This window comes from Heteronotia binoei, chromosome 3 (assembly GCF_032191835.1).
Source record: "Heteronotia binoei isolate CCM8104 ecotype False Entrance Well chromosome 3, APGP_CSIRO_Hbin_v1, whole genome shotgun sequence".
NCBI classification, from domain to species: domain Eukaryota; kingdom Metazoa; phylum Chordata; class Lepidosauria; order Squamata; family Gekkonidae; genus Heteronotia; species Heteronotia binoei.
The window spans coordinates 59,662,593-59,806,771 of NC_083225.1; the positions used below are offsets into that span (position 1 = coordinate 59,662,593).

Genomic DNA, 144,179 nt, shown 5'->3' on the forward strand with positions numbered 1-144,179 from the left:
TTTTCTACACAAAAAAGCCTTGGAAATAAGTATTGGGGAAGGAGACACAATTACCAATATGAGAAGAATTAGGTCTAAGAATTACTATTTTTTCTTTGTGAGTTTATGAAATTTGGCTTTATCAAATCCCACTTCAGATACAAGAGTATATTAGGATCCAGATGCATTCCAATTCAATGCATTATTTTCTCAAGAGGAAGTCACACACAGTTTCAGAATCCAGTATAACTTCTGAGTAGGGGCCCCCTGGCAGGAAGTAAGAGGCAGGGCCCCCACAGGCCCCTCGTGGCTATGGGCCTGACATCAGTACACATGGAACCTCTTTGGGACAAACAGCTTTCTTACAACCATCTCAGGCTGAGAAAATGGTAAAGAGAAAGGCTTAAGTTCCAACACAAATTGGACCCCTGCACTACAGAGCCACAAACTCCCAGAAAACATCTACCCATAGATTTATCAAGGGGTAACAATGTATCATGAAGTTGTCATTTGGGGTTGAATTCACCTAGGTCTGGCATAAATTACATAGACTGGCTGCCTTATCCTATCACACCCAGTTCCTAGACTTGCACAAAGGGAGCCCCAAAGGGATCCTTAAAAGCCAACAATTAGAACACAACCAAAGGTCTACCAATGGGCAGCCAGGTCACAAGGCTTTAGCCCAATGCCATCACAGATCTTGCATCAAAGTGTGAGTGATACTCTCTCTCTCGGCTTGACTTCGCGAATGAAGATTTAAGAAGGGTGCAGTAGTCCACGTCTGCTGCAGGCTCGCTGGTGGCTGACAAAACCAATGCAGGACAGGCAGATCCAGCCACAGTGGCTGCAGGGAAAAGTCTGATTTGGGGTTGGTGCTGTAGCAGTGCGATTCTTCCTCAATCTCCTTTTGTCCTCAAGACCAGCTATGTGTGCGTTCTCAAAGGAAGAGACAGCCTGGTGGATGGTATGCCTCCATGCTTTGCGATCTGAGGCTAGGTCAGACCACTGGTGATGGTTGATGCGACAAGTGCCAAGGGATTTCTTCAAGGAGTCCTTGTACCTCTTCTTTGGTGCCCCTCTATTTCGATGGCCGGTGGAAAGTTCGCCATACAGAGCAATCTTGGGAAGGCAGTGGTTTTCCATCCTAGAAATATGCCCTGCCCAGCGCAGCTGCGTCTTCAACAGCAGTGCTTCGATGCTTGTAACCTCCGCCCTCTTGAGGACTTCAGTGTTGGTCACAAAGTCACTCCAGTGGATGTTGAGGATGGTGCGAAGGCAGCACTGATGAAAGCGCTCAAGGAGTCGCAGGTGATCACGGTATAAAACCCACGATTCGGAGCCGTAGATGAGGGTTGTCATCACAACCGCTTTGTAAACATTGATCTTTGTGCCTTTTTTCAGATGCCTGTTGCTCCACACTCTTTTGTGCAGTCAGCCAAATGCACGGTTTGCCTTTGCCAGCCTGTTGTCAATCTCCTTGTCGATCTTGGCATCTGAGGAGATGATGCACCCCAGGTAGCTGAACTGCTGGACTGTCTTCAGAACTGATTCACCCACAGTGATGCAGGGAGGGTGATAATCTTCCTGGGGTGCAGGCTGGTGGAGAACTTCTGTCTTCTTCAGACTAACTTCTAGGCTCAATAGCTTGGCAGCCTCTGCAAAGCAGGACGTCATATGCTGCAGAGCTGATACCGAGTGGGAGACGAGTGCAGCATCATCAGCAAACAGTAGCTCTCGGATAAGTTTTTCCATTGTCTTGGAGTGAGCCTTTAGTTGCCTCAGGTTGAACAGGCTGCCAACAGTGCGATAGCGGATGTAGACACCATCATCATCATCTAGATCTACTGTGATACTGTTGGGTGTAAAAAGTAATATTTAATTAGGTACAAGTCTGCAGCTAGCACAGTGCAGAAATTCTTGCAAGATTTTTCTGAAAAGCTGGTTGTTCCACCAGATTCTTAGAATCTTAAACAATAGCCACAATCCTGCTTTTTCCATACAGGATAAGTCCTTGGCTATTACAGCAATTGTGATGGAAGTCTCTGTGCAACAATTTTTAAACATAAACCAATGACAAAGCATTTACTTTGTGTGCCCCATCTCCATCCATCTACAAAAGGTATATCATGTAAATGAAAGAGAGGCAGAGTATCTTTAGCTCCTGTCCACAAAATCTTTCATTAGGCCAACCAACTTGATTAGAGGGGAAATATTGATGGAATTTATTTATACATGACAATTAGTGTTTATTCACCCTTACATTGATAATATAGGTAGTAAAAAGATATCAGAAGGAGAGGAAAAAGGAACTATAAACAAATAGACTCCTCCCTTCTACTCTTGAAGGGCTCTACTTCTTTCTAGTTCCCTTTTCATTGGAATGGAAATGAAAGTACCAGAAGGAAGTCTGATAGTGACTGATGCAACAGAATAATGTACATACATTGGTTATTTCAGGAGAAAACCCAGCTGCAGCCCACGCAGCTTCCTTTAAACACTCTAGTTCTTCATGAGTCCTGACAAGAGAAGGAGGTAAGGACAACTCGTCATGCAGCCATTTCCACGGAAATTGGTTTGATGGGGGAGAGGGGTAGGGACAGGCTCAGTTAAAATATTCTTATTACCTAATTTACTTTCATTCCTCTGCTTGTTGCCAAATTTTAAATATTCGTTCATTGATTTCTATTTAAAAAATCCTTTTACCCCAATCATCAGCTTCTCTCAGGCTTCACAACCTAATCCTTCTGAAGGCCTTCTTCCCACCTCCCACCTGCATATCCTCCGGCAGACCCAAGGAGTTGCTTGCACCCATCCTCAATACTGTAATTCCTTTGCTTCAAGCAATAGTTCACCTGTAATTGGAATGCTATGTGCGGTTCTGGGTGCTGGATCTCTTACTGATAAAAGTAGAGTGTCCCCCTGAATTCTTCTATTGTTTGAGCTTATTATCACTGTGATGTCATGATCAGTAAGAATGTAATCATAGACCCCTCCATAAATCTCTCAAATCCCCTACTTGGCATCAGTTTGAATAATTCCTTTGCCTCCATTTATCCAAAAAGCACATAACACTACTCAGATCGCATTCTGTAATGTAATACATTTTCCTTACGTGATTAATACCAAATGAAAACATAGTTAATACAACAAATAGACTTTTTAAAAATATACTGAAAGGTGTGGTGGTGATAGGTCTTTAGGCTAAATTACAGCTTTGTACCAGCCATTCTATTGTTCAGTTTTCAACCTATTTGACAAAACTGTTAAGAGTATATGATGCACGATGTTCATTTTATGAAATATTTATTGAGGAAATGAAAATACAATTCTGTTTAATAATTTGAATCCAGGCAGACTAGATATGCATAAAAGGCACATTAGCCTTTTACTGACATGTTTGGAATCTTTGCTAATAAGGAGTTCCTCAAATCCTCAAACTGAAATGCCTCCTTTTTGTTTCTGTCATCAGCAACCTAGCTTAGTAAAGTCTTAAAAGAGAGCAGCTCAAGTGTCTTTCCCTTATTTATGGGACCAAGAGCCAATCCCATTTTGTAGTGTAGGTCGGATCTCATGGACCATTTTCACTTGCACAAAAGCTCTACACACCCTGAATAATGACCTTCTTTTATCAAATCTTATCACACTTCCAAATTGTACTGTAATATCTTAATAAAATAGCCTTTTGAATTGATGTAAACTGGTTTGGGTCCCCACTGGGGAGAAAAACAGTATAAATGAAGCAAATAAATAAATAGCGATCAGAAATGAAAAAATCAGCACTTGGTCTTACTCTGGTGCAATGTCTTCTACTCCCTTACATAGAAGTTCTCTTCTGCTACTGCCTGGCAGGATTCCAACTAGTAGAGTTCCCAGTCCAGAATCTAAATATATCTCCATTCCTCCTTTGTGGTACACCAAAGTTTATATTCACTCCTGAAAACCTTTGTACTTATGCTATAGGTAGGCAGTACTGATTCTACCCAGACTAACAGGCAGTCCAAAGAATGGCTTGAAGGCATCTGACACTACATTGCTGAAGCTCAGAGTATATTACTACTAAACTGTCTGAACAGGAGACTACCATATAGAAACTGATTTCAGCGAAATGGAGGAAATGATGAGAAGGGTGATGATTAATAATGCTGCAATGTTACATTGTTCTACAATTTTAAAATCTGGCTGTCATGGGCGGGGTTTGGGGGGTGGTACACATTATACTGTTACGCTGTATGTATTGTACTTTTGGGAGTGCACTATTTTCTTATTGGTAATCCAGTTTTAGTCACTGTTTGTTATATGTTTTATACTTCCTGCATTGTTCTAATTGAATAATCTGCCTTGAGTCTCATCCAGAAAGGTGGACATTAAATAAAATTTTAAAATTGGGGGGGATGGGTGTAATCATAGAATCAGTATAATGACTGACAGTAAAAGGCAGTAGTGAAAACTAAACATACTCTTCTCTCTTTTTAGGGTTTATTATTTTTATTTACAAAGAATAAAAAATGGTAACCATTCTAGGATTTAATGATGTGATCTGGCTCTTGGTTTTGTACTTTGTATTTTATGCTGCTTTACCAAACATACAGGGTAAGTTATCGTATTTACAAACAAGTCTAGGATGTTTAACTGGCTTATCAATTTCCATTCCATAGAACAGATTCACTCTTATAGATATCTGGGTGTTACGTTACAATCATCTGGATGTATGAAAGGATATGTTAATTACTTGATCGCAAATGCACAGAAAAGTGCTGGTGCCATACAGAAGTTCTATTGGTCTAAAAGAGGTCGTCATATAGAAGCTGCTGTTAAGCTATTTTTCATAAAAGTACTACCCCAGTTACTAGGCTTGCCAATCCCCAGGTCCCAGCGGGGGTTCTCCCACTTTCCCAGGCTCCTTCCCGCCCCCAGTCAGCAGGCTGGTGAGGGGAACCCCCGCCCCCACAGCCACCATGTGCATTTCCACCACAGGCTTCAGACTCCTTGGGATGGTGTGTCTGTGTCTTCAAGGCTGAATGGGGGTGGGGAGGAGCCGGCAGAACAAGATGGCTGCTCCCAGTGGCTGTAAAAGCAGCCAAGACCCTCCATTGGTTGAATAATCTTTTCAGAGGTCGTTTGCATAGGAAAGGTAAACTTGAAACTTTGGTTGCTCTGTGTTACTTTAAAGAAGTTGGAAGTTCTGCAACTCAGGAGTAGAGATGCCAATCCCCCACTTCAGAGTTGTCAGAAACGGTGGGGGGGAGGGAAATGTCTGCTGGGCACTTCATTATTCCCTATGGAGATCGATTCTCATGGGGTATAATGGAGCATTGATTTGGGGTATCTGAGGCTCTGGAGGTGTTGTTTTTTGAGGTAGAGGCACCAACTTTTCAGCATAGCATCTGATGACTCTCCTCAAAATGCTCTCCAAGTTTCAAAATGATTGGACCTGGGGGTCCAATTCTATGAGCTCTGAAAGAAGGTGCCCCTATCCTTCATTATTTCTAATGGAGGGAAGGCATTTAAAAGGTGTGCAGTTCCTTTAAATGTGATGTCCAGAACTCCCTTTGGAGTTCAATTGTGCTTGTCACAACTTTGCTTATGGCTCCACCCCCAAAGTCTCCTGGATCCACCCCCAAAGTCCCCAGATATTTCTTGAATTGGACTTGGCAATCCTACCAGTTACTGTATGGAGCTCCATTGTTCCTCCATTGTTCCTGATTTTTCTTGAAAGACACAATCAAAATTTTTAAGATCTATTTTCCAAGTCTCTACAAGTGTGTCCAATGCTGCATTATGATTGGAGGCAGGCCTGCTTTCAGTAGAGGCAAAAGTATGGATTTTTGCTCTTTATTACTGGTTAAAAATTGTTTTCTCACCTATTGGCCTTATTGAGATTATGATGCAAGATGCTTTTGTTTCCCTATGGCAGAAGAAAATAGAAGCCAAATTGAGCTATTATGGCTTCTCTAAGCAGTATATACAGTCCTTGGGTTATTCTTAGGCTAGAACCTTGATAAAACAAAGAATAGCAGATGTTGAAGGACAGAATGCTTTACCCTCAGCTATACTCGAGACCAGATTTACTAGATCTTCAAAGAAGCGTTGCTTGTGTGGGATGCAGACCTGTGGCTACAGGGGGCAGGGGATCAGGTCGCTCCATTCAACCCTCCCCATGGTCCCTCTGTTGGGCCAAAACCCCAGGCAGATGCTGCCCACCCCTGATCAGCGGGTAAAATGCTGCTACAGTGGCTGCCACCACTTTCTCTTCTGCAGCTCTGCACCCCCCCCCCCCCGGCGCCTCCTCCTCCCTCAGTTTTTTACACTTTTAAGGCCCCAGGAAGGGGCAGTGAAGCACCACTCCAGGCTCTTTAAAGGACAACCACCACAACCACTGATCAACTTATCAGCATGAAAAACCACACAGGAGGCTGGCTGCTCGGCTCCTATGCCGCTCTGGCATGCTCATAGGGTTGCCAAGTCCAATTAAAGAAAAATCTGGGGACTTTGGGGGTGGAGCCAGGAGACATTGGGGGTGGAGCCAAGAACAAGGATGTGACAAGCATAATTGAACTCCAAGGGAGTTCTTGCCATCTCATTTAAAGAGACAGCACACCTTTTAAAATGCCTTTCTTCCCTTGGAAATAATTAAGGATAGGGGCACCATATTTTGGGGCTCACAGAATTGGACCTTCTGGTCCAATCGTTTTGAAACTTGGGGGGTATTTTGGGGAGAGGCACTAGGTGCTATACTAAAAATTTGGTGCCTCTACCTCAAAAAATAGCCCCCCCAGAGCCCCCAATACCCACAGATCAATTTCCTATTATTCCTTATGGGAATTGTTCTCCATAGGGAATAATAGAGTGCCTAGTAGACATATCCCTCCCCCCCACGCTTTCTAAAGGGGGGGAGGGCCTCCAAACTAGGGAATCCCCTGCCCCTCCCTCTCTCACACACACACACTTACCAGATCTTCCTCCGGACAACTCTACTTCCTGTGAAAACGAAAGCAAAAGAAAGGGAGGGGCCGTTCTCAGAAGCCCTTTCTGCTTCCTGCCCAGCCTTAAAAGGGCAGACATTTTGCAAACGGCTCAGAAGCTCTACAACATGAAGCCTAAAGGTATGTTCTCTCCCCCCTCCCCCCCACCCCCGCTTCCAGAGTTTTGGAGAGCGGGAGATGAGGCTGTGAACCCAGAAGTCTCCCGCCAGAGCGGGAGGTTTGGGAAGCCTACATGCTCACGATCAGTGCTGGGGGCAGCAGCAGTAAGCAGCCTGTGGAAAAAGTGGTGCTGCCCTTGCCTTCTCTCCACTTCCTTCCCACACCCAGGAAGGAAGTGGGGAGGAGGCAAGGGCCCCACAGCTTTTTCCGTGGGTCGCTCGCTGCTGCTGCCCCCAATGCTAATTGTGAGCACGCCAGAGGGGCATAGAAATGGCCAGCCTCCGGCGCGGTTTTTCCCACTGATTAGCCGATTGGTGGTGGTGGGGTGTCGCCCTTTAAAAAGCCCAGGAGCAGTGCTTCACCGCCCCTTCCCGAGGCCTTAAAAGTGTGAAGAACCAAGGGAGGAAGAGGTGCCAGGGGGCAGCGGGGGCGGAGCCAGAGGAGAGGAGGGAGTGGCAGCCACTATAGCAATGTTTTACGGTCCACCTATCTAAAATTTTATCTGCTCTCCCCCACCAAAATTTTCCTGGCTAAGGGCCTGGCGGGATGGGAGTTGATGAAACATTAGAACATGTTATTTTTTTATTGCAGTTTATATCATGACATCAGGAAAGTACTCGTCATGCCAACAGGAAGATACTTATATCAATTATGTTTGTGGACAATAATAAAAATTTGACTAGGAGGTTTGCTAAATTTGGCTAGATGGCTTATTGAATTAAGGAAGAAACAAAGAGGTCTAGACAGAGTTTTTAGTTTATCATTGGTTTTAACACTAATTTTACATCTTCTGAGTTTTAAATTTTGTATTCATATTTTATGTATATTTTAGATAGCATCATATATTATTGTATAATTATATCACTTTTTATTGGTTATGAATTGGACTTTTATTAAATGTTTGCTGGTCTGTGTCTGTTATAAATTCATTCATTCATTCAGGGTAAGTATGTGCATTCAACTGAAGAAAAAGAAGATGATATTGGATTTATATCCTGCCCTCCACTCCGAAGAGTCTCAGAGCGGCTCACAATCTCCTTTACCTTCCTCCCCCACAACAGACACCCTGTGAGGTGGGTGGGGCTGGAGAGGGCTCTCGCAGCAGCTGCCCTTTCAAGGACAACCTCTGCCAGAGCTATGGCTGACCCAAGGCCATGCTAGCAGGTGCAAGTGGAGGAGTGGGGAATCAAACCCGGTTCTCCCAGATAAGAGTCCGCACACTTAACCAGTACACCAAACTGGTGTAGCAGTACAATCGGTGTTAAATCTGATAGATGTATAGGATCGTTATCAAGTCAGATTGTTCCAGTGAACACCAAAGATGCTTTGGAAGAGTGGATTTGAGCCAGTGTTGCTTCAAGACAGCCTGTGTTTTAGCATGCTGACGTGACATTACCAGTATAAGGGGCAAAAATGGATGGAATGGGCAGCATTGCAGAATGAGTCTTAGTTGAAATCCTGTGCTCATTCAGAAGGTCAGTACTGCCTCAACAAAGGCATAATGTTATACTTGCAAATAAAGTATTGTAAGTTTAAACACTTTGGCTGAAGTCAAAGGAAAGCCCTCATTCATTTCACAGGTTATAGCAATGTCTTAGCCATATGATAAGTATATATTAAGCAAATGGAGATGAGACTAGTAAATACAAGCTCCCAGATTCAGGTAAGTACCTACCAGATATTAGAAAGGGCAATGGGGAGCACCAGGCACTCCATGAAAACTATTAATATTGCTGGCCAAATGACCCATTGTTCCTTGCAGGATCAGACGCAGGGTACACAGAGGAAAACGAACAGACAATCTACCGCTGCAACTTGCATGGGACTGGTGAGTACAGTAATGTAATCATTCCTCTACCAGTAACTGGTAAACCACAAAACATGTTACTCAGTAACATCACTGATCAGGGACTGGGGCTAAAACATAAGGCCAGAAATACATACTTTCAATCACTCTCTCACCTGCTTTTTCTGAGCAACTAGGATTAGGAATATGTGTGGCTGTGGGTTTGGGAAACTCTTTTGTTATTTGGATGCTTAAAATCAAGTGAATTCTTCTGAAAGATTAAATTAATTTTGGCAGTTTTGGAATGAATGCATCCTCTGGTTTATCTATATTCACAGCATGGACGTGCAAATTATTATTTAAAAAGATAAACTCTGTGTAAAATGTTACATCTGGACTAGTGCAAATACTTCAAGAACACTTGCTAGTACACTTAATTTATTCAATGGCTTGGGGATAACTCACTGAAATTCCTCAGTGGGAGAATTTATATAAAAGCTTCTGTTGTAATTTTGCAGTCTTGCCATTCGTTTTACTAATGTGTGTCCCATTAATTTCAGTGGCATTTGGGTATAGTCAAAAAGTGAAGGCCAGATGATTAAAAAAAAAAAAAACATGATTGCTTTGCTCTGCTTATGCTTTTAGTGAAGAAGCCATCTTCAGTGGTTTTAAACTGGAAAGTAGATCTGGAAAATATGGAGATGACTTGGGACCCTAATGTCACAATGGAAGAATGTTCTGTTGATACTCCTCCCAATAAGTGTGACTATGGTAAAGTAAGTATAAATCTATATACTATTTCACAAGTGTGGCCCCCATCTGCAGATATCTTTCCCCTCGAAGTAAAATAGCATTTTCCATGCAAGTGAAGATAATGCTCTTTCCTTCTTACCTTCATTATGGGAGAGCCTGGGAGCTGTGGTGATGGCAAAGCAGCCCAGGGATCATGTTGGACGCAGTGATAGCAAAACATTCTGGGGGGACGCTTGGCCCAAAGGCAGCTATAAGTGAGCCCAAGAGCCACTCTGGGCCCAGTGACAATGGGGGGGGGGAGACTTGCCAGGTCCCCTTGCCCATCGGATGGGGGAATTTGTGGGGGTGTTCTGGAGTGGGCGGGGACATCACATGGAGACACTCTGGTATTTGGATGAAACTGTGTTTTTTTCACCCTCAAAACCATAGAATTCACCCCAACCAACCAGCTTGTCCACAGGGGAGAGGAACCACTAAAACCAGGGGATCCCCTGCTGGGACCTGCAGGCTGGCAATTCTAGGAAGGATATGGGATTCCCCGCTGCAAGTGTCACAGGTCCACACTTGTTACTTCTAATATCATGAGCCCATGGATATAATCAACAACTGGAGTTGGACTCAGAAGCAAACTGGAAGCCTATATGAACTGCTGAGTTTATAGGATGGCTTATTGTGACAACTATTTTATCCAATTAACTACAAAAAAAATCAGCTCTCTGTTTCTGCCTGCACTGTAACTGGTTCTAGCTCACTCTCTGGCTGTTCTGAAATACTGAAATGGATTATATTTTGAGGGCAGGAGAGATTTCTAGTCAGCAAGAAAGATTAAGATCAAATTATTGACAACTTATTTTGCCATAGTGACAGGCCCATTTGTACTCATCAAGGCAGCAAAATTTGTGAAACATAACAAGGGTCATAGATAGGGGTGGAATTCTAGCAGGCGCTCCTTTGCATATTACGCCACACACCCCTGATGTAGCCAATCCTCCAAGGGCTTACAAGGCTCTTTTTTGTAAGCTCTTGGAGGACTGGCTACATCAGGGGTATGTGGCCTAATATGCAAATGAGCTCCTGCTAGAATTCCACCCCGGGTCTTAGAAATATTAACTGAGCACAACCATACCACAATTCAGGTTCAATTGATCTTCTAACAGAAAGAGAGGCGAGATGATCCCTAAGGGTGCAGTCACACTCACCATTAAATCTATCTGCAACACACCTCTATTATAATCTGCATAACCAATTTCCCGATCAGACAACAGCCGGGCTCCCGTTCTATCCCATGTGGGTCGATCAGAGTGCTCTTCCGGACCGTCAATCTGCATTAGCGCATTGCCCTTTCATCACAGCCCCTCCAGCCTATAAATAGCAGCTCTCCAGCAGCCCTGGCCCCACTCAATGCACAGCAGCCAAGAAGGTCAGAGCGCCTGCTCCGACTGCAACGCCACTGAAGATGTTCTCCGCAGCTGAGAACGAAACGTCTGGAAGGAAAACTTTCTCCAGTAGAACACGACACTTGAGCCCGAAAGATTCTACATACCCTAATGATTTATCGAGCCAACATTCACTCGCTCATTCACTGGCGCAATGATATCACTTGCAGGGGGCTTTGGGCAGGAAGCAGTGGTGCGCTTCTGACGAGTCGCCAACGATGGAGCGTTCAAACAGAGAAATTCTGCTCAGGAACCGTCAGAAGAATCAAGGGACCTCGCACACCCACCATGACCTCGTTTTTGAGGGCGGGGATGCACGTCGCTTTTAAATGGGTCGGATCACTAACAGTTTTGCTAGTCCGTTGGCACTACTTTTCCAGCACGAGCACTACATGTGCAGAAAAAAACCCAGGAATTCAAATCAGTTCACATCTAGTTCACATCTAGTTTCAAAAGTGAGTTTTGTTTCCGGATATAGGGGCGGGTAAACAATTTATCGAGCCAACCTTCGCTCGCTCATTCACTGGCGCAGTGATATCACTTGCAGGGGGCTTTGGGCAGGAAGTGGTGGTGCGCTTCCGATGAGTCGCCAACAATGGAGCGTTCAAACAGAGAAATTCCGCTCAGGAACCATCAGAAGAATTTTGTTCCGGATTTAAAGCAGTATCAAATTAGTCTGCGCCCCAGTCGTCTCAACGCGGGACTCGAACAACCTAACCACCATTCACAGATGCTGATGTTTGGACAACCGCTTAAAATCCAACATGCTTCCGGACTCCACTCATGCCCGTAGTGGGATTTTCTGAACGTCTGACCTCACCCTAAGAGTGCTTTTTGCCTTTTGCATAGTTAGCCTGTCGTTCGGTTAAGCAGGTACCCTGGGTCCCAGAAGCATATAAGAGAAATACACATCTGAAAACCTAAGGGGGATTGGAAGGCCACAGAAGGAAAGCAGTGAGTATGAAGCAGTTTAAGCATCACCTCAAGTAGCATAGCCACAATAGTAGCATAGCCACAATATGCTGATGTCTCTAAATCCCAATCAAAAAGTACTAAATTTAATTCTTTGTTTTTCAGCCAACAGAAACAGTGTGTTATTTTGACAATGTGCAACTTCATGAGGGGGCTACATTCATAGCCAAAATACACTATCTGAATCAGACTCTTTCAGATAGCATCTACTTCTCCCCTGAAGGTAATTCAGTCAATATCCCCCACACAATACATTTTCCAGGAACTTGTATAGGGTATGGGCACAAGGAGGAGGGAACTGAGTACATTTCCCTTCAGGTCAGTCTAAGTGAGCCTATTTGAAGAGGGGAACAATGACAAATATATTATGTTCTGTTTAATGATTTTGGATTAAAGTGATGCTTTGGGGATATGGAATTAATTTACCCAGTCTGATATTTATAAAATTGGTTAAGAGGTTTAGAGAAATAGTAAAAATGTTTAAAGAATATTGTATAATTCATTTGGATTCTGAGGAATAGCAGAGCAAACCTCTGCCTCCTTTGCTGGCGTCCTTCCTTGGAGCATGGAAAGAAATGGAAGCTCTTAGTAGTCCCATGTTAAAAATTAGGACTCCTTGTTTATCTGGATTTTTTCTTTGTGTCAAATACGGTACTTTGTGCAGAGGAACTTGCACATGTGGGGGTAGCTCTATATTTCTTTTTTATGAATAAACAATTTTTATTAGTAACATATGGTAGCAAAACTATATCTACAACTTATAAAAACGGGGGTAGGCCTATATTTCTTACATTCCCCAAAGGACCTCCTACACACCTAACAGTAGAGAACTAGGAAACTGTATCTATGGGACACCATTTGTCTTTTTTAGTGATGCAAATGTCCTACTTCCTTAGTTCTTCCTAATGGCTGGCATTGGCTTGATAATCAAGTTCCATAATAATGTCTCAACAGAGAGCCTACAGTGTTCTCGCTAATGCTTTGGGACATGGCTATTCAGGAGCTATTTGGACAGGCAAGTAATGGCAGTGGGAGAAGGGTAAAGTACTGATGAAAAAGATATTATATGCTTATTTCATCAAAACTCAGTCATATATGGGGGGGGGGGTGCAACAACTCCAATTAATCCTCATTCGACACTATTGATTAATGCCAGATCTATAAATAATAAAACATCTCTGATTCATGATTTACACTGCAATCCTAAATAGAGTTACATCCTTCTAAGCACCAACCTAACTGTGTATACTCAAAAGTAAATCCTACTTAGTTCAATGGGACACGTTTCCTAGGACAGAGTTTCCCAAACTTTTCCTTCTCGTGGCCCAGTTATTTTTACACTTCTCCTTCATGGCCCACTAAAATTTGGGGGTGGAGCCAGGAGACTTTGGGAGTGGAGCCGGGAGACAGGAATTATGTCATTTCCTGTGGTGTCACTTCCAGGTCAAGGGCCAAGTGATGTCACTTCCAGGGCACACTGAACCAAAACTCCACCAAAACCAAAACTCTACCTTTTCCTGTGATGTCACTTCCAGGGCACTCCCCCAAGCCTGCCTCTTCTTCTGAAGTAACTTTGTTTTCAGAAAAATCTCTCTGAAACTCATGCTGAGCCAAAATGGGGGTGGAAAGTGGGTGGTCTGCAACTTTTTCATACATTCCCAGGGTCCTCTCTTTCCACCCTCACACCTGCATGCACCTATCTGTTTGTGTGTTCTTCTCCAGCTTGCAAGCACTCCTAATGCTTATGTTCAATTGCCTGCACCACCTACACACCCCTTCCTCAACAGCACTGGCCAGTGTATGTAGTTGGAAGTGCTGTTGCCATTGCCATCAGGAATGCCAGTGCTGTGTACCACCCACACTGGGCCCTGGCAGCTGCTGTACTTCAAAATATGCTGAAACATTTAGGAGGCCCTTCCTTCAGCTACTACTACTGGAACTCTCCTTCAAGCTACAGCCAAACTTGCTTGGTTTCAAGAAAATCTTTTGACAGCTATTTTTCATACTTTTCCTTGACAAACACTGGGAAATTGCTGTGAAAGGTAGCAGATAATTGTACTGCAATTAATGAATTAATTTCAAGTTATATAAAATTCATACAAGCTTTTCTGCAGTTATCCCAAAAAGGATATTTATGAGGGGCTTGCAGCTTTTTACTGGCTGTTTCCCATGCCTTTAAAAGCAACCTGTTGTCCAGATATTTAGCCAGTGAACTTCTTTCACCTTTTTAATATCTACAGGAGGAATTTAATTTTGGTGTCAGACAGCTGTTAAAAGCAGGACCAGTAAAATTTTGCCAAATTCATAGTACCATCACTTCCAGTGCTGCTGAGATATACAGCAGTAATCTCCAATAATTTCTTTCTGCTCCACACCTCTCTCACTCACACAGAAATCTCATAGAAAGGCCAGCTGGCTACAACTGGGAGTGCCAATTTTTCATTGACAGAGCTTTTATGACTGCAACAACAGTATGATGAACAGAAAAGTTTCAGTAAAAATGGAAGGAAAGGAAGAAAGTGAAAGAATGAAATGGAAGGAGAGGAAAGGAAAAGAAAAGAAAGACATGGAGAGAAAGAACATAAGAACATAAGAGAAGCCATGTTGGATAAGGCCAGTGGACCATCCAGTCCAAAATTCTTTCATACAATGCCCCAAAAGCACCAGAATGTCCACCAGTGGGGCCAGGGCAATAGAAGCCCTCCCACTGTTGCTTCCCCCCACCCCCAGCACCAAGAATACAGACAGAGCATCCCTTGCAGAGGGAAAAAGAAAGAAGGGGGGACAAAAGGGAAAAAAAGCCTTACTCATCATCAGATTACCCCAGCCAGCAACAATTCTGCCCAGGGGTCATTTGGTTAAAAAAAAAATAGCTATTAGAATGCCCACTCTCCACCCCTCCCGGCTGAAAAAAAAAACCACACGCCTTCTTTGCCGCCCAGGCCTCCCGGGGAAATCTCCCCAAAAGAACATACTTCAAGGCACATGAAAGATCATACCTTGAAGAACACTTCATGGATCTAAAGTGCCAGTGGATGCCAGCTTTTCTCTCAAACAATGGGAGAGGGGGAGAAGGAAGGAGAGGCAGCCCAGCTCCTCTCTGCACAACACAGAGACAGGGGAAGGAAGAAGCCAAACAGAGCTCAGGCTTTGCAGCCTGTGTCACTCTTCAAGGCTAGCTTTTCTCTGCACAACACAGAGACAGGGGAAGGAAGGAAGCCAAATGGAGCTCAGGCTTTGCAGCCTGTGTCAGTCTTCAAGGCAAGCTTTTCTCTGCACAACAGAGAGACAGTGGAAGGCAGGAAGCAGAGCAGAGGTCATGCTTTGCTGGGGGTGGGGCTAGCTTTGGCTTTTCTTGTCATCGAGTAGTGAGGCTTCCGTGGCCCAGTACCAGGTCCTGACCCTGAAAATGGGAAACAGTGCCCTAGGAAATTGACCTTAGATGTGCAGGGGAAGGTAGACCTTGATTAATTCAAAGATATCTGGTTGGAAGAAGCAAATGGGCCAGTTTTAGCCTCGGCTGCTCTCTCAGAAGCTACGTGGTTACACTGTGGCCCACCAATTCCATCATCCTATCTGAACCCATGAGGAGCAGACACATTATAAATCAATAGCGTGGTTGCCAGAATACATATTAACTTCTTTCCTGAGTATTTGATCAAGAAGAGTAAATTAGAGTAGATGGACAGGAGTTTTCTTACTGATAGCACTTAATTTATACTAGGGTTCAGTCCTGATATAACTCATCAAAGCAAGGGTTCAACCCTTTGAACATAAAAGAACAAAGCAAAATTCTAATCCAGTGGCACCTTTAAAACTAACAAAGTTTTATTCAAAGTATAAGCTTTTGTATGCATGCACATTTCTTCAGATGCATTGAAATGGAAGTTATGAGTCTATACATATAGGTAGACAGTGAGTAGCAAATTAGCATACAACATAATGAAGTTTAAACATATATGCTAATTTAACATCTTCATTATGCTGTATGGTACTTTGCTGCTCACCTTCTACTTATATGTATGGATTGGTTACTTCCATTTCAATGTATCTGAAGAAGAGTGTGTGCACCTGAAAGCTTACACTTTGTTGATCTTAAAGGTGCCACTGGACTTGAACTTTGTTCTGCTGCTTCAGACCAACACAGCTACCCACATGAATCTATATAAGAAAATTTCCTCAAGCATTTCCCCAAGTCTGTGTTTTCATCACCATGAATAAAAGCTTCAGAAATACTCATATATCAGGGGATGAAGGAAGATTACTAAACCAGGGCATGTTCTTTTCTGACAAGCTTAAGTGCCAGCATTTCCATTTTCTTATAGTTTAAGAACTGGATTAACGCAGCAGAGAAAGATTATATCAGAAAAAATAGGCTTTGTAAATTATATTATAGCTATCTCCAGATTTTTTGATATTGACTTTGTATCTTCTGCTTCTTCTCCCAATTTCCTCAAAGGATTGTTGAAATTTCAATCAGGATTCCATAAATTAATTTGAAATCATGATGTTAGCATAATACCAAAGGTGACTTTGGTAGCAATTTAAGGTTCAGTCTCAAAATAAATTCCTGAAGTTTGCTGGGTGGTTTTGGCTCACACTTGGGAAAGTTATATAGAAACAAACATATAGGGGATAATATACATATGAAATATTCTTACCACTTGAAATACATTATAGACAGGGCTTTTTTTGTAGAAAATGCCCAGCAGGAATCCTTTGCATATTAGGCCACACTCCTGACATCACCATTGTTTCACACAGGGCTTTTTTGTAGAAAAAGCCCAGCAGGCATTTGCATTTTAGGCCATACCCCCTGATGCCAAGCCAGTCAGAACTGCATTCCTGTGCATTTCTGATAAAAAGAGAGATGCTTTGATTATAGAAATGCTACATAGTATTTACTTCTACTCCTTTTCAGAAACAGATGGAACATCAGCTGAAAATTTCTCTTGCGTGCTTTACAATGTTTCTTCTGTGAACTGCACTTGGAATGTTGGCAGAAATGCTCCAGAAGATGTCCAGTATTTTCTTTTCATGAAGTACTTTGGCAAAGACAGGAAACAAAAGAGAGAGTGTCTACATTACATAAATAATGTCCTCGGACAACATATCGCATGCCACATTCCCACATTTGAATTTGATAAAGATAAATACTACATCTATGTGAATGGATCAAGCAAAAAATCACAGATTCAGTATTATGATGTGCTTCTCAAGCTATGCCACCATGGTAAGAGAGAAAATGGGAACAGGGTTGTTTTAGTTTTTAAATAGAAATCTTAAAGTGCTTAAGGGCGTACCATTACTGAGATCTCTTGTCAGCAAGCAAACTTCCACCAAAGTATATGCTGCTTGATTGCTTGGAGACTGGGAAAATAGGATGTACCACTTAAATGTATGTGAAATGTCACATTTCTCTGCTCATCAAATATGGTAATGGTGGTTTTCATTCCAGAAAGGCTAGGCCCTCCACAAACTATCACTAAAAATTGCTCTAAGCTGACATCGAAGTGTATAATACAATGGATACCTCCTCTCAACAATGAGAACTGCTGCTGCCTTCATTATGATATAAAGGTAAGAGGTCAAGTTGGTCAAAGGCTGTGCAACGAACTAGATCACTTTTCCCCAACTTACATAGCAATACTAAAAATGCAAATGTTTAAAATTTGCCAGTGTTCAGATTTCTCTGGAGTTCAGCTTTAGAGCACTTCCACTATCTACTATGATACATAATTCTCCCCACACCACCTGCCAATTCATTGGACGTTAAAAAGAAGAAACAATCCTACTCTTGTTAGAACCACTTCCAGTTCTTCAACAAACCATATTTTGTGGTTCTGATCAAAGAACGTGTTGACTCTTGCTGACCACCCCAGATACAGCTCCTATCTCTTGATTATATTACTCTCAATCAAGACATTGCTCTAAAGCCTGCAAAGGAAGACCTCATTTGGATATATTTTCACATTGAATTACCTCCTCCATCTTCTGTAGCAAGGTTGTTTTGCATGGGTTACATTCACATGCACACACTACTGTCCCATTTGTGCTTCAATATGTCTATGTGGAGCAGTATCCATAAGAATTTGCATGCCAAGTATTTACCCTTTTTAGACCTATCTAGTGGTGATGCCCCCACATGAAGACTGGATCAAAGTGACATTTTTATTTTGTAAAGTTCTGGTGTGGTCTATGACTTTTGCTTCCTTTGAACACAAAACAAAAAGGTTCTCATGCAGTTTGATGGAATATCACAATTATCATTCAGAAAAAAACAGCATTTATTTCCCCTGTGTGTATGTATATATAAAGTACCATCAAGTCACAGCCAATTGTAACCCCAACAAGGGGCTTTCAAGCGAGAAGCTTAGGTTGTTTGCCATTGTCTTCCTTTGCAGTCTTCCTTAGTGGTACAAAAAGGTTTGGGAAAGGGCAACTAAAATGATTAAGGGGATGGTACACTTTCTCTATGAAGAAAGGTTAAAAGGGTTAGGGCTTTTTAGCTTGGAGAAACAATGACTGAGGGGTGACATGATAGAGATTTACAAAATTATGTATGTGATAGAGAAAGGAGTACTTTTCTCCCTTTCTCACAATACAAGAACTCATGGGCAGTCAATGAAGTTGATGAACAGTAGGTTTAGAACAGATAAAAGAAGTACTTCTTCACCCAAAAATAATTAATATGTGAAATTCACTGTCACAGGAAGTTGTGGCAGCTACAAGTATAGGCAGCTTCAAGCAGGGATTGAATAAACATATGGAGCCACTCTTCCATCAGTGGCTATTAGCCACAAGGTACAGATGGAACATCATGTCTGGGGCAGTGATGCTCTGTATTCTTAGTGCTGGGGGGTGGGGACAACACAGGGGAAGGACTTCTGGCATTCTGGCCCCACTAGTGGACCTCCTGATAGCACATTGGTTTTAGCCACTATATGACACAGAGTATTGGACTGGATGGGCCATTGGCCTGACCTGGCATAGTTTCTCTTATGTGGTGACCCAAGTTCTGGCCCTGCTTAGCTTCCATGACTGGACTACACCATGCTGCCCCTCCTTTCTACACACTTATACAGATCTTATTCCCTGCAGTTTTTTAAATGGGCATAAACAATCAAAAGGAGCTGATGGAGCATTTTATCACATCAATGAAAAGATTAAACCGGAGTCATTCTTACAAGTTCTGATTCCTACTTCTTTAGTGACATGAGACTTAAATCCCAATGTACATGTTTCTACAGTTTAGGAACAACAAAGTGTAAAGGGCAGGCAGAAGGTCTAAGGATTCTTGAGAAGTGACAAAAGACATCTATCCCGAATAGCAAGGAAAGCAAATGGGTGAAGAAAAGTCTCACAACCTGTTGCAATGTAGTAATGTATAAGAGGTGAAAGTTGACAGAGAAGCAAAAGAAGGGAGATAGTGAACATGATTATGAGATTGATAAGGCAAATCAGTCATTTCTAATATGGCGCTCATAGACACCATGACCATCAATGGAGTTTCTGCTGCCTGTTTCTCCATCAACTAATTATCTCTTCACAAAATCAAATAGCCAGTCCTGGCTTTCTTCTACATCAAAGCAGGAGGTACTATAGAAGAAGCCAGGAAGCATCATGTTTGTGTCTGTAGGGAGCATCCGTTCAGAAAAAGCCAGTATGGTGTAGTGATTAAGAGTAGCGGACTGTAATCTGGAGATCCAGGTTTGATTCCCCACTCCTTCAGCTGGGTGACCTTGGGTCAGTCATAGCTCTCTCAGCCTCACCTACCTCACAGGGTTTCTGTAGTGGAGAGAAGAAGGGAAGATGATTGTAAACAGTCCAGAGACTCCTTCCAGTCAGGATATAAAACTACTGCTACTACTCCACTAGGATGTTTGGCTTGTATCTTAGGAAGCCATTTTGTAAATAGCTCTAGTTCCCATGGCAACCAGTTTGTGGTGGAATCTACTCAAAAAGTACCCATAGGGTGAGATTGGGGATCCCATGGCCCAACAAGTTTCAACAACTAATAGAAGCAGATAAGCAGAAAGAATGGGGTTTGGATGGCTCTAGGATTCCAAGTCTGGGTTGGAAAATACCTGGAGACTTTGGGGGTTTATCTGGGAGAAATGGGAGTGACCTCAGCATGGTACAATGCCATGCTTCATAGCAGCCATTTTCTCCAGGGGAGTTGATCTCTGTCAGCTGAAGAAATCTATGGGAAAAATTATTCCTTTATTAATGTGTGGGCCTTTTTGTTTCATGTTTTAGGATGAAAGAAAAGAGACCCCTGATATTGTAAGTATTTTTTGCCGTATCAACAGAGTAAACACAAGGATGCTACATTTTAAACAAGCAGCAAATCTTTTAAACTGTAGTATTCTAAAATATGACTGTATTACCAAATATAGTCCAAATGGTCTAGCTGGAGTTGATTTTTTTTTAAAGGACAAATTATGCTGAAAACTTTCCAGAGGTTTCAAAATTATCTCACGTAGATATCTAAATGAATGGAAGTACACACACGATGTACTTCCAGCCGTTAAGCTCTTTAACGGAAAAGTCATCCCTCATATATTGTACATAATAGAACTTTGGGGCTGGAAGGAACAAACACTTGCTGGTTTGGAGACAATTCAAAAGCTTTTTTTGAGGCATCTTCTGGAACTATGTAAGGGGTCACCAGTGGCCTTATTGCGGGCAGAACTTGGCACCCCCTTAATTAGGGCTCAGGCCCATTTAGCTGTCCTGAAATCATAGAAGAAATATCAGCTATTACCAGATGACTCATTTAGCAAACTTAGCTACTGTGTCTATTAAGTAAGGATAAAATCCACTCTGACTTGTTCAACAACATTATCTCTTGATACACTGTACCAGATGACCTACCTAGACCCTCAGGGAATATTCAGGACCTGCAACAATGGGTATATAATGGGGATGTTTTAATAGACAACCAGTTAATTGTTCAGTTGAAATCTTCCCCTTGGTATAAAAACCTAAAGAAAGATCATTTAAGAGCTTCTTATTTGATAAATATTATTACACTTAGCCTAAGAGTGGCATTCGCGGCATTATGATTTCAGATCAGACTATGCCAGTAGAAATACTGACTGGAAGATAGTTTAATATTTCCCTGGAAATATTTGTCTATGTAGAACTTCTGTGGAAGATCTATTTCATATTGTAATGGTTTGTCCAATATACTCGGATCTCAGAAGTAGATTTTTATCTGGGATACTAAATCAACTACATGATTTTTCTGATAGTGATAAGTTAATTTTTCTGTTGTCGGATGTGAATCCTTTGGGCTCTTATAAGGTAGCACTTTTTGTATTAGCAGCTAGGAAAGTTAGAGGAAAGGTGGTTCTTAGGAACCCAGCCTACCGATATGCATTAACACCGTAATAATTGAAATTAGAATTTGTAAATTCTGTTTACAATTATAATCTGTGGTATTTTAGACATTTCAATGAATATAATTGAATTTAATAACTAAATATGTATTTTAATATATTAGGGATTTAGTTTTGTTATTTTTAATTGTAATGGCCAATGGCCATATACAATAAACTAAACTGAACATCTGATACATGATATACTGGAAAGAATATATATATATATATATATATATATATATATATATATATATATATATATATATATATATATATATATATATATATATATATATATATATATATATATATATATATATATATAACTGAAAATGAAATTAGATGCAAAACCTCAGTCACCCTAAATAACCAACATTTCTGCATCACCACTCTGCCTTCTGTGATATATGACTTTGTAGGCTTAGTATGGTACAGTAATAAAACGTTAGTGCCAACATGTGCTTGGAATATGAGTTGGATACTCAGTTGCCTTGAGTGGGTTGTGCTTGCACAGGAGCGGTGTCTGCATGTTTTTAGATTGCTTACTCAGGATGCAGCCCCCAGTTTGCTTCTTGGGGGGGGGGGGCACAAGGGAAAGCTTCTTGGGGGGGGGGCACAAGGGAAAGCAAGCACTGCTTGTGGATCATAGGATCCGATTCCACAATACCTGTAAATATAATTTTATGAAAACAGACAAAAAATGCTCCTCTACTGCTGCTGCTTCTGACTTCTCTTCAAGCTTAGAAGTGAATCTTGCATGTCCCTAAGACTTTTACCAATCTTCATGGACTGCATCCTATGAATCCACTAATACCTGAGCCTAAAAGAGGACAGTTGAAGAGGACAATTGAAGAATACCTGAGCCTAAAAGAGGACAGTTCATTAAAAAGTATAAATTCTTAGTTATTGCTTTTGTTAGCATTTCAATAGCTAAAATTATTATCATTATGTCGAACAAAGGTGAGCGAGGGGAAGACCATTATTTTTCAGGGATGTCTGGCTGTGTTTCACCCACAGAAACATATTATAAACCCTTGTGGGATTCCTGCTGGTGGAGGTCGAAATTATTGCATCTGGGGTGGGAGACAGGTTTGGCTCACATTATAACACTTTAGTTCTTCTAACAGGTTAAAATAGCAGCCTTCCTATTATATGTGAGAAATAGGGTTACCATTCAATGGAAGCAAAACCTTCCCCTGGTGAACCAGATGTCTGGAGAGAGAACAGACTGTCTCCCAAAATGGAACCCTAATTTCTGACCAATTACTTAGACAAAGCAAATTCAGCTCCTCTTACCCTCAGCATCATTCTGGATCCTATTTTTGACTAAGGAATTCAGACATTAGATTTTATAATAAGAAAAGGAGGCATGTACAAAACCCACAGAGAGCTCTAAATTACAATGAAATAAACTGGACAACTCTTTTGCTTTCAGATATTTGAGAATTACATAAACATTGATATGGCTGAAAGACGTATTGTGAGGATCCGTTCAGTTAAAGATTTGAACGATTATATAGTCTATGGTGAATGGAGTGAACCAATTATATTAGGTAAGGAAGTTCTTTTACCTCTTACAATTTAAGAAATCCCTCTTAGTTTTATAATCCTCTTGTAAAACAAAAACAAACCAAGGTCCTTTTCTGAAGGGTAATCAAGTGTATGGAGATACATTTGGAATACTCATAGGAGCTCAGATAGTTCCAGTGTGATCTGTCACTCACCAAAATACACTGTGGTCATTACTTCTTGCGTAAACAAATGGTGATTTCTCTTCCTCCTCAGTCTTTTAAGGCTCAGATAGACATGCATGATTAAAAAAAGAGGTCTCCTGCAATCACAATTTGCCTTCATTGTGGAACTGCACAAAACCACTCTCTAGACTTTCAGCATGTAAATTCTTAGAAGCCTCCATCTGATTTAGAAAATATTTTCTAAGATGTAATTTTGATGGGAAGACAGTCAAACCAACACCGGACAAAGCAATTCCCCAACTGAAAATTAGAATACTAAAGATTACGTATCTCTTTCAGACCTCCCAAACCAACCAATTCCGTTACAAACAATTACTTTAATACTTCTAGCAGTTGGAACCATCTCAATGATCTTGATCCTGGTTTTTCTCTGTAAAAGGTAAATCTACAATCTGTTTTTTTACATAAGCAACAAAACTTAGTGCACTTAGTTGACTTTCTACCTCATTTTTTTTTGTTATATACTCAGTTCTGGAAAAAAACTTCTTTAAAAGTTGACATAATTGGCTAATGTACACCAGCAATCTCATTAAATACTGTTGTCAACCAGAAGAGATGAGGAAACATACCTTGTGGAGCACATGGTTTCCCTTTTCATTTTAGGCAGCACTGATTCTTAGCAATTTTGTCAAGTGATCCATTCTCTATATGCTCTGTTAATTATCTGCATGGCACTGGTGGTCACTGCAGGGTGCTGACTGTGCTTATATGTTTGTACTTTTGCTTTTTTAGAGTTTGTTTTTCTTGGATACAAGAACCCCTCCTCCTTTATTTTACTTACTTAGTAATAAAGACTAATGTGAAATTCATTTGCACACTCCCTCCTCCAAAAAAAAGGTTATTTCCATTTGTGTTCTCAAATATTTGACAAATCATTATATTAATGTATTAAATAAGAAACTAAAAAGCCACCTTGTGGATCAGATCCAAAGTCCATCTAGTACAGAGACCTGTTCTCTCAGCAACTAGCGATATGCTTCTAGGAAGCTCAAAAGTAGAAGTGATTGCTCTACTCTCAAGTTTCATTCCAGTAAAATACATCCTGTTTGAATCAGGATATTAGGAAGGCTGAAGCTTGTCTTCTACATTGGACGAGGCTATTGATTTTGAGTAGCCTTATAGAATTGCTTTAATAATATGTTTCCTAATGTTCACCTTCCAGTATTTATAACTTTTAATAACATTTACACAATTTATTTAAAACTGCCTTAAAGTATATACTTAGCTTAAATCCAAAGCTTGACATTTGTGGATTTTAGATAACAGTAATATAACAATATTTTTTCTATTCACACTCCTGTTTTTTATTTTGACTAATTTGCATTTAAACTCTATGGATGTGCATACAAAAATAGGCATTTAAAATCATTAAGAAGCACGAATTGCACAAAATCCTCAGAAGTATGTGGCTCTCCATCTGTGAGGGGGGCTGATGAATTCTTCCATCAGGACAACAAATCATGCCCCAGCTATCTTCCTACAGATACCGTACATGGCATAAACTAATTGCTCCAGTTCCACAACCAAAGGACCTTTTTCATCAATACAGCAAGAATATGGAGGTATGCTTTAAAATGTGTTTAGTACCATGATCAGCCAAAGATTTAAGATGATGAAGGTGAATGGCTTTTTTACATTCAAGTGAGTCTTTATATACATGAATAGATAAATATCACTGTTAAATATCTGGTTCTGCAGTTCTGTACATTCAGTTATTAGTGACCACATGTGTTTGTATAAACCTATGATGCAATTTTACTAAACACATTTCTAAATGATGTCACAAACAATTGAACCAGGCTTAGGGATAGGCAACGGCTTTTTAAAAATGTTGACCACTACATTCCCACTTTCACCTCTCTTTACAAGTATAAGAGCTAAAAGTAACACAAATAACCACATCAAACAGAAACAAAAGCTATCCATTATTTCTTTTGTCAGTAGACATTTGTAAACTGTTTTTATATTTAAATTCCATGTCTCAATAATTTTTGATAGTTTTTAATCTAAAATGTTAGTTTTGATATTTTAATTTTTTATCCCACTCTTCCTCCAAGCAGTCAGGGTAGCATACATATTTTGTCATCACACAACAATCATGAAGAGTTAGGCTGGCAGTGACTGGTCCAAACTTATTTAACAAGGTTTAAGAGTAAGTGGTCTTAAGTATATCTAGAGAAACAATTTTTCAAATTGCTTTTTTAAAATAAACACCATTCCAGTTATATTAGCTTCAAGAAACATTTCCCCAAAATAAACTGGACTTGCAGGGGGATGTATTTACTGAACTGACAGTTGAATTCTAGAACTATACTGAAATCAGGAAGCTATCCAAGGCAATGTATCCACTTGCAGAACGTTGTTACAAAGATTGTCCAGCTCAACATATTCTTCTATACATTGGAGAATGTTAAATATATCAGTGTTTCATTGCTGTCAATTACTGGGTAAGTCCCTCATTTATAACTCCAAGTGAAGCTAGAACAATTTATATCCCACCTCTACCAAAAATTTATGTAAGATAGGATAGAAAACCTCAGAAATTTGATTTCTCTTCTTTTTTTTTAAAGAAAGAATTGGTGGACCCAATACCAACAGCACATGAGCCTGATGAAAAAATAACAGTAATTGAAGAAGTTACTGATGGCTTTAAAAAATAAAGATACTTCTCTAGACAGCAAGTTACCAACCCGTATAATTTCTATCCCCACATCTTGAATGGCAAAGGAGGAACCCACTGTCAGCAATTCACTGCTGTTGCTGAAAGACAAGAAGCCATTAGGCATCAGGTACCATGATCTGCAAGCAACTTTTGGGGAAAGTAACTGCTTGAATCCCACCCATTTGGTAAAGACCTAGATGGGGGAGATATTAATTTCCTGCATTGTGCAGGAGATTGGACTAGATGACCCTGGAGATCCTTCCAACTCTATGATTCCATGATCCAACTGTGTTGTCTTATCAAACATGAGTGTAATAGTAATGGAAGTGAGGGGGACATCCTCCCATTATCCTTTGCAGATAGTTTAGTTGGGGTCTCAGAAATTAAAAGTTTGCTGGCCAGGGACTGTATTTTTGTTTAGCACTCCTTCTCCCCACCCCGAACACTTTCATCCTACTCACTGTACAAGTCAAGAGGTATATGCTCTCTGAAATAGTATATTCATTAATATGTAGCTTGGCAAGTATAATTTATTATCTGTCTGTTTACAGTGTTGCCTCTGCTCACATATATGCCTAATGGAATTTCTCCCAGAAAGATTGTCATTACACTGTGATCACACAATGATCCAACTCCAAACATAGCACTCCCTACTACTTCCACACTCCTCTGTCCTCAAATGTTCTGCTCCTGTACTATCAGCTCTCTTCTGACAATACCCTTGCCTGCAACACTCAGAATACTTACAGGATTAAGAATACTTAGCAGCACCATAGGGAATGTACTGGATTACAATATTATGTTTCATTTAGAAAGGTATACAGCAGTTTCCATATGTTATGTGTCATAACATATAGAATGTTTAGTTGTTTAGACCAAACTTATAAAAGCACAATGTTTAGTTCTATATAATCTACTTAAAAAAATAAAACACCATCCTTGAAGTGGTGCTTGTTTTTCTTACAGTATACTGATTATGATTGTTCTCATCCCAGTTATGAGCCAGAGTCACACAATGTCAGACCATTTATTTCTAATGGCAAAGAGCAGTCAATGCAATTTTGCTATCACAGAATATAGTCTCAAGTTTAGCTGTTTTAGCTTCTAGGAGAATTCAGGCATGATTTGATTTGACCCCCCCTTTTTTTTAGCAGTCCACAGTATCTATAAATGTCTCCTCCACCCCCACATTTCAAATGAATCAGCTTTCTTCCTGTCAGCATTCTACTATGTTCAACATACAAACTAATTAATTATTATGCAAGCCTATATGAATGAAAATTTATAAACACAGTTCTTCAGAGAGCAGAAAACAACCAGACCTTTAGTTAAAGTATGAAGTTATTTTACAATGTACTCTTCTTTTTTTGCCTAATATAATATTGTATACTCTATGAGATTTTTCAATAAATTTATAAAACTTTTTTTAAAAACCTTATTTTACAAATAGCTGCAGGCACAAGTCAAAACTTCTGAGGTCACATAAATTTGCTTAGTTGATTTCTAATGTCAAACAGTTCCTGCAAGTCCCAAGTCTTGAGCACTCCAAATTCATCTGAGTTCTTTAATCTTTATTGCTATTGTATGAACTCATAAGTTTTTATTATAGCTATAAACTAGTATATACATAAAGGCCTAACCAATATTGCCAGTTAAGGAGAACTCATTTCCATGTAAGTATGGATTCCAACTGCCCTTCAGTTTTTGAGCTTCTGGATTTTCTTTTATTAAGTACTACAAATTACCAACAAATCACTGAGCTCAGTGATACTGGGACCTTTCGTCCCATTATGCTACTAAACAGTTAAGACTGCTCTATCAAATCTTACAGTATTTTTTTCCAGTATTTACATTGCTGGTTAAGAATCACAAGAGGGAAAAAATGGCCAATTCCACACTAGCCTTTGTCCTGGTCTCATTCTTAGCTCTTGAGTTTGTAGGAGGCAAGGAGCAAGCAGGGCACACACAGCCCTGCTTCATAGATGCCAATGCAGGATCTGGAAAAAAGAGCCACCTTGAGGAGCCCCACACAGAAGGGAGGGAAGTGCTAAATGCAGAATCAGTCTAAGCTGGACAATGGTTCAAGTTTCATATAAGGAGCCACACCAACATCCAATCTAGTTTCCTATAATTACTAGTATCCTTCATCATATATCCTAGTGCAACTTTAAACTTGCCAGCATTACACCCATATATCCAATGGAATGTATCACATCATTAGAACTTATTTTCTAGCAGAAGAGAACTTAGATTTGGATCAACAGAATGCTATAATGTACTGTATGTACAGAAATAAGATCATTGCTTGTGAAGTCACCCTACCATTTACCCATTTATAAAAGTGGTACCTATTTCTAAAGCAAGTCATTATATACACACTGACAAGATACTAAGGTACTCCTCAGGCTGCATTTTGCCCATCATCATTTTTACATAACAAACTTTTATAACAGCCTGCTTTCTTTTTCTATTCGCTAAAGCCTAATTTTAAAACGAAAATGAAATGTTTTTTTTTTTTATGTACAAGGCTTCCAGTGGTCAGATATAACAGCAAATTCAACACAAAGAACAGGGTTAAGTACATTTATTGTTTCACAGAATGCCCCAAATTTAAAAGAACACAAATGCTAGATGTTCAGCTGTGCAAGTACATAGTGCTTAAGTACAAGTGGGGAAAAACGTGATTTGTTAGATGAGTAGTTCTCCAAACATGATTTTATGGTCCTGTAAAATAAGACTTGAAATTTCAAGCTGATCTACAAGCAAGTGCAAATCAGCTCCCTTGGACCTAATACAACCTCCACTATAGTAAACACCAAAAACAGACAATCAGTGAACTGAACAGTCTATTCTGATACCTCAGTAATGGTATTCCAAAGTACACCAGTTCACTGAAGGTAGTTTCTAAGGACTACTTAGAAACATGATCTGGTCCCGATAAATAGACGCTGCACAGGAATTTCAGAAAATCAAATGGTCCATAATGGTAAGTTATGCTACATGATCTGTTCAATTTAACCTCACAATTTTAGTAAAATAGTTAGATTACTTTCTTGAACTCATCATACAACACAAGAACAAAAGCTCCACCCATGCCCCGAAGAACATTAGACCAAGCACCCTTAAAGAAAGCTTTTCCGCCTTCATCTTTTGCTATCTTCCTCCAACAGTCAATTGTTCCAGAGTACATGATATCACCTGTGGGAAAAAAGAAACCAAGCTCAGTTCACCTGAAGCATTTAGTTTCAAGACCACATGAAATTTCGTGTGAAGAAATGTAAAAGCTGTACAGAACTGAAAATAAAATGTTTCAGAACTCATTTTACTACAAAGTAACTACGCATTAAGTTAGGGAAACTGTTTCAACTATATACTTTCACTTGTTACACCTTTAACTAGGCAATGAGAGAAGCAAAGATGAGACTGTATTTGAATAATGAATATGTGTAGTCAGTTTCAACTCTATGAATTTGTCCATAAAGCAAAATTAATATAAGACACATACCACTGATAAATACCTATAAAACTATCACATATGAACAGACTGAAAGCTGTTCAAAGGCTTTTCAACCTTAACTTCACTTTCCAACTGACTTTATCAAGTTATACAAGGTGTCAAACTTTCAACGATTTACACTTAAACCAAAACATAAAGCCACCAAAATGTTACTTCATACTTCTATAAGGGAAAAAAAAGCACTGGTTACCTGCTTTACGCCCAGACTGCATCATCATACGACGACGCACGGTGTCAAAAGGATAGGAGACCACACCAGCTACCGCAGTTACAGTCTGTGCAATCATCCAGCTGATCACAATATGCGTGTTCCGAGGATCTGGAAGCATACCTGTAATGAAAGAGAGCAGTTTCTGAAAACAATGATAAGTATATACTGCTTCATAATTTAAAAATACCAGCACCTTGCACTTGAAAAAAACAGGCACAAAACAACACACTAGACTGTATCTAGTCTTCTAAAAATACATCATAACTTTTAGTTAACTTAGCAGTAAATACACAAACCAACTGATGAAAGCTACAAACAAGGTAGGTTCACTGACTATTCAGCAGAGAGAAAAACTGAGTTTATTTTGATAAGCTGCTTTTGATTCCACATTGGAGAGAACTTGGCTTACATCACTGTTTCCCCTTCCTCCTCATTATAGCCACTCTATAAGGCAGGTTAGGGTGACTGCTCCAAGATTCCCAGCCCCCAGGAAGATTTCATGACAAGAGTGGCGATCTGAACCTAGACCTCCCAAATGCTAGGACAATGCTCTAACCACTACACCACAGCGGCTCTAATGATGTTATACTCAGCAGCCTAACCCAGATTGCTGGAGACTGTACTGTCATGTTTTGTGACAGATGTCAGATTCAGTCAAGCCTGAAATACTAAAGACTGTTTCACATATTTGTAATCACAAATAACCTCTGACACTTACAGAAGTAATGTAGTACTGCAGTTTGCTATGCAGGCAGGAAAAGTGTCACATGTGAAGTAGTCAGTTTTACAGCCTGATCCTATGTATGCTTAAGAGGCAGCTCCAAGGATTCTATGGGCTGTACTTCTAAGTACCGGACTGTAATCGTTATTTCATTTCTAACCCACGTAACTCCAGAGAAGATAATTACATAGCACTTTTACAAGCATCCAAAGTGCACCTGGCCAGAGCTGGTCAAGATAAAATCTCAACTTATTTAAGGACCACCTTATTAACCTACTTCAACCACTGCTAATCATCTTTTGAAGCCTTGCTTTGGGTACTCCTACCACCTGATACCAGATGGGCAGAAACACAAGAAAATGACTTCTCAGTTGTGGTACCAAAACTATGGCTCTCCCCCGCCCCCCAAGAGACTTGTATGCCTTCCTTCCGCTACTTAGTGAAGATTTTGGTTTTGTTTGTTCTCTCACTGACTTTCTAGTCCTCCTAAAAAACCAGGTGGCTGTGGTGATTCAGAGTATTTTCACCCAGCTTCAGCTGGTGTGTCAACTGTGTCCATTCCTGGTCTCTCAGATCTAGCCTCAGTGATCCATGCCTTGATTACATCCAGACACGACTACTGCAGCGCACTCTCTGCTTAAAGCTACCTTTGAAGAACGTTTGGAGACAGCAACTAGTACAGAACACTGTGGGTAGACTGCAGGTTGAGGACAGCTATTGGGAGCAGCAATTATACTAGCTACTGATCTGTTCCCAAGCCCAATTGGCAGTGTTGTGGTTTTGAAGTTTAAATCCCTACAGTGTCTTGGGACCACTATGACTTGGGACCACAGTGTCTGAAAAGACCATCTTCTCCCTTATATTCCTGCCTAGAAATTCACAGGGAGATGCCCTCCTACAGCCCCATCAAAGAAGTTTGTTTGCTGGGTACATGTGAAGGCCTTTTCAGTGGCAGCTTCATGATTATGGAATAGCCTCCCCAAGGGGGTGTACCTGGCCCATTCACTTTCTATCTTTGGGAGGCAGCTGAAACCAGTTTTATTTAGGACAGCTTTTGATTAAAGTAGTCCTAAACTGTGATTTTAAGTGTTTTTATGTAATCTATTTTATTAATATTGCAAGTCACCTTGAGATCTGTAAGGAAGAAAGGTGGCTAATACTTTAAATAGGTAAATATGTGTTTATGTTTAGGTTTAAATAACTCTGTGTTTAATAAACACTGTTTTCAACATTGTGGAATGGTTGTCTCTTTGGGACCCTGTACTTAGTAGAAAGGCAGCATACTCATTTTTAAATAAATAAATTTACCTTTTGCTGTGTCATAAATTCCAAAGTAGGCAGCTCTGTAGATGATTATACCCTGAACGGAGACATTGAACCCTTGATATAAACCACGTAGGCCATCAGACTTGAAAATTTTCGCTAGACAGTTGCCCAAACCGGTGAATTCTCTATCAGCACCAGCCTTTCCAACATCAGCAGCCAGACGGGTTCTTGCAAAATCCAATGGATAGACAAAGCAGAGAGATGTAGCTCCAGCTGCTCCTCCAGAAGCCAGATTACCAGCAAAATACCTCCAAAACTGTGTGTGTTTGTCTACTCCTCCCAAGAATACTTGCTTATACTTATCCTTGAAGGCGAAGTTGAGTGCCTGAGTGGGGAAGTATCTGATGACATTGGCCATATTTCCACGCCAAAAGGATAATGCTCCTTGCTCTTTTGGAATGCGAACAACACAATCAATGATTCCTTTGTATTGTTTATCAGCAGCAATCTGTTTACTTGCATGTTGCACCTGTAAGAAACAAGGCTTTCATGATTGCTCTGAATATGGGGATTTCAATAATTAATATTCAAAAGCAGTATTGACTAGTTCCATTTTCTAACACAAATGCACATTTTAAATATTTCATTACAAGAGTTAAGGAAGAAACAACATAAGCAAACTTAAAAGACTGAAGAATAACTAGCTATCTATGTTGTTAATTCAGATGGATAGCCATGCTAGTCTGAAGCTACAGAACAAAGTTTGAGTCTAGTGGCACTTTTAAGACCACAAAGTTTTATTCAAGGTATAAGCTTTTGTGTGCATGCACACTTCTTCAGATACAACGAAACAACATGTCCTCAACCATTACATATGGGGGGAGGGGGAGTTGTTTGCCAGGAAGGGATAGTTAAGAGTCAAAATGCATAAGTAACTGAGTGATTATAGCCAAGACTGGATTAAAGCAGCTGGTAAAATCTGTGAATAGCAGTAAATTAGCATATAAATACAAGACCTAACAAAGAACATATGAGAACTACATTTGAGTCCAGTGTCACCTCCAAGACCAACAGATTTCAATTCTGGGCATAAGTGAAAACTGAGAGTCTTCTTCGAAACACTTAAAGAGATTTTCTCAAATGTTACATATAGGTGAGTGAAACTTTGGCCCTGGAATTAGGAGACCACAGCAACAAAAATGAGAATTTGATACAAAATATAGAGTCAATCACCCATCCCTGCCTCAGCAAGGCTCAGGGCAATGCACACTTCTTAGATACATTGAAACAGATTTCCTCAAATGTTACATATAGGTAGAGGTTAGTTGCCAGGAAGGGCAAATAAGAATCAAGATAACTGAGCAATAAATACAACTAAGACTGTAATAACACATTTGGTAAGACCTGTGCATAGCAGCATATTGGAATACAGATAACAAATTAGCAACAGATGTGATAACAGTGTCAGTCCAGTGGCTCCTTTAGGGCCAACGACATTTAATGATAAGTAAGAACTGAGTGAGGATATGTAGTGGGATAAGAAGCTGATATTTCTGTTAAGCCCTGAGGGTACCATTGTCCTGAGTGTTGTAATAACTTGTAATTCAGCAATCTCTCTTTTTGATTTGTTTCTGAAATTTCTTTGCAATAGAAATGTTCTCCTACAGGTTTCTTGGTTTTGTGATTCTTGATGTCAGATTTGTGTTCATTTATCCATTGGCATGGGGTTTGCCCTATGTAGACATGGTTGGTATTAAATGGTATATAGTGTTAGAAGATAAACAAGTGAATAAGACTGAGATGGTATAGTTCAGGGGTGGCCAAACTTGCTCAATGTAAGAGCCACAAAGAATAAACGTCAGATGTTTGAGAGCCACAATACATGACAAATACTACACACACATTTTTTATTAATACTGGACTTGGTGGCACAGCCACTTTACATGCTCACTTTTCTCCATCGGCTCTTGCATTCTCTTTCCCTGCTCTAGATGTCTGGATGACCACTGTGATGGTGGAGAAGAGCCTGCCTATTTCCTCCTCTTCATACATGGTGGAAATGGTTGCCTACCTATGGGTCAGCACTGAGGCCATGATGCTATGCATGCTTACTCAAGAAAAAGTCTCAGCCTCTGGGAGACACACAATATGCGTGGAAGAGCCACATGTGGCTCTCAATCAGCAGTCTGGCCACCCCTGGTATGGTTGATAGTGTTAGGTCCAGTGATTGAGTTGCCTTGGTGTATGTGGCAGCAAAGTTGGAATCTGGCTTTATTATAAGCCCTGATATCAGTGCCCATGTTAAAGTTAGATGTTGTATTACTGCAAGTGAGGAGTTGTTGGCTGTTATTGACTGTAAGGAGGAGTTAACTGTCAGGATGAAACTAATAAGTGGTAGTTATGGAATGAGAATTCTTACTACATGGTTTTTTTAAAGGAAAGGCATTAAGTAGAACATTATCTTAGCAAAAAGGATGTAAATATTTTTAGAATAGTCCATTCATTTGGGCTACTTATGCTTTACTTATGGTCAAAAGGCACCTTAGTAAAGCTGATGATGAAAAGCGTAATCAGAACAAAAGATCAATTTCCCAAAAGGAAGCTAATGGACCATAATGTCATAATCTTAACATACAATGAAGTTAAGAGTCAGGTAAACCAATGCTCACTTTAAACTTGGGAAAGTCAAAAGGCCTTATCATCCATTTTTGCCTCTGAAAGCACAGTGGGGTGAGACTTTCAAGTGACACTGGTAGCATTTTTAACAAATATCTGTCCATAAAGTAACGCCTGCTTTCTTCTCCTGAAGACCTGCGTTTTATAGCAACCCTTTTTAAAAAAGATGCCTGAAAGCTGAACCACACTCTTCCCAGCAGTCAGGCGGCAAAGCCACTTAGGGCTTTCCCGGGCAGTGCAGAGGGAACTTGGTGCGGGAAGGGCCGGACCATCAGCCCCTCTTCCCACGCCTGCCCGAGCTCCCCCCCCCTCCGAGTTCAGCTGCAGCGCGAGCGACGTCACGCCCCCGCCCCTCTGGCGCTCTCAGCAGGGGGCGGGACGACGGTGGAGCCGCGCGAGGGGGGCGGGGAGTCTGTCAAGCAGCCGCATCTCGTGCAGGCGGGGCCTACCAATCCGACTAGTGAACTCCCGCTCCCAGACAAGCCCTCCCTTTTGTGACAGACAATTGGCCATACGTCTGTCGCCGACGAAGATGGCGGCTGCCTCCCTCCCCCCCCCGCCCCGTAGGAGAGAGTTGACACGCTGAGGAAAGAACAGATAAAAACGCACGCTCGGCGCAGAAGGGGGCGGGGCGTTGCAGGCACAAGCCCAACCGACCCCCCCCCCCGGCGTTCTAGAATGGACCCGGCCGCACAGCAGCCCCGCTGGCGAGCGCACCGCCCACGTGACCGGCGTTTTAGGAGTGGGGGGGAGGAGGCGCGCGAGCGTCCCAACGCCCCTTTGTCCTTGCCGAGGAAGCCCTCCCCACCTTCGATTCACGAGCGAGGAAAATTGCGTCACAACCCCTCCCCCCTCCCGCCCCGTGCTTTTTTCTACCGCGGCCCCACCTGGAGCAGCAGCTTGACTCGCTCGATGGGCGCCACCGCCGTCTTGCTGATAGCCGCGGCCACGCCGCCTGCCAGGAAGTCCTTGGCGAAGGAGAGCGCCTGGTCTGCCATAACAGCGTCGGACGGGCCCGGCAACGAAGACGCTGTCAGCACAGCTTAACGCCCGCAAAAAGGAAGGACCCCTTTCGGAGCATGAGCTAAATGGCCGGCCCGCTAGGCCCCGCCCGCCCGCCGCCATTGGTAGGCAAGGCGCAAAGGGGAGGGCTCTTGGGGGGAAAGGATGCACTCGCCAGCCCTTCTCCTTCTCTGGCCGGGTTAATTGACCAGCAGCCTTTCTTCACAGGGTGCCGCTAGCCCTGCGATGGTGAAGCTTTGCTCCTCGTGGTCCTGAACGGGGGAGGAACCTCGGCAGAGGCAGCGCTGTGATTGGCATTTCACTTCCAATGCGCTTTGGAATTGGCGCCTGCGGGACTCTGCGGGGAGCATCGCTCGGATGCAAGAGGTGGATGCGCGCTTCTTCTTTGGTACAGTCCCGACCAGGGGATGCAGACTCCTCACAGCTTTTATAGAAGAATCTGGCCCTGCGCAGCCGGAACCAGCGAATAAATTAAATGCATGGGGAGATGATCTGCCACTTCGAGTGAGAAACCCGTCTCCTGACTTGTGTGGATTTCATGTTGTGTATTTTGGCTCTAGGCCGGGCAAGAAGGTATAATATAGGGATGCGTTTTACACAAGGGTAATAAACCCAAACTTGACTTCTCAGTGGACTTGCTCAGCCGTATATCGGGCTGCGCCAGAAAAGTGCTTTATTGAATTTAGATTTCGTCTCCCTCGGGGGCTGGTCGACGATGTCGCAGCAGGCCGGTGGGGATGCTTGGCTTCCGGGATAATTTCTGCGACAGAATAATATGTCCACGAGACGAATATATTGGAAAGGGGGTTTATTTTTCTAATGTAAGCCAATGATATTATGGTGAGAAAATGGGATATAAATCTGACATGGGTGGCCAAACGGCAGTTCAGGAGCCACATGTGGCTCTTTCACACATATTGAGTGGCTCATGAAACAAAATACTTCTGAAGCTGCAGAGGGCATTTTATTAATGCCATCCATCAATAAAAAACACCCTGCAAGAAGGAGGAAGCTGGCTTAGCTGGAACTACTGTTTGATAGTTTTATGTAGCTAGGTAGTATGGCTGCCAAGATTCCGCTGGGGGCTGGAGATCCTCCGATTTGGGGGCCTCCAACCCGCCAGCATGGAGTGGGCTGCCTGGGGGATCCCCGCCCCCAAAGAGCTCCATCATTGCACATGTCCAGCATGATAATGTCACCCGGAAGTGACATCATGCAGGGCACATTGCACCCGGGACACTCTAGCATTCAGGGGAAAGTTCTATGGTACCATAGAGTTTTAACCCAAATCCTAGAGTGTCCCCAGCACGACGTGCCCTGTGTGATAATGTCACTTACAGGCAGACCTTGAATTCAGCAGGAGTACAGCTCCTGAACCTTTGTGAGCGTTCCCCTTCCTCCTCCCCACCTACCTACCTTGTCCACTGAACAGTAGGTGCAGCTGCATAACAATCCCTGGATGAGCTCCACCACCTATTTTTCTACAAAATGACTCCTGCTTACAGGTGATTTTATCATGGCACATGCATGCAAAGCATACATTAATTTAGTCCCCTGCCATGGCCAAGGTAGAACTTGGCAACCCTACTACATAGGGTGTGTGTTTTTCATAACCTGGGAGATTCAGAATCAGCATCTCATGGGCATTTGTTATTGATGGATCCACTTTAGTATCAAATTTTGCTGAATGTGCAAACCAGGGATCCTCAGCCTTTTTGAACCCGTGGCAACCTGTGCAGATTTGAAAAGGGGTAGTGGGGTGCCAGGGAAAGTACTGGCCAGTGCTATGGTGCTCATGGATTCACATTTGGGATCACTGTAAACGAATTCCTTCATCCATTGTCCCATTGCCTATTGTTTGTTCTACCACATACTGATGTTGAACCACAAGCTTATTAGATTTCGGATCATTGTTGGTCTGTAGTCTGAATTGAAATTCAGTAAAATTATCCCTAAATTACAACTGCCAGGGCAAAAACAGTTTTACCAGAAATTAAGGTGCTAGAATAGCCACATACTTTATCATAAAGCAAGGATGAGGAAATTGAAAGGAACTTGGGCACTTTTAAGGACAAGCTGAAACTCATATATTGGCAAGTAAAATAAGTTTTTTACTTATAACAAAAAGCATTTGGCTTTAAAGCTTCAGACCTACCCTTGGGAAATCAAATTTACAGTTGTTAAGTATTCTTAGACGTAGCACTGCTCCTGGATCACCAGGTAGCAGTTGGGGCTCACTGGGGCCAGGCCTGGAAGTGACTACCAGGCGACTTGGTACCATGCAACTTGCACAACTCACCTGAATCTGGATGCCTGCTAATGTTAAATTACTCCATGATAGCCAATGTGGCATAGTGGTTAGAATTTCAGATTAGTGTCTGGGAGACCATAATTCAAATACCCACTCCACCATGGAAGCTCATTGAGTGACTTCAGAACAGCCACACACTTTTCAGAGGATAAAGTGCAGAATGATGTAAAGCTGCTTTGGGTGCCAACTATGGAGAAATCTGGGGAATAAATGAAATAAATATGAGGAACAACTAAAAGGGAAATTAGGAAGATGAGGAACAACTAAAAGGGAAATTAGCAGAAGGAAGCAGGGAATCTTAAGAATACATTGATTGCTAGAAGAGAAAGAGGAAATAGTGTTGAGAAGCGGATACAGGGGAAAGTGAGCCCCCCTGAATCTTTTGCAGGTTCTCCACTATGCAACTGTGAGCAGAACAGGAACTGGCACCATGCAACAAGGACAGAATTTTCCCGAGAGGGGCTGCCATTGGAAGGAAAGGAGAGAAAGCTGAAGAAAGAGTGGAGGAAATCCACTCTTTTCATTTCTCTCTGTGTGAACACATATATTTAACAACTCCAGTAAATTTAAAATGAGCAATGCTGCAATTAATCTAAATGATCAAAATTAAAAATTACAGCTAAAATGGAGGTTGTACTACACATGATTTATGGTTTTACTGTGCAGTTCTTTATTTAGGCCTTAAACTATGTAGAATTAAATACTGCATTGAGGTACAGGATTGAGTATATCCGCAACTGGAGATGTTAACCTCCATCTTAAGCAGTTCAGCAAAGCTGTTACTTACTCTGCTGATCACAACTGTGTGAGAAAGCCTGCAAAGCTGCTGTGTCAGGGTTGTATTAATAGAATATCTGAAAGTTTTACACTCTGATTACAATGCATATCAGCAGGCATATGTTTTTAATTTTACAGTAACATTGGATGTTAACAGAATGTTGTTTGCTAATCATTTTTTTCCTTATAATCATTAGAATGTTCAGACTAGATACTACTCCCCACATTTTTTCCCTGGAGTTAGTACATGTTTTGATAGTGCACATATTCCTGCAAAGCCCTCCTTTGATATGGGAAACAAGCTCAGGGGGGTGTTTGCTTTAGAAGTGTGGTAAGATTTTGTTTAGCACACCCTGGGGCAAAGGATTACTCACATCTTTTTATCTCTAGAGCTCTTCTGTTTCCAAGAGTAATTCTGTCTACATAACATACGTTCCTGAAGCAATATGTACTAGCTTGGTGCATAATTCCTCTGTAAAATTTAGCAATCGAGGGTATTGTAAATCTCTGGAGAAATACTGTTAACAGACCATAGCAACCAATTTTTTTAGCATCTGCATTATATATCAGGAGTCAGGGCAGAGCTATAGATGTTGTGGCATTCAACACTTCCTGGTGTAGTTCTTGCTGTGCCCCTCTCCTTGCTCATGCTTCATCTCCCAAGCCCTATCCCCTCCCTTGGCCACTTGGCACTTGAGTGAGCAGTAGTGCTGCAGCCCCGAGAGATAACCCAGGCATGTGACTGGACAATGACTGCTGCAAGCAAGAGGGAAGATCAAGCAGTTAATGTTTATTATATCCCAACAAGGTGGAAAATCCCACTACCCCTCTCCTGTCCCTACACCTTCCCTCCCACCCTTTATCCTTGAATGGTAGTGGCTTCTCCACTTTCCTTCCCTCCCACTTAGTTTATCTTCTGCACCTCAGCTGCCATTTTCTTTCAGACACTCTTTCAGCCTCCTGCACCTTGTCCCCATTTCTATTTAAGTCTTCCTCTTCTCCATGTTTTTCCCTGTGTCTTGTCACATCTCCTGACTAGATGAAAGAATGGTAGGCAAATTAGAATGCCTTCTGTTGTCCCCCCCCCCCCATGCAGACACCACTTTTTACTTTTTAAAGAACTTATTCCCCCTCAATTTTGAGGATTTTTTCTACATCTCCCTTACCAATATGTAGCACCGCTGGGCAGATTTTTGGCCCTGGGGCCAAAATTGGAATTAGATATGATTTTCCATGGCTGAAATGGAAATGAAATAGTTACAAATGTAATGCATTTCTCTGTTGGTGTATGAGTGAAACCTTTGCTCTAATTGTTACATAAAAAAATGAAAAGGAATTGTTAATGCCTGATATTTATGGCTTCAAGACTTCATTTAGTCTGCCAAACAAAGCTGTATACAGCTGTAACCCTGCTGACAGAGCTGACTTCAGATGTTTTCCAAAGACCCCAAGTAGTGTCCCTCTTGTGTAAGTTGAGAAGAGCAAGAATTCTGCCAAAGACTGCCCAGGCAGAACTGCTAAGGGCAAACCATAGATCAAAGGAAAACATCACTTGCATGCAAAAAAGTAGCCATCCAGCCATTTTTAAGGAAAGGCTATTTGAGATGAAAAACTGCTAGAACTAAAAACTAGAACTATCTATAGACTTTTTCATAGAGTCAAGAGTGTTTTTGTAAAGCAAATGAAGAATGCAAGCTTTAAGACACTACCAGAATAGAAGGAATGCTGTCAAAGAAATGTGTGCTCTGGATTTCTTTCCTTTTTAAAAATGTAAATCCCATACTCTCAGTTTTAAAATCTCCTGAGAAGCCTATGAATGACTTGCATACATATCACTACTACCAGAGGAGAGAGAAACGCCTTTATAATATATGAACTATAGGCCAATCACAACACCTTACAAACAATTCACAGATGTGCTTTCCACAGCAATGATTTCTGCTTTAGCTCTGGGACCTATAGATCAGTTCTATCAGTATGCCTCTTCTTTCCTTTCTTTTTTTAAAAATAAATTTCTATAGCCAAGATCTGTCTGAAAAAAATATTTTAAAGAACCATCCTAAGTGACAGTCCATAGAGAACAGTCAGAGATATAGACAAATTAATAGGATACTTGGGGAAAATCAAAGCAATGGCTCAGAAAGTATGTCCACAACCCTTCTGTCTGCTACTGAAATAAAGATATTTGTTGCTGGGTAAGGTATTGGCAGGCAGAAAGAAATCCTCTATTTTTACTCTTTTAAAGGATGAAGTAAAACATTACAATTCTTCTTGGCCCTGTGAAGTATGAATGGATATATTTATAACTTTTTATTTGGTTAATCTTCTGAAATCCATTCAGACTTGGCCATGCACATACTCAGTAATCAGAGAATCCAAAAGGAAAACATCCTGTTAGATTATTAATATGGTTAAGTTTAAATAAGACACATTTACTGCAATCACGAATTTGGAGCATCCAGTTTAAAACTAAAGTATATGAAGAATTCCAGAAACACAGGGCTAGCTTGCAAGGAGAGATTTAATCCTTATACTGTACCATGTGATGGAGTTTTGAGAATTTGTGCTTGTTTTTTTTCTGAAGAACACAAGTCATTATAATCCCATTTTCTTTAAGAATGTTCCTTTCAAACCACTTGGGATCCATTTTTCAAATGATATCCAGAAAGCAGCTTCCCAAAGTCAAAACTCTTTTTTCCCCCTTTTGAGATCTTACCAAGTTTTTCCATGCATTCAAACTGTATAGCATTTCCTACTGCTAGGAATAAATAGAAGACTAGTCTGGATGTACAATGTATCCTCTTTCTCTCTCTCTTTTCTATATGGATACAAAATAAGTAAAAGTTTGCACATCTGCAATCCTGGTGAAGTCATTTGAGCATTTTAAAATGCAACTTTTTGGTTTCTCTGGTTTCCTATTTGTAACTTGAATTTCGAAGAGCTCTTTCAAAGAAAACAAGTAAGGATGAGGAGTCAATATACATTCACAGCCAGAAACAGTCTCTGACCATACAATAAGGCTTTCCTAATCCACTGAGAAGAAAGAAAATTAGAATTTTTCTTAGGGCTGTTTTAATCAAGAGAAGTAGTATAAGGTTTTATAAACGGCTCATCCTGTATCACAGCAGTCCTGAGCAGAAATTAAGACCACAAATATAAAAACATATATTAATTCTGGGAGATGAATTTGCTTGCCTCAGGTATTGGGTACTCAGTTTAATGGGCAGACACTTTCTTGAAGCACAGAATTACATCTAACAGATTTCCTGTTATCTTAATCTGCACACTAGTGAATCCATATTTTTCCAGTAACTGCTGGTATTCTGAACCACTTCTTTGCTTGCCTTCTGTCATGGTGAGAGACTGTAAAACAGCTCGGACAGGACTTGTTTGCTTTTCATCCAGCACGGTTTCTGCTACTAACAAAGCACTTCCTGCATGTCCAAAAGAGAAACAAAAATTGTTTAATAAACCATGCCTAATTTCAAAATTGTTAATTTCATTTTTTAAAAAATCTATAGAATGGGTTTCAGAGCTGGATGATTTCCTTCTTTCCCTGCAGTTTTGAATCCAGAAATTAGGAGACCATGTCTTCAAATACAAGGGGGTTTGAGAGCCTTTCAATTCATGTGAATGGTTCCTCATCCTCTTGGAGAGGAGTGACAAGTGGAGTGCCTCAAGGATCTGTCCTGGGACCTGCTTTGTTCAACATCTTTATAAACAATTTGGATGAAGGAATAGAGGGAATGCTTATTAAATTTGCTGATGATACTAAATTGGGAGGGGTTGCAAATACAGAACAGGGGTGGTCAACGGTAGCTCTCCAGATGTTTTTTGCCTACAACTCCCATCAGCCCCAGCCAGCATGGTCAATGGCTGGGGGTGATGGGAGTTGTAGGGAAAAAAACATCTGGAGAACTACCGTTGGCCACCCCTGCAGTAGAAGATAAAAACAGGATGACCTTGACAGGCTGGAAAACTGGGCTAAAATCAATAAAATGAATTTTAACAGGGATAAATGTAAAGTTCTGCATTTAGGTAGGAAAAATCTAATGCATGGTTATAGGATGGGGGAGACTTGTCTTAGCAGTAGTATGTGCGAAAAGGATCTAGGGGTCTTAGTGGATAATACACTGAACATGAGTCAACAGTGTGATGCGGTGGCTAAAAAGGCAAATGCAATTTTGGGCAGTATCAACAGAAGTATAGTGTCCAGATCACGTGATGTGATGGTATCGCTTTACTCTGCTCTGGTAAGACCTCACCTGGAGTATTGTGTTCAGTTTTGGGCACCACATTTTAAGAAGGATACAGACAAGCTGGAAGGGGTCCAGAGGAGGGCGATGAAGATAGTGAGGGGTCTGGAGACAAGTCCTATGAGGAAAGGCTGAAGGAGCTGGGGATGTTTAGCCTGGAGAGGTGGCGGCTGAGAGGTGATATGATCACCATCTTCAAGTACATCTTCAAGGGCTGTTATATAGAGGATGGTGTGGAATTGTTTTCTTTGGCCCCAGAAGGCAGGACCAAAACCAGTGGGTTGAAATTAAATCAAAAGTGTATCTGGCTCAACATTAGAAAGAACTTCCTGACAGTTAGAGCGATTCCTCAGTGGAACAGGCTTCCTCAGAAGGTTCCTTCCTTGGAGGTTTTTAAAGAGGCTAGATGGCCATCTGACAGCAATAAAGATCCTGTGAATTTAGGGGGAGGAATTTGTGAGTTTCCTGCATTGTGCAGGGGGTTGGACTAGATGACCTTGGAGGTCCTTTCCAGCTCTATGAGTCTATGGCATTTCTTTCCAGTCTTCTATCATCAGATTATCAGGCTCTTTTTTATTTCAGTAACGTTTTAGTTAGGCAATATTACTTCTGATGAACTGTACCTCAGTGCTTTTGTTTTATTTGGAAGTCTTTTCCAGTTTAAAATTGTTGCTGCTGTTCTTACTCATTTAGAACATTTTTGTTCTACCTTTGAATATGTAATATTCAGCAAAGACTGCATGTCAATGCACAGTGCAGGGAATAGACACAGCTTCCCTTCAGTAAGCAATCTCATTGTGGAAGAACACCATTTCCCCAACTACAACATTTTCTCCTTGGGACCATGCAATTTCCCTTCCAAGACTCACACTGCTGGCTGGAGAGCTGAGGGCATCTACATATGACACCACTGACCTGTGATGCATGCACACCCCTGTCCAATGCCCGCATCACTCTAAAAAGGCTGTAACTTACTGTCATTTCATTTTATGACTTTAAGAAGCTGAACACTGTTAGGCCACTTCAATGTGAAAAAAGCACACAGCTTTTAAGATGTAGAAATAAAGCTTCTTAACAGCTTTAATGCAAATCTCACCCACTTTTTAAACTTCGTTGGTCTTAAAGGTGCCACTACACTCAAATTTTGTTCCATGGCATTATGTGTTTTGTTTTTTTAAAATATATACTCGTAGTTTTGTTCTTGCTCTATTCAACCCTGTAAATATGCCACAATATTTATACATTTTTAAAGAGAAAAACAGCATTACTTAAGAAGAGGGGAATCTCAACACAAGGCTGTAATTTGGAGTAACAGCCTTTGCTTCTTGTCATGATTAATTCTATCCACAATTTCTAAGGAACAAAACAAATTTGCGTCCAGTATCACCTTTAAGACCAACGAAGTTTTATCCTGGGTATAAGCTTTTGTGTAAACATAAGATCATAAGAGATGCCATGTTGGATCAGGCCAATTGCTCACCCAGTCCAACACTCTGTCACACAGTGACAAAAAAAACCAGGTGCCATCAGGAGGTTCACCAGTGGAGCCAGGATACTAGAAGCCCTCCCACTGTTGCCCCACCCGAGCACCAAGAATACAAAGCATCACTTGCTCCAGAGAGTTCCATCTATACCTTGTGACTAATAGCCACTAACAGACCTCTGCTCCATCCAATCCCATCTTGAAGCCGTCCATGCTTGCAGTTGTGGCAGTGAATTCCATGTGTTAATCACTCTTTGGATGAAGAAGCACTTCCTTTTATCTATTCTAACCCAACTGCTCAGCAATTTAATTGAGTGTCCACAAATTCTTATGAGAAAGGGAGAAAAGTACTTCTTTCTCTACCTTCTCTATCCCATGCACACACACTTCTTCAGGGAATGCACACAAAAGCTTATGCTAAGAATAAAACCTATCCTAAAGACACCACTGGTCTCAAACTTTGCTGTTTCAGGCCAACATGACTTCCCGCCTGAGTCTTTCTAAGGAACAAACCACTAAATAGCTGGAAAAGACAATGATAAGAGGGAAGGTTCATTTTAAGTGAGAACAGAAAAACACTTTGAAATTAAATTTTGGTTTCTGCTAATGGCATTGAAATCTTCCTATGCTACTAGTAAAACTACTAAACTTACTAAATTATATGTACTGTAGAACTTACTGAATTATATGTAACAAGAAAAAATAGAGAATGAAAATTCACAGCTCTTACCTGGTTTGCAAACAGCAGATAGTTTACTTAAAAGGATATGAATCTTTTCTTCACACCAGTCATGTAGAACTCGTGAAAGAATATAAAGTTCTGCTTCTGGAAGATTATCTTTGAAAAAGTCACCTGTTTGAAAATACCTTTTCATTAGTGCCAATATACATGATTAAATTTTCCTTTCAGTAGTTTTATATCCATTCTGGTTATCCTAGCAGCAACTCTGTAGTCAAAGTTTCCAGTGTAGAGAGCAGGGATGTTGTTTGGGGCAGAAAAGAAAGGTTTTACTATTGCCCTTAAGTGGAAATATTCAAGAAGAAGAAGAAATTGGATTTATATCCCGCTGTCCACTCCGAAGAGTCTCAGAGCGGCTCACAATCTCCTTTACCTTCCTTCCCCCACAACAGACACCCTGTGAGGTGGGTGGGGCTGGAGAGGGCTCTCACAGCAGCTGCCCTTTCAAGGACAACTTCTGTCAGAGCTATGGCTGACCCAAGGCCATGTTAGCAGGTGCAAGTGGAGGAGTGGGGAATCAAACCCGGTTCTCCCAGATAAGAGTCCGCACATTTAACCACTACACCAAACTGGCTCTCCACACCAAACTGGCTCTTCTGTTGCCTCCCAATCTTTAAGTCAGGGGTGAGGAACCCCCATCCCGAGGGCCGTATACGGCTCTCGAGGTCACTTGGTGTGGCCCTCGGGGATTACTGGGCTGAACCGAGCCATGTAGAAGCCTCCCTGGGGCCTGGCTGGCCAGCGAGGATCGTGAGGCCCAGACGTGATGTGCAGCAGCCTTTCCAGGGCCCAGCAGGGATCACAGGACCCAGATGTACTGTGCGGCAGCCTCCCGGGGGCCTGGCTGGCCGGCCAGAATTGCTGCAGGGCCTGGAAAAGACTGTCACAGTTCAGTTTGCACTTGATTATCCCAGATGGTGTAGCCTAATAAGCTAATGAGCGTGTGATGTAATATGCTAATATTAGGAGATGTGGTCTAATATGCTACTGAGTTCCTGCTGGGCTTTTTCTACAAAAAAGCCCTGGAACTATGCATTTGCTGAGGGCTGCGGGCTGGGTGTGTGTGGGTATGTGTGCCAGATTAGGCTCTCTCCGCATGACTTCAAATAGAAAAACAATTATTTGCATTAATTTTGTTGGCCTGAATCGTTCTCCCTTGGCAGAGCACTGTTTTTTAAGTTGATAATTTTGTATGGCCCGCGAATGATGTTATAAATATCCATATGACCCTTGGCAGAAAAAAAGTTCCCCATCCCTGCTTTAAGTAATCACAGCTAATAGCTGTAGACAGACTTTACTAACAGTTTTCTTTCAGTTTCATAGTTTATAACCTTCTAAACTAGCAACAATCACCAGACCTTGCAATAAAACAGTTGCACCTCAACATTGGTGGATACTTATATCCAAAAAGGGCTTTTTTTTAGCAGGAACACACAGGATAGCAATTCCAGCTGGCTTGGTGTCAGGAGGTGTGGCCTAATATGCAAATAAATTCCTGCTGGGCTTTTTCTACAAAAAAGCCTTGTATGAAACAATGGTGACATCAGGGGTGTGGCCCAATATGCAAATGAGTTCCTGCTGGGTTTTTTCTGCAAAAAAACCCTGCTTACATCTCGAGAAATGCTAGAACAAGACTGATCTTTCTACAAATCTGAGAAAGTCCCAGGTTTGCAGAAAAATCTGCAGCGGGTTAAACATCCTTCAAAAACATCAGAAGCAATGCCTGTAGTATTAAGAACAAAATGCCCTCTGCAGTAGCCATTGTAGGAGTTGTTAGGCAGCCACATCAATATTGCTGGGCTTCAAGCTTTGGATTCTGTCAGTAAAAAGCAGAAGCCTATCCAGGGTTGTTTTGGCCTTTGAATGCAGACTCATGAGGGGCTGGCCTGGCAGCAATCATCAGGCAGCTTGCTACCATGCAGCTTGCATGAGTCATCCAGGTCTGACTGCATGCTAATGTTTAACCACCCCATCATAGCCAGTGTGATATAGCGGTTAAAGTTTCAAATACCCACTCTGCTGTGGAAGCTCAATGAGTGTCTTAGAGGCAGTCACATGGCCTTTGGCCTAACTTACTCCGAGGGTGGTTGTGAGGATAAAGTGGAAGGCAGGACAATGATTTAAGCTGTTTTGGGTGCTCACTGTGGGATACAAATGAAGTAAATAATATAACTGAGGATGAGGAGCAGATAAAATGAAAACTGGTGGGTGAGTGTGAAAGAGGGGAGCAGGGAAGGTTGAGAATATGGTGACTGCCAGGAAAAGGGATAGAGGCAATAAAGTGGAGGAGAAAGTGAGGTGTTCATGCAAGTCCTTGAAGATTCCCAATTATGTAACTAGGACCAGCCTGGCCAACAGCATGCAACTGGGTGCTGCCTGGCTAAGCAGATAACAACATGCAACTTGGACACAGTTCTTCCAGAGGCTGCCAGCAGGAGGAAAGAAGAAAACACTGAAGATGGGCAGATAAAGATAGGTTGGCTGATAGGAGGGCAGGAAAGAAGGAAGCAGCACAAGGGGAGACGTTATAGGGGCTTTCAGGGAAGGAATGAGGAAATAGTGGGGAAAAGAGAAAGTTAAATGTCCCCCTGCAAGTCCTTGCAGGTATCCTGCTTGTATCACAGATCTATACAAGAGCATTATGATACAGGCCATTTTATTTTCCTTTGCTTTTATAATAATCCCTAGGTCATCTCTGCTGTACATTGGGTTGATATTTTTATTGAGCTATATAACATGACCCCAAGGTTTCTTGGTCAGCCATCACCAGTTCAGAACCCCATCAATCTATATGTGAAATCAGGATTTGTTGTTGTTGCTATACTATGTATCACTTCACACTAAACTTTAAGGGTCATGTTGTTACCCACTTATCCAGTTTGGAGAGGTCCTTCTTGGTTAAATGGGCAACATAAGCACAAAGCTAAAAGAGACATGATGCAGCTACTGTGCTGAAAATAAGCAGGTCTGGGTCTGCTTCATGGCAGGTTAGGAGATCACTTGGGATCCTTATGTGTGATGCCTTCAGCTCCAGGATGGAAGAGGCAAATATAAACAAAGTAATATGTGTAAAAACAATCATGTGAAGCAGCCCTTAAACAATATCATCACAAATATAACTGCGTATTCAGGAACGATCCTTTCAGACACACCACAGGAACCTCAACCAGGTACCAAAATACACAAACCCAGCAACCTAGGACACCCCATTGTCTCAGGCATTGGCACTATCACTGAGGGGAGATCTGTATGTATGGACTCTATTCTAAGACCCTACGCCATCAACACTTCAAGTTATGTTCACAACATCACAGACTTTCTAAGGAAAATACAATCTTGGAACTGCCTTCCAGAAAATATTTTAGCCACTATGGATGTGGAAGCTCTGTATACCAACATCTCACATCAAGATGGATTACAAACCATAAGGGACATGATTTCTGACAACACAGCTGACTTTGCCACAAAGCTCTGCCATTTTGTTCTCACTCATACTCACTTCAGATTTGGCGGCAACCTGTTCCTCCAGATCAATGATACAGCCATGGGCATCCACATGGCCCCACAGTATGCTGACATCTTTATGACTGACTTGGAGCAACACTTCTTAAACTCCCACCCATTCATACCTCTCTTATACCTGCATTACATAAATGACATTTTTATTGTCTGGACACATGGTAAAAAAGCCCTGAACATTTAATAGTCCTGAGCTATTTAAAAAATCCATTTAAGCCGCTGCTTTCTGCTCCCCACAAAAAGCTGCAAGGAACAGAAAGCAGGGGTTTAAATAGCTCCAAGCCATTTAAACCAAACAGCTAAGTGGTGGAGAGCTCCCGCCACTCAGCTGTTTGGTTTAAATGCCTCACCAATAATATGAACCAGTTTAGTTCATGGTTCAGTCACAAACCATGAACCGAACCACAAAAACATAGTTCATGCTCATCCCTAACCATGTTTCACCAGTGCCTTCAAAAGTAACTAAGCTGCAAAATCTTGTGAGCAAAAATTCTCCTTTGTGAGCTACTGACATTAAAGTTGTGAGTTACTGGCATTAATTTAAATTGCAAATTATCTAATTTTAACTGATTATTGTAACTGTTTTATGGTTTTATTGTTCTATTGTTGATTTCCAATGTTGTTAGCTGCCCTGAGCCTGCTTTGGTGGGGAGGGCGGGATATAAATGCGAAATAAATAAATAAAAATAAAAATAACGTCGTGATCAACTGCATAAATTAGTGTGCTCTGGGGTCATGCTTCCCGAGCTAAGACAAAAATGTGTGAACTGGAGGCTAAAAATCTGTGAGCTAACTCAGATTAGATGAAACACTGCTAAGCATATTGGAAAGTCATGAAGGTTCAGTGTAAAGAGGTTTGCATTAGGAGTAACCTCACTTGCATCCATGCATACATACTCAGCATCCATGCATACCAACATACTCAATGCTCCATAGATAAGTTTACCTGATGAGAAAAATACTTTAGCTCTGTTTTGCCTTGAAGGGTGAAAGCTGGGGGCATTTGCAATAACATCTGGAAGGTCAAATACAGTGACTTTCATCTCCGGATAGGTCTCAGTGAGTTCATAGGCTAGAGCTCCAGTGCACCCTGCAAAATATTAATACAGTGGGAGCTTCTGTTAAGCTTAATTAAATCTGAATGAAGCTCATCGCGTGATGTTGGGCTAGTCACAGTTGCTCAGCTTAGCCTACATTGTAAGGTTATCACAAAGATACAATGGAGAAAGTGCACCTTGGAAATAGTGATTCATTTTTAATTTAAAAAGACTGCACACATCTTCTGAAAATGAAACTCATTGAAAGCTTCAGCTTTGAAACCCCCAAGCTACTCTAAATTGTTACATAATTTATAGTGCAAGTCAAAGCAGTTACATCCTTGAGTCCACTGAAGTCAAGTTCACAGCTTTGAACTTCACTATTAGAACATCTTGAGTACATGTATAAAACCCAAGGAAAGTTCTATCTGTATCCATGCCATAGTTCTATGATGTTACAATGCCCCCCCCCCCCGCAAAAGCTTATAACAAGAGCAATGTTACTACACTCTGAGGAAACAAGTTTATTTTGAGAATCTCAGGCTCAGCCATGATGGTAATTATAATGACAATATTTTCTGTCAATATAACATGGAGGTTTTTGAAGTCATGCCTACCTCCTAAATCACATACAACTCTGAACTGGGAAAGATCAAAAGCTGAGGCCACATCTCTTGCTGTCACATTGGCAATGCTGTGCATGGCACTCATAAAACGGTGCTTCATCTCTGTACTTTGATAGTAGAAATCCTGGAAAAACAAAAGCAGAACAAAGAATTTAAACTCATTCCCAACAGTGAGAATGAATAGCATATATAATAATGTTAATAAAACATACACACTTTTGGAAGTTACACTGCTTTTACCCCAATCCTGGAAAAAATTAACCAAGTTTTAAAATTGTATTTCTTTTTACATTATTTCTATTTATATTAACATCAGATTACTTTACAACAGCAGTGCAATCTATTTAAAATACTGTCTGCCATTTCAGATTATTCTGGAGACTATTTCAATAGAGAACAGAAAAACATTCTCACTTCCCCATGAAGCTCGCTATGTGAGCTTAGTCCAGTCACTCTTAATCACAGAGTTGTTGTGATAAAAGTGTGGAAGGGAGGACCATGTATGGTACTCTGAGTTCTTTGGAGGAAGAGAGGAATAAAAATTTGGCATTCAGGATTATATCAGATGGCTTAATGAACTCTGTGTGTGTGTGTGTGTGTATATATATATATAAATTACTGGTGCTTGTACAGGTACCTTTACCTATATATATATATACAGGTAAAGGTACCTGTACAAGCACCAGTCATTTCTGACTCTGAGGTGACGTTGCTTTTACAACATTATCATGGCAGACTTTTTACGGGGTGGTTGCCATTGCCTTCCCCAGTCATCTACATTTTCCCCCCCAGCAAGCTGGGTACTCATTTTACTAACCTCAGAAGGATGGAAAGTTGAGTAAACTGAACCCAGCTTCCGCAGGGACTGAACTCAGGTCGTGAGCAGAGCTTAGGACTACAGTACTGCAGCTTTACCACTCTGCACCACGGGACTCTTGAAAAAAAAAAGTGACAGTTGCAGAGGACTTGAAAACCCATAGGGTTTTCATAGGGTTTTCAAGGCAAGAGGTGATCTGAGGGGATTTCCCTTTGCCTGCCTCTGCAGAGTGACCCTAGATTTTCTTGGTGGTCTCCCATCCAAGCACTAATCAGGGCTGACCCTGCAAGATCTGGTGAGATTGGGCTAGCCTGGCCCATCCAAGTCAGGGCATATAAAATCAAGAACCTACTAAACAGATTTAAGAGAGTTAATTCTGAGACAAGAAAAATCCTCTCCTTGTTGTATTTTTAAAATCTATTCCATCCTCTGAATTATTCTAACTGTAAGGACACCAAGTTGATTTGTAGACATTTCCTCATTCAAGAGATTTCTTAGGTATACAGAAAAATTGCTTCTCATTGCAAAATAATACTCTCCGTACAAACCCTGGATGGAGGAAGAAGGGCTTAGCCTAGCTTTCATCTTGAAATGCCTGTTTTCTATGCGTAATTATTTTGTTGATGTTCTTGGAGAAAATGTTCAGCTTGATATACATAGTATGAAGTACTGGTGCCCAGCATAGCTTTACCTTTTCAAGTCCCATGTGGCTCACAGTGACATCCTAAACAGATTTATTCCCTTTAACCAGTTCACTTCAGTGGACTTAGAAGGGTGCAACACTGCTTAGCACTATAGGATTGCACCTTAAATCAAGTGTACATAAAAGATTATTGCATAAAATGCAGATTTTTAGGACCCATGCTTCTACTGTTGCTTTCCCTTTAAAAACTAATTTCTGAGCATACAATGTTAGTAGGGATGCCAACATCCAGACAATACCTGGAGATCTCCCACAATTACAACTGATCTCTAGACAACTGAGATCAGTTCCTCCTGGAGAAAATGTCTGCTCTTGAGGGTATTATACCATGCTGAAGTTCCTCCCTTCCACAAAACCCACCCTCCTCAGGCTTCACCCCCAAAATCTCCAGGTATTTCTCAACGCAGATTTGGCAATCCTAGGTGGTAACCTCCTGGTTTATTGTGATAAATGAATACAGCTGCATTTTGAATGATTATGACAAAAACAGCCTTAATGATTTTCCACAGTACTCTTTTGTTTTGAACTAAAGGTCTTCTCCACCCTGCAAAAATGTATAATCTCCGCTACCTGAAACAAATCCTCTCCTTTCTCCCCAAATGTGCAATGGTTCTGGGAAGTCCCCTCTTTGACTGCCAATTCCAAATGCGTATACAGAGGCCATAGGCGGTCATTACAATGAAGAACAAAGTCATGAAGTGAAGATTCACTGTCTGACACCAGATACAAGTTTGCCAAATCTGCATTGCTGTAACCTTTCAAGACAACAAATAAATATGAAATGTAAGTAATGTTTTTCTTTAGAAGTACAAAACAGTATTTTTAATTTTAGAAACATCCAGTTGAAGAATAGACTTTGATGCAGCTTCACAACACTGCTGAAGACCACAACTCAAGACTTTGTGCTGAGTTTAACAGAAACCAAATATTCTCTTTGTTTCTTGTGGTCAGTTCGTACATACACTTACTACTGAAAGATATAGTCCTGACAGTGACCATTTTACAGTACTTAAAGCTTAGTTTAGGTACCTTCTGTACCAGTGGGATCATGGGAAATATCCTAGAAACATGCAGATATCTCTTCCTATAGGATACTGACTGAAAGGTTGGGCAAACTATTTTGGTACCTAGAGCAGAAACGGGACCACCTTCTACTCTTCTGCAGCTTCATTTGCATGAGGCTTATGGAAGAAAATATCTAACTGGATGTGTTTATGGGTCAAGTACTGGTCTCTAATTGTGTTACCTTTCCTGGCAGCCCAAATTCACCACCTGAGGCAGCTACCTCAGTTTGCATCATTCTGCTAAAGTTGATCCTGACTGTGGGGAGCCAGTTCTGTAGACTAGTACCAGCCTTAAAGCATGGGACCTGACATCCAGGTGAAGAGAAGGGTGCACCAAGAACAGAGTGGATGGTTGGCAACAATTTAATGACAATGATGTTAAGGGAAGCTCTTTGGGGTCTTACACATCACAGAACCCAGCAGAAAGCCACAAAACCTAGACACACTAATGGGAGCACCATGTCAGTGTTTCATCAGCAGCACCAAAACACCTAAAGCTACTCAGCCTAAGAGCAGATGCATATGAAGCCTATTTTCCTTATAACAACAATTTCACCTGTTGCCAAGTATGTACCCATATGGATATGTACATTGTGTGAACTACCAGCATGTAGATGTAATGAGCAGCAGTTCTTATAGATCACAGCAGTTAGAAAACAAAGTGCCACTCAAAATTGCTTCTATGATTTCCCAATTCAGACAAAGGGTTTTTGTCAGGGCTCTCAAAGACAGCGAGGACTGCTCTCACATACTGAATAAAAAAATATTGTGTATCCGCTTGTACACTTTAGCATCAGTAATGCTAAAAAAGACTCAGAAGGTAAGCAGAGTTGGCTCTGGCTAGTAAATGGTTGGGAGACCTCCATGGAATACCAGAGTCATTATGCAAAGGCAAGCCACAGCAAATCGCCTCTGAACATCTCCTGCCTTGAAAACCTTAGGGGGATGTCATATCAGCTGTGACTCAGCAGCACTTTCAACCAGCAGTTCCAGTTTCTCCCTTCTTCTGAGCCAGAACTTGCTACTTTCTATGTATTTTTTAAAGTATTTTTAAACTAATGAGATTTCATTAGTTGCATTTTTTCTTCAGTTTTACGAACCAATACTCTAGTTAGCAACCTGACTGTTTTATAGTGTCACGTCAAGGCTCTCCCAAGCCTCCTCTCCCAACTGCTTCACAGTGAATGGTCACCTTGATGGTTTTTTTCCAGAAGGCTAAGAGCAGCACAGGCATCCAGCAGCCTTTCTGTGCCACGCACAGAGGCTTTCACTTGATTTGCAATGTCCACAGAGGTCATGGCACCCTTTTCTTTGAGAAGATCAAATATTTTCAGCTTACTGGACACAAACAATGCCTGTAGATATGAAAAGGTATTCATTACTGAAAAAAAATTCAAAACACTTCATTATCCTTTTTAAAAAGTGATTTTATTTATTTAATCAAATTTATATCCCGCCCTCCCCTAATGGGCTCAGTGCGGCTTTGTAAACCACTAACTGCCATCCTAAACAGAATTTTCAAGTCCACTGGAGTCAATGGCCTTCCAAGAGTGCCAAAAAATCACTGCTTCTTCATGATCCAAGCCTATGGCTCTCTCCAGGAGCTCTGCCGTGATGGGATGGCTGGGCAAGTGGGTTTGCAGGGATTTCCTACTCCACTGCCTGGGATCATCTTCCACGGAGGAGGTCCCATGGTTAGAGACCTCAGCTGCAACATCACTGAGACTGAAGCAGCAGGCAAAAAGTAAACAGCCTCAGGAAGATGAGGCCCAAAGAACAAAGACAGTGTGTTTGTTTTTTAAACAAAGGGAAAGGCACCCAGAAAGGCACACAGGTAGGACAAAAACAAAGTGCAGCCAAAAGAGTTCCTTAAAGGAAAATCTCAGGAGCTCTCTAAATCCAGTGCTCTCTCAGGTAGAGGCAGGAAAAAGACTGAGGGTGGGCTCCTCCCCCCCTTGATGGAAAGTGCGATCAATTTCCTGCCTTCAGGGACCGCAGGAAGAGGAACTCAAGTTTATCAGAGTGTCATCTTCCCCTTGAGAGAGAAGAACATTGTAGAGGTGACACTCAGACATTTTTTGTATAACAGCTTTTGAGCAAGACAAACTCATCAGACTTCCCCAAAGGATTTATTTAGACCTTACAAACCTGATTCTTCATGATAGGCACAAACCTGACATCTTGCCATATTTTCAAACACTATCACATACAGAACGAGTTTGACTGTGGGTGCCGGGAAAAATTGGAGTTAATTTACTTCCCACAAATTAGGATTCTAACCCATAATTTAATGCTCAATGAAGCGGAAACAAGTTCCACTTTACTTAGGTAACTGCATTTGGATAACCTGGCACACTGTATTTCAGGATTCTAAAATTAGGAAGCCTGTGACCTTTCTCCACACATAAGGGAAGGAAAGAGGGGGAAGAAAAAGAGTCACATGCATGCCAACAGTTAAGGTTTGGGCCTCTTTGTTGCACCATCTGAATGTATTTGGGCCAATAAGAACTGTATACATCAAAATGCCACTTTATTGGCTGAAAAACATTTACTCAGATCCATGAACAATTTTACCTTCGATGCCTTGAAACCATCCAGTAGTTGCACGAGTTTAGGTGGGAATTGTGTTGTGTTTTCCTTTACACCATTCTGACAGTCCAGAGGCACATTACAGTTACTGTTGCCATTTATGCATTTTCCTGAGGGGTGGATAATTCTGCCGCTGTTTCGCTTCTTAACATCTTTGCACAACATAGTATCTGAAGAGTCACGTTCCCCATCGCTTTGGATCTCAAAGGTCTCTACTGAAGGGATAGAATCATGCTTTATACGGTGGATGGTGTGCTTGGAGGGTGGATAATATAATTCTGCTAACTTCTTGCAGAAACGATTCAGAGGAAATCCTACCACATTCAAGAAATCTCCATGCACGTATTCCACTAACATTCCCCCAAGAGCCTGGATCCCATATCCACCAGCTTTGTCCCTAAGAAGGTAAGAAAAATATTTAGATAATAATTAAGGGGGGGGGGAGATAAGCCAAGACACTAAGTACCTCAGTTCTGACTAGTTAATGTTATAAACATATACATAAGACTAAATAGTTTAGGTAGGTTCAAATAACTGCTGAGACAAAATGTTCTGCTAGTGGAATGTTCAACTTTTTTTCTGAATTCTTAATCCCCTTGACACAAGAAACTGTATATCATGTGGCAAAAGAGGCTGCTAGTCAAGTAAAAAGGAATCAAGCTCTCTTGGACTCAAAGAACTAGCGAAAATATTCTAGACTTTTTCTGTACACACGAAGATGCAAAATTAATGCATCCAATTTCCAAACTAGTATTCTAGACACTTCAAAATATTTATTTACTTCACTTACACACCACCTTTGTCCCCCATGCTTATATAGATCTCCTCTCCTCCCTTTTATCTTCACAGCGACCCTGTGAGATTGGCTATGCAGAGATAACCGGTGGAGTACGGATTTGAATCTGGGTTTCCCACATCCTAGTCTAACTCTCTCATTACTATACCAAACTGGCAGGGCCAGCTTGGCAAACTAGGGTGCTGGGAGGGTGGGGGCGCCAATTTGGTGGGGTTGCCAAATTGGGCTCCCCACCCCCTCCCAGTGCCCCAGGCAAGCAACTAGTTTGCCTGCCTCCTCTGTCCACTACTGCTGCCCACCCCTCCGTTCCCTTCCCTTTGCCTCCCCGTGGCTCCACACTCCCCCCCACAGCTCCGCACCTCCTCCCCTCCTTCCCCTCGTCTTCCCCACCCCATGTTGATTTCAATGCTGGACCCAGCTCTAGCGCCGTGTTCCGGCTATCTAAAGCCCCCCCCCCAGCCAATCGCTTGTAGTCTGTCAGGACCAGCGTCCTGAAAGGGCAGCCCTGCTGCCACTGACTCCTCCCCTCCCCACTTCCTGGATGGGAGTGGTGGCAGTGGGGCCACCCTTTTAGGACACTGGTCCTGACAGACTGTGAGTGCAGCCCAGCCCGTGGTTTTACCCGCCAATCGAGTGATCAGCCAGGGAGGGTTTTAGATAGCCAGAACATGGCATTAGAGCCGGTTCCGGCATTGAAATCGACGTGGGGTGGGGGAGGGGAGGAGGCAGAGAGGGGAGGAACTGCGGGGAGCACGGAGCCGCAGGGGGAGGTGCAAAGGGGCGCTTGGGGGGGCACCAGGCAGCGAGTCTGCCTAGGGCGCCATGGGGCATCAGGCCGACCCTGCAAATTGCTTCCTGTACTCAATTTGATGAATAAACCTCCATAAATTAAGCTAACTAGCATTGCTAGCCGCACTGCAGTTGGAAGCATACAACTTTTCTAAATACATACATACAATGTCTCCACATTCAGTACCCCTCTGGGATGAGAACCAATCTGAAAGTTCTATAAACTGTCCCACTACTCACACAAGGAGAAGGAACCGGAATACAAATCATGATAACTACAAATTGATTTTTGGGGAATATATTAATTTTACTAGTCTTTGGCTTCTTTCATTTTGAACTTTTATTCCCATTCAGCAACTCAAGTAGAGTGAGAATATTTTTGTGTGTATTTCCACACAATGTTGTCCTTTATTCACTGTGGCTGAGTAGTAGAGCATCTGCTTTGTATGCAGAAGGTCCCAGGTTCAATCCCTGGTATCTCCAATTAAAAGGATCAGGCAGTAGGTGATGTGAAAGACTTCTGCCTGAGTCTTTGAGGAGCTGCTACCAGTCTAAGTAGATAATGTTGACTCAGATGGACCAAGGGTCTGAATCAGTATAAGGCAGCTGCAGTCATGAACAGCCCATGTTTTCTATTAAAAGAAACTTTTTTAAAAGCCAAAAAAACCCCATTACTTTTCCTGGCATGATGGTGCATGGATGATCTTTTTAATGCGTGCGGAAGAGAACCGAGGACTTTGGTTTCAATACAAAAGGAACATCCCTTTCTGCTGCATATTTGCTTAAAACCTACAATTGCTGTTATCTGTGGAACTCTGGAGCACCAAGAAGAGTGCTTTCACAGGAACTGAATTGCTTCATTGGTTGGAACAAACATCAGCCTGCTAAAGAACATGCTCCTTACACGGTTGGGGGCAACACTTCAATACTGGGCAAGAGAATGGAATGGTACAGATCCCCATTCCCTTCATATCTGATGGAGGGAGCTTTGACTCTCAAAAGCTCATACACCCCCCCCCCCAAAAAAAAAAAACCCCACAACCACACACCCCTTATTCTTTAAGGTGCTACTGGACTTGAATCCAGCTGTCACCTTTACCCAGATACTCCTGCCATAAGGTTAGGATACATTTTAGCGCTGGTTAAGAAAGACAAGGCTGCAGATCCTTTCTCCCACCCCACTTTACAGAACCTGTTTGCATTCCTGGACAGATAACTGGCTCAAGTGTCATTGTAAGAGGGGACTCTGTTGTTAAACTAATCCAGAGGCTTGTTACTGTGCACTGGCAAGACTTACTTGTCTCCAAGGAAGAATTAAGGTGGAGAGAACTTCAGGAATGCTCTTTTAATACAGAAAACTAGACACTGACGAACCCTCTCTTTTAGTATCTCTTTTTCTGCATGGGGTTGAAGTACTGCACTATTCTTTTTCAGGACTACAAATGTGTTCAAAAATTTTCTAAAGGGGAAAACAGTGGACGGGGACCCATGACTGTAGCAGGACAACAGCAATGGAATGGGGTGTGTGTGTGTGGGAGATATAATATGACAAAAGAGAAAACACATCTACTAATGGATCACTGCATGATGTGTGGAACCTCGATTGCCAGTGTGAGTTGAGAAATATTCACACTGCTAGTGTGACAACCACTGTAAAACTCCTAGAAGCAACCTTTGAGGATACTGGTGTGTCGGATTCTGCTGAGACTAATTTCCAGGCTGTTGTGCCATTACATAAACCCAGATGGCATGTTTCTCCTCTACAGCATGAAATTTTGTGGGCATGTTTACATTCCATATACTATTCTTCTGAACCACGATTAATTATGAATCAGTTACAAAATCCTCATAGCAAGGGAAACTTCCTAGTTTACTGTCAATCCCTCACAACAACTGGCCAAACATCATAATTTGTAAACCTGACATTCTTCCTAAAAATCCAAGGAGTTTACCACTTAAACCACATCATTTTGGTCAGCTGCATGCTTCAGAACACAGAGATCCTACAGCCACACTGTGAGGTTCATTTGAGTTTTCCCTTTCAAAAGCAGCTTCCTCAGGTGCCCAACAACTTGCACAAAACCTCAAATAAGCAAAAGGTCTGTGATACATCATGGCAAGGAAAGAAGTGGGGATGATCCTGTTGGCTGGATCCTAGCAGCTAAGGAAGATCTAGCTAAGGTTGTTTCTCCTTTGCCTATGGGTACATAAGGCTTAGGTGCAGCCAGTGGCACAAGCCAAAATGCAAGGGCCAAACAGCTCTTAGATTGAGAATCACAGCTAATGCTCAGAGGAAGATCTGTTTATACAGAGAAGCCCTTTATTCTACATTCTTCTGTTCCCCCCACCCCCCTGTATTTTGGAACTTTATTATTTCTTTATTGTAAGGCACCTGGGATTCCCGTTGGGAAGTAAAGTATAACAGAAATGAATGCATGAATACAGAAGTAAATCATAGGCTGTGGTACAGAGGTGCTCAAAAGCTCTTTTGTATCCAGAATGCAGCCACTGCAGTCAGGCACTATTCCAGCATGCCTAGAACCAGGTCCAGCTGAGAGCTCCCCTTCCCCCAGATTCTATTAGTGAAGTCAGAGAGAGGAGGCAGCAACCAACCATGCCTGCAGAGAGACCTAAATTGTATTTTAATTGCTATGGGTGAGTTTGTAATTGCTGAAAGCCTCTCTTAAGCTATGGTTCTTTTAGCTGAAAAGTGCAGAAAAATGTAGTACAAAAATACAGATTTCTTTGAAGTATTGTCTTGAAGTCTGGATCATATTTGAGTAATTTTCAGGGGTGCCATTTAGGAAAGGTGGGGGCACTCCTTTCTTCCCCAAGTTTCCAACCACCTGAGGACTATTTTTCAGGAACACCTAAATTTCAGGCCCACACACTGGTTCTGCCACAAAGAGTAATTATTGCTTTAAATAAATGTGCCTACATACTAGGTATGTAGTACCATTTCCTTATAAAAATGGAGACGGAAGACACTGGGCTGCACTGATAATATCACTGTGTGATAAAGTGGCATCAAGTCACAGCCAACTTTTGGCAATCCCTATAGGGTCTTCCATGGCAAGTGATTCATCAGAGGTGATTAACCATTGCCTTCCTCTGCAAAGTCTTCCTTGGTGGTATCCCATTCAAATACCAACCCTGTTTAGTTTTCCAGATCAGGCTATATTGTACCACTTCACATCCCCACTGTAGCTATTACAAAGTATTAAAAGGCTTTTTACATATACCTGTTCCCAGGGCTTTTGTAATAGCAGGAATTCCTTTGCCTATTAGGGTACACCACCTTAATGCAGCCAATCCTCCAAGAGCTTACAGAGCTCTTCTTACAGGGCCTTCTGTAAGTTCCAGGAGGATTGGCTACATCAGGAGGTATAGCCTAATATGCAAAGGAGTACAAAAAAAGCCCTGCCTGTTCCCATTTAATCTTGACTATACACTAAGGCTCAATGTGAATCCTTCTCTCCCCCCAGTCTAACCCCATAATGAAATCTGAAAAGGTGCCTCTGATCATCCCACTATTGCTAAAAGCCAAACATAAAATATTTTACAATATTATGTTCTCAGGCTATGACTAGAGGTTTGCTTTATATATCACACTAGTGCCTTTGCTCAATGTACATGCAGTGCCTCACAACATACACTTTGTAGAGCCATTTAGCAATTTAGCATTTAAATTCAGTCATGTACACCCAATTACCATACTTACATTGGCTCTCCACTGTGGATGTAATCCCACAAGAGTTCCTCAGAGAGTTCAGCAAATTTAACTTTTGTCTCTTCGTAGAAATCCATCACTTCAGTCTCTAATTGTGTATCTAGAAAAGCAAACCTTAGTAAAAATGGACATGAAAAACACATCAAAACCAATACACCACCTCAATCCAACCACTGAGACTTTATAAAGTCTCCCAGATCTAGAGCCCTCAGAAAGTTGTGATGAATACATGGAGTTCTCGTATGGGTAGCTTTCCTCATTGACTTTACATCTTTTTGAAGAGGTGGTATGTAAGTTTTCCAGATAAATAAATACTTCATTGAAAAGAAGAGGAACACTGCAAAGACACTCTGTGTTTCTTTTGGAGCGCCAGCAAACTATTATCTGATTGGGATGAGCGTGTTTGGGCCATAATTTCAAACTTTAAAAAACCCTGTGCAACCAAATGGAAGTACATAGATGAAAAGGAATGTATAAAGTGGCATTTAGGAAAGGTGGGGGCCATCTCAGTTTCAGTCTAACCATCTTTGAGAAATTTGAGAAATAAATAAATCTTCAAATTGGAAAAAAGGGAAAAGACAATTTCCTTTCAAAGTGAAGAACATAGTAGGCTTACAGAATGAAATACGTGTTACAACATGAAAAGGCATTCCATTTAAAGAAAACACTAAGGCACTCTGAATTAAGTGCTTAACTTATTATTTCCATGCTTTTTGGAGAATGAGTAGATTTGTAAGTTACAGTTGCCACCTTGATTTCTGTGCCATAGGAGCAGTGCAGACCCTAGAAAGTCTAAGGGTCCCTAAGTTATTTGAGCCTCAGGGCACCATTGGAATTGTGACATAGCTTGGTGGGCACAGACATAAAATGGCTGCAGCCAGAGACTATTCCAGCCATAAAATGACTGCTACAGCTTCAGTCATACAGTGAAGATGCTTGTTCCATGACAAATCTACAGGCAGTCAAATCTTCAATGGCCAATCAGAAGTCTTGCTGGGCAAAAGTCCCGCCCACTTTCTAAAAACCCATGGTGCTGCCAGTAGATTCAGTATTTTGTGCTCATTCACAACTTTAGCTGCATTAATTACACTTTCTTTTGTTCTTTCATTCAATTTTCCCCCCAAAGAGACACACTTTCTTTTGTTCTTTCATTCAGTTTTTTTCCAAATAGGCATTTTATGTCATTAATTTCAAAATGTCACATTATCATTAAGATAACTTCGATGCATATGTTTGCTCTTTTGATCAGAAAGCAGAAATTTATACAAATGGAAATAAACAATGCAACTAGAGTCAGTTTGGTATAGTGGTTAAGTGCACAGACTCTTAGCTAGGAGAACCGGGTTTGATTCCCCACTCCCCCACATGCATCTGCTGATATGACCTTGAGTCATTCACAAATTCTCTCAGAGCTGTTCTCTCAGGAGCAGTTCTTGAAAGAACTCTCTCTACCTACCTCACAGGATGCATGTGTTAGGGAGGGGAAGGGAAAGGAGACTGTAAGCTGCTCTGAGACTCTGAGTGAAGGGCAGGGTATAAACCCAGTTTCCTCCTCCTCCATATTTCATTTGGCAGTTTAGCTATATACTCTTCTAGCAGCATGTATATTTTCAAACTTTAAAAAACCCGTGCAGCCAATTTTAAGAGCTTTTACAATTCTATCTAAATAGATTAAAATACCTAGAATTGTGTTAGGTGAAATCTGGATGGGATGCAAAAAGTTACTTTAGGTGCATTGAGACACACCCAGGCAGAAGTTTCACCTTTTCCTTTTTCAACAAAGCAACAATAGAAACAGCTTTTGGAACATGCCTTGGTTTCAAAAATGGTTAACCTTGTGACCAAGATAGCTGCTGTTTGAGAACCACAATTCCAAAGTCCACCTGGGCACATAAACTAGTTTCCTGGTTCTTTGGATCCTGGGTTTCATGATGGGTTACTAGATAAAACACTTAAACACTATTCTCTGGTTTATTTGAGGACAATGAATTCTACCTGAAAATGGAAGATGCTTGTTCCAATGGATACCTACCCTGCCTTCTCTGTCCCAGAGCAGATCCACAAAAGCCACTTCAAGTGATCCTCAACAATATGCTATGTGGCACTGGGAGCTGCCACAAGAAGAGGAAATTAGGCACATTTACCCCAACAAATATACCGGTGTGAGCAGAAGACACTCAGTGAATGGAGCAAAAGGTCTTGCAAGAGCAGGGGTGGGGGCAATTTTGCTTATTTTCTTCTCCTTGTTGCTCTTTTCTGTGGTACATGGCTTGCTTGAGGGGGACTAAACCTTCAGTGGTGGCTTTTTAATGGGTGGGGGCAAAAATGGGAAAGATCTTCACTGATGAATTCCTTCTGTTGGTGTGAGCTTGGATCTAGCCTACTTTTGTTTATATTTGAAATTTCTCCCTGTATTTTACTAGATATTAAAAAAAAATATTTCATTCAAAATAATGACTCAGAGTACACAGCCAGAAGATACACCCATCAGGATAGTGTCTCACAGAAGACTATAAAAATTAGGATTCTAATCCATGTTGATGGTTGTATAAACAGGCATCCTTTAGTAGCTCCAGATTTCAGTTTTTGGAAACTTAAGTTGCCAAGGAAACGGCCCACAGTCACTCATTTTTAATGCTCTTCTTCATTACAATGTCAGGATCAACTGTGCATGTAATACCGTTAAATAAAGGTTGAAATGACCTCACCGGAAATAACTCCTGCCAGGACTACTTTGTGTTCTTTTGCATGATCATGAATGTGTTCATCATTAACAAGTATTTTGAGGGCAAGTACTCTGGGGAAATGGGAGAATTATCTGGAATTTGTGGAAAGCTAAACAGAAGAGACGTGACAACATTTTGAATGCCTATGACTTGTGCAACTGGAGTCTACACAAAAGTTGTAAATTCAGGCCATAGGGAACATAAAAATTTAACTGGCTAGCCCAGTTGATGCTTTCCACATGTGCTAATGGGAGTTGACACCCTTGATATAAATGAATGACGGCTAATGTCCTATTCACTTAAAACAAGGGTCAGGTGATTTCTCGATCTCGGCCTTGCTCAAAATACTAATTTTTTTTCTATGTTGCTCTGATTGACTAACTTGTTCAAATGCTGGACTGGAAATCTAAATGAATAATAACATACAGATTTGTTCCCACAATATGACTCCAGGCAGTGTTCATATGGGTGCAGCTCCAAAATGGGGCAAATAACTGCCTCTCCCCCGTGGCTGATTCAGCTCAGGAAAATGTCTCATGCAATTTGGTCCTCTGTTGGCTGCAGAATGAATGCAAATTTTGATCTGTCATTAGCATCTACACTAGTTTACACCAATTACCTTTACAGCTGCAGTGAACAATAGCAACACCTGTGAAGACACTGTGTTCCTTCCCACTCAGCCTATTAAGAGAAAAAGAATTATTTATTGCAATAAACACCAATTTTATCAACAAAGTCCTAATACTTGATTTTTTTAAGAAACATCTTTTGCCTATTTTGAGTAATTCTGCAATATTAACAAGCTATTTGGTTTTATAAACACATACATCTAGTCTAATGTTAGATCATCCTTTTAGAGCAATAAAAAAACTAAAGCACATTTTTTCCTTCAAGAAACCACAGCAACTACACTGCTACAACAACACTGACACCTTTCAAATGGAGTATGATACAGTAGTATAATTAGCTAGCCAATGATATACAAAATGTAAAATCAATTCGGTAGACTTTACATGGAAAAGAAAAGGTACAGATATAAATATAAATGTACTTTAAGACAAAACTTCATTGTAAACAATTAAAATTGAACTCTACTGTGCACAGTCATTATAGAGAATAGTATGCTGCACAATAGGTCTAATTGTTTGCTACTGACAGAGGGGCAAAACTAAGTCAAATTTAAGTCCCACTGAAGTCATTACATGAACTTATTCTCTTGGGGTGCTGTCATACACACCAAATATTGCACTTTCAATCCGCTTTCAAGGCACTTTCCAATGAGATTTTGCTATGTGAAACGGCAAAATCCACTTTCAAACAGTTTCTGGAGTGGACTGAAACTGCATTATTTAGCATGTGTGACAGCACCCTTAGAGGATCTAAATGCAATAATGTCTATATCTAAACAGCATAACTGTAATGAGACTAATACACTGAATATAGCTAGACTTTTAGATATAAGCAATGACAGAGAAAACACGTTTCATATTTTAACCGTTATTTTTTAAAAGTGTAAACCTTGAAAGCATCTTATATGCATCTTGCTTATCTACTGGTTTCTCCAAGATCTGTTCTTCTACAGTCTGAAATAAAAACAACATTGTCATAATTACTTCACTGGACATGTGTGCAGAAAATTACATATGTATAACAATATTAACTTTTCCAATTGGTAAATCCTATAGCATTGAACATTAAGATTTTCAAGAACAGAATCTTAACATAAGCACCAATATAAAATTCCATTTTTTCTGAAGAATGTATTATCTACAGAATATTTTGATTTCATGTTGTACTATATTAGTTACTCCTAACACCTGGCAAAAGGATATGGAGAGATATATTCAAATTACTTATCCCTAGATCATTCACCACCCAAATATGTGTATTGAGTGCTGACAGTACTTCCTATCTAAGATTTATAGTGTGAGTTCAGGGTTTTATCAGTTAATTTAATATCAGATATTTACTTTTGAAAATAAGGCTTTATTCTTCAGCTCTGTAGTGTCAAAGCAGTAACAGGCTTTTCTTCATATAACCGTACAATGTGCACCACCAATTCTGTCTCATACTTGACAGTCTCGACAGCAGATTCCTAAGTAACAGGAAACTTCCAACTTTGTGAATTCTGTGGGCAGAATTAGATGGATTTCCTAACTGCATGTTTTTCTTATAATGTTAATGCAGGAACAGGTGGGACAGGAGAAATGGGTATGCTTTCACTGCATTGTGACACTTCACTGCAAAGCTCCGTTCACCCCAACAATTTTAAATTATTTAGTCATTTGTGTTGTGTTCTCTCTTGCAAGTGTCCTGTCAGAAAATACTTTCCTACTACATTAGGAGATGAGGTTAAGGAACACATAATTTACATAGATAGCAACTAATTCTGCCATCTAGCACAACTACTAACTCCCATCAGACATAGTTTTTACATAATTATTAATTCCTTTTACTAAAATATTTTACTGTTATTAATATATAATTATACAATTACCAACTGAATTAATCACAACATGTATTTATTTATTATTTATTTATTACATTTGATTTCTCATTGCCCTTCCCTATGCAGCAGGGCTCTTTTTGTTAAAAAAAAGAAAGAAAAATTATAGCCAATACAACCAATTAAACAACTTTCAGTATCTTGTTCCTTACTAAATCTCTGAGTTCAATTTTGTTCCAGTATGTAATGAATGGAACTCACATGTGAGTGAACTGACTTTGAGCTGAACTTTATCTTTCCCATAATCTTTTATATGCAGAGAGTTTCCCCATGAGTACCATACACCTAACTTTCTTAAGCCATTTTTCTATATTTGTACTTTCTCTGACTTCCATATTTGTCTAATGAGTAGGATTTCCAGCCTCTGGCTGGGGGTGGTGGTTCCCCCAGTTTTGGGGCTTCCAACATGCTGGCACGGAGCTGGCTGGCAGGGGAACCCCTGCCCCCAAAAAGTTCCATCATGCCTGATGTGCCTGGCATGATTACATCACCCGGAAGTGATATCATCATGCTGGGAATCTTGTGCGGGGGATGCTCTAGCAGCCCTATTAATGAACACCCTTCAATTATAAACAAATTTCCAATGAATAATAGTTTTTTTCTTGTAGATCATGTAGCATGATAATTAATAGTGGTAATTTCAGTCAGGTTGTAAATTTGTTTGAAGAATCTCATTTCCTTCTGAAAAGACCTTATCAAAAAAATTTCTTTTAACTGCACAATATCACGAAACATAATAAAAGTACCAGAGTATCTTCTACATCTCCAATGTATGTCAGAAACTGAAGGGATTTTAAGTAGTGAAACCTCAAATGATAAAATGGGCAATAAATATGAACAAAGAAATACAAATGGAGACATGGGAACACCAATGGAAGAACTCTATGAAAATATCGATGTATTACAATATTAAAAAGAACTGTTTTAAAATGTTGTACAGGTGGTATATAACACATAAGAAATTAGCAAAAATAAATAATCAAATATCAGACAGGTGTTGGAAATGCAAAAAAATGAAGGTTCTTTCTACCATATGTGGTGGACTTGTGAAAAAGCGAAACAGTTTTGGCAAATGATTCAACAAGAGACCTCGAAATTTTGGGGTTATGACATTAAGAGAGCACCAGATATCTTTCTGGTGGGATTACAAATGGAAAGTTTTCCAAAACAAGATAGGACATTGTTGTGGTACTTGCTTTCAGCTGCAAGGACATTATATGCGCAAATGTGGAAGCAAGATAAAATACCAGAGAAATGGGACTGGATCTTAAAAGTGCTACACTGGAGTGAAATGGATAAACTTACTAGAATCTTAAAAGACTGTAATTCAGAAAAAATTAAGGATGATAGGAAGAAATTTCAAGAATATGTTGATAACCAATGGAAAGTCAAGAGACAGTGGTCTTTGATAATATTACATGAACTTTTAATGGGAAGATAAAGTTGTTAATATGGTTTTCTGATCTGATATAGGTGGTTAGATTATGAGAAAAATAGAAGGTTAATTTTAATAATTACTAACGCATAGTCTTGGTTTATTTTGTGTTAAGATAACTGGAAGTGTAAGTGAAGATTCTATAATTTGTGAATTTTACCTTTTTTTTTTCTTTTTTAATTACTTTAAGCACCGGCGGAGGTCAAGAAACTGAGGGTTGGGGGGAGGAGGAAATTTGTAATGTATTGGTTAACATTTTAAAATATATGTTTAAATATATTTCAATATGTTGCAAAAAATAAAAATTTGTTCTACAAGAAACTGATTAACATTTTAAAATATATGTTTGGGAAGTAATTAGTTAGTAATTATTAAAATTAGTAATTTTAGTAATTAGTAATTAGTAGTTAGTAATTATTAAAATTAACCTTCTATTTTTCTCATAATCTAACCACCTATATCAGATCAGAAAACCATATTAACAACTTTATCTTCCCAAAATATTGGTTAACATTTTAAAATATATGTTTAAATATATTTCAATATGTTGCAAAAAATAAAAATTTGTTCTACAAGAAACTGAAGGAATTTTTTCCCTTAGCCTACCTGCTGTCAAATAGCTCCAGTATATAACATTAAGAATATTTTCTCTAATTACCAGATCTGTCAAATTTTTAAAAAGCATATTTTATGGAGATTAATCCATAAATTCTCTGGTGGATGAATTAGCAAATCTCTTTCCTGTTTATCTTTATATACATTACTTTTATATTCTACTTTTGCTAATATTGTATGAATAGACGTTACTGATGTTTTTCTGAAAACCTTAATGTATAGTTAACACCTATTTGCGTGCCTAAAAACGTTGAGCTGGATTTATGTGTATGGTATGTGTATATCTTGATAGAAAGGTGCTACTTCCTTGAATTTTTGTTGGATTCCCAAAAAAGACATAATAGCATTCTTCACAAAAAGCTCATAATGTTTTACCCTTTCTATACAATGATCACAGCCCTTAGATAATGCCAATCAAATCGCATTAGATTCTGTGTACTGCTGGTATTATTCATCCAACTATATCCAGCTTCTTAGTAAAGACGTTAATCCTAGCTGGTTGATCTCCCAGACTCTTTAAATTAGGCCTTCTATAAACCAGTGGGAAAGTCTTGTTAAGATATTATAGTATCTTTTTATATTTGGGGTTGTCAGACCACTGTATAGCACCTGATTTTGTAGCCTAGCTTTCTTTTTCTCCCAAATAAATTTATCCCAGACAGATTGAATTTTGCCTAGTAATGAGTTAGTGATCACTAGGGGAATTGCAGTTATAAAAAAGAGAATTTTTGGCTTTTTTCCATTTGACTACTAATATCTTACCTAGTTGCAACAAATTACAACTAGCTTATTTAAATATTCCTCCATCTTCCTAATTAAGATATTCACGCTATGTTGCATCAACTTCTTTATCATTATCTGAAAAAACAGATAATGATTAGTTATTTAGCAACTGCTTATCTAGTAAATACAAAGGGCGAACTAAGTTTAATTCCATACTTTAAACAGTAATAAATGAAAGGGCATCATTGCAGATTAACTCTAAGAAAGAGCTCCAATAAAACAATAGTATTATATGAAAAAATGGATACTGAAAAAGGCTTCTTCATGAAAAGGCAAGCTGGATTGTACTATTAATAAAACACAGATTACTAACAGGATTGGTCTAGTTATCAGCCATTAGTTAATATCATAACTTACGACTATAGTGTCTGCTCCTATGACAACATCTGGTGTTCTAAGATGTTTCTGGAATAAAAACCAAAAGTATATTTTAGTTGATTGTTCCCCTCCCCCTTAACTACCAAGTCCTGCTTTACACATGAAGATTTACAGGTTCAATCTTGTGGCAGTTTCACACATTACATTCAGCCAGTGTGAGCCAGTTTGGTGTAGTGGTTAAGTGTGCAGACTCTTATCTGGGAGAACTGGCTGAATGTGGGTTTGATTCCCCACTCCTCCACTTACACCTGCTGGAATGGCCTTGGGTCAGCCATAACTCTCATAGAGATTGTCCTTGAAAGGGCAGCTGCTGTGAGAGCTCTCTCAGCCCCACCCACCTCACAGGGTGTCTGTTGTGGGGGAAGAAGATAAAGGAGACTGTAAGCCGCTCTGAGACTCTGATTTAGAGAGAAGGACAGGGTATAAATCTGCATTCTTATTATTATTCTTCTATCCCTTTTTAAATGTTTATAGTATTTTAAGTAGACACTTAAAATGCACAACAGGATTAGATTACAAACGTAAATCATATAGGTATAATTCACCAGACAGCAACATGTGGCTGTAGCTCAAAGCTGAGTATACATTAAAGACCAGATGAGATGATAAACTAGAAGATCTTCAATTGCATCTTCTGTGCCTCTGGAGGAGGAGAGTGTTCAACTTTCCCACAGTACCATTTTCTAGCTATCACCTACAATTCTTGAAGACACTGATCTAGATACTTGCACAACTGCCTCTCCTGCCATGCTCCATTGTGTCAAGTTCTACTCATCTAAGTCAAGCCTCCTGAAAGTGCCAATCTAAAAACAGGTAAAATTGACAACTGCCCATTTTGTGTTACTAGGAATCTTTGTTGTTAGATTCAAATGTTATCAAATGATAAAGTACTAACAACAACAGTTATCATTATTATCATCAATATTATCATCATTCTGACTTCTGTGCTTTCAGCCTTTGTGTTAGTTATGTTTGTATTCCATTATTTCAAAATGTGCTTTGGGCAGAATACCCCATTTATCCCCACAATATCCTTGTGATGCAGTTTAGGCTGAGACCTTGTGAACTACCTCAGGATCACCCAGCAAGGAGGTCTGTTATCTCGTTGGCTGTTGCCTAACGTAGTAAGATAGAGGGGGAGAAAGCATAAGGAATGCAACAAACAGCCTGAGAAATGAATTTAGCTGTAAAAGTAATCAAAATAATTCAGGAAGCACTAAATTTGACAATGAAGATTAAAGAATTACCAGGTGCATTCTGTTAGCCACTTCCAGGGCTTTTTGTTTTGCAGTTTCTACAGCGTATTCATAAGGAGCTGCAAAAGATGACTTCTCAAGTGTTTCTTTGAACCAAGAAGGAACAACTTCAAATCGGAGGCCCTGTAAAAAATGAGAAATTCAGTGGCTGCAGGTATACATCACCGCTTTCTACTTAAGCCTCCCTGAGCCTGCCTAGGAGAGGAGGGCAGGATACAAATGGAACTAACTAAATAAATAAATAAATTAAGACCCTGGTGGAGAGATTTGTACCCAGTCCCATGTTGAATTGTTCTACTGCAACATGAATTAGAGACTTTATATTCTTAGATACTAACAAACTATTAGTTTTTACAAAACCAAATTCAGAATTACCAAGACTGCAGTTTAGGCCAAGTTAGCAAAACATGTATCTACAAATGACAGACCATATGACAGATGATCCTTATATAGTCCCGGAGTGGTCAACAGTAGCTCTCCAGATGTCTTTTGTCTACAACTCCCATCAGCCCCAGCCATTGGCCATGCTAGCTGGGGCTGATGGGAGTTGTAGGCAAAAAACACCTGGAGAGCTACCGCTGGCCACCCGTTATATACAACAGACTTCTAGCAGAACTCCTGATGTACACAGTAGCAGTACTTATGAATTCTGCAGTTAGGAGAATACAATAACTAATGCCAAGTTGTACAATACATGTATCATCTCTAAAAAGGCATTAACAATGCCATTCTAAGCAGAGCTGCACCCTTCTAAACCCACTGATTTCAATGGACTTCAAAGGAAGAACTTAGGATGGCACTGCAAGTTTTCAAAATTGGTCCTATTTAACTATACAAATAGTCTAGTAGAAAAAGAAAGTATTCATTAAAACACTAGTTAAAGATTTTGCCCAATATAAAGAAATTAAGAATTATATGCAACCCAATCCAGTCCTTATTTGGCAGTAAAAATACCTGATTTCTATGGCATTTATTTTCCAGTAGCTTTAGGACTTTAATTTATTTGCTTCATTTATATCCCACTTCCTCCCTAATAGGTATCCAAAGAAGTTGTTTTCCTCCACTTTATCACAGTAACTACTACTATTACTGGTTCTGGTATCAGTAACCTGTGCATACTATAGATAACTATTTAACAGAACAAGGAAACAAATCAATTAATTGTTGGGAGCTCCATATGCAGCAATGCCCCATCAAGTCTGCCCCTACATGAATGCAAATACAACGTATGTCATATTTAGAAAATGCAAACTAACTAAAGGCAGTTGTTTGCATAAAAATAATTCCAGGGGCATCTGAAAAGCAAACCGGAGTTGATATCCTAACATAATCTCAACACCAGTAGTCCTAACGTAGGACTAGTATGTCGTAACATAATTTTTCTTATGAGGAAGAGTCCATGTGTGTGCAAGTGTCAAGTCATTTCCAATTTATGGAGACCCTATGAACTAATGAAAGCCCCAGGGCGCAGAGTGTTAATGCTGCAGTACTGCAGTCCTAAGCTCTGCTCACGACCTCAGTTCGATCCCCAGTGGAAGCTGGGTTTTCAGGTAGCTGGCTCGAGGTTGACTCAACTTTCCATCCTTCCGAGGTCAGTAAAATGAGTACCTAGCTTACTGGGGGGGAAAGCATAGATGACTGGTGAAGGCAATGGCAAACCACCCCGTAAAAAGTCTGCCATGAAAATGTGAAAGCAACGTCACCCCAGAGTCAGAAACCACTGGTGCTTGCATAGGGGACCTTGCCTTTCCTTTTTCCTATGAACTAATGACCTCCAAAATATCCTATCGTTAACCTTGCAAACTGAGGGCTGTGGCTTCCTTGATTGACCCAACCCATGTGGAGCCTTCCTCTTTTCCTGCCATTTTCAACTTTTTCTAGCATTATTGTCTTTTTCCTGTAACTGTTGTCTTCTCATTATGTGACCAAAGTTCAACATGCCTCAGCCTAGTCATTTTAATTCTAAGAAGAGTTCAGGCTTAATTTGATCTAGAACCCACTTATTTGTCTTTTTAGCAGTCCAAGGTATCTGTTAAACTGTCCTCCAACACCACATTTCAAATGAATCTAAAAGGGAAGAACCAGGACTTAATCCTTCTTTGGAGTCTTCTGAACCTGGAAAGCCTATTGCTGCCCGATCCTAAATGTTCAGGTTGGTAGCCATGTTGGTTTGAACCAGTAGAACAAAGTTTGGGTCCATTGGCACCTTTAAGACCAACAAAGTTTTATTCAAAGTGTAAGCTTTCATGTGCATGCCTACTTCTTCAGATACAATGAAATGAAAGTTACCAGTCCATGCATACAGGTAGAAGGTGGGCAGCAAATTAGCATACAACACAATGAGGATGTTTAACAGATTCAAGAACTGAACAGGAATAACAAGCTTAGTTTATATGGTCACCATTTGTTTGGATTTAATTCTAAGAGAAAACATAATGAAAGCAATAAATACATCAAATATATCTTTCTCCAATGTTGCTTATGTTTAGGGCCAACTTATCCACTGGGCACCATATGGACAGTGTCTAGGGCTCACAAAAATGTTTTAATTGTTTTTTTTAAATCAGAAGAAGAAAAATGAGGTTTTAGGGTTGAAGAAAATGTTTTGATTTTTTTTCTTACATCCAAAAAAAATTTAACATTTTTAGAGCTCAAAAAATCTATTACATTTTGCCTAAAAATAAAAAAAATAAAATGTTTAAGTATTTAAAGTTATATAAAAATATCTAGTATTGATGTTATTATAGTGCAGGGGTGGCCAAATTTGCTTAACGTAAAAGCACATAGAATAAATGTCAGATGCTTGAGAGCCACAAGACATGAATATCAAATGCTTGAGAGCTGCAAGACAAACCAGAAGGAAGGAAAATGGAAAGAAAGCAACTTTAACTTTAAATACATTCCCCAAGCCACCAGCTGGCTCGGTGAAGTGATTTAAAGAGACAAATGACTTTTCCAAGCTGGCTGACGTGGTGGAGGGGGCTTCAAGAGACACACAATATGTGTGAAAGAGTCACATGTGGCTCCTGAGCCTCAATTTGGCCACCCCTGTAATAGTGGGAAGGGGCCACAAAAGGAAAAATGCCTAGGGCTAACAAAAGTCATAATGTAACCCCGGTTATGCTTATGCTAATTTGCTGCTCACCATCCACCTATATGTATGGAATGGTAACTTTAATTTTGTTGTATCTGAAGAAGTGTGGTTGCACACAAAGCTCATACTTTGAATAAAACGTCGTTGGTCTTAAAAGTGCCACTCCACTTGAACTTTGTTCTAATCCTAGATGTGTGAGAGATGCCAGTTAGGACTACTCAGCAGTTACAACAAAGCTAGGGGCTATGGTCTGAATCAAAAGAAGCTCAACTTGTCATAACGGTTTATTAGGTTGCCAGCTTTTTCACACGCAGTAGCAGGCTACACGCAGGCTCAGAGTAGCCATGAGACTGACGCTCCTGCCGCCGCCACCCCGCCTCGTTGAGCTGCAAAAACTCAACAGATGCAGCCTTCCCCAGCAGGAGCCTTAAAGCGACAGAATCTTGCTAAGCGGCGCGTAACAGCTGGGAGAGCAAAGCCAGTTCTTACGCCCGCCGCTTCCCCAGCGCAGGGCCTTTTGCAGCCGGCTGCCACACTCACCGCATTGGTGAGAATCTCCTGCCTGCGCGGAGAGGCGCTGGCCAGCACCACACGCTTGTCGACCAGCTTCCTCATAACTGGGTTCAGCACCATCGCGGCGGCGGCGGCAAGGCCTAGGCAGCGACGAAAGTCGTGCAAAAGCAAAACCCAAGAGCCAGGGCCGGAGAACGGCGCTTTTATCGCGGCGCACAGCGACGAACAAAGGGGCGGTGTCAACGGAATTCCCGTCCCGCCTCGGGTTTGCCAGGGTGGGCGGGAAAGGAAGGGCGCTTGAGGGAAAGGAAGTCCTCCTCTGCTACGGCCGTGCTGTTGGACGACTGGTAACGGGGAGAGACGGACTGGGCTCGTGGGTTGCAACTACGAAAAATGTTCTCAGGTGGAACGATTATACATACTTAGGGAACAGCAGACAAATCCTGTCTTTTTTTGGCTGTTTTGCATCTTCTCAGCAGCTCAGAAGTAGACCTAGTTGCTGTTTGACTACAAAGCACATACGGCTGGAAAATGAGCTTTTAAAACTAGGGCTGCCAGAGCCACCATGGTCCCTTCTGGACAAAAAGGGGACCTTTCACCATATGACGCTCATTAAGGCTGAATATCATAACAAACTAAAGGTGTGGTCACACGTCACATTAAAAGCGTGTATGCAATGCTCACATTTGAACCGCTGAATATTGATTCGATGCAGGGCCGATCAGACGAGCATCCAAGAAGAATGAGACTGTCCCGATCTCATCCTTTGAATGATCAGACATTGAATGCTATCACGCTCTTTTCTTGGAGCACGCGCACAACCGATCAAACAGATCCAAAGTCATCTCGCTCTCATTCAGTTGCTGAGAAGACGGCAGATTTATACCTCACCCTTCTCTCTGAATCACTCAGAGTAGTTTACAATCTCCTATATCTTCTCCCCCCACAACAGCAATGGTGATTCCTGCTGAGGGGTTTTCATTGAACATGTGCCCAACCATTGGGAGGTGGAAAATCAAAGGTTGCTTCAAGGTGGCGGGGGGGGGGGGGAGTTTCTGAGAATTAACATTGCCAATTCAAACTAGGGGACTGCGAGGAACTACTTTCCAGGAACTGGGCAATGATATCTGGAAATTCCCCACATTGAAAAAAGATTTTTTCCCTGTTCTCCTGTGGATCCTGTGTTGCTTGAAGAAACAAAAACCTCACCGCAGATTCCTAATTATCTGGTCATGCGCATGTCTGCTGGGGCTTTTTTTTTTTAAGGTGGTTGGGGTGGATAGCAGGTGCCAAACATCCCAAGGGGCAGTATCACGCATGAGCTGTCCAAACAGAAATAACCTGAATATGTGCCGTTTCTGGGGAAAAGGGACGGACTTTCTCTGGGGTAAAAAAAAAAAAAAAAATGAAAATACTGTAACATATATCTGCACACTTCTTTTACATCTGACAAAACGGGCTCTAGTTCACCAAAACTTCATGTCACATAATAATTTAGAGGTGGAATTCTAGCAGGAGCTCATTTGCATATTAGGCCACACACCCCTGATGTAGCCAACCCTCCAAGAGCTTACAAAAAAGAGCCTTGTAAGCTCTTGGAGGATTGGCTACATCAGGGGTGTGTGGCCTAATATGTAAAGGAGCTCCTGCTAGAATTCCACCCCTAAGTAAATCAATAATAAAACTATCAAGTTTATCCTTGCACATTTATATAGCAAAAAGCCAGAGACAAACGGTGATCAATGAGAAGCACTGGAATCATCAGGATTTATTTTCGTGGGAGCCATTCGTGGGAAGGGCGGGATAATAAATAAAAATAAATAAAAATTTTACTGATATATCTTTTTTGTTAAAAAAAGTTGTTCATATGGCTTGAAGCATATACAAATTATCTCTCTTCCCCCACCCTAGTGTTAGCCTCAAGTCTTCAATGTTCTGAGTGGCAAGCAGATGAAAGAGCTGGGAGCTGCTATGCCTCTACCAGTGGAATGGCTGTTTCTTGGTTGGTTGACTGTCCTGGCCCACCTTCAGGGACAAGATATATTCCATGTGCGCACTTATGTTTTTTAATTCTCTTTTATTTAATTGTTTTTGTTTAATAATACATTTTAAAGTTCTTTTCCAATGATTTTGATTGTTCACTGTCTTGGAGATCCTAAAATGGGGTCCCCAACCCCTGGGCTGTGGACCAGTTTGATGTAGTGGTTAAGTGTGCGGACTCTTGTCTGGGAGAACCGGGGTTTGATTCCCCACTCCTCCACTTGCATCTGTTGGAGTGGCCTTGGGTAGCCATAGCTCTGGCAGAGGTTGTCCTTGAAAGGGCAGCTGCTGTGAGATTCCTCTCAGCCCCACCCACCTCACAGGGTGTCTGTTGTGGGGGAGGAAGATAAAGGAGATTGTGAGCTGCTCTGAGAGTCAGAGTGGAGGGTGGGATATAAATCCAATATCTTCTTCTTCTACCGGTCCATGGCCTGTTAGCAACCAGGCTGCAGAGCGAAACAGAGGCACTTCACTGCCACTTCCACCCAAGACCCAGGCATACAAAAAAGGCAGCATGGCGTCACTCTGAGGCTGCCTCCCCTGCAAGTGAGACAGAGCAGCCTCTCCGCTCCTTTCACCTGACTGGGACCCAGGCTGACAAAAGAGGCAGTGTGGCCTCACTCCAAAGCACCACCTCCTTCATCCAACCGTGTCCTGGGTGGACGTAAGGGGCAGCATGGCAGCAACCTTCACCTACCCCTCATTTAAAGACCTCCATGGGGGACAGGGTGAGGGTGGGGGGGGGCAGCCTGGGGCAGCCAAAACCCCAGCACCCCCCCCCCACACACACTGGTCTGTGGAAAAATTGTATTGCACAAAACCTTTTAAAACTAGGGCTGCTGGAGCCACCATGGTTCCTTCTTGGACAAAGAGGGGACCTTTCCACATATGATGCTGATTAAGGCTGAATATCATAACAAACTAAATCACCACATGTCCATGGTGCCAAAAACGTTCAGAGGCACTATCCTAAGAGGTGAAAAGGTGACATAAAAATGTTTTAAATAAATACCCCATAAACAATAAGAACCATTGCAGAAAGGAAAATTTAATGCTGAATTTGGCTTTCAGAGATCATGAAGCTTACTCTGTGAACATGAGCCATTCTCTACTGATAGCCTTATCTACCTCACAGGACTGATTTTTTTTTTTCCCTTTACCTCACAGGACTATTGAGAGGATAAAATGGGACAAACCTAGACACGCAACTCTGAGCTCCATGGAGGAAAATATTTATATGTAACCATGCTAAACTTCAAATAAGCTGACTCATGGGGGGATTCTGACAGATAATCATTATAACTCATTCAACAACAAAGCTTCAGAAATCGAAGGAACATAGTTCAGTAAGTTGACTGGGATGAAGAACAATGACACCTGGAGTTATCAGGGAAGTGGTTGCCTAGGATAGATACTCAGGTCAAAGTTCATCATGTCCAAGGTTTGGTTAGGAAACTGTTGACTTTTACAAATGTCTACTGTATTTTGCTTAAAAGTATGGATTAGAGACACAGAGAGCGGTCACCATAGATAAGACTGTTGTGGTATCATACAAGTAGCTGTTTTTCTAGATTTATGTATTTTTCTACTAAACCAATTGCTAGCAAGCACATAAAGTATACTGAGAAAACCCAGACTGTATATCAAGGGTGTTGAACTCATTTGCTATAAGGGCCAGATCTGACATAGATGAGACCTTGTTGGGTCAGGCCGTGTTGGGCCAGGCCATGTGTGTACCTATTTAAGGTTAGGTAGTAGAGATATAAACTTTTTAAAGGACACAGACAAACACAACTAAAAGTTTTATTTTTTAAAAAAAAACCAAAATAAATCATACTTAAAACATTAGCAGTTGTTGGTCTTAAAGTTGCTTTCTTTGTACTTCTCCTGTAGCATCCAGGGGACTGGGCAGAGGAAGTTCTGGCTCTTTACCTCCCCAGGGGACCAGGAGGTGTAGGAGGGGTCTCTTCACACCTGAAGGAAATCTCTTGTTTCAAGAAAATATGATTTTTAATTAAAATAAATAAATAAACTCAAAATGAATATTATACCTAGGATTATTTATATTTTACATGCAATTGCTTTCTATATTCATAAATTGAATACTTTGTTTCAGAAATTTATGTGGAATTTCTTACTGCTTTGGCTTTCTCTAAAGAGAATGCAACTTCCATTCACTGAAGGAAGATTTGGTTTCCCTGCTCTTTGTTTGTATAATCAGGTATACTTGTAAACTTGTACTAATTATTGGGCTCACTTCTTGCAGTTGGGCTGTTTATCTTGGGCCCTTTTGAAGGCCTCTTGTCTGGTGCCCTTCTCTAGGTGTAGTGCACTAGGGTCTATTTATGCTATAGTGGATCCTATTCCTTCTTGCAGTTTTTACTCCAAAAACAATGGTGTATAGTGGCACAACAATATCAATTTGATCCATTTTAATATTCTAAATTATGAATCATTCAGATCTAAAAACTGGAAAGAAATCTTTTTTGTATAATGCTTGGACTGATAAGGGGATTTTTACATTTGATCTTTTGAAGGATGAGTTTTTGTCATTTTCTCAGCTGAGGCCAAGATATGATCTGTCACTTTATATACAATGGCAGTACTTACAATTGCAACATATGTTGGTATCTAATCATATCCCTGTGGTATTAAGTGTCTCATAATCTTCTTTGCTCCTGGATACTCAATCAAATCAAGGCAGAAAACAAAACCTATGATGTCTGTTTATAAATATTTGATGTCAATTAATTAAGCTTGCCATATTCCCCAGTTGGAGGCAGGGATCCTGTTTTGTGGGCTTCTGCCTGCCACCAGCCAGCTGGCCAGCAGGAAGAACACCCCCCAACAACAACATTCCATGATATCCCTACATCACCCAGAAGTAACATGGGCATGCTGGGGGTGATGCTTTGTTTTTTGGGTAAAACTCTATTGTTTTAGGGCAATTTTACCATAGAGTTTTACCCAAAGACCAGAGCATCACCCACAATGTGCCTACATCACTTCCAGATGATGGAGGCGTGGCATGTGATGTCACATCCAGTGGTGCTGGCATGCTAGGGGTGACATTTCCAGCTCCCCCTCACCACCCACCAGCATCTCAGTTTGATCTGACAACTCCACATTTAGTAAATATGATATGCAGAATCTCAGTAATGAATGGGATAAGTAGTTAAATTGCCCTGTTTTGCCAAAGCAATGGGATATGGCCTGTATTTATTCTCTCCGTGGATCTTGTTGAGACTTATTCAGCAAAACATTATGTTTAGGATTTAGTGGACACCACATAACACATCTTTAGCAAAGGACAGGGCTTTTTTTTTTTTTTAAAAAAAAAGCCCAGCAGGAACTCATTTGCATATTAAGCAACACCCCCTATACAAGTCTCAACTGGCTTGGTGTCAGGTTGTGTGTGGCCTAATATGCAAATGAGTCACAGCTGGGCTTTTTCTACAAAAAACCCTGTGTGAAACAATGGTGATATGCACCATTCTTTCACACAGGGTTTTTTGTAGAAAAAGCCCAGCTGTGACTTATTTGCATATTAGTCCACACACAACGTGACACCAAGCCAGTTGAGACTTGTATAGTTGTAGAGTGGAACATTTCATTAAGCCTTGCATTAATGCAACACGACCTATACATTTTTTAACTTGTGGTTATATTTGAATGGTGGTCAGGGAAACTGACAAATGTTGGTCAGGGAAAGTTAGGGAAATGAAACATATAATTTTAGTGGCAACCCTGAATGAGCAACTTGTATTTTTAAACAGACTTTGTTAAGATAAAGATTAGCAAGAATAACTTTTTTGTATACTTTAAAAACAGATTTTGAGTAAAGATAAGATTTTATGTTGCTTGAAGTTTAAGCTAATGAGTTAGCCAAGAATATGTTTCCTTATCAAATTGGACAGTTAGCTATTGTCAGGCGATGATGCTAAAATCCTAAAACATAAAGGAAGTTGAATTGATCAAGGATTTCTTCTCAAAAAGGGCTTCTCCCCTGTAACTTATTTTTTTGGGGAAAACTCCCCTCATGGATTCACATAGCTGCTGTCCTTTAATTATCTATGTAACAATGATGGATGGTATAATTTTATGTTTAGTAAAGGATGCAAGACTTATGTTTCAATAAAAGGCTTAAAATTGAAGAAGAGATTCTCTAATAGTATTACTTGTATACTATACCTTTCCCAACGGGTAATTTTTTACAGTCATAGTTATGGGCCCATCTAGCTGATTTCTTAGCTATTGAGAAAAAAGATACCCTCATGTCTCTCCTCTCATGCATGTAGGAAACAATTTTGAGAGATAATTTAATTGAACAAATAGTCCACATTCATTAATTTTTCAGTTAACCCTGAACATCCAGTAATATAATATTACAGTATCATCCATGAATTTTAGCTGAGGTTATGGCTATGCTCTCTCACATCCCTTCTTTCTCTCTGGCTTGTAGAAAACAATTTCCTATGTGATTGTGCTGTTAATATGCCATTGTTTGCTTTTCCACTGCTAGCATTGGGCAATGGACTCAAAAGCGCTTTGTGTGGTCATTTCACAATGTATCTGAAGACAAATGGTGCAAAGGAAAGAATTACCCCTATGTGTTTTTCATGCAGCTCTGTGAGGGGGGATTCTTTTTAGATTCATTCCTATATGTATGAAAGCTTTTTAAAATTGATTTCTGCCACACTACAGCAGCCATACAGTCTAGATCATAAATAGCACATAGGGCTCCAGGTCTGCTCTGACCACTGGTGGGGGATGAGGGAGATAGAGTTACCAGATCCAGGTAGGGAAGCTTCTAGAGATTTGGGTATGGAGTCTGGGGAGGGCAGCTACCTCTGGGGAATAATGCCACAGGGTCCACCCTACAAAGCAACCATTTTCTGCAGGAGAACTAATTTCTGTAGTCTAGAGATGAGCTTCAGTTCTGGAGGATCCCCAGGTTCCAACTTGGAGACTGGCATTCCTAATAGCAATGATAATTTAAGCCTCAAGAGTGAAATTGCCCTGTGTTACTTAAGGTGTTTTGACCAAATTGGCCAGAAGAGGTCAGTAAAATCCATCAAATCGAAACAACTGTGCCCTCTCCCCTTGTTCTTTCCTGCAGAGGTATGTGGTGCAGAACTGATTACTGTCTCTAAAGAAAGGCAGCACAAGAGAGACCCATTCTGAGTAGAAAAGTAGCTTGTGGACAATCATGCTCAACATATTTCTATTGGCCATTTTTCCATTTACAATTCCTGCTTCCTTACCCACTTCTCTCCCCCTCCCCCCCCCACTAGGGTTCCAAGTGCTTGTTTACCAGTGTTTTGAAAACCAGCCAAAAGCACAAATCCTCTAGTAAAAGTGAGCCCTTCCCCCAGCCTTTCCTTCTGGAAAAAGTGACTCTTGGTTGGTGCTGTCTTTTATTATTTTTGTGCCGTTTGCCCCTGTCATTTATAAACAGGAGGGCTGTGCCTAAGAATGACTTCAGCAAGATCACTTGGTGACAGTAGCTACTGTGGACATTGTTGTTTGGTACAAGTTTGATGCCTGTTGTAGGACCTACACATTAATTTCAAATGTGTAACGAAATCTTGAATGCTTCTATGGAAACACAACTTCAGGTGTAGGATTTGGAGTGAAAATGTGGGAGAAGGGAGAGATGCTTCACACTCTCTATTCCTGCAGCTTCTCTGTTCCAAATTACATCTGGAACAACCTCTCCTACTCAAAGGTTCCAAAGCATATATTTTCCCCTCCAAAGTCGTTTGGAGTCCTAGATGTTTTGGATAAGAAGGAGATAGGGTTGTCAGATCAAGTTTGGGAAATTCCTGGAGATTTAGGAGCAGTGCCTGGGAGAAGGGAGTTTGGTGACCAGAAAGAGCTGAGTTGGAATATCATGACATAGAGTCTGGCTCCCAAAGGTGCCATTTCCTCCAGGGGAACTGATCTCTGTAGTCAGCTGTAATTCTAAACTACAGGCCTCACCTGGAGGCTGGCAACCACAAGAGGAGGCCAGAGAGTGATTCATACCAGAGAGGCAGCAAGTTGAGAAAGGACTGATTTCCCTTCTAATTTTTCTTTTCTTCTCTGCTTCTCTACTTGAAGCTGAGATTCTTTGAAAAAAGTAGAAATTGGGTACTTGATGCCTATTTATGTAATTATACCTTTTACACATTTCTCTAAAAGCAAATAAATTTTTATGACTTCTTTTGTCTGTGTAGCCCAGAATATTGCGTTGAGACCTTAGAGTACAATATTCATTTTGCTGTTCCAGTGACATGTAGTTAGTGTTTACATGTAGTGTATAACACAGAACACAAATTCTGTACCATTGGGAATTTCCCTGACCCTTGCACTTGGTGTGAAAGATTGCCATCTTTCCTCCTTGATCTGCCTCCACAGATCCTCAGGCCTTGTATAGCCAGAAGTGAAGAGGAACAATCTTTCATATCAAACCAGAAACTCATGATCAGGCTGCATGCAATTAAGAGGCTCGTGCATGACTGAGAAACATGATGCCTGTTTCCTTAAATGACCCCTTTACTCATGCCAGGATTGGCTCAGGCTTTCTTTTCAGACTATAGCCAAGCTTGTGCCTGGAAGCAAGAAAGAGAAAAGAAGGCACTATGCCCCGTGGACTCTGGTTTTGTTGCTCCAGCAATACACGGCTCTGCATCTGTTTAATTAAAGTACAAGGAGAATTTCCAGTGTAAGAATGTCTTGTTTGATTTTCTCCTAAGTCATAAATCATTGACAGTTAAATAAAAATGGCCATGGACTCACCATAGTTTGTAGCATTTGGCTTTAGTTAACAGAAATATAAAGTCCTTACAGTCAGCTGAAGGAAGATTTGGAGTCCTGTTCTATGTTTGTTTTCTATTGATTTCAGTGAGATTTCATTGGTTTCCCTGAAAAGTACTTTGGGGGAGAATGAACAGGACTACTGTAGTAAGTCTAATTCTTACTCAGAAACAAATCCTAATTAAATGGGACTAACTTCCATTAAATGGAACTAACTTTCAAAATGCATTGCAGATTTAAATGGGACTCCCAAAATGCATTGCAGCCTTGAAAATTTAGATATCTCCCAACAATCTGCAGGAATATTGAGCCTAAGACTTTCTCTGCACAAACAAGAAACTGACTACCAAATTAGAGCTTAATCTGTCACTCCATAAACTCAACTGAACCTCAAGAAGTTGCAGATGCCCTGCCAATAGTAGTTTATACTGAACCTGATTACATTTTTATTAGTATATTCAATCCAAGTATATTTTGAATATCAGTGCACAGAATATAGGCAAGTAATTTTATTTATTTCTTGATCTAGAATTATAACCTACCGGTACCTCCCTCTGTAAACAAGGATTCAGGGTGAGGGACAACATTTCCAACAATATTCACAAATAGTTTAAAATTAAAATAACCGTAACAATTCAATGAACAACTTCAGATGGCACAAAAAGGCACACAATTTAATGCCCTTTTCCTGATGGGGGAAGAGGAAGGAAGGAGCCAGGCTAGCTAGAAACCCGTCACTGTCCTCAACTATAGGCCTGGCAGAACATCTCTGTCTTACAAGCCCTGTGGAACTGCATTAGGTCCCACAGGGCATGGATGTCATTTGGCAGAGAGTTCCACCAGGTTAGACCAGGGCCAAAAAAGCCCTGGCTCTGGTTGAGGACAGCCAGATATTTTGGGGTCAGGGTAGGTGCTCCCTTGACTGTAAAGCTGTTTGGGGGATATACCAGGAGAGGTGGTCCCATAGATATGTTTGTCACAGACCATTTAGGGCCTTAAAGGTTAATACAAAAACCTTGAACCTTGATAAAAGGAAGTACTTCGTCACCCAAAGGGTGATTAACATGTGGAATTCACTGCCACAGGAGGTGGTGGTGGCCACAAGTATAGCCACCTTCAAGAGGAGGTTAGATAAAAATATGGAGCAGAGGTCCATCAGTGGCTATTAGCCACAGTGTGTGTGTGTGTGTGTGTGTGTGTGTATATATATATATATATTTGGCCGCTGTGTGACACAGAATGTTGGACTGGATGGGCCATTGGCCTGATCTAACATGGCTTCTCTTATGTTCTTATGAACCTGATCCGGTATTCAATCTGGAGCCAAAACAGCTGGTGAAGCACCGGTTGAATATATACTGTCAATGGAATTCTTGTGAGAACTTGTGCCATTGCATTCTGGACCAGTTGTAGTCTCACGGGTAACCCTGCATAGAATCAGTTGCGTCATCTGGCATAACTGAAGGAATGTAAGTCTGGCAACATTTGCAATCTGGGTCTCCACTGATAAGGAGGCATCCAGTAGCACATCCTGGCTCCCGGCAATTGAGACTGGTGTTAAAGGTAGACTGTCAAGAGCTGGGAGTTGGCACCCTAACCCTGAATCCCACTCACCCAGCCGGACCTTCAGAACAAAATTATCTGGCCATGGCACTCCATCTGAAGCAATCAGATCTGTATCTATTCCCAGTACATGAGACAGCTAGCCAAACAAGTAGGGCTGCCAAGCTCCCACTGGGGGTGGGGGATCCCCTGCCTTAGAGGGCCCCAATCAGTCAGCAGGGAGCAGGCCATCAGGGGGATCCCTGCCCCCGAAGAGCCCCAGAAGTGACGTCATTGCACCGGGGATGCTCTAGGACTTGCACTAAAAACTCTATGGTTTCCAGTGTGACACTCTAGTAATGGCACTAAAACTCTATGGTACCACAGAGTTTTATCATGAGTCCTAGAGTGTCCGTGGCACAATGTCCCCGGTGTGATGACATCACTTCTGGGTGACATCATTGCACCCTGCACACAAAACGCATGAGAAACAAGTCCCTTTCCACAATGGCAGTGGGAATTGGCAACCCTACAAACAAGTAAGAGGAATAGTACTCTTTCTTTAGAATATTTAATATACAGCTAGAAGGAAGAGAGTCTTAGGAGCTACAGAAGCCATCTTAGAGGAGAATTTAGGTTTTTATATATGCTAAATTCCCCCTCCTAAGCTGCCACAGCTTGCAGATAATAAAGGGAATTGATTCCCCAAGTATGTGTTGCTCCTACAAATCTGAGATTGGGGGATCTGGGCTTCCAGTATGCTTCCTTTGTATCTTTTACACAGAATGTGTTGATCTTGGGACTCAAGGACCACTATCCCTCCCCAAATGGACCTATTTTGATTTTTAGAATTATTTGATGGAACCAGCCAACAAAGGAGAAAATATCTAACACAGATAAGCATCCAAAGAAAAAGCACACAAGCCTTTTACATTTTGCACACTGATTAAAACTCCCAATATACAATAAAGAAGAGGAGGAGGTGATTGGATTTATACACCTTTCACTTGGAGTCTCAGAGCAGTTTACACTCTCCTTTCCCTTCCCCTACTTACAACAAACACCCTGTGAGGTAGGTGGGGCTGAGAGAGCTCTTTCAAGTTGTAAGAAAGCATTACACATCTGAAACAAGGACTAACTTTGAAACTTATGAATGGCTCTTTTTCCTTAAAACAAGGTAGGAAAGTCAGGTACTTGAAAAACCAGGCTAATTTCAGACCTGCATCTAGATAATGCCATCTAATATGTCTTCTTTTGACTTGCAATCTAAAATTATTTTCCAATTTTGAAAAAAATATAAATATCATTTTGTTTGTCTTGCAGCTTTCAGCTTGATAGACAGAACTGGGAAAGAGATTGATAAATACTGTCCTTTTATTATTTTCTTTAAGAGAAAGAGACTTGATTTTTATTATATTCAGGGATTTTTTTGTAGAAAAAGTCCAGTAGGAACTCATTTCCATATTAGGCCACACACCCTGACATCACTATTGTTTCACCCAGGGCTTTTTTTTTTAAAGAAAAAGCCTAGCAGGAATTCATTTACATATTAGGCCACACTTCCTGAAGAAAAAAACAAGCAGAACTAGCAATTGCTGCTTCAGGTCCCACAAGCTCAGAAGCAGCAGCTCTGGCACTGGGGAGCAACATATTTCCTCTACTTCATGTGTTAATTTGTGTCTTTTGAAGGAAAGGCTATGGCTTTGCTTGACATGCCCCAGGTTCAATCCCTGGCATCTCCAATTAAAGGATCCAACAGATGGTAATATGAAAAATCTCTGCCTGAGACCCTGGAGAGCTGCTGCCAGTATGAGTAGACAATACTGACCTTGATGTACCAGATTTGGTAAAGGCAGCTTCATGTATCCATACTCCCATTACCTGTCAGTCACAGCCATGACTTCCCATATTGGATAGACCAAAGGGAAGGAGGAACAGGAATATTTCCACTGCATAGATGAAATATTTTCCCTTTATATCTCTGCAATAAAAAGACCTAAAAACTTGCTTTTGAAAAAATGAAAACATGTCAATAGATGATCCAAAAAGGTGCTGAGTGGCATGCCTAGATTCCAGGGAAAATTCAGTCAACCAAGCATTATGGCAACTCTGTCCCAATCCTAGTATGATGCTTTAATGATCATATCACTCTGGCAGAGGGGGCTCACTTTCCTAAGTTCTAGCTCTGGCCATTCATTGAAGAGTCAGGAGGTTAACCAAAATATTACAGATATGGAAGAGGGACCCCTTATTCACTCAAGAAAAGGCATCAATGGAGTAAGATTAATGCTGAAGTTTAATATCTCCTGTTAAAGAACATGCACTGAGATTTGATGCGACCTAGCTTTTTCCTCAGTGCTACAAAATTAAATCACATCAGTACCTTGCACATTACCTGTGCAATCCTAGGCAGCATTATACCCCTTAAACGTCAACAGATTTAGAAGGATGTAACACTGCTTAGGATCACACTGTTTATCCTCAGTCTGCTTCAGAAGAGATAAAATTCCCATTAATGTTTTATAAATAAAGTAGCCAGCCAGCCCCCCCCCCCCAACAGCCACCAGCTGGGGATGCGGGGTCAAGTTGCCATATCCAGGTTGGGAAACTCTGAAGGTAGAGGCTGGGGAGAACAGGGACCTCAGTGGGTACAATGCCATAGAGTCCATCATCCAAAGAAGCCATTTTCTCCAGAGGAAATGATCTCTGTAGTCTGGAGATGAGCTGTAATTCCAGGAGATCCTCAGGCCTAGGTTTACCAGGCTCTTCCTGGCAATCAGCATGGGACAAGGGGGTACTTACCAGGAGAAAGAGGAAGGTCCAGGCCATATTGCTGGTGTTGCATAGGAAGGGACATCAGCATGCTGCGACACCACTGCAATGCTCTGATATTTGGGCGAAAACCCTATGATAAAAATGGCTTCTACTATAGAATTTTTCTTCAAATACCAGTGTCACCTGGCTATTGCTGGCATGATGATGCCACTTCCTGTGTGATGGCAGTGACATTGCCTAGGTCTTCCTCTTTCTCCTGTTAAGTCCCCCTGCCTGCAGCTGGGGGCAAGAGCTTGGCAGTGGGCAACCCCCACCTCCATTAAGGGGTCTGGGCAACCCTACCCAGGCCCCATATGGAGGCTGGCATCCTGATTTACTCAACAGACATTCAGACTTAATATTCCTCACATTTTAAAATCTCAACAATTTATGTTTCCTATACACTGTCACCACAACTTGTCAAAACAGAACAAACTGCAGCACATCTAAAGTTGACTGTTATGAGTGGAAATATTGAAGACAGTCAAATGCCATTTTTCATTGTAAGTGGATCAATGAATGCTTGTTTTGGCATAGTTTTTCTTTTTAGATTAGTACTACTTGTAAGAAGAGACAAGGAGCTACCTGCCACAAAATAGTAACATTTTATTGATCTGTCTCACAATACCTGGAAATTCATATTAACTTTTTTCCCATGTCATGTATGATGTCATATGATGAGGCCATCTTGTGGGCTAATTGTTACTCCATATTACAAGGGACTCGGAGAGAACTCATTTTGGGGATGCCTTTGCTAGCACATTATGATCCCAGTAATGCGAACTTTCATTTTTAGTGAGCAGAATGAAATGCTGTTTGCGGTATTTATACTGTCTTGTGGCTACTGATATTTTAGAAAGTCTTAGAAAGAGGGCACCTTCCTCACACTTGAACACTGGTGTTAAAAAACACTTTCATTCCTTTGCAAAAATGGTTTAGTAATAGCCAATGCTTCCCCAGGGCCACTTGACATGGATCTTGCTGACATTGTCCTGCCATTGACTGAAAACACACTATCTCTCCTGACCTCTGCACTGTCACTCAGCAGCACCTTCTTGCCCATTACCTGCATGAATGTCTGGTAAAACTCTTTGGATGCAAAATAGTAAATGAATGGATCTATGCAGTTGTTGAGGCAGCTGAGCCCCAAGGTGAGTTTGTAAATGTGGTAGAAACTCTTGTCCATGTAGAGGCGGCAGATCATGTGAACAAGCAGTACAAAGTTGTTGGGGGCAAAGCAAGTGATGAAAACCAAGAGGACAATTACAGCCAAGTAGATTGACCGTGTCTTCTGCCCATTGCCGTATCTAGAAGATGCCTGAACAAGCTTCCGAATAATGCCAATGTAGCAAGCCACTGTCACTGTGAACGGGATCAGGAAGAAGAGAAAGAAGAGTGATAGGAGGAAAACTGCCCATGCCAGTCGACTAGGAAGCATGCTCCACTTGAGGACATCAAAGCAAGTTGTGATATTTAGTTCTTTCACTTTATAAGTCAGGTCTGTCTTTGCAAGTGGAAACAGGGCTAATAGTAGGGAAGCCCACATTACCAAGCAGCCTACTACTGCATATCTCTTTCTTCTCCATTTGATTAGCTTCATTGGGTACACCACTCCCAAGTAGCGCTCCAAGCTGATGCTGGTCATTGTAAGTATTGAGGAATACATGTTTGCATAAAACATCACCGTTACAGCACTACACAAGTTGTTGCTATACACCCAATTGTTCCCATTGAGATGATAGGCAATTTGTAAGGGAAGACAGCAAGCCAGTGCTAGATCTGTGATACTAAGGTTAATCATGAAGATGACGGAAGGTGTTTTGGGCTTGATGTGAAAGAAGAAAATCCAAATGGAGAAAACATTCCCAGGGATGCTGATTAAAACCACCAGTAAGTACAAAAGTGGCAATGTGCTCATGACAGTTGGGTTCCTAAGCATGGCCAGGGTTTCATTATCCAACTTGGAATGATTGTGGTCCATTGTGTGCAATCGTTGACTGTTTAAAGTTGGCAGGATTGTATCAAGAGCTTTAAGACTGCAACCTAGAAGTGGAAATAAATAGACAAGAGATGAATTAAAAATAATAAATGGAAATATGTATAGCAATTATGTCTACATTTCAGCTTTATTTGTGGATAAATTGATTCATTACCTTTTGATGACTTTGAAAACAACAGTGATATTACATCATCAATAATACTATCTTAACTGATCGAGAAACTAAACTGCTGTCTTGATAGCTCAATATTGTAATGAGCTCTGTGTGGGATTACCTTTAAAATGGTTCAGAAATTTCAACTGGTCCAAAATCTGATGGCCAGTCAGGGGCTGATTCCAAGAATTTTTATTTATTTATTTATTTATTTATTTATTTATTTATTTATTTATTTATTTATTTATTTATTCGGGATTTATATCCCGCCCTTCCCACAAGTGGCTCAGGGCGGCTTCCAACAATTAATCACGCATAAAATTTAAACAATTTTAAGTATAAAACAATTAGATACTTAAACATTTAAGACCTTAAAAACCAGTAATATTGCAATTTGATAAAAACAATGATATGATATGATCTTAGTTGTAGACCTGCCCTGGTTACCCATCTGTTTCTGAGCACAATTCAAAGTGCTGTTTCTTTCCTTTAAGCCTCTAAACAGCTTGGGAACGGGATACCTGAAGGACCAACTCCTCCCATGCTATCCAGCCTGCCAGTTATAATCTGCTTCTTAAGCCCTGGTCTCTATGCCCCCTGCCTTCAGAGGCAAGGCAAGTGTGTGTGTGACTTTTTAAAATGGCCTGCTTCTGGTCTGTTTTATGGCTATTTTTATCCAATGGCTTGATTGTAATAGATGGTTTAAGTAGTTATATTATTCTAATTGTAAGCTGTTTGAAGCAGAACTCTGAAGCAGCAGCATAGTAATATTCTAAATAAATAAAGTTTTTATAGTGCCTACTTGGATTGGTGACACTACACATAACTTTCCAAGTTGCGAAAAATATATCTATTATGGAGAACAGAAATGAACACTTAAAGTGCCATTCTAAACAGAGTCAACAGGTTCTGAAGAGTGTAACTCTGTGTAGGATGATGCTGTTTATTGCATACACAATATAGTGATTTACAAATCTGCTTTTCATTTTCTTCAGTCATATAGTTCATTTCAAATCCATTTATATATAAAAGCCAAAGCCAAGAAGCTCTTAAGGCCAAGACTGTAGGCAGACAATCATTTGTAAGAAAGCTGAAAATAGCATGAGCGAGCCATTGCTGTCCAAAATCTATATGCTTATTTTGATTAGTGCACAAAACAAATGAAAGCAAGAGGGTTATGGGATAGGGGAAAAATGAATTAATACAAATATGTAGTATGTTCTGCTATTACCACAATATTTTCCTTCACAACATCTCTTTAGTTTCTTCTATATAAATTGATGACAGCCATTCCTTGTTGAGACTTGGCATTTTGGTACAGTGATTAAGAGCGGAGGACTCTAATCTGGAAGAACTGGATTTGATTCCCCACTCCTCCACATGCAGCTGCTGGGTGATCTTGGATCAGTCACAGTTCTCAGAGCTGTTTTCTCAAGAGCAGTTCTCTCAGAGCTCTCTCAGCCCCACCTACCTCACAGGGTGTATGTTCTGGGGGAAGGAAGGGAAGGAGACTGTAAGCTCCTCTGAGACTTTGAGTGAAGGGCGGAGTATAAACCCAATCTCTTCTTAATTAACTATGGGAAATTTCAGTTGGAAATGACAAATCTGCATCATGTTAATAACAGAAATAAATGATAAATGCATGCCTATAAGAAAATATATATGTATAGAGAGGCTGTTGGAGTGAAATTAAAATATATATAACAAATACCAGGGAATGTAGGACCTAGGGCTCTGCAGTAGGCCATTATCCTGCCACCCTGAGTTGACTGGCTCATGTAATTGCAATCAGTGGCCTGCATGTTTACCCCTCTTTTTCCTCTTTTGATAAGTTTTGTAAGGATGTATAGCTTTAAAACCAACAAAATCTGTTTGATTAGCGATCACTGTGAGAAATAAAAAAATAATGCACTATACTTCCCACCAGAAACAATGTCTTCATTATACCAGCTTCAATCAATCAACATTTATTATGATCAGTAGATCAGTAAAACAAAAAGCACAGTTGACATATAAATGTAAAATTAATATACTGAAATTAAATTTGTAACCTTATTGTGCTGTAATTAATTATACATAAAAGTTATTTAAAAGTTTGTAACATCTACTTTCTTATGGAAAGAGTCTCTGAACATAATCTGGCCATTATAACAGCTTCAGTTCCCTCAATAACTATTGTCTGTCCCCAGTATATGACATCTGACAGTAACTGTGTCATCTTATTGTGGTTGGGAAAAGGACAAAAAAAATTAGCAGTTTTTAATTTCCCTCATGGTTTGTGTCAGACAAGTAGCCAAGGACTGCTTACTATCACTGTGGAGGCTCTCTCTGCCTACCATGTAATCACCAAAAAAAAGGTGAAATGTTGAGGGGAGAGCCAGTTTGGTGTAGTGGTTAAGTGTGCGGACTCTTATCTGGGAGAACCAGGTTTGATTCCCCACTCCTCCACTTGCACCTGCTAGCATGGCCTTGGGTCAGCCATAGCTCTGGCAGAGGTTGTCCTTGAAAGGGCAGCTGCTGTGAGAGCCCTCTCCAGCCCCACCCACCTCACAGGGTGTCTGTTGTGGGGGAGGAAGGTAAAGGAGATTGTGAGCCGCTCTGAGACTCTTCGGAGTGGAGGGCGGGATATAAATCTAATATCTTCTTCTTCTAACAGTGGAGGACACCATGTTCAACCATGACCCCTGGAAAAAGACACCCTCCCCCCATGTAAAGATCAAGTAGAGATGAGGGAAGAAATTCAGCAAGTCTTAATGGATCAGGTTACCTCTCTAGGAATACATAGCTACTCACTTTAACTCTTCACAAAAAAAAAAAGGAAATGGCTTCTTGTTACAGAGCACTTGCTATGGTTTCCAAATAAAGCAAAGGATTAAAATGCATGCTTAGAAGCAGGCAGGACTTATTCAAGCTCTCAGAGCATGGGGAGGTTTGTACACCTACTTTTCTACCTTTCTTAACTCTAGATGCAGGGAGAAGAAGACAGATGAAATGCACAGGTCTGTGCTTGTTTACTGAGAAGCAAGTTCCACCAGAATTTTTCATCCCAGGGGCAAAAGAAGCCTTTATTGGTCTCCTCTTATTAGTCCAGCTTTATTGGTTATATGTGATGTTCTTCAAACAGGAGAATTAACCAGGAATGAAGAAAATGTTTTATAAACATTTGTAAAGAACCCAAGAATGATCTGTAGATCAATTCATAGGGTGTAGGATTTGTCAGTAAAAGGAATTTAAAGTTAATGTTATTGTTACAGAATCATAGAATGGGGAAGAATCTGTTGAGTCATCTGGGGTAGGTGTAAGATTGGTTGCATGAGGCGCTGTTGTTGTGGGTTTGGGTACATGACAAAAGGCTTCCTTTTTGCATGTCTTCACATAACTGATTTTAAAATGCTAGTGATTATAGTCATATATAAGTAACGGTTGATAAAGAAAGTAGAACCACAGAGATTAAACTGAAGATGTCAAATAAAGACTTCTGTCTCATATATCTGATTTCTGATAACATCAGCACTGTTGCTGAGTAATCAAACTGGGAGGGGAACACAGTTCTGACATTAAATTATCTACCCCTATTGAAGAATGAGTTAGATTTTAGAACCGCTGTTTATCTCTTGGCCAAAGCACCATGCCATCAACTTGAGTCTTACATATGTTGATGTCATGAGTAGGAGCTTTTAGAAAGTGAATAATGAATATAAATCAAATAATATCACACAGGGCTTTTTTGGTAGGAAAAAGCCCAGCAGGAATTCATTTGCATATTAGGCCACACACCCTGATGTCACCATTGTTTCACACAGTGCTTTTTGTAGAAAAAGCCCAGCAGGAATTCATTTGCATATTAAGCCATACCTCCTGATGTTAAGCCAGCTGAAACTGCGTTCCTGTGCGTTCCTGCTCAAAAAAAGCCCTGATATCACAACATCTCAGCATATATATCAATATTGCACCCATACATTGACTGTGTGTGTAAAGTGCCATCAATCTGCAACTAAATTATGGCAACTCCAGCAAGGGGCTTCCAAGGCAAGGGAGCAACAGAGGTGGTCTGCCATTGCCTTCCTCTGCAGAGTCTTCCTTGGAAGGCTCCCTACCAAGTACCAACCTTGCTTAGTTTGCAAGTTCTGACAAGATCAGGCTATATCATTTTGCTTTCTCCCCATACCCTAGATGTATGTATGTAAACACACACACACTAAAATTTACACAGGGCAGCAATAAAATGGCCAGTGCCTTATGAATGCCCTGAAGGTTTTAGATTTCTTGAGTATAGAGTATGTAGTTAATTATACGCAGTGCTTACATACAGAGAGACAGATGCTCTTCAACTTTGTTCTCTGTGCTGCTCTGAAGAGCTACATGGCAAGACAATCAATTAATCACCACTACAAGGATGGTGCTTCTTGTACTGACTCAATTTGTTTTGTTTGTGCTACTTTTTGCAAGCTTGCCATACACATCTTATTATTTGAGGCTGCACAGTTGTTTCAAGCAACAGGCCAGTGAGTACGCTCACACAAGCAGATCTTGCTCACAACAGACTTGCCAGCTTGCTACTGGAAACAAAGACTGTGTGGCACTTTGACTCAAGAGGGAGTCCATCAGTCTGCTGTGAAGGTGTGCCTCTGTGCAGCCAGTTCTCTAGCAGAAGATGCTTACTTGGCAGGCAGCTCTTTATGAATAGTGCTACTTGCAAGTAGGTGCTCAAGCTTTACACTTCAAACAGCAAGCAATAAACTACTCTGAAGCAGAGAAGTGTCCAAGCTGTGAAACTGTAAGGGGAGCAGATGACAAGAAGAAACAGGGCTCTCATAGTACAAATACAGAAGAAACATTTGCTCTGATGCAGCTTGCTATTCAGGGTCAGAAAAGCAACAACTGTCAGGTTTTCTTATTCTCTACTTCATATAAGTGACATGGAAGAACTGTTTCTCTTTGCATCTGCTTACCATGAAACCACATTGCTCAAAATATCAGTCAGACCATATGAAGAATATTGTGGACAGTTAGTACATCTTCAATGTGGTTTTGACTTCCCCACAATAAACCAGATAAATGGGGTTCCAGACAGAGGCATCACTCAGACCAGGTGGAGATTTTACTAGCAACCTCTGGTATGTGTTCAGTTATACCCAAGGTACAGACAGACAGGAAGCTGATAAATGATGCATAACTTCCTTAAAAAATAATACATCTCAAATGTGGGTTCCTTGGTGGTACCACTCCCTAACATGTATTTCCCATAGAAGTTACTTTTTGTGCATTTTATGAGATTCTTTAATGACTGTACGGTTTTGAAACATGCTTGTGGAAGCAATCTGGGTGATGATTCTGGGCTTGTGAAGATAGAATCACGTCCTTTTATTCCTCCTTTAGAGAGCTGAGTGGGCACCGTACTAACATTGCTATAGGCCTGGGCTACAGCTGAATACTACTGAAGAGTAAAGGGGAAGTTGAGGCAGTAGAAAGAGGTAAGAATCCCAAGTCACCAGGAGAAGAAGGCAGGAGACACCTAAAGATAAAAGGTGAGGCAAAGCTAGTTTAGAGGCTGTCCCATTTCTCACACATGTTGTAAGAGACAGTCCATCTTTCCAGCCGAATTTCTGTTCATATGTCCTCTTTTTGGTGGGTACCTCCCTGGTCTATAATATATTTAATAAACGTTTTATAGCACTGCAACAGGAAATATTTCTAAATAGGAACTCACAAGACAATGTTTTGACTGCTGAGCATGTATTTAACTTCCTTTTTTATAGGTCAAATCATGTGCAAAGTGCCTGACATACCATTTTAAGAGCTAAATAATAAACATCTGCTAATAAACAAGAATGAAAATTTTGTTATTTTTGTCACGCAGTTGGTGGCAAAAAAGTTGTTACTGTCTCCATGTAAAAGGAGAGTAAAATCAGGGCAAGGGAGAACTTGCAAATGCTTTCTCCCCTTAAATACAATGCTGTGCCAGTTTGGGAGTGTAGGACTCTTGTCTAAGCAACCAGCCACATTGAAGATGTACTAATTGTCCACAATATTCTTCACATGGTGTAATGGTCAGAGTGTTAGAAAACAAGGTAGGAGACCCAGGTTTGAAACCCCAGTCTGCCATGGAAGCTCACTAGCTGACCATGGGCTAGTCACACTTTCTCTCAGCCTTGCCTAATGTATTTTATAAGGATTTTTGTTGTACGGGTAAAATGGAAGAGTAGACAGCAATGTTGTAAGCTGCTTTGGGTTCCCATTGAGGAGGAAAGTGGGATATAAGGGTGTGCAAAAAATAATAATTTTTCGGGTTTGGGTATATTGGATCAAAAATATTGATATTTCCAAATTCCAACTACTAGTATAGTATTATTAGGATTGGGGGGGGATTTCTGAATTTTTGGGGGTCCATTATTGCCTATGGGCAATGGCTAGGGGAAAGGTATAGTTGTTTTTCAGGGCTTCTGGGTGGCTGGGGGAGTTGTTTTTAGAGATATAGGCACCAAAATTACAGCAGACCTACTGGTGCCATGTCAGTTGGGCCAAGGGGGTCCAATTTTATGGGCCTCTGAATAGGTGCCCCCAGCTGTTCTCCATCATTTTCTACAGAAAGGGAGGGGAACCCTGCAAGCTGCTTCCCAGGCAAAAAGCCATGCCTGCAAGTAGCAATCACTGACAAACAGCAGCTTCACTAAATCATTGTAGAGCTCAGGAATCTCAGCAGAACCAGAAGCCAGTGTGCCAAACCAAACAGTAAGAAAATCAAACCACAGAATCTCTGCACTGTCTGCAGTTGAAAATGAAGGTGTGGGGCATTTTTTCAAGCCCAGCATTGCCAGTTGCAGCATACAGAATGCTAAGCAGAACCAGTGCCACTGTGGTGAAGCAAGCTTAAAGGACTGATCTCAAAGCACAGAATCACAAGAAACTCAAATAATTTATTTATTTATTTATTTATTTTTATTTATTTTTATTTGATCTGATTTATATCCCACCCTACCCCACCGAAGTGGGCTCAGGGTGGCTCACAGCATAAAAATTCTATCAATAACATTCAGAATTAAAATACAATAGTAATCTACATAGTTAAAACGTTAATATCGATACATCAGTCCATATCAGTGTGCTATCTATAGACTTCCTTCAGTATTTCGGTGCCAGTCAGTTATAAGCCAACCGGAAGAGGACTGTCTTACAGGCCCTGCGGAACTGTCCAATATCCCGCAGGGCCCTGACCTGTCCTTAAGAGGAGTTGCAAATAAGAGGAGGAGTTGCAAACCCAGCACAACCAGTTCAGTCTACAGAATGCCCAGCAGAACCAGTGCCATTACGGTAATGCAAGCAAAAGAGGACTAATTTCAAACCAGAGAATCCCTGCAGTACAAACAGTGTGGGATTTTCAACAAATCCAAGCAATGGGTGGATTTTACAAGGCCAGCAAAACCAGCAGAACCCAGTGCCATTGGCATTGCAAGCTTAAAAGGTCTGAACTCAAAGCACAGAATCATAACAAAGCCATGCTCTATGCAAGAAAATGGGAAGGGAACACAGCAAGTGGGGGGGGGGGACATCTTGAAACTGACAAGAGCCATGGGGAAGCCCACAAAAACCCAAGACACAGAAGCAAAAAAAGAAAAGGAAAAAAACCAGTCATCATAGCCTGTAATGCTAGCTCCTGATCTTCCTGGAAAATCCCAAATATATCCGGGATTTTTTGGGGGGGAATATATATATATTTGGTTTTCCAAGAAATCTCAGATATCTTTGGGATGCTGAAGTATACCGGAAAATACTGATAAGTTTTTTGGGGGGTATATTTTCATCTCCGGTTTATCCAAATGTATAAATTTATTAATTCAATAAACATAACTTGAATATTTAATTCATTATTTAAATAAACTTAGCTCTTATTATGCATAATTTAAACATGAGAGACATTAAACATTTTTTCTGATTTAGACTTCTCATTGGAAGTTAGCCATGATACCCAATTACTTACAAGGGATGACTGATAGGTGCCCTGCAGTGTGCATGTGACCCCTGAATAATATTCCAGTCCCCTTCCCAAGAGTTCAGAGAAGTTAACAAGCGGTCTACTTGATAGTAAGGTCACTTAGGGTGTTCCTGCATGTTACTTTTCACCAATAGTGGTATCAAGATCTCGTCACTTTCTAAGATAAGACATTTTATGCCGAATTGGAATAACTGAGTAAAATAAACATCTTTCAATTATTGCTTTAACACTTCAGTTTGTTACTTTGGTCTATGAAGTTTGGGTGACTGCAAAAAAAAGCAGCTCTGCAGATGTGGGTTTCAGTAGAACTGTTGCTGTTTTTAGCATTTGACATGGGGGGGGGACTACCAACAACTGGTGCAGCAGGTTATTATTTATTTCATTTATATCCCGCCCTCCCCCACCACGGCAGGCTCAGGGCGGCTAACAACATTCTACAATCATACAATAACAAGTAAAACCTTAAAATTACAATATAGAGCAATAAAACATTAAAATATTAACTTAAAACCAATCCAATAATACAGTTGTGATGCGGTATAGATCTTTAGACCGCATTGGCGGACCCTTGGTTACCGTTTTTCCTAGCAGTCCGAGTATGCTAATTTAAAAAGGGTGGTCTTGCAGGCCCTGCGGAACTGTTCAAGGTTCCGCAGGGCCCGCACCTCCTCTGGGAGTCGGTTCCACAGGGTAGGGGCCGCGATCGAAAAGGCCCGTGCTCTGGTACTCTGATATTTAATTTCCTTCGGCCCAGGGACAGTCATTAGGTTTTTCCCGGTTGACCTCAGTGCTCTCTGGGGTTCGTATGGGGAAAGACGGTCCCTCAGGTAGACAGGTCCTCGGCCATATAAGGCTTTAAAGGTAACGACCAACACTTTGTACTGGACCCGGTATATAATCGGCAGCCAGTGCAGTCCACGTAGCCCCGGCTGTATATGTTCCCGTTTTGGGAGTCCCAACAACAGCCTGGCCGCCACGTTCTGCACTAGCTGCAATCTCCGGGTCCGGCACAGAGGTAGCCCCAAGTAGAGGGCATTACAGTAGTCTAGTCTTGAGGTGACCGTTGCGTGGATCACTGTTGCGAGGTCCCGGCGCTCAAGGAAAGGGGCCAGCTGCCTTGCCCGCTTCAGATGGAGGAATGCTGACTTGGCAGTGGCTGCTATCTGGGCCTCCATCGATAGTGAAGGCTCCAGTAAAACACCCAGACTCTTTACCTGGCGCGCTGCTTTCAATGGCGCACCATCAAAGGTCGGGAGAGCTATTTCCCTTCCCAGAGCGCCGCGACCCATGCATAGGACCTCTGTCTTCGCTGGATTCAACTTCAGCCCACTCAGCCTGAGCCATGTCGCAACAGCCTGTAATGCCCGGTCGAGGTTCCCTGGGGCGGAGTCGGGCCAGCCATCCATTAGTAGATAGAGCTGGGTGTCATCTGCATATTGATGGCAACCCAGCCCAAACCGCCGGGCAATCTGGGCAAGGGGGCGCATATAGATGTTAAACAACATCGGGGAGAGAACTGCTCCCTGAGGCACCCCACAATCCAGTGTGCGCCTCCGGGACCGCTCGCTCCCGATAGCCACCCTCTGTCCCCGACCTAGGAGAAAGGAGGAAAGCCACTGCAAGGCCGACCCCTCAACCCCAATGTCGGCGAGGCGGCGCGTCAGTAACCGATGGTCGACTGTATCAAATGCAGCCTTTAGCATGCATTGGTCTGGAATTGGATACATTGTTCATTGTACCAGATTATCATTAAAATGCAAAGTTTAGGAGTCATTTTACTGTAGAAATTGCACAGAAAGTTTCCTTATGCAACTTACTGACGTTCGCTTCTGGCAACACCAAATAGAAAATGAACGTCATTTATGAAGTTCCTTCTAGAATAGTGTAAATAAGACCCAAACTATATGTTACATTTTGCATGTGATTGCCATGGAGCCTGCCTTCCCATGGAAGCAGTGAATTCCCGGTGGCAACTCAGTTTAGAAGTGCCAAAGTGCCATATTTGGGTTGGGACCACATCACAGTGGAAGAAGGGACTCTTGCGTTACTCCACAGCTGTTTTCCTGACATTAAATGGTCTCAGCAGGGTATTATTTGCCCCAGCAGGGGGCTTCACATACACTGAATACCTGCACATGCAGAGCCCCAACTGGGCAAATAATGCCACCCTGGAACCATTTGGAGTTAGGAAAATGGTATGGGGGGGGCAGGAGCCCTTTCTCCCACTCCATATCACAGTTCCAACCAAAATCTGGCACAGGAAACTCACAGCTGGCATCCTGCTATCAGATGGTACAAAAGTACCAATTACTTTTTATACCAGGACAGTGACCTCAACTGAAAGAAACTGCGCTCAAATTTATAAAAAGGCATTAGCTATTGTGGCAGGAGTCTGCGTTGTTGTTGTTTTTAAATCATAATTATGTATATGGTCATCCTTTTGCAATCTGAACAGACCGTGAACCACTAATTGGAATTTTCACTGAAGACAAATCAATGACTTCCATTTTATCTCCTCCTATGCAGTGTTGGAGTGTTATGCTGAACAGGCCAGGAAAAGAAATTGCAAACATGAGTGCCTTAAGCTGTCTACTTCTGCAGATACCTGATTGTGCTATTGTTTCACCAATGGAAGTCTTATGCTGGAATTCATGCCAAAGCCCCCTCTTCAGGCTGCATTGATTGCTAGAATGACAACAAGCTATCCCATCTTGACATGTGTTCTCAACTGGGTATAAAATCATAGAGTTGGAAGGGACCTCCAGGGTCATCTAATCCAACCACCTGCACAATGCAGGAAATTCACAAATACCTCTCCTCACACCCCCAGTGACACCTGCTCCATACCCAAAAGATGGCAAACAAACAAAATACCTCCAGGATCCCTGGCCAAATTGGTCTGTAGAAAAATTGCTGCCTGATCCCAAAGTGGTGATCAGCATTTCCTTGGGTGTGTAAGAAAGGGTCACAAGAACAAGCACTGATGCAACCCTTCCTGACCTCCTTCTCATGATCTGCCTAAATCCACAGCATCAGCATTGTTGTCAGATGGCCATCTAGCCATCTGGTACGGAGGGGCTGGCCCACAGAAAAACTGGATGAAGTATTCAGGCAATTTTCATTCCATTAGTATAAACTGCCAGCTCATAAGGATTGTTTATTATGGGGAAATAGGATAGTCATTCCAGAAGAAGGACACCAAGTCACACTTAAGAGAGCCAGTTTGGTGTAGTGGTTAAGTGTGCGGACTCTTATCTGGGAGAACCAGGTTTGATTCCCCACTCCTCCACTTGCACCTGCTGAAATGGCCTTGGGTCAGCCATAGCTCTGGCAGAGGTCCTTGAAAGGGCAACTGCTGTGAGAGCCCTCTCCAGCCCCACCCACCTCACAGGGTGTCTGTTGTGGGGGAGGAAGGTAAAGGAGATTGTGAGCCGCTCTGAGACTCTTCGGAGTGGAGGGTGGGATATAAATCCAATATCTTCTTCTTCTACATGCAGCACACCCTGGTATGGTGCAAATGAAGGCACTAGCTAGTTATGTGTGGTGACCTGGACTAGTGTTGAAAGGGTCATGAGTGAATGCAACACAGATTTCTCATGGCAGTTGTTTCCCAGCTTTTTGTGTGCAGTGATTTACCACATACGTTGAGAGATCTGGTTTTCTTTCTACCACCATTGTTAAGATCCTGTGATGTTATTCAGAAAATGGCTTGATCTGCATGTCATACAATCACAGATGCAAACCACTTTCAGTGTAGATAGAAGCAGTCACCACGTGGAAAGATTTAAAGCAGCCTTCATGGGCTTGCTCTGTTGATGCCAGTTCTTAAATGCTGGTGTTGCAAAAGTCAAGTTTCAAACAGAAGGAGGAAGTGGTTGAAATTATTTGCATCAAAGAGTAGAGCAAATGGCAGGATGCATTGCTAAAGCTTACAGTGCATAGTAGGAGTCAAGTAGGGGAAACTTGGAAGTAACATTCAGATCCTGCCGAAGTAATATATAAACGTGTAAAATAAACATTATAGTAAAAGGTAGAAGCAACAACAACTGCAACATCTTACCGATATGCCATTCATTTTATTTCAGAAACAAATTCTATTGTATTATTCTAAGTGCACATAGGATTACAACAATTCTAAGCATATTTTCGAAGCAAATCCTGTTGAGGCTGGCCACCAGTGGCAGGTGAGGGTAGGGTTGCCAGATCCAGGAAAGGAAATTCCTGGAGATTCAGGGATGGAGCCAGGGTGAGGACAGGGACCTCAGTGGGGTGCAGTGCCATATATTCCCCTTCTAAAACATCCGTTTTCTCCAGAGGAGCTTACCCTTGCAGTCTGGAGATGAACTGTAATTCTGAGGGATCCCCAGGTCCCAACTGGAGGCTGGCATCCCTAGAATTCAACTGGATTTCTCTCACAGTGATCGGAGGGTTTCCTAGAACATCCAAACATCTCATGAAACTGATAGCACATCCACATGATACCAACAAGGTGAAGTTGCACGTCTAATTACAAAGAATGACAGTAATGGTTAAACATGTATATAAACCAAAAGACAACACATTTCAGCCCAAAGGGCTTTCTTCAGTGGTCAAAATTTTATCAACACACACATAAAACCATAATGGTACCAATATAAAATATATCAATATATCATTATAAAATATATCAATATTTCAATATAAAATATATCAATGTATCAGTGCATCAATGTAAAATATTCTTCATATACTGAGGAACCCTCCCCCATCAGAAATGATCACTAAGAGCCATATGGCCCAAGACAGAATGGTGGGTCCACCGACCATTTCTGATATGGTCTGGAGAAGAGGTCCATCAGTGGCTATTAGCCACATTGTGTGTGTGTATATATATATATATATATATTTGGCCACTGTGTGACACAGAATGTTGGACTGGATGGGCCATTGGCCTGATCTAACATGGCTTCTCTTATGTTCTTATGTTCTTATGTTCTTATGAGGGAGGGCTCCTCAGTACATGCAGCATTGATATGCAAGCATTGTTAGGAGCTTCACTTTTTTTGTGACTCATACACATCCTGCCAAGCTTGAAAAAGATATTTTATATTAATACAGTTATGTTTTGTGTGTAAGTTGATAAAATTTTGAAGAAGGCCCTTTGCGTCAAAAAACGTTGGGTCTTTTGGTTAATATACATATGTAACAATTACTTCATTCTTTGCTATTCGACAAGCATCTTCACCTTCTTGCTGTATATCATGATCTAAGTTTTTAATGATATCCCACTGCCATTTTTAATGCTATGATTCTGTGCACTGTGTAAGAAATATTTGCATTCCTGACTTGTTCTCTAGTAATTTTCCCAGGAATCTATGGTCTTTACCATAGAGATTGGAGCAATTTCTAGAGCATCACAGAGGATATGACATGTCATGACCCCTGATGAAAAGGAGCTGGAAGGGTTAAACATGTATATAAATAGACCTGGAAGAGTTGCCAGTTAACAGACCTGGAAGAGTTGCCAGCCAGTTCCTCAGCTGAACAAACAGCAGCTGGCCCATCAATCACTCGCCAGGCACCAGTGTCAGCTGTTGACGATCAATCTCCTCCAAGCTCTCCTCCTCCCATCTCAAGGGTTTGAAGCAGGCTCCGGAAAGAACTTTCAAAGCGAAGACATGAGGCACGCCGATGCTTCAGATCTCTTAGCCCTGAGTTCTAGCAGAGTCACTGCCACCCAGAGAGCAGGCTGATTGAGACTCCCATATAGCTCCCACTCAGGACCTGGTAACCTTGTGGAAGCAACAAGTCTATTCTCTGGCTTGCAGCCATGCTCCTTCGTGATTTTAACCTGCTTGATTTCCTTGGCACCCTGACCTTTTGGCTTTTGGACATTGACTTCTGATTCCGGTTTGTGATTCTGCATTGGTGACTTGGCTCCTGCTTGACTTCATGGACTTTGACCTTGGACTGGCTTTGGACTCCCGCCTGCCTGCATCCTGAGAACGTGACATGACATCACATTCCCTGAAACTTTGCACTCTGCAGGCACTGTCCCCCAAATCTCCCAGTATTCACTGATGAAAAGCTGTCAACCCTTAGTTCACAACAGACAGATGCCACCACCCAAAATCCCTCTGGTCGCTGCCTACCTTGCCTCTGCAGGTGTGAATACAGATAGCAGGGCATGGCAGACTAATATAAACTGATTTCCAAGGCTTTCCCTAGTTCTGCATGCAGCTCCTCAAAAGAGGAGCTGACCATGGTTTCCATAGTGCCCAAAGCTGTATGCACTCTAGAAGCTCCCAGGGAAGACCTCATGCTCCTGTTCCAGCAGATAAAGAAACCCTGGGTGTATCTGATTGCATCCGATAAAGAGAGCTGTGTTTCTTGAAATGTATGCTAGAATAAAATTTGTTAGTCTTAAAGGTGCTATTTGCAGCAACAGACTAACATGGCTAACTCCACTGGATCTGAGTGGATATATCCACCTTCCACACCTCCAGAGCCTTCCCTAGGACCCCAGGAAAGGAGGATGAGAACCTAAGCCTGGACCAGGCAGAAGACGACACACTTAGCAGTTGGGGCCTCCCACACTCCAGCCTCTCAGGAGCAAGGTGTTTACAGAATCAAGGGCCTAGCCCTTGCTACAGAAATGGGTGCAACCCTCATTTCCCTATATATTTCTGCATTTGAGTCCCACCTTTTGCTAGTTCAGCATCTTCTTTTAACCAGCTTGTGCTTTAGCCTAGAAAGCAGCTGACTGCTTCAGATTTCTAGGGCCTGCCTGCTTGCCTGTTGTGGAAATCTCTAGTCCCATGTTCAGCTCCTGCCTTGACTCTCAGATCCTGCCCTGCTTGTTTCTCAGCTACTTGCTTGCTTGTGCTACTTGAACTTTGCTACCAACTTTCCAGAATGGGATACTGATGGACTGGACAGTATGGGAAGAGAGAATTAAACCACAGTGCAAGTCCAAAGGATTCATTGATTGGATGAAGACATAAAGGTGCCTGGAATGTTGTTATAAATAGATTCACTACAATAAAATCCAGAGATTGGACTACCCTCTGATTAAGAATGTGATAATTTTTGAAATATTTTAAAATAGATCACTGTCCCCCCCCCCCCCCCAAACATATCTACCTGACTTTCAGTATAGTGGTGGTTTTATCACAAAGTAAGATGAAGCAACTGCCTCAGGGAGCATATACTATCATGGATTAGGAAGTGGAGGAAGTGGAATAGCCATGGGTAAATCAGCAGGAGTACTGTCCATCTTGTTTTCACCAAACAGAGAAAATTATGAGTCTGGCCCCAGTGAGCCAACCAGAAGATCCATAATTTTAATTTTTACATTATAAGTTTTACGCATGTATTAGTCCTTGCAAAAACAACATGCAGGTAACACAGGGGGGTTTTATTTAAACCTTAAACATTGTCAGTGTAAAATGTTTTAGAAACAATTTATGCATTACCTGGAGTTCAGTTTTTTCACACAGGACTGAGTACATGACCATCCTCACAGATGCTCACCTAGATCTCAGCTGTAGCATCTTCTGATGTGTTTTCTGATGCTGCAAATCAAACATTAGATTGTGAAGACTGCTGCAGATGAGGTCCATGAACAAGCAGCTGATGCATAGACACTGCTAGTATCAATAAACCAGTCCAATGAGTTAAAGGGTCCCAGAGTAACATACGAATCAACCTTCAAGGAAGCACTTTCTACAGTCCATTTGTGTGTGCAGCTCCTATTTATTTCTATTCAGATGGTAAGCAGATGCTCCCCATCAGATTTATTTATTTAAATCTTTGCACCTCACCTTTCTTTCACACTGGGGATTCAAAGTAGCTTATGTATAAAATGAGCCAACTTAAACCAAGATCTGCCTTAACACACTTCTCAAGCAGTCAATAAGCTATAAAATGGGCTTGGGCTGGTGCTGGTTCTGTCACCATGGCTCCCACAGGGCCACAGGCTCACAATCAAGGACCAAGAGCTCTTGAACTCATGCCTCTGGCAAGACGAGGGAGGGGCAGATGATCAGCCACAGTTCAGTATACTCAGATGTTCCTGAGCCCCTCCCCCGCAACCTCTTGGTAGTTTCTAACACTACAGTTAAAATCTAAACACACTTCTCCCCCTCCTGTTAATGACATGTAAACAGGACTTTTTTTTTTTTTAGCAGGAATGCAGTTCCAGCTGGCTTCATGTCAGGGGTGTGGCCTGCTGGGCTTTTTCTACAAAAACAGTCCTGTGTGAAACAACCGTGATGTCAGGGGATGTGACCTAATATGCAAATGTGTTTCTGCTGGGCTTTTTTTTTTACAAAAGAGGCCTTGCATGTAAGCAACAGTCCAGGATTACATACTGATATGCCCTGCACAGAACACAAATGAATATTTCTCAATAAGGACACAAACTGGCCAAGACAATCTTTAGATTTTTAGCATGGATGAGAAATACCAGTGATAAGTACAGCTGCTGATCTCCCAGGATTACAATTGATCTTCAAACTACTGAGATCAATTCCCCTGGAGAAAGTGGTATTTTTGGAGGATGGACTTAATGGCATTATATCCCACTGAAGTTCCTCCCTTACCCAAATTCCATCCTCCCTAGTGTCCACCTCCAAGTCCTCAGAAATTTCCTAACCCAGATTTGGCAACTCTATTAGGTTTGGACATCAGTAATATATATTCCTCCACCCACTGTGCACAAATAGTGCAATATTCACCATCCTCATATGCATGATGCAAGAAGCATGATCCTGAAATCTGTTTTTGTTGTGGTTTGATTTATCGTAGCTAAATTGTCGGCTCTGCCCTTTCCAGTAAACCTCTCCCTCAGAGTTAAATATTACAAAAGTCTATTGAACTTGCATGTGTGGCTCTCAGGCACTTTGGATGAAAAGCTCTTGCCCCACTTCTCCCTGCCAGTGCTGACCAAGTGCCCTTACCTAACGTTGGTATGCAGCAACCCTTGCTGATGCAGAGGGGGTGGGTGGGTTTTGGCGACAATGCAAGGGTTAGGTTGCATAGTTATGCTAGAGGTGAGATCCTTCAGCCAACCTCTGGTGAAACATTCCTTGGGGGAACTATCCAAACACCTCTTCTTTTTTTCAATGCTTGGCTAATGGGGTCAATTGAGATTGGGGAAACGGGAAGAAGCATTAAGCGCCACCTCTCTTTGTGTCACTGCTGCAAGCAATATGGGAGCCCCGCATGCCTGTTTTTAACTTGAAAAGTGTTCAGAGTTCCTGTCACTGATTTCCTGTGTTATCTCTGTTTCAGTTGTAAATGAGCACAGCTATGGGTGGTGGTGGGGAGGGGGTGCATGCTGGATTCATGCCAACTGCCTGCTGCTGAATCACTGCACAACTACCATGCACTTATAAACACCAGAGTAAGCATGCTTGAAAAGAAGAAAACATAAAATTGGGGGAGATGTACCAATGAAGATGAGAATGTTTTATTTGTTTCAGCTATTTATACCCCACCTCACCCCAACCCAAAGGGTCTGAGTGCAGCTTGCAAACATAAACAAATCCAGATCAAAAACCAGTAAAACAATAGTAACACTGTGGGGGGGGGGGAAGTCATAAAACATCATAATCCCATAACCTCAAGAAGCAGAAAAGTTAGAAGTGGCTTTTAGAAAAGCACTATTCACAAGATAATAAAAGCAGAATCAAATGTAAATATCTTGACAAAGCTATAGGTAGAGATGGGAGAGAAGGCAGTATGGTATAGCTCAGTCTCATCAGATCTCAGAAGCTAGGCAAGGTCAGTACTTGCATGGGAGACCACTAAGGAAGGCCCTGTGGGGGAAGGCAATGGCAAGCCAGCTCTGCTTCTCACTTGCCTTAAAAACTCCTTGCTGGGGTTGCCATAAATCAGCTGCAACTTGATGGCACATAAGTATGTATAACTAGGGCCAGAAATAGAGATGTGTGCGTGGTGTTCTATTTGATACATACATGTGCACACACAGGTGCAGAGTCAGCAAGTAAAGATCTTAAAATTGTAAGGCATAGAAACCTAGATTACATATAAGAGAGGGAAGAACCAAGTATCCAAATTAAGTAAATACAAGCCAGGGCAAATAACTGTGCCTTCACTTGGTTCCAAGACTTAACACATAGCACCAAGCAATCCATTAAGGTGAGGGCTATCACTGCAAAGGCAGGCTCCAGCTTTCCTCCCTGATTTTTCTTCTGGTTCATCTTTAGCTCTGCTTGAGTCTATATTTGTAGCTCTCTACAGCTGCAATGATAACAATCCACCCTCAAACATTTGAACTTTCTCTTGAGATATATTGTGTATATATTTCAAATTGCAGCATCCTCTACAACGTATCTGTAAAACTGCACATGTAACTTTTTCCTCTGCAAGAATATACCTGCCAGGACTCTCTCTCTCTCTCTCCCCTTTATCATTACATTATTTTAATCCCAGCCTTCTCTCAGAGAATCGAGGGTGTATCTTTCATCTTATGTTTTACCCTCACAGTAGCCTGTGAGGAAAAGCAGGCTAAAAAATGTTACATGGGCCATGGTCAGCCCAGAGACTTCAAGACTAAGCAAGTATTTTAACCACTATCTCTCTAGTCTCACATGCTGACCATTACATGACATTGGCTTAGCTACAGTAGACTTGATGGGGAAAATAAAACTAGTGCTATAGTTTGAGATCCTGTGCATTGACTGTAGATGATGATGAATGAATGAATGGACGTCATAAAAATATTTTGGATTGTTTTAAAAATCCACAAATCCCATTGAACCAAAGGTGACTGCGGCTAAAAAAAAATGAGTTCAAGTTAGGATTAAAGTGAGTTGAGCAGAAAATATATGTGGACATTAGCTATTGTGCACATTCACTGGACATCATGGAGAATGTGCACATTGACCGTGAGAAGCTAATCCTCCCCCATCTCCAGATTATCCAGTTTTAGGTTGTTCTGCATATAAATGGCATGTGCTATAGAATAATAACAAGCATAGTAAGGGAAATTATCAATGAATAAGCATCAAAAGAGTGCAAGGATATGATATAAAGATTTGGAAGCCAGACAAAATAAAAGAAGCCTTCTAGTACCTGAACATTGCATTGGATCAATAATTGTTCAATTTTTTTTAACTTTTCGCAGTGTGAACTGGAGATGTTGTAAAAGTTTTACTGAGGGTAAAGAAAATAAGCACACTTTGTTTTCATGCCCTGTGGTTAGGTGGGGTGAAAAGATCACCTACCAAACCAGCAGCCATTTGGCTTCTGCTTTTATAGTGAGTAGAGACTGAAAATGTTGTATTAAAAATAAGGATATATGATTATTTTTCTTGCAGTATTTTTAGCTTTTTTAAAATTGCAGGCTATTGTTCTTTGATGTTTTCAGTAATGCATTGGATTACTCACCTTGAATACCAGTTTTCTAGGATAAAAGCTGGCCTATAATTTTTTTAGATAAATAAATATATGTTAAGTAAATAATATCAACATCTTCTTACTCTCTGACACATCTAGATCATGTTAATCGTCATATCAACTATCTCTCAATTATATAAACTTTTAGTAAATAATTTGTATGCCATTTAACTAAAACGTGACTTCACTTTCATATATATCATTCTACATAGTTTAACTCAGAAAATAACTAGAATCTGAGCTGAATTAAGCTTTAGTAACAGTTGTAGCTCCTTAATAAAATGCCTCCTTTCCCCCATGTCCTGCCATTCTTTAAACAGTGGTAGCTAGCAGTTATGACTACTCTGTGCTAATCATTTTGAATGCTTCAGCTATCAGTGGTGCTAATCTAGATCAGAAAGGCCAATAACATTCATTGCAGCAAAACTTAGAATCATTAACAAATGAACATGAGGTGTTACCCATATTTCATATATTAAAAATATAATTCTTACCAAAGATGAAAAAGAAGCAATGAATCAATACCTCTGATGTGTAACTCATTGCATGCAAATGCTGCACGAGATGGGAGATGTTTTGGTAGAACTCTGCATATCAGGAAATGACCATCTATCTATTTTGCAACTGTTAACTGTTTCTTTACTTGGGTGATGATAGCTCCCCACAAGATTTGGTGTCAGACAGGACTCTCTCTACAGTGTCTGTCCACAAATTACAAGATATTGATTATCAGATGGGCATCAGTGTACTTAATGAAATTGCATAGAACAAAGAAGGAGGCAGACAGGTGCATGTGCTTTCTACACACATATTTTTATTGGATTATTTTACAGTTTTAATTGCTGTTTTTAATTATCAAATGCTTTCATAGTTTCAGATTCACCATCCTGGGGACACTAATCTGGTGGGAAAGTAGCATTAAAATGTTTTGAATAAAAATAAATAAATAAATAATGTTGTGCTGGCTTCCCCATACATTACTAGGAACACATTCTTTGGAGATGCATTTGTACACACAATGGAAGTCATGACATACAACTCGTACCCAAAAGCCCTAATATCACATTGGAGAGAAGAATATTAACTGGAGAGGAATATGGAATAGATAAATTTTGAATAGAGAAAGCAACCCTATTTTGACTGGTGTCTGTGCATGAAGAAAGCGGAGACTGGTCACTAAGAAAGATGGGGTTTGTATATCATTTGTGAAATTCAGTTAGGAACTTGGTAGAAGACAGCCATGGAAAGTTCAGCTATTACTGTTCCCTGGCTTTGTTAAATCTTGACTCCACAGTGATGGTGTATATATAATACATGCATAACTAGAAGAAGGCATTAATCATTTCTCAGAATGGGGTTAGCTATAGTTTATACTATATTTATTTATGTATTTATGTTGGCTTATATTCCACTCTTTCCCATGGGCAGGCTAAGAGCGGATAACAACATAGGTTAAAACAGTTAAAAACTTACAAATTAAAACCATATAACAGTACAATAAAACCAAAATAATAATATTCAGTAGGGGTGGCCAACGGTAGCTCTCCAGATGTTTTTTGCCTACAACTCCCATCAGCCCCTACCAGCATGGCCAATGGCTGGGGCTGATGGAAGTTGTAGGCAAAAAACATCTGGAGAGCTACCGTTGGCCACTCCTGATATACAGCATAGGTGGCAATTTCCATTGGGCACATTCTATAGTTCAATATAGCTAGGCCAAGGAATATAAAATAAAATGATAACAATAAGGTAGCATCACAGCAAGGGAGGCCAAGCAGATGGAATAAGGATGCCTGCTGCCTCAACCAAAGGCCCGGCAGAATAGCTCCATCTTGCAGGCCCTACGACGACAACAACAACAACAAAATTTTATTTGTATCCCGTCCTCCCCGCCGGAGCAGGCTCAGGGCGGCTAACAACATAATTCAGGTTTAAATTATACAGTAGATAAAATTACGTTTAAACATCATAAACATTTTAATTAAAAATCTGCTTAAGTTTTAAAATTAAATTAAGTTAAATTAGTAAAAGTGCTAATTCTATGTTTACTTTTTATGATGGCAGTTTCCTTAGCAATTTCCATTTTCATCAGCGAAAGCCAGTCGGAAGAGGAAGGTCTTGCAGGCCCTGCGGAACTGTTCAAGGTCCCGCAGGGCCCGCATTTCCTCTGGAAGTTGGTTCCATAGGCTCAGAGCTATGGAGGAGAAGGCCCGGTTACGGGTACATTGCAGCTTCACCTCTCTCGGTCCGGGAATAGTCAACAAGTTTTTCCCGGCTGACCTCAGTGCTCTCTGGGGTTCATATGGGGAGAGACGGTCCCTAAGGTAGACAGGTCCTCGACCATATAGGGCTTTAAAGGTAATAACCAGCACTTTGTAACGAACCCGGTATATAACTGGCAGCCAGTGCAGTTCGCGCAGCCCAGGCTGTATGTGCTCCCATTTAGGAAGCCCCAGCAACAGTCTGGCCGCTGCATTCTGCACCAGCTGCAGCTTCCGGGTTCGGTACAGAGGCAGCCCCATGTAGAGGGCATTACAGTAATCCAGTCTCGAGGTGACCATTGCATGAAGCACCATTGCCAGATCTTGGCGCTCTAGGAAGGGAGCCAACTGCTTTGCCTGCCTTAGATGGAAAAAGGCTGACTTGGCAGTGGCTGCAATCTGGGCCTCCATTGATAGTGCAGGCTCCGGTAAAACTCCCAGGCTCCTAACCCGGTGCGCCGCTTTCAGCGGCCCCCCTGTCAAAGACAGGGAAAGGTATTTCCCCTCCCCGAGCGCCCCGACCTAGACAAAGGACTTCTGTCTTCGCTGGATTTAGCTTCAGCCCGCTCCTCCTCAACCAAGTTGCCAAATTCTGCAGGGCCCGGTCTAAATTCTCTGGGACGCAGTCAGGCCGGCCGTCCATTAGCAGATAGAGTTGGGTGTCATCTGCATATTGATGGCACTCAAGTCCATGTCTCCTGGCAATCTGGGCAAGGGGGCGCATATAGATATTAAATAACATTGGTGAGAGAACTGCCCCCTGAGGCACTCCACAGTCCAGTGTGCGCCTCTGGGACCGCTCTCCCCCAATTGCCACCCTTTGTCCCCGATCCTCGAGAAAGGAGGAGAGCCATTGCAAGGCAGACCCCCTCACCCCTACATCGGCGAGGCGGCGGGTCAGTAGCCGATGGTCGACCGTGTCGAACGCAGCCGACAGGTCCAACAACATCAGCACCGCCACACCGCCCCGATCTAGATGCCGTTGGAGATCATCTACCAGGGCGACCAGTACTGTCTCCGTCCCATAACCCGGGCGAAAGCCGGACTGGCAAGGGTCTAGGCTTGGAAATGGTAATACATCAGATAGGGCCAGGATCTCTATGGGGAACTGATTCCACCAGGCCGGGACCAAGGCAAAAAAGGTCCTGGCGGTCAAGGCAATTTGGATGTCCTTTGGGCCAGAGATGGATAGAAAATGTTGCGAAGCAGATCGTAACAATCTCCAGGGTGCCTATGGGGAAAGGCGGTTCTGCAGGTATGTAGGTCCCAGGCTGTGTAAGGCTTTAAATGTCAAAACCAGAATCTTGAAACCAGATCCGGTACTCAACTAGTAGCCAATGCAATTGGTACAGTGCAGGCCAAATGCTTGCCCAGCTGTGCTGCAACATTTTGCACCAGCTAGAGTTTCTGGATCAGCCCCAAGAGCATGCCTGCATAGAGTGAGTTACAGTAATCCTATCTGGAAGTAACTGCTGCATGGATCGCTGTAGCTAAATCCTGGGGAGATAGATAGGGTACTAGCTGTCTGATCTGCCAAAGACAGTAGAAGGCAGGTCAAGCAACTGCTGTGACATGGGCCTCCATAGAAAGTGAGGCATCCAGTATCACTCCCAGGCTCTTCACTTTCTGAGCTGGCACAAGAGATGCACCATCCAGGGTTGGGAGCCAAATGCCCGAATCTAATCTCCCTTGGCTCAAGTACAGGACCTCCATTTTATCTGGATTAAGCTTCAGCTGACTTTGCTACAACCATCCAGGCATGGCTTCTAAAGCCCTGGTCAGATGATCTGAGGCATATACACTCACAAAGCAGCCAAATAAACACAGCACACACACACACACTTTTGTGATCTTACTGGGGCAATTGACTCACTGGAGCTGCTAAATGTAACCCTCTGCTGTATTTCAATCAACCTTTTCAGACTAACAGGAACACAAAAGAAGAGCAGCCTAAGGGATAGAGTTTTCCTCCAAGTAAACAGAGGGACTCTGCTGCTTCTCATCCTTTCTCCTGAGGAAGACCCAGGAGCCTCAGCCAATTGAGAGATGGCTTTCTGTGGCAGTTTCCCTCCTCCCTCTGTCTGCCAATCAAGGGAAGGCTTTATTTCTCTCCTCTGTGAAACAGTGCTTCAATCCTCAGTAAATGGAATACAACAGACCTTGATTGATGGTTTGACAGGCCAAAGGTTGATGCAGCACAGTCCCAACCAATCAGGGTGCTCCATTTTGCCACCACAAAAAGGCTTTTATTATATAAAGGATGCTTTAATTATACATTGCAGTTTATTCTTCTTGTAACTCGCCTTAAACCTGCCTTGGTGGGATAGCGAGATAGAAATCCCAATAAATAAATAAATAAATGTTCCTGGCCACTGTCCATTCATGCAGCCCACTAGTGCAATGTGAGAGAGCCAGGAGTGAACTATGTTCCAAGATGTCATTGTGGAATTTCTAATAGCTAATGAGGGTCAATGTCACTTAGCATTATAGCAATTATTTATTTAATTGTATTTACTGTGTAAATAGTCAGCCTTGCTCACTGAGACTTAAGACATATGCAGTGTTAAGATAATACAATTAAATATTATATAACATCCAACAAATAATGCAATGGGACTGAGATCACAGAACTTAAAAACAATACAAAAACCTATCAGAGTAATATGATACTTTGTAAACAGTGCAAAGATAGAACTACAAAATTAGAAAACAATGTAGTAATAAGAAAGATGAAATATTCAATAAACAGTGGAATAAACAACAATCCTGTTCTCTTTATAAAAGCACTCCCCATTCCATTTTACTACAGCTTTTTAGAAATGGCCTCCTGCACAATTCTATTTTACACAGTTTGTGGACTGACAGAAGGGTGTCAGTGACTGACTGACTGACTTCCTGACTGGGATGAGCTTGAACACTCCCCCCCCCCCCAAAGTATGCTTTGGGGTTTGGAGCAGCTCCCAAACTGACCCCAAAGGGCCCCACACAAACCAAACCAGTCCAGTGAGTTCAGTGGTAAGCCAAAGCTGGGAGAAAGGTGGGGGAACCCCCCCCCCCCAAAAAAAAAGTATGATTTGGGGTTTGAAGCAGCTCCCAAACTGACCCAAAAGGGCCCCACACAAACCAAACCAGTCCAGTGAGTTCAGTGGTGTGCCAATGATGGGAGAAATGTGGGGGAACTATCCTGGAAAGGACTTTCCTTCCACCTTTCTCCCAGACATGGCTCACTGGGGCCAGGAGAAAGGGGGAATGCATGGGAAGGGTTAAATAGCTGCCAGCCTTTTAATTTGGGGAACGAAACCAAGGGGGTTAATGGCTCACAGTTATTTAAACTTAACAGCTGAGTGGGCTAGGGTTGTCAGGCCCAATTTAAGAAATATCTGGGGACTTTGGGGGTGGAGCCAGGAGCAAAGTTTAACTCTAAAGGGAGTTTTGGCCATCATATTTAAAGGGACCGCATGCTTTTAAAATGACTTCCCTCCATTGGAAAGAATGACAAGTTAGGCAGTCATGGCTGAGATGAGGGGCAGTTTTTTAGCTGGGGAGTGGGTTGCAGAATAGAGGCATCACTCCCCCAGGACAATTTCTGTCCTTTCGCTTTAGTAGGCCATAATGATGAGTCCTCCCCCAAGCTAGCCTATTTAGAGACTCCTCTCATGACCCCCCTTTGTTCTCCCCTACCCCAAGGAGGCCTCCCTTCTTTTCATCTAATCAATAAGTAGGGCCCCTGACCCTTTCCTCCATTAGGCATTCATTTCGGTTCTGCCCCCACCCCCAACTATTGTCTGTGGCCAGATTGGCCTTTTCAATTTTCCAGAAAACTTTTCCTCCTCCTTATTTCTGTAGACAGGCACACACTAACTAACCCCTTTCCAGGTTCAGTGGTCAGCCACGAGTTCTCAGGAAGCATCACCCCTTGCCCTTTTTTGCTCATCTCCCTTTCATGGCACGCCTCTGATCTCGTTTGCCAGAGCCCCACCCCACCCCGCAAACACTAACATTGAAGTAAAAAGTATTTTAGCACCTCTTTGTCTCTTGTAAGCAACCCTTAGGCTGTACGGCCTCATCTGGGCACCTTCTTTTGGGGCTCATAGAATTGGACACCCTGGTCCAATTGTTTTGAAACTTTGAGGGTATTTTGAGGCACTGAATGCTATGTTGCAAATTTGGTTCCTCTACCACAAAAACAGCCCCCCCCCCCCGAGCCCCAGATATATATGGATCAATTCTCCATTATACCCTATGGGAATTGGTCTCCATAGGAAATAATGGAGTGCCTAGGACACATTTCCCTCCCCCCCCTTTCTAATGACCCTGAAGTGGAGGGAGGGCCTCAAAACTGAAGGATCTTCAGTTTGGGAGGGACAGTGGCTCCATGGTTGAGCATCTGCTTGGTAAGCAGAAGGTCCCAGGTTCAATCCCCGGCATCTCCAACTAAATAGGGTCCAGGCAAATAGGCATGAAAAACCTCAGCTTGAGACCCTGGAGAGCTGCTGCCAGTCTGAGTAGACAATACTGACTTTGATGGACCGAGGGTCTGATTCAGTATGAGGCAGCTTCATATGTTCATATGATCTCCCGGCGCACCTAGAGATAGAAAAATTGGAGAGAGGTCACTCGGGAATATGTATGGAAAACAACCAAAGGTTGTCTCAAATTTGCCCTTTTTGGGCAAACTTATCGAGAGGGCAGTGGCGGTGCAGCTACAGACTTTCCTGGATGATGCTTCCGTCCTCGACCCCCTTCAGTCCGGCTTTTGCCCGGGCCATGGGACGGAGACGGTGTTGGTTGCCCTGGTAGATGACCTACAACGGCATCTGGATCGGGGCGGCTCGGTGGTGCTGATGTTGTTGGACCTATCGGCAGCATTCGAAACGGTCGACCATTGGCTACTGGCCCGCCGCCTCGCCGACGCTGGGATACAGGGGTTGGCCTTGCAATGGCTTTCCTCTTTCCTTGAAGGTCGGGGACAGAGGGTCGCTATTGGGGAGGAGCTGTCCCAGAGGCACACGCTTGATTGCGGGGTGCCTCAGGGTGCGGTTCTTTCTCCAATGCTATTTAACATCTATATGCGCCCCCTCGCCCAGATTGCCCAGAGGTATGGGTTGGGTTGTCATCAATATGCCGATGACACCCAGCTCTATCTGCTTATGGACGACCGGCCGGTCTCCGCCCCAGAAAATTTGGACCGGGCACTACAAGCCGTGGCTGGGTGGATCAGGCTGAGCGGGCTGAGGCTAAACCCGGCAAAGACAGAGGTCCTTTGCTTGGGCTGTCAGGGTCCGGGAGGGGAAATCCCCCTGCCAGCTTTTGACGGTGCGCCGCTGATTGCAACGCATAGGGTCAAGAGCTTAGGGGTACTACTGGAGCCTTCCTTAACGATGGAGGCCCAGATAGCAGCCACTGCCAAGTCCGCATTTTTCCATCTTAGGCGGGCAAGGCAGCTGGCCCCCTTCCTGGAGTGTGACGACCTAGCAGCAGTGATCCATGCAACAGTCACCTCAAGGTTGGACTACTGCAATGCCCTCTACATGGAACTGTCCTTGTGCCGAACCCGGAAATTGCAGTTGGTGCAGAACGCCGCCGCCCGGTTGTTATTGGGGCTCCTGAGATGGGAGCACATTCAGCCGGGACTTCGGGCTCTGCACTGGCTGCCAATACTTTATCGAGTTCGGTACAAGGTGCTGGTCATTACCTTTAAAGCCCTATATGGCCTAGGACCTGCCTACCTGAGGGACCGTCTCTCCCCACATGTTCCCCAGAGAGTGCTGAGATCGGGAACGCAAAATCTCCTTGTTGTCCCCGGGCCAAAGGAAGACCGTTTGAAATCTACGAGGGATAGGGCCTTCTCTGTAATGGCCCCTATCTGGTGGAACCAGCTGCCAGAAGAGGTAAGGGCCCTGCGGGATCTTGTTCAATTCTGCAGGGCCTGTAAGACAGCCCTCTTCCGGCTGGCTTTTTCACTAACCGGCATTGAAATCTGAAACTGAGTTTAGTGTGATAAGATTGCTGTATGTTTTAATAATCTTAATCTGTAAATTGCCTGAACTGTCTTAATTGTTTAATTTTAATCCATGTAAATTTTATGATATGTTTAAACTTTATATTTTAATGTTAGATTTTATATGTTGTAAGCCGCCCTGAGCCACTTGGTGGGAAGGGCGGGATATAAATTACAAATAAATAAATAAATAAATAAAATATTGACTGAAACTACTAAAATGTATTTTAACAATTAATTTATTAAATGTGAACACACAATAATCACAACAAATTCTCACTCTTGCATACAATGTACAATAAAGTATCCACTTGAAAGGGTTCCATACCATAAGGGAATTCCAATAAATAATAAAGTATCAACTTGATAGGATTCTCAATCAATCACATGGAGTCCCGATGAACAAGAAGTTGACTTGGTGCTCCTGCTTTGATTCCTTTTCCAACATGGGATGCTTCAATGGTTATACAAGAAAAACCATCCAAAATTCAATTCTAAGGTTTCTTCAGCATTCCAAAACTGCCCTAAAGCTTTCTAACAGATTCTTCATATAAACAAACATGGACATGAAATCACCAAAACAGTTTTACAAACCTACTTAAGATGGGTAAATGTTCAGGGAAGGTGCCTTCCCTGAACATTTGTTCACAAACTCTGAGCAGCCCAAATTTGGACCAAATTTCAGTTCATGAACTGGTTTGTGCCCATTGCTATTCCTGACCTCTCCAGGCAGGCACTTCCACAAGGTAGTTGCCACCACAGAGAAATCGTGTGTATTGTAAGGTTGGCAGCTCCAGGTTGAGAAAGACCTTGAGATTTGGGAGGTGGATCCTGAAGAGGGTGCAGTTTGAGTAGAAGAGGAACTTTAATGCAGTATAAAGCCATACAGTCTGGCTTCCAAAGCAGCCATTTTCTCCAAGGAAACTGATCTCAGTCTCCTGGAGATCCGTTGCAATCCCAGGAAATCAAAAGCTATCACCTGTAAGTTGGCAACCCTACGGGCACTGCTGATCTTATCCATTTTCCTGGTGCCACTTTCAGAAGGCCTTGCTCAAATGTGTGAAGCTGTCACAGTGAAGCATAACAGGAGAGGTGGATCTGAAGATATGAGGGTTCAATGCCATGAAGGGCTTTGAACCTAGTAATGTAGTGATTACAAAGTGGGTGTAATATACATACTCTGCCTAGGAAGAGTAATAGTTTTTGGGGGTTCACTAAAGGGATTACAATTTTTGCATGCATGTTAGACTGTTTTTTTCTTGCTGCTATTATACTTTTGACATTGATTCAGAGAGAAATATATGACCTAGCTCCATCAGTATACACTCTGACACAGTAACAACCATCATAAGTGAATTACAGGATTCACCTATATACCAAAGTGTTGAGCAGAGAAACAGCAGGACATGGGAGCATATTTTGTCAAACATTTAAAAATGGTTATCAGATTTTTGTCTTTGCACACTTGAGAGCACACCCTCCTATTGCTTACTTGTTTCTTCTTACTCAACCTCGTGTATCAAAAGAGCAGGCAAGAGGAAGGAAGCACCACACCCAGCAACCCAGCTGATTTTTACTAACTTTGAATTGTATCATATATAACCACAGTCATTTTTGTAATGAAAAAAAAGTTATAGATTCTGGTGTTCCGTGCGGATTGTCCTTTATTTTTTCTAGAACAAAGGGTTATTTAATAAGTGTCCATACATGTTAAAAAAGCATAAAACCTAAACTGCAGATGGAAGCAGAGAGCATCCTAGGTTCAACTGCACTGTACAGATGAATCTGGGATACACCCTCACTTGATATAGTGCATGACCATGTCATAGGTGCAGTTAGTCAAGATGAGCTACATCCGGGGTGTCAAACATGCAGTTTGGGGGTCGAATCAGGCCCCCACAGGGCGCCTATCAGGCTCTTGAGTAACTGGCTGTCATCTGCTTTCTTCTCCCTATAACTTGCTTCCTTCTGCATAACAGCTTGCTTTGCAAGGCTTGCTCAATTGCACAGCAGAGCTGCTGAGCCAAGCCTCTCTTCCTTCTATTGGCTGAGGCTCCTCCCCACTCCCCCCCCAAGTCCCCTGAGAAAGGAAGGAAAGAGCCAGAGCTTCCTTTGCCCAGTTCCCTGGATCCCATGGGGGAAATACAAAGAAAGCATCCTTAGGACCAATGAGTGCTAACATTTTAAGCATGTTTTAAGTTTTTTAAAATATATATATATTTGGTTTTGTCTGTGTTCTTTATAAAATTTATATCTCTGCTACCTAATATTAAATAGGTACACACATGGTCCAGCCTGACATGGCCTGGCCCAACAAGGTCTCATTTATGTCAGATCCAGCCCTCATAACAAATGAGTTCGACACCCCTGAACTACATTGTCGTACAATTTGACCTTTTGCAATGGGATGTCTTTGATGATCCTTAGCACCATGGCAACACACTCTCTGTAAAGAATCCAAGGTTCTAGAATCAATATTTGATATTAAAGGAGGGGGGTCAATGGGAAGAGAAAAGGAGGAATGGAAGAAATATTCATCCTTTGCCAGTTTGTATTCTTTGATCAACACAAGCACCCTACATTTGGAAAAACTGGAATTATTTAAAGTATGTACTTCACAGGGAAAAAGCCTTGTCCCTGGTTGAGGACATCCAGATCTCTTTCAGGCTAGGGACCGCCAGGAGGTTCTTACTTCACAAGCCTAACATTTTTTGCAGGGGGAGAAAGACACAGGATATTTAAATTCTTCTTCCAGTGATTCCTTGGAGGCCCTTAGCTTGTTTACTACTAATATCAGGCTTGGGGACCAAATTTTTGTTGTTCAGTCGTACAGTCGAGCCCACTCTTTGTGACCCCATGGACAAAGTCACGCCAGGCCCTCCTGTCTTCTACCATCCTCCGAAGTCTGCTCAAATTCATTTTAGTTACATCAGTAATGCTGTCCAACCACCTCATCTTTTGCTGTCCACTTCTTCTTTTGCCATCTGTCTTCCCCAGCATCAGGGTTTTCTCCAGCGAGTGCTCCCTTCTCATTTGATGGCCAAAGTATTTGAGCTTCAGCTTCAGCATCTGACCTTCCAGGGAACAGTCAAGGTTCATTTCCCTTAGGACTGACTGATTTGATCTTCTTGCAGTCTAAGGGACTCTCAAGATTCTTCTTCAGCACCACATCTCAAAAGCGCTTGGCCTTCCTTATGGTCCAACTCTCGCAGTCATACATTACTACTGGGAACACCATTGCGTTGACTATATGGACTTTTGTTGGCAGGGTGATGTGTCTACTTTTTATTATACTGCCCAGGTTCAACACAGCTGTCCTCCCAAGGAGCAAACGTCTTTTAATTTCATGGTTACAGTCACCATCTGCCGTGATCTTGGATCCCAGAAATTTGAAGTCTGTCACTATTCCCATGTCTTCCCCATCTATTTGCCAAGGTGTGATGGGACTAGATGCCATGATCTTAGTTTTTTTGATGTTGAGTTTCAAGCCTACTTTTGTGCTCTCCTCTTTCACCCTCAACAAGAGGTTCTTTAGGTCCTCCTCACTTTCTGCCATTAGAGTGGTGTCATCTGCATATTTGAGGTTGTTTTTCCCAGCAATCTTCATTCCGGCTTGTGTTTCATCCAGGCCAGCATTTTGCATGATGTACTCTGCGTATTGATTAAATAAGCAGTGACAATATATATCCTTGTCGAACCTCTTTTTCTATTCTAAACCAAATATATGTTCCAAATACATGTTCCAAATAATAATACCAATCAACAGGCCATTCAATAGTTACATGCCCATGACATTGATGCAAGCATAGCTGTTGAAGAAATATCTTGACCTGAAGAGAGAAAACATCCTGCTGAGATTTTCATATGCCATCTGAAATGGTTCCAGCTGAGGCAGACACATCTTACTATGCTCTTGCAGGCCTACTTAAGAGCTATCTTGCTATGAGAAGAGGAATGAGAACAGCCTGTCAGCATGATCCCAGAGAAAAACATGAAAAATCACATGATAATATATTTAAGCCATAAAATACAGCTTCTGCAAACATTTTTTTAGCCCAAGCATCTTACTGTAAAGCACCTTAAACATTTAAAAAACCAACAAAAATACTATGTAGAGATGCTCTCTCTAAGCTTGATAATAATATACAACTCAGGGAAAATGATTTATCAACTGTATGTCTCCCCTGAATGGATAACAAAACTTTACAGCTTATCTTCAAGTAACTGCTGGTAGTGCGGCACTCCGTCTGCAGATTTTATCCATTTGTGGTGGTATTGTGAACATGCAAGGGGATATTAGGTTAAGATTGCAGATTTCTCTTAAACTGTGTTCAGCTGTATCCATGTGAACTCTGTGTTATTCCCTTATATATAATGACTGCAGCCAGGCTAGTCTTTGTGAGAGACTGGAAACCCAAAACTTGTCCCAGCCTTTCGGAATGGCTTGATAAAGTAAAAGACACTTTTCTTTCAGTTAAAATCACACTGAGAGGCCCATGTCTGCTACAGTTGGAGGAGATATCATCCGGTATAATTAATGTTTGGTCAGCAATTGGTGCATCAGATTGTATTGGTAGTCTGGTATTTTGTAATCGTACTTATTAACCTATTTGAGTTGAATATGTATATATGTGTGGCACTATCTTGATTATGAATTTAACCCTCCTCCCCAATACAAATAAGCACACAAATAAATAAGAATCAAGGAGCTTAGTTCCTCCACACACATGTGCATAGTTGGTGGATAGGCACTGTGTTATATTTTGCCGTAAACATTATAGACTTTGTGTGAAAGAGCCACATGTGGCTCCTGAGCCACATTTTGGCCACCACTGGTTTAGCATGTCCTACTTTAGGGGAGAATCTTTGCTGTATCTCTACTGGATGCCCTTGAATGCTTTGAGGCTGTGCTAAGAGAAGTACTCTCAACCTTTGCCTTTCAGTTCACATCAGGTATTTTCTTTTCTGGCTGTGGCTGCATCTATAATTAAAGTCTGTATCCCCACCCACCCACCCCCCAAAAAACCTACCCTAAGCCGTGTAAAAAACTGGTGACTATTCCTTCTTCTAGTACCAATTCAGTCTAACCCAAGGATAAATCTCTCCAGGAATAAAGAACACAAAATGTATTTAATCGCTTGTTGTTTTGTACAACATTAATTTTGGTTGAAACAACGTAGTCATTATTCCAATATAGAAGTGGCTTTGAAAAGAATATGTATATGTTCAGGATAGTCAAGTCCTGGCTGATAGATTGCTGGTTACCCTTGGTTACTTACCTGCTATTTACTCTGCTCATCTTCCAAGTAACACAGAACAGGTTATACATGGCTCCCAGCAACTTCAAATCCAGGCACTGACAAAGGTTTTCATCAGATCATCATTACCCTCACACTTTGATAGATTCCGGCCCTCTCCCAGCCGGGCGGTCCATGGACCGCTGAGGGTGGGGGCCGGCCATTGCCTCCCCGTGCGGATGAGAGGCAATGGTTCTTTCCAAGGGTGGGGGCGAGGAGCGGCCTTATAAGGCTGCTCCCGCCCCCAAACACGCAGTTTGAATTGAGTTGTCGGCCGGGCGCAGTCTCGCTGCGTTCTTCGGCCGAGGGGAGGAGGCCGCGTGTCCGTTTGCGAGCCTGCGAGGCTCCCGAAGAGCGGGCGTCGCTGCGCGTCGCGGGAGGAGTTGCGTCTCGTCCCGAGGACTCCAGGGTCCAGGCGTTCGCTGCCTTGATCAGCTGTTCGGCGGGCAGCGCGGCATCGTATCGGCGTGAGGCTATCGGGACGCCGCGAGGCTTCGCGGCGCCCCCCCTCCCCCCCTTTTTTTTTTTCTCGGCTGTTCAGTTGTGGGCGCGTGTTTGGCCCGTGGTGGGCTGGGAGGCTTACTATTCGGCCTGTTTAGGCCACACGGGCTGCTTAGGGCTTGCCTTGGGGATTTTCATACCCCTCCTCCCCCCCCCCTCCTCTCACGTGTTGGGCCCTGTAGGCCTGTTGTTGGGCTGGCGTTTTTTCCCTTGGGCTGCTTAAGTGTGTGTTGGGGTCGGGCCTGATTCTGGTGGGTTGCCCCCCCCCCCTTTTTTCTCTGTCTATTGGTTTAGGGGGCATTGGTGGTGCATTCCCTCTCCTTTCCTTTCTCTTAAAAAAAAAAAAAAAAAAAAAGGGGGGGAGAAGAAGTTGAGTGAAGAGGTGGTTGGTTAGAGGAGAGGCATTCCTTCACCCACCTATTGGATTTGCTTCGGGTGTGGTTTCTTATATAAAAAAAAAAAAAAAAAAACCACAAGGCACCATTAACATGGGCCCCAAAAAAGGCCAAGGCAATAAGAAGGGCAAGCAGCCCGCTAAGCGCCCTTCTAAGCGACCCCAACCAGAGCTGCCTCCGCCTGAAGAGACTGAGGAGGCACGGACCAGGCAGGCCATTATCGATCAGTTGGCCGCCTTAGAAGAGGCCATGGGTTTGCCTGGTCCTTCTCGCAGGGTTACTGGCTTGTTGGGTCCGGGCAGGGCGGCTACCATGTCCTTTCAAAAGGAGGTGCTGGCCAGATTGTCTGTGTTGCAGGGTACGGAGGCGAGTAGTGCTGCGGTGAATCCCGCCCCCCCCCCCTGATGACGAGCCAAGAGAGGAACCCGAGGCTGTCGTGGTGGTGCCGCCGGTTAGTGAAGGTAAGCTACCCGTTACACAACAGGGCGTAGCTTGGCCATGGGGCCCGTGGGGGCCCAGTCCTGCAGTGGGACCCAACACTGGGGTTGGGCCTCAAGTTCCTGGTTCTAATTATTCGTGCCCATCACCTTCTTTGGGGCAGCAGACAACGCAAAGCTCCCTTGCTCAGGCCAGCGCTTCGTCCTCGGCGCCGGTTCCTGGAGTTTCCTGGGCGCCATGGGGTGTAGCCCACTGTACCAGTGGTTTTGGCGCTGGCTTGGGGACCCCTAGTCAGGGGCCGGCGTTGGGTGTATTGCCCTGGGGATGGCAGCAGTCCTCTTCCACGCCTTTGTCGTGGGCTGGGCAGCAGGCTGGTTTTTGGGGGTTCCCACCCCATCCACCAGTTCCTTACAGCGCATTGGATTTTCACGCGGTCCCATTTGGGGACCCTGCCATGCCCTTGGGCGACCACCTTACCGCCGCTACTAGGGAAAAGATTCTTAAAGGCGAATACGTCGATGTATTCAGCCTACTGTATAGGGAACTAGAGAAAAAATCCAAAGATGAGCTTGATGAAAAGGACAAAGAGAAGCTCAAGCGCCGTAAAGTGGATAGAACCTGGGCTAACTGGTTGCCCGGCTTCCTCATCTACGCGGGGGTTATTGCCAGGGCCCATCCTTGGAGAGCCGCACCACTGTTTCAGTACTGCGACATTATATACCGGACATATAATGACTTCGCTGGGGGCGCTTGGCTCCAGTACGACGAGCAGTTTCGGATGCGGGCAGCGGTCAACCCTTGTCTCCAGTGGAACCAGATCAATCAGCAGCTTTGGTTGCAGCTGATGGCCCCCGCAAAACCGAACGCTGGGGAACGATCCGATAGTGGCCATTTGGTCCAGAAAACATCGGCTACATCCTTTCCTGGTGCCCGCGCTGTCGCGGGGCAGTCGGTTCAGCCACGGCTGCTTTGCTGGGAGTTCACCTCCCAAGGCTCATGCGCCAGGAAGGGCTGCAGATACAAACACGAGTGCCCTATCTGTGGAGGCCCTCACGCTTACACCGCCTGCACCAGGTCCAAGCAGCGGTGGCCCGGCAAGCGGACGGGCGGCGGGCCCGGGCAGCCCCCTGGAAAAGGGTCCCAGCCCCATTCGGCTGACGGTTCTTAAGCAGCTCTTGTGCTTGTACCCCTTTTCCTGCGAGGCGCGCTACCTGTTAGATGGATTCTCCTTTGGTTTCAGAATTCCGTTTCAGGGTCCTAGGACATCGTTTTTTGCTGCTAATTTGCGTTCGGTTAAGGGTTTCGAGTGTATTGTGAGGGAGAAGATCAGGAAAGAGTGTTCCGAGGGTCGGGTGTTAGGCCCGTTCAAGTCCCCTCCCCTGCCTAACCTTAGGGTTTCCCCCCTGGGGGTTGTCCCCAAGAAGGCTGTCGGTGAATTTAGGCTAATTCACCACCTTTCTTACCCCAGGGGTGGTTCTGTAAACGATGGAATCCCCCCGGAGCTTTGTTCGGTGAAGTATACTTCCTTCGACCGTGCAGTGCATATTGTCCGGCGGTGCGGCAGGGGTGCAGAGTTGGCGAAGTGCGATATAAAATCAGCTTTCCGCCTTCTCCCGGTTCACCCCGAGGACTTTGATCTTCTCGGTTTTGCTTTCGAAGGTAGTTATTATGTTGATAGGGCTCTGCCTATGGGTTGTTCAGTTTCTTGCGCCGCGTTCGAGCGCTTTAGTACTTTTTTAGAATGGGCTTTGCGTTTTAGAACGGGCTTACGCGACACGGCTCATTATTTAGATGATTTTCTCTTTGTGGGCCCCGCGGGTTCTGGGCAGTGCCTTTCGTTGTTGACTGCCTTCATTGATTTAACCGAGGAGCTGGGAGTTCCGTTGGCTACAGAAAAAACCGAGGGTCCAGCCACGGTTCTCACCTTCTTAGGCATTGAGCTGGACACAGTGCGCCAGTTTTCTAGACTGCCCGAGGACAAGCGTGTTAGTTTGCTTGCTCGTGTCCGAGCTGTGTTGGGTAAGCGCAAGGTCACTTTGCTTGAGTTACAACAGTTGGTGGGTCATTTGAATTTCGCTTGCAAGGTGGTTGCCCCGGGTAGAGCCTTTTTGAGGCACTTTTGCGACGGTATGGCCAACTTGCGTTTACCGCACCATTTCACCCGAGTTACGAGGGAGATGCAGGAAGACCTTGCTGTTTGGGAAACATTTTTAAGGGACTTTAATGGCATTTCCTTTTGGCGGGCTGACATGCAGCTGGAAGCCGAGCTTCAGATAGTCTCTGACGCTGCCGGTTCCACCGGTTTCGGTGTTTATTTCCGCGGACACTGGTGTGCTGAGCGATGGCCGCAGGATTGGTTAAGTTCCGAGTTGTGCCGGAATTTGACTTTCCTCGAGTTTTTCCCGATTGTTGTTGCTGTTTTTCTCTGGGGAGAGGCTTTGGCCAATTGTTCGGTACACTTTTGGTGCGACAACATGGCGGTTGTTCATGTTGTTAATGGTTTGACCTCTAAGTCCCCCGCTGTCATGCATCTTGTTAGGGCGTTTACCTTACGTTGTTTACACTTGAATATTTTGTTTTTGGCTAAGCATGTTCCCGGCATTTGTAACGGGGTGGCGGACGCTCTGTCTCGCCAACAGATGGATCGTTTCCGCCAATTAGCCCCGGAGGCCGACCTGTTGCCAGAGCGCATCCCGGCAGAACTATGGCTGATTGGAAGGAGGAAGTAAGCCGGGCAATCCACCTGGCGATTGCGCCCAGCACTCAAAGGTCGTATGACCGGGCTGCTAGTCAATTTGTGGGTTTTCGAAGCGGGGTCGGTTTACCTGAGGCGTGGCCCATTCCTGTGGACCAGTTGTTACAGTTTTGCGTGCATCAGCGGCATAGGGGCCTGTCGGTGAAATCCATTCGGGGCCAGCTCGCGGGACTGGCTTTCATGTGTAAGGCCAGGGGGCACCGAGATGATACTAAGGATTTCCGCATACAGAAGATGTTAGAGGATTGGTCCCGTGAGTCTGGACCCCGTGCGGATTGTCGGCAACCTATTTCACCTTCCATCCTAAAGGGGCTTCATGCCTCCTGGGCCCTGGTTTGTGGTTCTCCTTTCGAGGAGGCGCTTTTTCACAGTGCCGCATTAACGGCCTTTTTTGGGGCTTTTAGGGTATCGGAGCTTGTGGTACTCTCCCGTAATGATGTTTCGGCCAGGGCCCTGCAGTTAGGGGACGTTTGTTTATTTAGTGACCGCGTGTCGTTCCGGGTCCGCCGTTCAAAGACAGATCAGAAGCAGCATGGCTGCACTGTGACGGTGGGTTCGTGTACGGAAAACGAGTTATGCCCGGTTGCCGCTATTAGGCGGTACTTGGAGCTGCGGGGGTCATCAGACGGCCCCCTCTTCCGCCACGCCAACGAGGCCCCGTTGACGAAGTACCAGTTTTGGGCCATCACTAGCAGGGCTTTGCAGCTTTTGGGCCTTGGGGGGCGCAAATTTGGTACTCATTCATTTCGGATTGGGGCGGCTTCTACTGCTGCCGCTCTAGGCTATGGGGGCGAAGACATCCGGCGAGTTGGGCGTTGGAAGTCTGGGGCTTATCGTTCCTACATTCGGCCTTTGCGGTCTTAGAATGTTTTGCCAAAGTTGGTTTTACCCCCCCCCCCTCTCTCTTTTGCTGCTGTCTAATAGTTTTTTCTTCTAGGTGCTGTGGTTGGTGACCAGAGAAAAAGGATCCTTATATGCGGCCACAGCATTGTTTTTTGGGCGGCGCATCAGGCCCGGAGGACTCCGATCGGTTCGCAGCTGGGCCTGAGTGACAGAGCTGTCATCACTTGGCAGGGCCGTCGTGGGATGAGATGGCCTGGTCTTCTCCCCCTTTTGTTTAGGGAGCTAAGCGGCCCCCCTCCGCAAATTTTGGTAGTTCATTTGGGGGAGAACGATTTGGGGCTGATCAAAGGGAGGGCCCTTTCGATTCAGGCCCAAACGGATTTGGCTGTAATAAGCAGACGGTGGCCGGGGGTCTGTATTTTATGGTCGGCCATGCTGCCGCGCCGCGTTTGGCGGACGGCTTGGGATCCCACTGGATTGGAACGCGCCCGGATTAAAGCCAATAGGGCCCTGCGCAAAGCCCTTTGTTCGGGTCTTGGGGGTTATGTGCCCCATCCTTCGATTTTATCCGACATCCCGGAATTATACCGGGATGACGGTGTTCATTTGTCTGCAAAGGGCAATGAACTATTCTTGGCTGACTTACGGCAAGGGCTCCTTCGGGTTTTGTAGCTTGGGGTACAGCGGCCTAAGCTGAGGCTTGGCGCTGTCCGTGGCGGTTTGTGTTGGGTTATGTTTTGGGGATTGGTGAGCTCCCGTTGCATCGCGCCGTTTTGGTGCATGGCTTCCCTGGGGAACTGCAAGCTGTACGGCCCAAGGTTGTCCCAGGAAGTCTTGGGATCCCGGCACGCGGTGAGTGTCCGCATCCTAGGCTGCAAGGCTGGGGGGATGGCGGAACTCTGGTGCGGTGATCATGTTGCCGGGCCGGCCGGGTCTGAGCCGTTTAGCTGGCTCATACCCGGGGCTCAGGGGGCTCGCCCAGTATCAGGTATAGGAGGTGGTCGCCTTGACCCCTGGCTTTACCTGCTTCCCCATGTTTGCCCTTGCCGTTAAGTTTAATAAAGTGGCCCTTTAATCCAATCTGGTGTATGTCTCGTTATTCCGCCTGGGGGGGCAATCCGGCCCTCTCCCAGCCGGGCGGTCCATGGACCGCTGAGGGTGGGGGCCGCCCATTGCCTCCCCGTGCGGATGAGAGGCAATGGTTCTTTCCAAGGGTGGGGGCGAGGAGCGGCCTTATAAGGCTGCTCCCGCCCCCAAACACGCAGTTTGAATTGAGTTGTCGGCCCGCCCGCCCGCCCGTCAAGCAGTGCAGGCAGAGGCTGGTCGCTCGTTCAGGGGGCCGGGTAGGAATTTTTCGCCCCCAGACGCATTGGCTTTGTCTGGGAGTGTTTTTGCCTACCTTGCACTGCTGATGTTCGGTGCTGGCAATTGGATCGGCGGAGCCGTTATAGGTTGGTCACTGGCGGTTTGTGTTGGGTTATGTTTTGGGGATTGGTGAGCTCCCGTTGCATCGCGCCGTTTTGGTGCATGGCTTCCCTGGGGAACTGCAAGCTGTACGGCCCAAGGTTGTCCCAGGAAGTCTTGGGATCCCGGCACGCGGTGAGTGTCCGCATCCTAGGCTGCAAGGCTGGGGGGATGGCGGAACTCTGGTGCGGTGATCATGTTGCCGGGCCGGCCGGGTCTGAGCCGTTTAGCTGGCTCATACCCGGGGCTCAGGGGGCTCGCCCAGTATCAGGTATAGGAGGTGGTCGCCTTGACCCCTGGCTTTACCTGCTTCCCCATGTTTGCCCTTGCCGTTAAGTTTAATAAAGTGGCCCTTTAATCCAATCTGGTGTATGTCTCGTTATTCCGCCTGGGGGGGCAATATAAAGAGGACAAGAGAGCCAGTTTGGTGTAGTTAGATCCAAGTAGTCAGCCATGTTGGTCTGAAGTAGTAGAACAAAATAGGAGTCAAGTTGCACCTTTAAGACCAACTTAATTTTATTAAGAACATAAGCTTTCTAAGTGTAGTGGTTAAGTGCACGGACTCTTATCTGGGAAAACTAGGTTTGATTCCCCACTCCTCCACTTGCACCTGCTGGATTGGCCTTGGGTGAGCCATAGCTCTCATAGGAGATGTCCTTGAAAGGGCAGCTTCTGTGAGAGCTCTCTCAGCTCCACCCACCTCACAGGGTGTCTGTTGTGGGGGAAGGAGATAAAGGAAATTGTAAGCTACTCTGAGACTCTAATTCAGAGAGAAGGGTGGGGTATAAATCTACAGTCTTCTTCTTCTTCCTAATGTTAGGGATATAGGACAGAGAAAAGTTCTAAGTGCAAATGATTTCCTATTATAACAGATCACCATCTTGGATTGTAATTTATAGAAATATTTTCTCTCCATAACTGACAACCAATTTCTACAATACGCAGAATTGTGGTAAAACTGTTCCTAGTCTGTATCACTTCTCCTTTCCATTCTACGTGTCTATGTACAGTGAGCTGCAGGTAAGAGGAACAACACACTCCCCTGGCCTTTCTGTGTGCAAGCAGGACGTTGTGATATGTACAACACTGCCACCTTCTGCCTGAAGGACTGCAGTCCAGGAATAGTGTTGCCACTTCATCCCACTGATTGTTTAAATTGGTATATCATTGATATCCCTTGAAATTTCCTCAGGAAATAAAGGTGGAAAATTCATTTGATGTAAGCATGTAAACACAACATGAATGGTTTTATTATTGTTAAACAATAATGACTTCTGCAGTATCTTTACAAGACAGTTAGTATTGAATGTGTTTCATACAGTCCAGAAGAACTTTTATATACATAGCTTTGCAAAAGCAGTGTTAAAGAAGAACAGTATTACAGTGATTTTAGTTCATTACAATAATTGTTCAAATTTTAGTACTCCAAAGTGTCCTCACTGTTTGGTGGTTCAGTGGTTAGAGTAGCTCATGATGTTCTAGGTAGGCTGTCTCAAAAGATGGTTGCCTTCACTCAACCAAACCATCTTTAATATTTGATCCATTAGATCTAGACAAGTCAAAAGTGGTTGCATAAATATTGCTGCCATCACACAGTTTTGTTATGTACCACAAATTCCAGAAACAGCTGCATCAAAAAAGTGTAACTTATCAGTACCAGTCTGGTTGGTCTTTTTACGGTGCCTTTACTATATACTCTTGAAAATGTGATTGACATTCATAGTTCACTTCTGGAAGCACCAAATAGACAGTGTTGCTTAGCTGGGTTTTCAGTGTAGCATGGGCTTGAAGTCCTGTTGTGAATAATGGCTTCTAAACTTTTTCAATGACAATTCAATGCAATGACCAGCACTACTTCTTTGGCACATTTGCTATTGGCGTTATTTGCATGTCATGTTCTGAAAAGATGGGGGTATTTTCACTGAAGCTAGCAACCACACATCTGCAGAGCTTCTCTTGTATCTTTCGTCGAAATTCCTTGGAGCCAAAGTAATAAACCAGTGGGTCAAAACAGCAGTTGAAGCTATTCATTGCAAGTGAAAGTTTATATTCCACATAAAATGACTTGTCACTAAAACTATAGACATAATGGACCACTGATATGACAATATGGGGCAGGTAACAAATGGAGAGCACCACCAGCAACACGATTATCAAATAGACAGTATGCCTCTTGGTTTCTGTGAGTTGTGTAGAAGAGGAATGGAGAAGAGTTAGAATGATTGAGATGTAGCAGAATCCCATGACTATTAAAGGGAGGAAAAAGAAGAAAAATGTATTGGAGCCAAAGTAAGCAATGAAATGATTTGTCCCTTCAAACATTTTTTGAGGCAAAACATCAAAGCAAGTAATTATTGACAGCTGTTGAACATGAATGGTGAGATTATGCTTCATGAGAGGGATGAGTGGCAATAAAACGAGTGCCCAGATAACAATGCAGGTCAAGAGGGAAGTTCTGATTGGCCTCATGACTTTGTAATGCAGGGGATGGACTATCCCCAGATAGCGTTCAATGCTGATACTCATCATGGTTAACATGGAACAGTGCATATTTCCATAGAAAAGAACAGTGATAACACGGCACAGAGCATCCCCAAAGAGCCAATTGTTTTTCTTCAGGTGGTAGATTATTTGAAAGGGGAGGAGCATACTGTAGAGTAAGTCCGCGATTGTCAGGTTGATGGAAAACACAATGATGGGAGTCCAAGGCCTTGAATACCACCAAAGGAACCATAAGGAAGCACAGTTGAGAGGGATACTGATGCTAAAAATAATGGAGAAGAGAATGGGCAAAGTAATTTGAAGCATACTACTCTGAAGCATCTCAATTGTGGTGTTGGTCACATTTCCTTTAGGAGTTATGGCAGACAACTCTGCATATCTTCTTGAAGACCAGGAAAGTGTGAGGTTTTGAGGGTGAGACATCCTTCTTCAGAAAAGAAGCTTGAAACCGGTGGAACTTTAGTTCTAGATATAAAAAAGAGGCATAATGGTGAAATCACTCATCATAATGGTGAAATCATCACTGGTAAACTGTACAATAACCACACATGTTTTATTACTAGATATTGTTACCAGAAATTCACCTATGTAAAATATAACTACATAAAAATTAATAAACATGCACAATAATTTCTTAGCACTGATGAGCCATGTTGTTAGTGAATGGGGTACTCTGACGCCATGTAATTGGGTTGAGGTTGTCTTAACAGGGAGACTTTTGAAAGCTGTTTTTCTGACATACAAGATGAGCAAACATAGGAGGAAAGCAATTCTAGGTTGACTGACAAGTAGCTCATGTATTCCAAAGGGGTTTTTAAGAGTCAGTATAGCCAATGACCGTTTTCGCACACAGCTTACCTCGCAGTCACAATCCTGTTCCCTCTGCAACGTCTGGTCGGATTTCCCACCATCTGCGCCGAAGTTACAGGAAGTGCCGCAGCTTTTGCGTAGCAAACGTAAACATCTAAAACCCAGTTTGCGTTTGCTACGCCAAAGCCATGGCGCAGATGGTGGGAAATCCGACAGACGCTGCGGAGGGAACAGGATTGTGACTGTGAGGTAAGCTGTGTGCGAAAACGGTCAATGTTTTATGCCACACTGAGGATTTATTCATCTACTTATTGTGCTGTCTAATGAATCAGCTTGCAATTAGAGAAGATGGACATGAGGTGGCACCAAAACATATTTATTATTTATGTTATTTATAGTCCGCCTTTCTCACTTGGACTCAAGGTAGATTATATAGAGTAAACCAATACAATCAACAAGATGGGACATGCAGTAAACTGTGAACTAGGATTTGGGTTGTAGCACCAACCAGAAGTCTAAAAACAGAACTGAAGCAAGGCATAAGTGTTAACATGACGCATTAAATGATGCAAAAATACACAATAGGACACAATTCACAGCAAGCTATACACAGTAGTACAAACCACAGTCCCCAATAATTTATCCCAATAACCTCATGATGCCTTTTGTACAGTGCTATCCTATTGTCTACATAGAAAAATGCTCTTGAATAATTCAGTTTTGCATATTTTGCTGAAAGCCAGGAGAGAGGGAGCCTTCCTGACCTCCCCAGGCAGGCCATTCCACAAGGTGGGAGCCACAACAGAGAAAGCACATGCATGGACTGTTGTTGATTTTGCTCATTTGCAGGTTGGCACCTGAAGAAAGCCCTGTTCAGATGAGCAAAGCTGTCATGGTGGAGCAGGTGGGACAGATGGTCTTGCAGATAAGAGGGTCCAAGGCCCTAAAAGGCTGTTAAATTCAGCCTGGCAACTCACAGGCACCCAGTGGAGTGACTGTAGAATGGAAGAAATACACACACACCACATGGTTCCAGATAATACTCAAACTACAGCATTCTGCACCAACTGGGGTTCCCAAATTGATTTTGAAGGAAGCCCATTGTACAGTGCATTGCAGTAGTCTAGTCTCTATATATGATCTATAGTAGAAGAGGAAAAATGGTAAATGCAGGAGGAATTTGACAAATTCAGGGGCAGGTGCCTGAAATTAAATGCGTAAGGGATTGCATTGCAGCTGAGTTGAAACAAGAATGGGCAACATATCTGTAGAGAAAGAAATATGTATGTGTTTACTCATGCTGGGCTATGGATCATCACTCCATAGTCAAACTGGGGAGAGCCTCTCCTGTCCTAGCCCTGCTCCTTTTCCTCTTACCAGTGCCAAGTCTGAAGATTCCCAAAGGAAGCCATCTACTGTGAGCTTCACTTGCACGCACAAGTATGCATGCCTATATGAGCATACATATATTATATGTGCACACACGCCTCATCTCACTGCTTGAGAAAGGAATGCAGCATGACTGGTGATTCCTTTAAGTCCTGTCAGTGACAACAATGGGACATCACCACCCCCTTCTTGTGAAGTTGCAGGGGCTTCTGAGGCAAACTCCTATTTCCATCTGGGTAGAAGGCCTAGGGAAGCAAACTCCTATTTCCATCTGGGTAGAAGGCCTAGGGAAGCACCTTTCTAGCCTTTCCAGGGAGAGCTGCATACTGAAGGAGGGTAAGAGAGTGCTTTCTTGCTAAGAAGGGCACCCTGAGAAGAACAGGTCAGGGGCCTCAGCAGCCACTCAGCCATACCAACCCCAGATGTCATGTGAACCTAGGGTTGCCAAGTTCAATTCAAGAAATATCTGGTGACTTTGTGGGTGGAGCCAGGAGACATTGGGGGTGGAGCCATGAGCAAGCATAACTGCACTCCGAAGGGAGTTCTGGCCATCACATTGAAAGGGACCGCACACCTTTTTAAATGCCTTCCTTCCATAGGAAATAATGAAGGATAGGGGCACCTTCTTTGGGGGCGCACAGAATTGGACCACCTGATCCAATCTTTTTGAAACTTGGAGAGTTTTTTGGGGAGAGGCACTGGATTCTATACTGAAATTTTGGTGCCTCTAACTGAAAAACCAGGCCTCCCAAGCCCCAGATACCCACGGATCAATTCTCCATTATTTCCTATGGGTATCATTCCATTATTCTCCATTATTTCCTATGGGTGTCCAGCAGTCATCCCCCACTCCTGCTTTCTGATGATCCTGAAGTGGGGGGAGGGCCTCCAAACCAGGGGAACACCTGCCCCCACCTGGGATTGACAACCCTATGTGAACCCTTTCACACACATATATCCCCCCCTATATATTTACATAATTTCTTTCCTTGTAAACAACTGATACCAAGAATCTTGATACTGGAATGTTTTATGGTCTTTGCCCAGTTTACCAATGATTTCACTTCCAGCAGAATTAGCATTATTCCTACTAGGCAGGGAAGAATGTAGATTAAATTTCCTTAGATAAGTATGTGTATATGGAAACAATTCTAAAAGTTTCAAACCTTTACCTGGAGAAACCTTTAAATTTACTGAAATCATATGAGAATGTTAACTGCTGCATTTTGTGCTCTTCCAGTGGTTCATTGGCCAAGTTTCTTCATCTTTATGTCCCTACCTTTGTTTAACCAGTCTTCCCTTAGTGGCCAAAGCTTGGTTTTCAGAAATTTGGTGAAAACCCAGCCTTGCTGCCATCAGTAGGTACAGAGATATAATCTGATATTGCTTATGACTAGAGTTAGCAGAGTTAAGTAAGGTAAGTTCTATTGTTTTTGTCATATTTATTTGGAAACCAAGCAACATTAATGTCATTATCATAACCCTAAAAGATTTTGCTCTAGCACAATACCACCACAAATGCAGGAAATTATCACTAGGCTGTACACAGCGACCACTGTTATTTATATAAATTCTCATAATTTGAATAGGTGAAAGAAGCCTGGGATGCAACATCTTACAAATGTTCGCTTTAAACATAGTTGACATTCAGAAAAAGAAGCCATGAGAGAACAATAAGTCCAAACACTTGAGTCAATAGTATATCCCAAAGCCTTGTTACACTTTTTAATGTAACTTGGAATTGAATTACTAAGCTTTTCAAGTATAAAAGCATTTGACTTTGTAATATAGTAACATTTGACTTGTAATAAAATAGATTTCAACATTTGCCGCATCCTTCAGTTTTCAATTATAAAAACTGCACACCTATAAATACTGAAATAGTGGAATGGTAAAAGTACTACATTGTCTTATTATACGACACAACTACATTATTTTTTAAGAAGTGATCCATATTTGCATCCATCCAAGACTTACATTGCTGCCTTGATCAATTAATGTTTAAACCTATTTTAAGTACTGCTAAAGCTAAAGAGGCAGAGCAAGGAGCAAATTTCCATTGCCATTTATCCCAGGTTAACAGAATAGTGTCAATCATCAAAGACTTATGTAAATAAAATTTCTCTTTCAGTTTTCTTCAGAAAAAAATCAAATATCTTAAAGGTCTGGAAACACATGCTTTGTCGATCAATATTATTGGATCTAATTGTATTTTAAACCACAATTTTTGTTGCATTATAATAACATGGTACATAGGGAATTGCTAGTCCCCCTAATTTTCATTTCTGCAGTGCATATTTCTAGTCAATTCTTAACATTCCCCCCCCCCAAAAAAAAATTTCCATCTATATTTCTGATATTTTTATTAAATTTAAAACCTGAGATATAAACAAGAAAATATTGAAATGAAAAAAACTAACTTCAGAAGAACAAGCATTTCAATTGCATTCTTTCAAACAAGGCCAGCTGTACTGAGGTCAGAGGTAACAGTTTATTTTTAATTTCTCTAAGAACTAGAGCCAGGTTATAGTTACAAAACCATTTGTGATCAACAGGTATAAGGATTTCTAGGTACCTAATCTTTGCTAAATGGCCTTCTGCGTGCAAAATGGGGATCCTGATAGTTCAGCAGGCATGAGAGGTTGGCAGCTTTGCCTTGACACTGGATATTGTCTCCTAAATATCACTATGAAGTGGAGGGAAACTAGCACCTGCAGTTGCTTCTCCCTGTTCCCTCCCTGTTTATATCATCCATCCATCTTCTTCATCTACTCTAACAAGTGAGTTCCAGGTATGTTGCACAGTAAGAGGGAAGAAGGTAGATTACAGTTCCATGAAAGAAATGGCTGGCATAGGGGAGGGGATGCAGCTCAGTGCTAGAGCACCTGCCTGCCATGTAGAAGGTCCCAGGCTCAATCCGCTGGCATCTCCTATTAAACTAGTCAGGTAGCAGAGATATGAAGGGCACTGATGGACCAAAAGTCTGATTCAGTATAAATCAGTTTCATGTGTCCATGTGGCAAGAGATGCAGTTACTGTTACTTCCACTTCAGCTGGATTCTTTAGCAGGGCAAAGGCCAAGGTAAAAGTTGACAACCCAGAGAAGATGGTGATGCTTTGGTGTCATTAAAGATTATTGGGGTGGGGAGGGGAGGGTGTTGTGTGGGGTGAGGAGGGTGTTGTGTGTGGTGAAGTGTAGCAGCTGCAGCCTCACTGAAATTGTATAAGGCTATGGGCCTCATCGGGTAAAGCTTGCTGTTTAAAAACACAGCACACAACTTTAGGGAACTATCGATTAACATTTTTTATTGAACTTTCTTTAACCATGATACAGCAGTCCTTCAAACCTTGAAAGTTACAGAACAGAGGATTTGTTAAAGTAACAGGTATGCATGTCTAACGTATAGATTTTAACCATTTAAATTTGCAGTATTTTGTGTAAACAGTAGGGTGAAAATAATTTTCAATTGCTTAACTTAGCTTAAATTCTATTTCCTGGAAAATAGTAAAGTAACTAAAAAGTTACATGTGTCCTAAAAGTATATTAATGATTGATACATAAGGTTACTTAGTATAGTCTCCTGTTGAGTAAAAAAGGTAACTATTGGGAACCAAGGGATTACAATCTTTTTCTCATAAAATGACAAAGAAGAGGTGTTATAACAACCAAAAGCAATTTTACTGTAAATAAAATGTTCCCAAATTTTGTCATACCAATTGCTGAGTAGGTATGTGTTCTTCCTTCCATTTTTTTGCAATTAAAGTTTTTGCTGTTGAGAACAATAGAACCACCATTTCTTTTTTGTGTCTGTCAATATTTTTAGTATTCCAATGGTTTTATAATGTAGTCTCTGGAACGTTAGGAATCTTTATTGAGAGCATAATCTCTGTTTTCTCAATGATTTTTTTGCCAAAATTTCTGTAATTGAAGGCAAGACCACCAGCAGTGCATGTAGTCAGCTTCCTTTCTGCATTTTTTGTAACAATGTCTTGAATATGAGGGATTAATGCGATTTAAAGTTTGTGGAGTCATATACTATCTTGCAGTTAGTTTCAACTATTGTATTTTAACAGAATAGATTTTTGATTGTGAATTTGCTAGCTTCCATATATCGATCCATTCCTCCCCTGTTAGTGGTTTTTGTAAGTCACTATGCCATTGTTTTTGGAAAAGTGTGGTCTCCTCCTCATTTAATGTGATAAGTAACTTTAGGGAACTATAAGGTAGCTATTATGGTACCCTGAGCTGTATCTGAAAGTAATGTGACAAGAGGTTGCACTTCAGGTGACCTGAGGCAAAAGGCAACAGGGCACCAGTACTTTTCATTGATGCATAGAAAACTCCAGCAGTTGTAGTTTTTCTCACTCTTGTAGCAATGCATATTGATAGGCTGCATGCGCAGATCCTGCAGGGTTTTTTTTTTTTCACCTGGCTTCTAATAGGACAGGATCCCTGTTCTCTGTTGCATTTGGCCAACCCTTGGCCACAAATAATTTCAGCTGCTTGCTTAAAAAAAACAAGTGCATGGAGAGCTCTTTGAAATTTAATTGTGAATGATCATCAGTAGAGGATATCATTTTAGCATGTGAGATATACTTCCCCCCTCATAAATTCATAAAGGTAGAAGGTGCCGGATTTATTTCTGTGTTTATTAATTCCCCTTATATGGCGCTTTTCAAATTTCAGATATCTGATATCCACTTCAGAATAGTTTCCTCTGCACAGAAGCTGCTCCTCATAGATCAGTCCATAGAAGCAGACCTGGGAGTTTACCACAAGCAGTAAGCAGGTGTACAAAAAGGACAACACCAGAGCATATAACACCAGGTTTCTTATGCAAGTGGGCCAAGCAGCATGAGAAGGCCAAGCACAAACAGAAAACAGACTCTTTGCTTCCCCACAATAATCCAAGCCTTGGACATGACTTAATTCTATAATCTGAAGGGCTGATTCACACTACATAGCAAGCAGAACGCAGTGTATTCTGTGTTAAACACTTTATAATAGGACTGGAAAAGATGTCTGATGCATGTAGGGTGGCCATAATTTCTGCAGGCCAGCCAGGGAAACCTTGAGGGGGGAAGGAATGTGTGTGCGCGTGCGCCCCGCGCGCGTGCCGCCGGAAACAGGAAGTGATGTCACTTCCGGTGATGTCATGCCACCGCCAGAAGCAGGAAGTGACATCATTTCCCCCGCACCACCTGCCGGAAAGCAGGAAGTGACATCACTTCCTGTGACATCATTTTCCCCAAATGACATCATTTCCCCCAAATGCCACTGCCGGAAACAGGAAGTGACTTCACAGCACTTCCTGGGACGTCCCCAAAAATCCCCCAAATATCACCGCCGGAAACACCAAGATTATTTATAGAGAGGGAAAGGGGGAAATAAAGTTAAATAAAACTCTTTTTTTACTTTTTTCAAAGTGAGAAGACTAGAGAGAACGGGTTTCACGCTGAGAAGCCAGTCAGATTCCAGTGAGACTGTGCTGCATAATGCAGCCTATTTATTTTGTCCTGTTTGCTCTGTTGGCTCTATCTGCGCCACCTTCATCACTTTCGGGGTGTGGATCCCCCAGTGGGGTGGCCTCCCGACTCCCTCCGCCAGCTGTTTCTGATAGCCCTGTGCCCCCTCTTTCATTTGATATGTGTCCCGTGCGGGTGCCACCCTCCCGCCGGGAGATGCCACAAAATGAGCCCCCTCGAGGCTTATGGCGGCAGGGCTCGGGGGAAGCGAGCTAGACTGCTGTTCTTTTGAGGGGTTATAGAGTGTTTCGAGCCCGTCCCTGTGGCATCAGTCCCATCATTGTGGGACCCAGGGGGCCGGCGCAGCTGCCTGCCGAAGCAGCCTGTCACTAATAACACAGGTCGAGATGCAGGACAGGAACCCGTAAGTGACCGACAGGCTGCTTCAGCGGGCCGCTGCGCCGGCCTCCTGGGCCCCACAACGATGGGACCGATGCCACAGGGACGGGCTCGAAACACTCTATAACCCCTCAAAAGAACAGCAGTCTAGCTCGCTTCCCCCGAGCCCTGCCGCCATAAGCCTCAAGGGGGCTCATTTTGCGGCATCTCCCGGCGGGAGGGTGGCACCCGCACGGGACACATATCAAATGAAAGAGGGGGCTCAGGGCTATCAGAAACAGCTGGCGGAGGGAGTCGGGAGACCACTCCACTGGGGGATCCACACCCCGAAAGTGATGAAGGTGGCGCAGATAGAGCCAACAGAGCAAACAGGACAAAATAAATAGGCTGCATTATGCAGCACAGTTGAGAAAGTGCCTTATCCCATATACTGATGAAGTAAATACAGGATTTGAGACAAAATTGCACCAGAAGACACAAACACAAAGGCTCCCTTACACTGAATCAGTGCTTGGGTCCACCAAAGTCAGTATTGTCTACTCCAGGGGTGGCCAGAGTTGCTTAACAAAAGAGCAACACAGAATAAAGGTCAGATGTTTGAGAGCTGCAAGACATGAACATCGGATATTTGAGAGTCACGGAAGGAAGGAAGGAAGGAAGGAAGAAGAAGGAAGGAAGGAAGGAAGGAAGGAAGGAAGGGAGGGAGGGAGGAGGGAGGGAGGGAGGAGGGAGGGAAGGAGGGAAGGAAGGAAGAAGGAAGAAAAGAAGGAAGGAAGAAGGAAGGAAGGAGGGAGGAAGGAGGGAGGGGAGGGAAGGAAGGGAGGAGGGAGGGAAGGAAGGAAGGAAGGAGGGAGGGAAGGGGAGGGAGGGAGGGAGGGAAGGAAGGGAGGGAGGAGGGAGGGGAGGGAAGGAAGGAAGAAGGGAGGGAGGGGAAGAAGGAGGGAAGGAGGGAGGAAGGAAGAAGAAGGAAGGAAGGAAGGAGGGAGGAAGGAAGGAAGGAAGGAGGGAGGGAGGGAGGGAAGGAAGGGAGGAGGGAAGGAAGAAAGGAAGGCCGCCCCCTCCCGCCAGCCGCCCCCCCCCGCTTTCGGCCCCCTCCCCTCCCTGCCTGCCCTGCTTACTTTCTTCCAGGGCGGGTGGCGGCCTCCCCTCCGGGTGGGCGGGCTGGCCAGGAGGCGCAGCGGCGGCTGGTGCTGCTAGCGGCGGCTGAGAAGGAGGCGGCCGAGCCCACCGACCCGGGGCCTCCCACTCCAGCCGCGCTCCCCCCGCGGGCCTCCAGCGACCAGCGCCGGCCTCTCCGCCGCCTGCCCGGCCTCCGCCTGCAGTGGAGGCCCGCGCGCGGGACCCGGCGGCGATGGCGGAGGCCGGGGAGGCGGCGGAGAGGCCGGACACTGGTCGCTGGAGGGCCTCCAGTGACCAGCGCCGGCCTCTCCGCCGCCTCCCCGTCCTCCACCACCGCTGCCGGGCCCCGCGCGCGGGGCGGGGAAGGTGGCGAGTGAGGGAGGGAGCGTCCTCGCGCATGCGCAGAGCTCGCCACACCGCCGCCAATCGCCCTGCGCACAGCGCAGGGACACCTCCCTTCCTCACTCGCCGCCTTCCCCGCCCCCGTGCGCGGCCCCACCGGCTCTCTGGCTGGCTAAACCGGGACCTCTAATGGTCCCGGTATAGCCAGCCCAGGAGCCGGGGAATTGGGGGCCAGAACCGGGACTTTCCCGGGTGACCGGGACGGTCTGGCCACCCTAGATGCATGTACACATTTGGAGACCCTCAAGGTCACCTAGCAGGGACTTATAACAGACTCCAAGCTCTATTCCTGTCTCTCTCCTGTACCACCTCTTTTTCCTTTCCCTTTCTTGTGCTCACTAATATATACTGAAAGTATGCATTAGCTCAAAGTATGCCTCCTCAAATGATTATATTGGATGCATTCCCACTACCTTAGTCTCCAGGTGTACTGTTTAATAAATTAAATAAAACCTGAGCTCTCTCTCCTTTTTGCAAGCATCTCTGCCTAGCACTCCAAACAGGGCCAGCACATGGGAGTAGGCCAAGTAGGGCGGCTGCCTAGGAGCACCACCTGACCCTAGGTGCAGCACGGGGCACCCCCTCTCCTCACGCCCTGTGCCAGCTGCCGTCCTGACTTCGCTGAGGCTTCCTGAGGCTTGGGAAGCCTGGGCGAAGTCAGGGGGCTGGGGGTGTGGCAGCAAGCACGCTCAGAGCCTGGTTCTGAGCGCACCTGCTGCCTTCCCAGACTTCACTGAGGCCTCCCAAACCTCAGCAAAGTTGGGGAGCATAACAGTGATGTTAATCGGTGACATCATCAGGGTGTGCATGCTTCATGCATGCGGATATACTGCTGGGAGGGAGCAGAGGAGTGGGGTTCAGCCTGGGTGCAGGAACCCCTAGCGCTGGACCAACTCCAAAATGCTCAAAGGGGGTTTGTTCAAGTGTACATATGAGTATGCGGCTCTCTCTCACTACACATAGGGAAAGCTCTTTCCTGCAAGTTCCATTGAGTTTCAGGTTCCTATCTGGGTGGAAGTTCTCAGGGTCCTGGCTAGCCCTTCTTGCTGCCATCAGCTGGGCAGTGGGAGGAAAAGGAGGGGGGAAATGGGGGGCAATCAACTAGTATCCTGATGCAATAATGTCACCTCAGCCACAACCAGATTTGATGTCATTGTGTTGCTAGTAACATTCATTCAGTAAAATCTCTATGGTTAATGCTAGAGCATCACCAGCAACATGGTGACACCACTCAGGGGTCAGTTTGTAGAAAAAGAGGTGCCGGAGCTCCTTAGTGCAACACATTTGCATAACTCATTTGCATATGCTACACACCCCCTGACATCCTCGGAAGGTATACTAAATTATATCAGTTCAGCATCTACTTAAAATGCTTCTTGAATTATGTCATTATAAAACCTTACTCCATCATACTTTTTAAAATTACTTTCTCCTATGTGACCACAGTGGCATGATGAAGATTTCCATCTGTCTGCTTTATATGTTTGGGTTATTTTCCCATTTTTTTTTGTGGAGGAAAATTTTAGAAAATTTGTCAAATCTTAGAATTCAGCAAAATTCTCACAAGGGATTTGAACAATTGATCCCCAGAAGCAGGACCAGATCTACATGTTTTTTGAGGGAGGGGCAAAATTAAAAAATGATGCCCCTTATGGGCCATTCTGTTTTATATGGCCACAGAATAGAAATGGACTCCATACCCAATTTGGTGCCCCTTCTCTGGAGGCACCCAGGGCAAAGTGCCCTTCTGGCTCTTCCCCCCCAGATCCAGCCCCTGCTATCTGCCCCCTCTCCCCCCAGATCTAGCCCTGGGACTTCATGAAGAAGGAAAGTGCAGACTTGTGTTCCTTTTTTGTGTTGCTTGCTAAAACAAAGAAAAATGGGAACTAGCTATGACAGAACCTTCATTGCAAGATCATCTTGCCTCACGGCTGTTTTGTAATTGGGAAAATAATGATATCTCAAAAACGTGTTCTTGCTGATTCTCAGAGAAAGCTCAAAAATTCTCAGACAAGGCTGAAGAAACTTTTGGCACACTTACGCACTTCCTGTGTTTAAGCGTTTCCTTTTACACTTTGTGCTCAGAGCTGTTTCTCACTTTAAAAGAAGTTTTTTTTTTTTTGCGTTGTCTTCTCTTTTGCTTTGTGGAGGAACTCAATCAGTCAGCAACTGTGTACAACACAGGGAGAGCAGTAATCCTTATGCTGACAGTAGCTAGCCCAAGTGGCTAGTAGTGAGGATCACCAGTTGAAGTAGGATGATTCTGTTCAACAGGAAGATCAGCAAACTATTTTGGTTGGACAATATCCTTCTCAAGCACAGATCTGCAGAGTCAGTCTCTTGTGTCACTGCTTTCCTGCTCATGGAAATGAAATCACAGTCTGACAACAAGGCACCACAAAAAAGAGTCAGATCTGGGCCAACATGCAAAATGGTTCTATTTAGAAGGTCTTTTAGTTGACTTTTTTCTGTTGTTGGTTTGGAGTTCAATAAATAAATAAATAGTTGTATTCCTACTGATTATCACTCCGTCACTCAGCTGGATTTTGAAAAAAATAAATATTAACCAGTGGAATGTGGTTATATTAGATTCTGATTAGTTAATACAAGCATTCCTCCCTAATACAAATTCTCACAGCATATAACTAGTCTAGTCCTATATACTATGACATTCATATTTTTTACTGAGAGTCATTCCTAGCTTCCTTTTCCAACATTATTCAAATCTGAATATATGATTTGCTTGCATCTGTTTTCATCGGCATTTCATACATTTTAGCCAGCAAGCAAGAGAGCACATTCACTGGATGCTGTTAACATTCAGTTAACAGCCTATATCAACATCAAGTGATCATTGAATTTTAGTACCTAAATTTTCATTTTAGAAATACTGGAAAGTAAGAACGCCATTTTTTTTTTTTTTTTGCACAGCCATAAAATTAACAATCTTTCTGGACCTTGAAGTTAATAACAGAGGAAATCCAATGCATCATTACTCCAGGACTGGTGAAGTACTTCTTTAAGTCACTGAAAGCAAGACAAAGCATAGATCCTTATAAAATTTATTCCTGTGGCTCCAAATATGGATTCAAGTCGTTATAAATTGTTGAGAAAGTTGTACCAAAACTGCCTGTTATCAGAAGGCATTTCTGGTTTTTTGCTTTAGATTTCAGTCTTCATCTGTACTTGTGGAAGTGACCTACCTGTTGAATGAATATTATCAGTTCTTATGGACCATTTGATTGCTTGAAAAAGTTCACCGTGGGAGCAAGAAAGAGTGGATGCTAAAAGCTCCAACACGGAGAATGAGAGAGAAGGGACTGTCACTCTTAACTTTTTCGATAAAAGGAAATGAGGATTTCTCATGGGATTGTTTTCTATTATTATATGGATGTGAATAATGGTAATATAAACAGTGTTACTATATGTTATAGCTTTAAAAGTGTATAAAAGAACCAAATTTTATGTATTATGGTTTTAATAATTGTTTATTGTTTTATTTTAATACTGTTTTATAATAGATTATTGTATTTTATGAAGTTAATTTGCTGTTAGCTGCCCTGAGCCT

At 42.4% G+C, this 144,179-nt stretch overlaps 5 protein-coding genes across 6 annotated transcripts; 1 reads left to right on the forward strand and 4 right to left on the reverse strand.

Moving 5' to 3' along the window:
* The first annotated feature begins 2,467 nt into the window (after positions 1-2,467).
* LOC132569061 (granulocyte-macrophage colony-stimulating factor receptor subunit alpha-like) lies at positions 2,468-25,888 on the forward strand. The gene is made up of 12 exons (XM_060235246.1): positions 2,468-2,511; positions 4,453-4,569; positions 8,884-8,949; positions 9,553-9,683; positions 12,174-12,291; positions 16,990-17,301; positions 17,527-17,648; positions 20,328-20,354; positions 22,890-23,007; positions 23,488-23,587; positions 24,692-24,770; positions 25,779-25,888. The coding sequence occupies exons 2-12, from the start codon at positions 4,485-4,487 to the stop codon at positions 25,866-25,868; spliced, it is 1,248 nt and encodes a 415-aa protein (XP_060091229.1). The 5' UTR covers positions 2,468-2,511; positions 4,453-4,484; the 3' UTR covers positions 25,869-25,888.
* A 2,551-nt stretch (positions 25,889-28,439) lies between these two features.
* SLC25A6 (solute carrier family 25 member 6) lies at positions 28,440-35,279 on the reverse strand. The gene is made up of 4 exons (XM_060233900.1): positions 35,149-35,279; positions 31,628-32,114; positions 29,578-29,718; positions 28,440-29,068 (listed from the first exon to the last, which is right to left on the reverse strand). Exons 1-4 carry the CDS (start codon positions 35,257-35,259, stop codon positions 28,911-28,913), a joined length of 897 nt encoding a protein of 298 aa, XP_060089883.1. The 5' UTR covers positions 35,260-35,279; the 3' UTR covers positions 28,440-28,910.
* A 6,148-nt stretch (positions 35,280-41,427) lies between these two features.
* Positions 41,428-74,053, reverse strand: ASMTL (acetylserotonin O-methyltransferase like). Of its 2 annotated transcripts, none has more exons than XM_060233901.1 (13): positions 73,854-74,053; positions 70,211-70,342; positions 68,943-68,990; positions 64,765-64,829; positions 63,866-63,927; positions 60,512-60,620; positions 55,191-55,602; positions 53,809-53,971; positions 52,123-52,307; positions 50,024-50,156; positions 49,316-49,459; positions 44,842-44,964; positions 41,428-41,806 (listed from the first exon to the last, which is right to left on the reverse strand). In XM_060233901.1, the coding sequence occupies exons 1-13, from the start codon at positions 73,944-73,946 to the stop codon at positions 41,589-41,591; spliced, it is 1,887 nt and encodes a 628-aa protein (XP_060089884.1). In that variant the 5' UTR covers positions 73,947-74,053; the 3' UTR covers positions 41,428-41,588. The 2 variants fall into 2 exon arrangements, with proteins under 2 accessions (XP_060089884.1, XP_060089885.1); XM_060233902.1 differs by having other exon boundaries at positions 44,842-44,949; positions 73,854-73,998.
* A 13,553-nt stretch (positions 74,054-87,606) lies between these two features.
* On the reverse strand, positions 87,607-104,719 carry LOC132568923 (P2Y purinoceptor 8-like). The gene is made up of 2 exons (XM_060235106.1): positions 104,621-104,719; positions 87,607-89,063 (listed from the first exon to the last, which is right to left on the reverse strand). Exon 2 carries the CDS (start codon positions 88,999-89,001, stop codon positions 87,922-87,924), a length of 1,080 nt encoding a protein of 359 aa, XP_060091089.1. The 5' UTR covers positions 89,002-89,063; positions 104,621-104,719; the 3' UTR covers positions 87,607-87,921.
* A 25,656-nt stretch (positions 104,720-130,375) lies between these two features.
* Positions 130,376-131,487, reverse strand: LOC132568924 (P2Y purinoceptor 8-like). The gene has a single exon (XM_060235107.1). It carries the CDS (start codon positions 131,447-131,449, stop codon positions 130,376-130,378), a length of 1,074 nt encoding a protein of 357 aa, XP_060091090.1. The 5' UTR covers positions 131,450-131,487.
* Positions 131,488-144,179: the final 12,692 nt, after the last annotated feature.

Excerpts from the sequence above, each read along its gene's own strand:
- LOC132569061 (XM_060235246.1), top strand. The coding sequence starts at position 4,485 with ATGGTAACCATTCTAGGATTTAATGATGTGATCTGGCTCTTGGTTTTG. Across the intron at positions 8,950-9,552 it reads CTGCAACTTGCATGGGACTG|TGAAGAAGCCATCTTCAGTG; the intron begins GTGAGTACAGTA and ends TTATGCTTTTAG. Across the intron at positions 20,355-22,889 it reads GAAAAGAGACCCCTGATATT|ATATTTGAGAATTACATAAA; the intron begins GTAAGTATTTTT and ends TTTTGCTTTCAG.
- SLC25A6 (XM_060233900.1), bottom strand. The coding sequence starts at position 35,259 with ATGGCAGACCAGGCGCTCTCCTTCGCCAAGGACTTCCTGGCAGGCGGC. Across the intron at positions 32,115-35,148 it reads GAGTCAAGCTGCTGCTCCAG|GTGCAACATGCAAGTAAACA; the intron begins GTGGGGCCGCGG and ends TGTTTCTTACAG. Across the intron at positions 29,719-31,627 it reads AATTTATGACACAGCAAAAG|GTATGCTTCCAGATCCTCGG; the intron begins GTAAATTTATTT and ends CTTTCATTACAG.
- ASMTL (XM_060233901.1), bottom strand. The coding sequence starts at position 73,946 with ATGGTGCTGAACCCAGTTATGAGGAAGCTGGTCGACAAGCGTGTGGTG. Across the intron at positions 55,603-60,511 it reads ATCCACAGTGGAGAGCCAAT|GGACAAAGCTGGTGGATATG; the intron begins GTAAGTATGGTA and ends TTACCTTCTTAG. Across the intron at positions 50,157-52,122 it reads AAGGAGAGGATTTGTTTCAG|GATTTCTACTATCAAAGTAC; the intron begins GTAGCGGAGATT and ends TTGTTTTTCCAG.
- LOC132568923 (XM_060235106.1), bottom strand. The coding sequence starts at position 89,001 with ATGGACCACAATCATTCCAAGTTGGATAATGAAACCCTGGCCATGCTT.
- LOC132568924 (XM_060235107.1), bottom strand. The coding sequence starts at position 131,449 with ATGTCTCACCCTCAAAACCTCACACTTTCCTGGTCTTCAAGAAGATAT.